The sequence below is a fragment of the Lynx rufus genome, unplaced genomic scaffold, assembly GCF_022079265.1.
Source record: "Lynx rufus isolate CCGP_SWC_20201006 ecotype Redwood Valley unplaced genomic scaffold, mLynRuf1.p SCAF_16, whole genome shotgun sequence".
NCBI classification, from domain to species: Eukaryota; Metazoa; Chordata; class Mammalia; order Carnivora; family Felidae; genus Lynx; species Lynx rufus.
The window spans coordinates 26,308,274-26,452,452 of NW_025814830.1; the positions used below are offsets into that span (position 1 = coordinate 26,308,274).

The 144,179-nt window shown below is 42.2% G+C and overlaps 1 protein-coding gene across 1 annotated transcript; it reads right to left on the reverse strand.

Moving 5' to 3' along the window:
• Positions 1-11,468: 11,468 nt before the first annotated feature.
• Positions 11,469-117,718, reverse strand: TOX3 (TOX high mobility group box family member 3). Its single transcript, XM_047077444.1, has 7 exons — positions 117,632-117,718; positions 40,505-40,570; positions 36,313-36,567; positions 22,310-22,579; positions 18,002-18,229; positions 16,045-16,125; positions 11,469-12,173 (listed from the first exon to the last, which is right to left on the reverse strand). The coding sequence occupies exons 1-7, from the start codon at positions 117,716-117,718 to the stop codon at positions 11,469-11,471; spliced, it is 1,692 nt and encodes a 563-aa protein (XP_046933400.1).
• Positions 117,719-144,179: the final 26,461 nt, after the last annotated feature.

Below are 144,179 nucleotides of genomic sequence, written 5' to 3' on the forward strand. Positions count from 1 at the left end.
AAAACCTGGGGAGGCTTAAAGCAAAACAAAACAATGTGGATGCTGTACCCCAAACCAATTACACCGATTACTGGAGCTGTTACTTACTTTTAAAGGCTCCCCATGCGATTTTTTCTATTAGGATTATGATGAATTTTGAACATACACAGAAGTAGACAAAATGATACACTGACCTCCATGTACCCAACACCCAGACCCCACATCTCTCAACTCATGGCCAAGGCTGCTCCCTCCACATCCCCATATACTTTCTCCATCTTGCACTGTTACAGAGCAAACCCAAGACATCATTTCATCTAATCCATAAATATTTCAGTATGTGGCTCAGAAAATTAAGGACTCTTTTTTTTTTAACATAACCACAATATTATGATCACACCTAAACAAAGAAAATAATAGCTAATATGATCCACTGTGACGATTATGAACCACCGCCCTCCATGGCCTGTCTCTCTGCCTCCCAGTTGGATTTCATCTGCTTTCTCCCACGCTCGTTCACCTCCAGCCACACTGGCTGCCTTGAGTCTGTGCATGGGCCATTCTGCTATTCTCTCTGCCTGGATGCTTTTTCCCTAGATGGACACACAGCCCCTTCCCCTGCCCACTGTCACTCTCTCATAAGGCTTTCTTTGATTATTCAAACTTGTGGTACATTCTCTACTGATCCCTCCATACTCACTCATCCCCATTCCCTCTGCTTATTTTTCTCTAATGCACTTTAGTAAGTACCCAATTACTTAATGAATTAATAAAACTATATTCCCCATCAGAATAGAACTCCATGAAAGGAGGCACCATGTAAATATTTGCTGAACAAATGCATGAATGAATGATAACAATAATAGTATTATTAATATTATGCCTGCACAATAAGCCAATAAGATGATGGGATAAAGCATAAGAAGTCAAATCAATAGATACTCTATTTCATAAAGCTTAGAGAAAAATCATAAAATTTGTAAATATGAGAAGATGAGAATAATTGATAGGTAGTACGCTCACAATGAGCTATTGGACGCTAGGATGTTGGAAATCAAATCCTGAACTCTGAGGCTAATGTCAGAAAGGACAATTGTCCGCTTTTATTAAAAGTCCCTTTGGGCTGCTTGTACCATAGAATTAAGCCGGGTTGGCAAAAAAAGGGATTCCATACAGTCAAATAAAAGAAACAGTTGTGATATACTGGTTAAGCTTAGCGGTACATAAATACATATGCATGTTTATATGATCTATAAAAAAAAAAAAAAAAAAGAAACAGGGTGTACCAGTGTAGGTCCAAGTAGCAAAATCCCAAGCATCCTCACTCGCTAAGCATTCATATTCTCTTTTGCGGGAGAACCTGATCCTGGGGTTCATTGTACATGTTGCTGCTCTCACCGAGTCAGGGACGTTCTTGGCCACCTTCCAGGTACAGGAAACAGCAGCATAGTTGAGAATCTCTAAAAGGCTGGGGCCGCACACTCAGGCATAATACAGCAGGGTACCAAAGCCATTCTTCACTGACTCCCTCCTCAGGGCCAAGGAGGACAACGGGAAGCAGTCCTTCTGGAAACCATACCTCAAACAGTCCACGCTACGAACATTCAGTATTGGCCTCCGACATAACAAGGGAGCTAACCCTCACTCCTCCTGACTGCTAAGGCAGAAGACGCCATGCTTGTTGTTGCCTGGCAGATAAATACCCAAGGGCACCATCCTTGTAGCAACAGGGGGTGAGCTGATATGAGTAAGAGTCTCCAGCCTGGCCCTCACTCCTCTGCATCAGGAATCGTGGAAATTAGAGAGGCGTCCAGATGGTAGAGATGCCTCTCACTTCTTGACGGTAACGCAGGAACATTGGAAACCCCTGATACTACTGAAGACTCCAGTCATCGAAGTGCATTAATCACCCTCAAGAATCAGGCAAAAGTTCAGCGATGGATGCCACCCATGAGTAGGAGTGAGGGGGGCACCTGGAGAGCCGCACGGATTTCAATGTCCATTACACATGCATCGGAAAACAAGACTACCATTGAAGTCATTTGTTCTGAAATTTACTTCCCATGCTCTACTGTTCCCGGCAAGAGCTGCTGTGCTCATGGACACAGACCTGCTTTGTAAACGCAATTAAAAGGAAATGAAGTTTCGCTTAAAACGCTAATGAATTTTCTCCGTGCCTGTTTTGTAGCTTGGGGGTGAGAGGGACATAGGCTCGTCTTTTCTTCCTATTAGAAGACATAAGCGTTTATGTGTATAATGATCTGATGTCTGTAGATTCACTAATTCCATCCAGAAACATTAGAATAAGCATTATGTGATGCACCAGTTGTGACAATGTGGCATAACAGAACTTTGCTTGGAAAAAAAAAAAACAAAACTGAAGAACTTGGTAATTTCCGCAGAACAGACCCATTTTTTTTTCCTCTTTTTTTAACTGCTGAAATATTGTTAGCCACAACTATCCATTCGTTTGAGTGGCCTAGAGCAGTTGGCCCCCAAAGTCCCCGGGTGGCTTGCTACCAGAAGTGACAAGGGCCACTGGTCCTCCTGAGAATGCAAGAGAGAGAACCTGGCCTTTTTATATTTGCAACTTTGCCAAACCTTGTAGAAGTTTGTAAACACCATAAAATATGTTACGATGTTTACAGCATATGTCTCTTATTGTTAAGAACTATTATGAAAGTATGAGCAGAGTCTACTTCTTAAAATATTTTTTATATAATAGTTACGGCATCCAATTATACAATAGTAATTGTGAATAATTATACCAAGCCCCAGTCTGTTTTATGACTACTTCTCACGCTGAGCTCGTATACTCCATATAAACACCATCTGTATCAAACATAAAACTCTTAGTTGCTTGAAGAATACAGGCTTACAAAATGCAGCTTATTAGTTCTGGGGCCAAGCAGTTTCATGGCTGTTGCCCGGGGCCCCCCTGCCAAACCACAGGAATTCAACGATCACCTCCTTCCTGGGCTGAGTTCTGTTTCGTTGACACACAGGCTACTTACCTGTGAGCTCAGGTTCTTTGCAGGACTTGTGGCCCCTGTGTGCAGACCGCTGACACTTGTCAGAGTATTGGTGGAGCACTGAGTACACTTAATATGCTCTGCAGAGTTCTGTTCATTTCTCATACGTGTGGCAGTGATGTAAGCACTTGAAATTGGCCAACTGGTGCTTCCTGAATTTCCCTTGGTGAAGTGCTACGAGGTCGTGGGGTACCAGTTTCTCCTCCAGAAATCCCCAAATGAAGGTTTCCTCCCAAAGAGGCCCCTCACCCCGTAAAAATATTTAGCAATTACAGAAAACAACTTTAAGAAACGTGACTCTGATCTTAGAACAGTGTTTGGTTCAAAGGATAGAAACCTCTGTAGAAGGTTACCTAACCTTCTCAAGAGTCTGACCTTCCTATTTTGTTCCAAATATAAACAAAGCACATATTTTTGTCCATGACAATGTTCTTCAGCAATAAACAAACTTCAGGCACAACCTGGAAGTAAACAAACAGATTTCTTCACAGAAAGTAAGCCCAATCCAAAAAGGATTATTTGCACCCATTCTGAAGAGTCATCTGCTTTGACTGGTTGCTTTTGTCCCGTAGTTGATTGAGGCCAAGCAGCCCATTTTGGGGACCTTGATAGTCTAGAAGCAAATATCATTGCCACCTTTTCTCTGCACATTTAAATCCTGAAAAATTTTCCTGATAATAGTCCCAATCTCCTTGCTAACTAAGATTTTAGGATTTAAACTGTGAGAAAACTTACTTTTTTTTTGTAAGAAATTTCTACCTCCAAATAGCATAAGCAACAGTGATTTTATTTTCTGCACATAAAAGGATAGCGCATTTCCCCCATGGAATTATGTTCTGCTTTGAAAAGAACTATATAGCTGTACTGACATTCGTTGGCCACAATATTCTGCACATCATTAGAAAATCCCATGCTAGGTATGCCAGCATTTGGACACAATTTATAAAAGTGTTATTATGGAGAAAATGGTGCCAGTCCTTCTAGGTAACTGTCCAAACATCCGAAGATGGATATCTTAATTTGGCATCCAAAAAAGCACACACGAGGTCGGACTACATGTAGGTAATTTCCTCAGATGCTATTATTTGTCCCCTGGGATCCTACATACTCAATAGCAATTACAGAGGAGAGGATTAAGAATGAGCAGAGAGAGGGCGAGGGTAGAACAGCAGGCCTGAATGATTTGGACTAAGATCTTGTATCAAATTTGCAAATTACCAATTAAGGCAGGTTTAGAACATGGCATCGTGTTCACTCATTGTGACAAAGTGAAAATTAAGACTCCCTCTCCGTGTCAGAGGGATGACAGGTAACAAGGAATGTTATCAAAAAGAATCTTTTTGTTATCAAAAAGTACCTATCGGTAACAACAGACCCTTGGATACAAGCAAACTGACCAGAAAGAAAAAGGTAGGCCAAAAATCTGAAAATAAACCTAAGATGTGGCTTTCAAAATAACCGTGACTCTGTTGACTCCGTGTAAGTCACTCAAACACCTTGCAAATGAAAGTCCCCAAATATTTATTCACCAGAGTGCTCATGCCTGGTCTTCTGGGTGAGTAAGTTGGAATTGTCATTCATTTCTATTCAATCTTACCAAGTGACTGTTTGCAAAGATAGCTTTAGAGCTCTGTTCGTTTAAAGTTAAGGCAATAATAAATTCTTGCAGATAAGGGACGAAGGATTAGAGAGGTCCTCATCCCTGTTATTTCCTTTAACAAGTGGTGGACTGTGGTAGAACATACCCCACCTAGCCCAGGGGGCGGCGGGCGGGGGGAGGCTGTAGTCTTGGAAATGGAGTGGTAACTCACAAAGCAGTAGGCAGGGTCAGCACTGCATAATCCCCAAGGAGATGCACTCCCTATATAGTCATTGATTTCCCATGCTCAATATGGATTCACAGGATGCCTTAAATAATGCATAACAACCCACATCTACCTGATGTTCATCCATCTCCATCTTCCTTAAAACCCGATTTTTTCCCCCTCTTTTTACACACGCAGTGGGATAGTATGCTTTGGCACTTTTGTGGTGCCTCCAGCCCTAACGCTCGAACACCACAGGTCAAAGCTGTTTGCCTGAATACAAAATAATTACAGAGAGACCTTGGTAGAGAAAACAATCAGACTGGAAAGTATTCACACTGAAAAAACTGCCATGTGGCGTTATGCTCCGTGGAGAACACAGACTAGGTGGCATTCACCCTGGTTTACAGACTGTCCAACCATGAGGAAAACGCGGGTTACTTATTCTTTTTTGTATTGGTGGATTTCTGTCATCTGTCTATCATCTATCTATGTAGCTATCATCTATCATCATCCATCATCCATTATCTAGCTATATCTACTATCCACACACTTACCTACATAGTCTATATACAGATATATAACAGATATAAATATATGTCTTCGACATAGCATTCATATACAAATATCAGAAGATGACAAAATAAACAAATAAACATAAAAAAGGGGGGGCCTGGGTGGCTCAGTTGGTTAAGCTCCAGACTCTTTTGATTTCAGCTCAGGTCATGATCTCAAGGTTTGTGGGATAGAGCCCCATGTCGGGCTCTGCATTGAGAGTGTGGAGCCAGCTTGGGATTCTGTCTCCCTCCCTTTCTGCCCCTCCCCCACCTACATGTGAATGCATGCGCACCCTCCCTCTCTCCCCCTCTCAAAATAAAAAAATATTAAAAAGATGAAAAAGCAGATCTACAATGAGAATATTTCCATTCCAGTTCTGACCGTGCCTCTTCTAAGCAGAGATATTAGAACATGTGACAAGTCCCTCTGTGCCTCAGTTTCCTAATTTGTAACATGGGGTTAACACCTGCCCTATCTAGCGAGGGAACAGCTTTGAAAAGTGCAGAGCACTATACAGATGCTCAGGATAATGAGATGTTTTACAAAAGAGCATTATTCCTCTGCTAAGAAGTGTACAGCCACATTCACATTTTCTATCTGTGAAGGTTCTTCTTTGAAATGAAATTGAGACCATAAGCAACATCCCTCCCAGTGCTGCCTGCCTGAGGTTTTACTCGGCCACAAAGCAAGGGCTTCTTTTCATCATGCATCACATTGGAGTTCAAGCACCGAGAGGTACTTTTTACCAGTGGTGAAAATAGCTTTCTTTTCACAGCAGAAACACAGAAAAATGATTTCCCTCTTGATGCTAATGTAGGGACAAGGCTTATTCTACAGTTGTTGCCAAAAATGCCTTCCTTTGGCTCTGTCATTGGTGTATTCTTGCACCAGGGAGATAGGGGTGGGGTGAGGTGAGAGAGCATGAAGTTATAGCTTTATTTAGTATGTGAATAATTAAAATTTTGAGATATATGTTCAAGTGGGAATCCTGTTCCATTTTCATTCTGCTTTAAAGCCAACTGGATACCACGTTCTCAAAAGTCAGTTGATACAATCCTGCGTGCATTTAATCAATCTTGATCATACCTTCCTCATTTGGACAACTTCAGTGCTTTTTAAGTCCCTCACCAGGCTTGCAAGACCTTCTACAAATCCAACTTCTAACTTCCTTTCTAGAACTTTCTCCTGCTTGCCTCCCCAGAAGCACTGTGTAGCCAGTCTGCTATATTGTCTACTGCTGCTTTGATGGTGCTTGTGATTTCAACATGAATGGCTTTTCCCCTGCTTCCTGTTGTCTGGAGTCATCTCCTTCTACCAGGATAGGACTTCCATCCCGGCCCACTGAAATCCACCCAAACTTCAAGGCACATCTTAAACACCGATGATTCCATGCAGCCTTCCCTAATGCCCCTAACCAATTACAATCTCTTCCCTTTCTAAATAAATTTTCAGTTTCTTAGAGTACCAAAAAAAAAAAAAAAAACCCAAAAAACAAAACAAAAAACAAAAATACAATCACCCAGAACAATTTGTTTAGTTTGTTTTGTCTCTTATTGTCATGTTCATATTCTGTCTGCTGGTACATTTCTCCACCACGATAAAAAAAAAAAATAAATAAAAAAATAAAAAATAAAAAAAAAAGCTCCTGATGTTGAAGATGGCTTATTATCTGTTTTTTTTTTTTTTAACCTTTACTATGGAAGATTTCAAACATATACAAAGTAAACAGAAGGCCTTGTTTATTTTCCCATCTCCTTTGGGACCTATCACAGTGTTTTGCGTGTAGCAGAAGTAAATTTAAGTAATTAGGGCCGTAGGCAAATGGAGTTGCCTGTCTGCATATCTAACTCCATGTTTCGTGGGTGGTTAAGCTTTTCCTCCAACACACTGGCACACACAAACCCATCACACCTGTAGGCTCCTAAGCAGCATGGTGGGTTAAGCCATTCACGGACTTTAAAATTCAGGGATAGTGTTTATCCCTAGATTTACTTCAGATGGTCAGCAAAACTAACTATATTTGAGGGGGGTGAGAAGAAAATTCTATCTAGGAATATTTTCTAAGAGGATTCTAATCTGGTTGTGAATCTGTGCGGTCTTCCTACCAAGGCACATTTCTTCTAAATGTGCACTGCTTCATGGGTAACTGACAAATAGGAGGGCTCTGTAAACATACTAGAATCATGGCTCTTCTTTACCTTGCATTATTAGCTGACACAAATCCTGAGGTCTTCTCCTTCCAAAACCTCAACCTTAGACTTGTGAGTCTATAATTTTAGACAGACTTGTTTTTTTTTTTAAACTTGTGTCTACTTAGCCCATTAATTTCTGCCCTGTGTGTGTGTGTGTATATGTGTGTGTCTGCATGAGCAATGAAATCCTTACAGCGAACCAGAATTCTAGAGTGATAGATTACGCGCCCATGCTGTGTCATATCCAATTAACTCAGATTGACAGTACACTGCATTATTCTGTTAGTGCATGGAAGATCAATAAATATGGGGAAAATCCACCGCGGCGCCCCACTTTCCCATCCGATTCTAGTAGATCGGCGGCGGATCCTGCCACTGTGATGTGTGTGCCACAGCCCAGGCAGGCAGGTGGTATACAGACACCATTCAAACTTGGCCTATTCAATCTCAACGCCTCTAACTCGCCATTCATGCATAGCAAAACACCATCTGGTCCTATTTTGCCTCCAGCAATCACAGCTGACCAAAAACGATAATAACAGCTGTTGCAAAACAAAAGCCAAACAAAGGGGGTGGGGGGGTGGTGGAAGGAAAGGTTAGATTGAAGTCCAGTGCTGAAAAATGCTCCATGAAGTGAGTTACGGGAAAGAAACCATTCAGATGTCTGAAACCCGCTGAATGGACACAGCAGAGGAGTTCTACTTAAGCTTGAGATATTAATCCATCTGTCTAGAACGCCTTCAAACCTCCGTCAGGTGGTAATAAATTGCAAAAATTATGCTGCACGAAGGCATTTAAGCTTTTGTTCTTTGAGTTGGGAACTAATGACCCCCGTGTCAGCTAAAAATGAAAACTCCTTATGTTCCTCCATCATACAGCAGTACAGGTTAATGCAAAAAAAGGGAATGTATTCAGCTAGAGTAACAAAACAACGCACACCGGGCAGGGGGAGTGAAAAGGTGTGCGCGGTAGAGGCGGGGGCGGGGGTGCGGAGGGGCCTCCTTCACGTCTCGAGACCGCTTAAGAGGGAAGGCAGTTAGACCGTTTAGAAATCCCACTAATCAGATACCACATTTCTCATGTCTATTTTTCATTACCCTGATTTATTTCTGACCTGTAACAACAACAACAACAAAAGTACAGCAAGTACTAACTGACTTCTCAGGAATAGGGACCAGTCACATGTATACATTGAAATACACGTTGATTCATAATATGCCTTAGTGAATTCTGAGAAAAATAATCTGGTGACAAGGTTGGAGAATTCTTTTCATGATTCAAGCCTTTTGACATTTTAAACATACAGTTTTGCCTGATGATTAATTTTCTTAAACTGTCGTAATTAAGCTATTTTTTTTTTGCCTTGAAATTGACCGTCAGTGGCTTAGCAGCATTTAATCAAATGTGATAAAACCCAAGATTTACAAAATCATTTAATAGATGTTACAACACCTGCTTCTAACTGCAAACAGTTGAAAACAGACTTCGCTTGCAATTAAGTCTTATCACTAGTGACATTTTTTTCCCAAGCAATACTTCATGGGTTTTCAAAATGACAATGACAGAACTAATACACAATTACTGTCACATGTAGTTTAGCAATTAATTTTGAAGACGTTTGTCTAAAGGTTTCACAACAGAATATAAAATGGTTCTTATTGTTATGTAATGTTAGTTTCAATTCACAGAAAATCTCTTACCATCAGCTCTCCTTCTGATGGGTCCGAGGCAAGCAGATCATTTCTTTGTGGAACACAATTGCCTCCTTGTCGATGTGATTAGGCATCATTCTAAGACTGTTTGAACACTGATACCTGTCAACTAATACATCTTATGAAAAGCTTCAATTTAGACATAAATTTTTCTACAGCAAGAAATCTATAAATTTATAATTAGAATCTCTTGCTGTTCAATATTTGTACATAATACAGAGTACGAGAGGACTATGAAATATTGAAAGCTGAATTCATTATTCATAGCCCACAACATACAGTAAATATTCTTTGAAAATACAACAACAACTTTGAGGAATCCATATTCCATTATGTCTGAATGTCTTGTGCACGGGAGCTACAGACACCCTACTCACACCCTCATGTTTTCCAGATTAGGATTCTGGTCAGGGCTGACACTTGCTGTTTTTAATTTTCATTTTATCATAAACAGTTTAAGACTGTTGCCAGTGGTAATTTGCAATTTTTATCAAGACCTCTTCATTATAGCTTCTGACAGGACAGATGCTGTAATTAATCATGCAAGACAACTGGGGATAGTGGTCACACTGTTCTCAAAGAGGAGCCACTACAGAGCAAGAAAAGGGGGGAAGAAATGAGCACTGAAATAATTATTTTGGCTTAAGAATCAGCATTCGCCATCCTTCTTACCAGCAGTACCAACACACTGCCGGCAAGTTCTGGCCCCAAAGACAAGACAATTGCTTTTTCCTCTATACTTACCTGTCCCTTGCATCTTAACAAAAGGATCGTTAAAAACAATAGTTTCCATTTTTTAAGAGGTCCTGGGTGTGGGCCACGCAACCCGAATTCTTGGCAATGAGCATCCTATTTCCGACTGAAAACAGAGTATGATGCGTTGGCTCAAGAAAAGTTGGTACGTGGCCTGTTTTCCCATCGCATATGTATTCAAGGAACCGAAAGTGAAATTTGACATATCATTTTATTTGAAAAGTGAACATTTTCCTGGTTGTTGCATCAAAATACAGTCCACAGTTTTTACTGAAATGTGTTTATTCTATAGCAAGATAAAAGCATTTTTTGTTTTAGTTAAGCAAAATACAAACAACTTAATCGCTGCTATCATAACTCATAAAAAAGTATAAAACAGCATAAAAACACAATAAGCAACGTAGCAATGAATGGTTTATGTCACCAGTGTTTACGTTAAAGCCTCATGTATGAAAACTTTACAACACATGATATGAAAACTTACAACTTTGAAAGAAAATATTTACATTGATTATTCAGATGTGGTGCGCCTTTTAAATATTCTACCGGTATTACATCATAATAAAAACTCTTGCATTTTTTTTTTAAATCTTAACTTTTGTAATAACTGTTTTCATTTAAGTGCATTTCCCTTTTAAAAATACAGTGTTTTTATTTTCGAAACTTGTCACTCAAAACACAGAATATAATATTCACATTCTTTTCTTCTAATTGGGATGAACATAATGGGCTAACAGTGGTCATAGATATCGTTACAACATATACTGTGGTTTGATTTGGAGAAGTCATGGGTTAAAAAAGTGGAAATAAGTCAATAATTGAATCTAATCACTTGTATTTTTTTTTTTTTTTCTGGAGAGATTTAGGAAAAAAAAATAAGAGCTTTGGCAAAAGTCTGTGATTTACATTATTTTTTTTTTCATGACAAAAAAATGCCATCAACTATTCACGTCATACAAATGTTTGTATGAAACTGGATCTTCCTATGTCAGGTAATTACCACTGTGCTTTTTATTTTTAGGGCTCCGGAAGTTCAAATAGCCTGGAAGTGCGGTTTATTCACTTCTGGAGAAATAAGGCCGTTTTCTATGACTCAGAGAGGCCAGTTTAGAGTCCTCAGTACGTCCCAGGATTCATTAAACGGTTTGATTCACATATTGTAGGTATAGCCTGAATAAATAAAAAAGGCATCACATAAAAGAGCACAGCTTTTCTTGTTTAAAAACAAAGTGATTTACAGTCAGCTAGAAGGTGATACTCGGCTACACTGTGTTCTTATTGCCTATCTAATAGACACTTGAGAGGACCATGTGATCTGTGACACGTTTCTGCATAACCGACCGCAACTTACAAGCTTCGGCCGCGTTCGGGTTACCCTCCTCCGCCACTCGCCTCCGCGCGCGCGCGCCAATCCGGGCGCGCCGGCCGCGGGCGCCTTCAGAAAATACTGACCTGGGACAACACCGGAGTCTGTGGCTGAGACTGTATCTGTGACTGGTGCTGCTGAGAGGCTGGCTGCGGGCTCCCGATGGCGGGGATGGGGGACGTCATCTGGGAGGTGACCGGGGAGGGCTGCCGAGGAGAGGGCTGAGGCGGGTGCTGCATGTGCTGCTGCAGCTGCTGCAGCTGGAGCTGCTGCTGGAGCTGCTGCTGCAGCTGCTGCTGGCTGAGCTGCTGCTGCAGGTGCTGCTGCTGCTGCTGCAGGTGCTGCTGCAGGTGGTGCTGGAAATGCTGCTGCTGCATCTGCTGCTGGAGCTGCTGCTGCATTTGGTGCTGCTGGAGCTGCTGCTGCTGCCTCTGCAGGTGCTGCTGCTGGGTTTGCACGGAAGGGCTCCCCTGGGCGGAGGACGCCGAGCCCACCAGGGTCGTCCCCATGGAGCTTATCAGCGGGGCCCCAATGTTCGAGGGCATGTTGGCGGCGATGGTGACCGACGTGACGATCTGGTTCATGGGGAGTCTCATGGTTAGGGGTTTGGGGGCGATGGACCTGGGGAGCGACTGCTGGAGAGTCTGAGGTGAGGCTGATACGGTCCCGTGCTGCGACAGCGGAGGGTTGAGAAGGAGCGAGGATGTCAGATTGGTGGACGCCAGGGTCTGCTGAACGGAGCGAATGGTCTGGGCTTCTGCGGATTCGGCAGCAGCCTGCATTTGGGGGGAGAAAATCCCCAGATATTAAAATACCCAAGTATTTAAAATAGTCAACTGCTTTTTTTAAGTATTGCAAATTGATTAAAAAAAAAAAATGACCACCATTTTTCTTCTCTGGACTCCATTTTCCTGTCCTTTGACTTTTCAGCTCCCCCCCCACCAAAAGGTAGAGTCAAATTCCTTACCCCTTGAATCGGGCTGGCCTTGTACCCTCCTAGGCATCTGCCATCACCATGTGCGTGACAAGGGGCACAGGGCCCAGTCACCACTCAAAAGCCAGCCAGCCAGCCAACTGCCTTGTCCGAGAACAAGCCCCAGCCAGGTCCAACCCCCTTGCCGACTGCAGACCAATGAGCAGGACTGGTGGATCCTGCCGAGTCAGGCCTAGATTGAAGAACCAGCCAGTTCACTGGCGCCCTCTGAGACACATGCTTGTCTTTTCAAGTCACTGGGCTTTGTGGCTGGGTGTTACACAGCACAAGGTAGCAAAAGATAACTGATACACATGTTCAAGAAACGACACCTCCAGCAGTGAAGCCTGAGCTAGCCCTCATCACTATGACTCATACTGAAAAGACAATAGACTGCCGGGGAGTTCAAATTGTGCCCCACTACTTGGCAGCTTCATGACTCTGGGCAAGTTAATTCACCCACCTGTGCCTCAGTTTCCTTACCTATGAAATGGGGTGTTATGGTATTTACCTTATGTAGAGGTTGTGAGAATTAAATTAATTCCTATGTTGTCAAGCATTTAGAATAGCGCGTGGCACAGGGGACGCCTTTAGTAAATGTTAGCTATTTTTTATTAATTAACAATTATTACCAGAAAACTACTACTAGAAAATGTCAAAGCTCTACACTTCCAGGCAGTGTATGACAATGCCCACTTGAATATAGGAGGACTGTCGCTGAATTCCTTAGAGATACTAAATGCAAGTATTTTATGGCTTAAGAGATGTTTTAGTTTACCCAATATCTTCAAAGATTTCCAGAATTTATCACGGGAGTCCTAGGTCAGGGGAGAACGTTCAACACTCAGGTGTCTGAATAATCTGTCATAAGATAAACAACTGATCTGATCTGAGGCTCAACACGGAGAGAGGCTATTACATTTTGCACTAAAAATACGTAATCACCTCCACAAAGATAAATTCTTTTACTAATGTAACCGTGAATGAAGTGATTGCTCTTACTGGCTATTTTCTTCTCTTGTTCTTCACAAAATTAGGTGTTTTTGGAAGGGGAGAGTGGGAGCACCTTGGAGGCATCAAGCTGGCATCCACTCTTCAATGATACTGAATGTTTACTTCCAGCTTTTTATTACTCCCATTTATAAACTCTACTAGTAGAAGGATCTGATGAGTGGTGATCTTATGTTGACAGTCACTCAATGGAGGAGAGGCCATTGTTGATGGATTATGTTTGAACACATCATCATGGTGAAACACCAGCTATGGGTGGACAGCTCTCCGATTTTTTACGGAAGCTTGGTGGGTTACATGCCTACTGGAGGTTCACGTTCTAAAGTCCTCAGGTAAAAAGAAGCCTGCAAAGACTCATTAATCATCTTTAAAAAACTATGAAATCACCCATAAGGTAGAATACACACAGTGTTCTACATATAAACAGGAAAACAATTCTTATATATTCTAATATTTAAAAATCACCCAGCTAGTCTTAAGAATGAAACTGCAAGGGAAGTCTATATTTAGACCCCTGGCCAATCACACCAGTGTGCCTTTAAGACACCACCGTACTGGTGAAGAGAAAAATGGGTGGGCGAGTGGAAAGAGTTCTTGCTTGCCTGCCAGGTTTACTCCCTGTGTTTTAATATTAAGCTTCTATTAACTTTTGTTGGTTGGTTACCACGCCCCTTTAAATTGTGGATTCCAAAATGGAACCGATACTTCAGATGTGGTCTAATCACCATGCTGTACAATTAGATACTATTTCCTGTGAGATCATCACATTAGAAGCTATTTTACACTTTTGGTTCGGACTGAAATTATTCTGAACTTCTACTTCACGGACTATTTTAGGTACCTGCCAGGACTCTGAATATAAATTAAGGATGCTCTCAAACTGTACTAACTTGGTGAAAAAAAACAAAAACAAAAACAAAAACCCAAAATACCCCAAACAAACACTGCTTTATATTTATTCTTTTTAAATTCCATCCTGTTGGTTTGGGGGACTCACTAAGCTTTATTCTGACATACTTCTGAATCATGACTCTAGTCCCCGATGTATAACTTTTATGGTATCCCTTCCACATCAGTCACAGACTCGATGAGCCCAATCATGGTTGCTATTTTCTGGATGTCTTTTGAGATACTGCCTCTTGGCTGAAATCCATGTGTGGTCAATTATTCATGCTCTAATACACAAAGATCACCTATGCCTGCTTCTGGGTAAATGAATGAATAAATGATCCACTTAGGAAGTACATGTGCACTGCTCCTCTCGCCGGGTCACTCTATCTAATTAGCCAACTATACCTCCATTCTTAACATCAGTAGCCTACACATTCGGCTGTGTTCTGCCAGTAGGCAAATCTGAGTCCAGAACTGGTACGTCTTTTAATGTGTGTCTTCCAGTGTCTCAGAAAAAGGTCTCACTATTGACCCCGTGAATGTTTGTATTCTCTTTCTAATGACGCGGAAGTTGTCCTAACAGCGGACAGCTAAACAAGGGGGACCCCTCTTGATCTGATTTGAGCTGCTGCTGCTGGTGGATCTTAATATAAAGAAGAAACAACTCAGGGGAAGAAGAGAAAAAAGGAATGAAGCCCTTTTTAAATTTTTTTTAAAGTTTGTTTATTTTGAGAGAGAGAGAAAAAGCGAGCCAGCAGGGGAGGGGCAGAGAGAGACGAGGAGAGAGAATCCCAGGCAGGCTCTGCAGCCTGACACGGGGCTCGAACTCACGAACCTCAAGACCATCACCTGAGCGAAACCCAAGAGCTGGACCCTTAACCGACTGAGCCACCCAGGTGCCCCGGAAGTAGCCCCTTTTGAAATGGCTTTGCCAGCAACACCCACCATGCCCTGCAGCCTCGTGTGGTACTTCTGGCAACAAGCATGACAATGGAAATGAATCCCTGATTGCCAGACGAAATATATCAAGAGCAAAAACATTAGTTCAAATTATTCTCCCCAAAGCCTCTCAAAATTCTTGAGAGGCTAAAGACAAGGTTAATTAAATGTTAAAATATAACGTAATAGCTCACACTCCTTTTGGATCAAGGTAATAATAATCCAGACTGACATTTGCTTTGGGATACTGGTGCATTTTATAATACATCAGGGCCCATTTGCTCCTCTATGTAAAATACATATACACGTCCTTTTTTTTTTTTTTAAGTATTTGGAGCCTAATTTTATTTTAAAAAGTCGTGAGGTTTATTTATGTATATGATGTGGGACAGTTTGGTCAAATTGCAACATCCCCTAGGACAATAACAGAAGCACTCGAGAATTTATGATAGGATGTCCCAAACCGCCTGGCCAAAATACCGCCCAGTTTAAATGGAGGACATGGACACCGATCCCAGTCCCTGACAAAAAGCAAAAATGAGAGGCTATTCGAGATCGGTCTTTAATTTTTGTGTTTTGTTAAACAGTCTCAACACACATAAAGTGAAGCTTCTGGAAACAATGGAGATGCAGCAGTTTAACTGAACTCCTATTTTTCATGCCATCATTGAGGTAATCTCCAATGGGAACAAATAAGCTAATGAATTGTTCAAGACGCCTTTTTTTTTTTTTTTTTTTGCCAACTGTTAAGGGGAGCTGCCTGTATGTGTTCAGTGCACTGGGCTGTTTTCAACACTGTAACTCAGAGACTGGCCGTTCCTGCACGGGTTTACCTTAGAAACGAGGCTGGCCCTGTACGCAGCCAAGGCCTTCAGGTATTCTTTTTTGGCAGCTTCCGTTTTCCTTTTATAAACCTATTAAAAGACACAATTAGCATCACCGTTAGCCTACAAATTCTCAGCCATAAAAGAACGGCCGCACAAATTGGGTCACAACGTAACTCACAGAGAAAGCTGGTTTCGGTGGCTTTGGTTTTTAAACGTGAAAACACACACACACACACACACACACACACACACACACACGAAAACAAAACCCTGCCATCCTCACAGGAGCACAATTTGGATGCTTACGATGATAAATGAGAAAAAAAGATTTCAGGCTGTGGCCTAGATGCCTTGAGAGAGTCAGCTGAGGGCCTCGCATTAAGGCAGCGGATGGGGTATAGCAAAAAGAGCAAAATTTGCTACCAATCGTTCAAATCACAGGAAATCACGAGTTTCTCCATCAGTGTCTTCTCTCGCCCTGACACACGTCTAACCTGCACCAAGTAAGATTAAAATGGATGGAACTGGAGAGTGTGATGCTAAGTGAAATAAGCCATACAGAGAAAGACAGATACCATATGGTTTCACTCTTATGTGGATCCTGAGAAACTTAACAGAAACTCATGGATGGGGGAGGGGAAGGGAAAAAGAAAAAAAAGAGGTTAGAGTGGAAGAGAGCCAAAGCATAAGAGACTCTTAAAAACTGAGAACAAACTGAGGGTTGATGGGGGGTGGGAGGGAGGGGAGGGTGGGTGATGGGTATTGAGGAGGGCACCTTTTGGGATGAGCACTGGGTGTTGTATGGAAACCAATTTGACGATAAACTTCATATATTAAAAAAAAAAAATACCACCAACAACAGGTGCGGTGTGCGAAGACGTAAGAGAAAAAGACGGAACTAGCACAGTTTTCTTCTGAAGGAAAAAAACAAAAAACAACGCAGAAACAGTTAAAAGGTGGTAAATTTCCATTAGTGAGGCCAACGAGTTACATAAACAAATCCCATGATTTGCTCTTCCTTTTCTTAACAGTATCTGACGGTAGTGTGTTAGACCCAAGTGCAACTGCCTTTTTCTCCAGAGGTAAAAGACGCGGCAGCTTTGGCAGTCCCTGAGGATTACATTTCTGGGACAGAAAACCAGTGCGCCACATACAACAATAAGCTCACCGCAAATGGGCAAATTCTATAGCTGCACCATCCCAGAGTAACCAGCGAGTAGGAATGAGGTCATGATTCGTAAAAGAAAACTCGAGGCCTTGGCACTCCTCATTCCCGAAATGGTTATTCCATTTTATTCCCAAGGGAGGTCTGGTCATCTGAGCACACATAACGTGAAATCCCATTAATGGTCACTGGAGTTTCATGCGAGGTGCATGAAACTCCCCTTTGTGTGGAGGAGCCTCAAGGGAAGCATAGAAGGTGAGGCCCCAAAGGAAATATCTCCCACCGGCTTGGTAATCTCTCAATACATCTCATACAGCCAAGCTTTCAAATGAACTGGGAATAAAATTTTGAATGCCCAGGGACAGTACTGAGACTCGCAGAGGCGGCTTCAAAGTTTGGAAACCCACCGGGACGGCACAAAGGTTCGGGAAGATGATCAGAGAAAAGGCGAGCGGGATGGTCCTGATCGGTTTGTAGTGCCCTTTCTGAACCAAGGGGGCAAATACCACATTATCTAACGTGAAACGATGATCATCAAAAGTTTATGCTTGCAGGATATTGCGTGAATTTCCCCCATTTCTCCACTGAATGGGTTCCCAACACAAACCCTTAAGGGGGACCGAGAAATCCATATACCTGGGGAGCGGCTTAGATTTACACAACTGCGTCTCTAAATTCCACAGCTTAGAAAGGCCTTCATAGGAAACAGTCGTATTAAGCGAACATTCACTCAGAGAAGATGTAAGAAATACTCTGGTAACTTCTTGATTTTATGGTCACAATGGATCTCTGCCTCACCTGCTTTTGTTCTTCTCCAAGGCTGTCCCACATAGATGCAACGATTTTCGAGACCTCTCCAAAGGTTGCATTGGGGTTTTGACCTTTAATTGCGGCCTGTGTGTCTCTGAAAAACAGGGCATATGCTGACACTGGCTTCTGGGGCTCATTGGGATCTTTCTTTTTCTTTTTCTTTGGAGTCTTGGGCTTCTTGCCAGAATCTGGAGCAGCTCTTTTCTCTCCAATGGCCTGCAAAGCAGGAAGAAAATTCACTGCCTAGAATGTACTCGCAGAGAAGGCAGCAAGACCTAACCAGATCCACAACTGTTCTTTTAAGGTTTTCTTAAGCAGATTCATCAACGGATGAATCACTGGCGAAAGCAGGGGAGGGGTAAGTTTTCTTAGAGTTAACTGGACAGCAGAGATTAGCATTTAGAACATTGATTAATGAGACCCAGAAGTATCTTCAATACATTCACAACATATGCTCTAAATAGCAATTATGAGTAATGAAAAACAGAACATTGTAACAGGCAATGAAGTGTGTGCATATATGTGTGTGTATGTGTGTGTGCATTACATGTGTACGCATAAAATATTTTACATTTTCAGAGGTCTTAGAAGTAAATCTAAATAATAATTCAGGACGTGGATCATATTCAGATATTTGAAATGAGGTCCCTTGCCATAGTCACCTGCCATATATATGATCAGTCTGAATCGATTTTTTGAAGCTTCAAGTTTTATCTTACCAGAATGTTACTTGGCTAATGGGTCTGCAGAAACGCCAGTGGAAAGTAGCTACAATCCCTAAGCTTGCACAATAAAAGAAAGGGCGTCTTTATTTCTTTAAGCAATTAAAACTTTCTGAAGAATAGGATAATAAGAAACATAAAAAAATGTCAAAAGTCCTTTAACTGGAGATAGAAAGGAAATTGGTATTCTTCACTGAACTAAAAACCAGTATGAGAGCAATAACTGATACTTAAAATCACCCAGGCTACAAAGAAGACTGATAAGAAAAGAGTTATGATATATGGTGACTAACTCTGCCCAGAAGAATACTGCCATAGAGACAGTAAATACTTTACACATACTTATCATACAAACTCTCTGAGATCAAAACCACAGACATGACATGGGTATAGCTCCCTACATTGATATACCAATGAGCTCCAGAGTCACCTGCTACTACCATTATCTAACGTCAGTGATCGTAAAATATCCTTATCAGAGAAGCAGGAGAAAAGATACATCAGCCTTGTTTTATCCCCCTAGATTATAACAGGACTATACTGAAGATCATCTTGCCGTTAACTTCATCAAGAATGCTGAAACGTTTGACAAGACCAGTTTTAAAAGCCAGTCGTGGGGAAGATCAACAGAGATAGACTCAAGTTGCTGACAGATTGGTTTTTAATGGCCTTGAGTCTTGAATCCTAAATTCAAATTTTCCGAGAGTATCATTACTTTCTGCATGACAGTCATTTGGAACGTAATCCAATTACTGAAATTCTCAGGGAGGAAACTGATTAGTGCCTTGTTTCTGAGCGCTCTGGACCCTCAATGTGTTGGGGTATCACAAGTCCACTTCTCGGCAGGGCTATTACACACGCTACTTGAGTGGTAACAACATCCATACTTCATACAAGTAGTTACCCACTTCAGAGGCTGGTAAGCCACATCTCACCTCTTCTCTAAAATGCCATCTTTCATAACTCCCACAATGGATGCAATAATTTTCAATAATCTTTTTTCTTTTTTAAATTCTCAGAATGAATGCGACTTGTTTAATTCTAGTTAATGAATCTGAACTTATTGTAAGGCTGTCAGATGCCTTTCGGTTAGAGCTTCAGTGGGAGCCAAGTTTTCCTTCAGTGAAAAAATACTGCTTTGGCCCCAAGGAAACAAATACATACATATACCACAGATTTTTCTAATTGAGTCCAACAACTATATTCGTTTCTTGGAAGAAAATTTGGCACTGTTTGCAGCAATAATGCCCTGACCAGTGGCAAGGTGAAAGTGATTTCCAGGGCAACCTTTCCCAAAGAGCTCAATCTCCCTTCCTGTAAAGTAGCATTCAAATGTTGACAACCTTTGATATCTTCCTTGGATAACCATGACGTGCCCTAAACATCATTACCTTTTAAGAATAAACCTGAAATGCAGAATCTTGCAGTTTAAATAAAATGTTAGAATTAATTCTCCTACAGGAACCTGCATGTGATTGACTGAAGAGGGTTGGGAAAGGTGGGGAAATAGTTTTCCTCAAAAGAGACACAATCAATGATAATTTTAATCTTTCTTTCTCAGCTCAGTTGCTTAAAGGAGAACAAATTGGATTCCTTGCCTTTACACGAAACCTAGACTCTTGCTTAAAATGGAGTAAGCTAGGAGTCACAGATAAGGTTCTCCTTAGCCATGACAATTTCAGTGTGGTACAAAAGTGAGTATCAGATCAATGGAAATGTGAGTGAAATGAAAGGAATCCATCTGAATTGTGTTATGGCCAGTTGTAACCTAGCTGTGCCTTATTCACATCCCTGTTTCTCACTTCACCTTACGAAAGTTCTTTTGAGTGTGAGCACAGACTGGTCATCCATTCACCCAATCTCTGTCCAGTAGGGTGCTAACATATCCAGTGGGGTGCTAAGATGTCAGTACAGATCAAACCCTCCTTTAAATCCCTGCAATAGATTCTAACCTCGCTTCCCTCTTCCTTCATCACTCTCTACCTTCTCTAGCTCTTCTTTTTCCATTTGCTACTTAAAAATAAAAATAAATGATGCTCAGGGCTCCTTATGCACTCTCAGAAATCCTGATTACTTCCACGTCTTCCTATCTACGTGTGATGGTCCCCAAATTGGTCGTTCTCCCTCCAATGAACTGAGTTCTAGCTCAAATGTGGGTGCATCAAATTCAACCCACACCATGCCAAACTCTCATCTTTTCCATGGGAGAAAAAGTAACATTCTTCTTTCTCTGGGCTGATTCTCTCATTTGCCAATATCCATGCTAACTCTCATATTAAAACCCCATTTATCTTTTATTCCTTCAAACCCCAGTGGATCACCAAAACTTTATGATTCTCCCTCTTATATGTCTCACGGATCTGGTACCTCCTGTCCATTCCTTCCTTTGCTAAAAGGAAACACTTCATGACAAAAAGATCTTCTGATTAGTTTCCTTTCCTCCCCTCCCTCCCTTTGTAACGCATTCTGTATACAGCCAAAGCCATCTTTCTAAAGCATAAAGTTGCTTCTGCTATTCCTCTATGCAAATCATTAATCAGCTCTCAACGACCTGCAGGAGAAAGGCTTCCACATTTCAGCTACTGCTTTCTTCAATTCCTATGTCTTTCCTCCCCATATCAAACTGTTCACGACACTCATAAATTGACATGTACTTCCATTGCTCCTTCGACCAGAATGCTGGCCTCTCTCTTCTGCCTCACAAACTTTTATGTATCCTCTTAGACCTAATTCAAATATCACCTTCTCAATAAAGTCTTCCTCAAATCACTCTCCCAAGCAGAATCGATTACAATCTTAGCACACCAGATACATCAATTATACCACTAATCACATCTGGAGCTGGTTTTAAGCATTGCTTTTCGTCCCCAGTGGGGAGCCCCAGAGGTAGTAATTCTCTTATAAATCTTTATGTCACCAGAACCAAGTACAAGGCAAAGCACAGAGTAGGTATACAACACATAATGAATAAAGAATGAGTAATTGTGTATCTTGGACAAGTAACTTTAATGAAACAGAATACCTTTCTAGGCATTCATAAAAGTCCCACCTGCAACTAAGTTTTTATTTCAACCCATGCATATTTGAGCATCACTCTCCACGACAAAAGCAGAGATGTGCAACAATTAGAACTTACTAAGTGATAAACATCATCCAAGGTGCAAGGTTCCCCAATGTGACAGTGGCTCAGCCAACTAACTGGATGAAACTTATCCACATGGACATTAACTTAGAACCAGAGCACTTTAGTATAGAATTCCTGGGGAATCTAGTATAAGCCTTCCCTTCTGCAGACCGGGAAAACCATGCCTACATGAGTTAAGTGACATGTCCGATGCCTTACAATCAGTCGGAGAAGCCAGATCTTCCAACTTCCAGCAGAATACACTTTTCACAAAAAAAAAAAAAAAAAAAATGAATAAGTAAAAGGGGGGGGAAATCAAACCATCATCAAGTTAAATGCTAGCCAAATCCACGAAGAGAAGGCAGGAACTACCATGAATGAAATTCAAAGACACAGCATGAGGTGATTCGAAATTCTTGGGTACGTGACACACTAAGGCAGTCAACTTACTCTGTTGGATTCATCAGCATCCTCTTCATTGATGGAGCTGGAAGGGGAGGGTGTCGCTGATTTGCTCGCTGGAGGTGAAGGAGACGTGTGAGGCATATTGGCGCCTCCCAAATTTAACCCCAACTGGGCGCTGAGCTGAGACTGGTTGATGGTGGTGAGCTGAGTGGGAGGCATGATCCCAGAGCGAGCAGCATCAGTCATGTGGACAATGGACCTCATGATCAAGGAGTGATCCTGACGGTACTGGGGCACTTGCGTGTGGCTCTGGTCCTAAAAAGGCAACAGACAACGAGGAGGTGAGCTCTCCGTTTTCCCAAATGTCAACAAGCTGAAAATGTTAGCAGTTCCTTAGACAGGTCTGACCTATTCCGGGATGATGGTCCCTATTCATTCATTAACTAGAAGGACTCTTGCCTCAAAGTTGAAGGGTCAAAAGCACTAAGACCAAATCATCCAGCCTAGTCTATTTCACTCTAGAACTGTCACTAAATAGCTTTAAAAAATAATAGTAAAAGCCTATTGGCAAAGAAGGATAAACGTCCAACTCAGGCTTCTTATTGAGGAAACAGGCAAGAAGGAAAGGGTTGAAGCAGGGGTTTTACTCCTTCCCAGCTTACCAGTGGGTCTTCCAACATTCTCACACATACTTCTGGTACCATTCCCGTAGACCCAGCTCTACAAGGGTGGGAGAATCTGGTCTTCACTTGACCCTTCCAGGAATGCATTTGACAAGCAGAGAGGAGGGGCTTAGGGAGGCACAGAGCCAACATCTGTTTGCTTCAGGGCACCCTTTCTATAAAACCCTCTGTGGTTAACCAGAGGGCCATTCCCAGTCTGAATTCCATTGTCAATGGCATCTGGAAGTCATTCAACATCTCTAGGACTGGATATCACTTTCTTCTTCTGAAACCTTTCGTTCAACCCGCCATGATTTAAGATACTAATGGATTTTTAAAAATACATATGAGGGGGCGCCTGGGTGGCGCAGTCGGTTAAGCGTCCGACTTCAGCCAGGTCACGATCTCGCGGTCCGTGAGTTCGAGCCCCGCGTCGGGCTCTGGGCTGATGGCTCAGAGCCTGGAGCCTGTTTCCGATTCTGTGTCTCCCTCTCTCTCTGCCCCTCCCCCGTTCATGCTTTGTCTCTCTGTGTCCCAAAAATAAATAAAAATGTTGAAAAAAAAATTAAAAAAAAATACATATGAGGAGGAAGCAGAGATCATCAGAAGTAGCTTCTCTGAAAGTTACTGCAGTGACTTCAAGAGCAGCCCTTCTGTTGTGGGCAGTCATTGAAAAGGCTTTAGGGTTGTTGCTGCTGTTTCTTTTTTTAATTTTGAAGAATCAAAAAATGAAGACCTGCTTTTAAACAACTTACTTGAAGGCTTGTCATTTAGTGTGAGTCTGTGATTTTTACCAAAACCAAATTTCTCTCGACTCACAGTGACCCGGAATCTAATTTTATACAGAAGCCTATGAATTCTTAACTGTTCCTCTTTTGAGTCTCTCTGAGAAGACTTACTTTTGCTCTTTGAAGAAACAAATGAGTTGTAAATACCCAAATAGGAGCGTTTCGTTTCTAAATATCAAATATATAAACATCACTAAATAAGAAGCCGCAAATATCAATAGGAAACTAGTTGAATGAACGATGATCCAGCATCCTATAAGTATTACGAAGCTTTGTAAAATAATGAATTAGATTTATGTGTATTGACTTAGAATGGGGTTTCCAATCTTGGCTCTATTGACATTTTGGAGCAGATAATTCTTTGTTGTGGGGCTGTCCTTTGCACTGTAGGATGTTTATAGCAACCCTGGCCTCTTCTAGATACCAGAAGCAACTTCTCCTTCTCCTGACCAGTCATGACCATCAAAAATACCTCCAGACATTATCTATCGAGGGGCAAAATTCTCCCATCTGAGAACCACTGACCTAGAGGGATATCCAAGATACAGAAATTGAAAAAGATGGGGTGCCTGGGTGGCTCAGTCAGTTAAGCATCCGACTTCCGACTTTGGCTCAGGTCATGATCTCACAGCCAGTGAGTTCGGGTCCCGCATCGGGCTCTGTGCTGACAGCTCAGAGCCTGGAGCCTGCTTCAGATTCTGTGTCTCCCTCTCTCTCTGCTCCTCCTCCACCCACTCTCTCTCTCTCTCTCTTTCTCTCTGTCTCTCAAAGATGAATAAATGTTAACAAAAAAAATAAAAAAAAAAAGAAATTGAAAAAGCAAGTTGTAAAATAATTATAGTGTATAGTCCCCTCTTTTTTTTTTTAAGAAGTATCTAAACTTTTTTTTTTTAAGCATTTTTTTTTTAATTTTTTTATTTTTTCCAACGTTTATTCATTTTTGGGACAGAGAGAGACAGAGCATGAACGGGGGAGGGCCAGAGAGAGAGGGAGACACAGAATCGGAAACAGGCTCCAGGCTCCGAGCCATCAGCCCAGAGCCTGACGCGGGGCTCGAACTCACGGACCGCGAGATCGTGACCTGGCTGAAGTCGGACGCTTAACCGACTGCGCCACCCAGGCGCCCCAGAAGTATCTAAACTTTTAACAATCGTCACATTATAAGAGAAAGAACTGGAAGGGTGAAGAGAAGAGCATATTAAACGTTTCCATTTATAAAAACACTAAACAAAATGAATGAAAAAAACACACTAGTGAGGAAAAGCTAAAAAGATCTACGAGTAGTTTAAACAGTAGAGCTAAGTGCTAGGGTTTCATCTTAAATGTATAAGCTTCCCATTTCTTAATACTTTCTGAGTTCCTAAACTGCTGGGGAATCCTGGAGAAACGTGTCACATGTACCAGAACAACCCCACTCCTCCTGGTCTCACTGACAATACTGACACCCTCTTCCGCTGTCCCTGAAATATTACATTCCACTTACTGGCAGGTGTCCCTCTGCAGATGTGTATCAAAAAAGTGGATTTTACAGTGTTGGCGTGTCCTAATTTGTTTTTATTGATTGGCATCCTACCACTCATTTAGCCATTCCTCCTAAAAAATTTGAGCTGTCTACCTGCTCTCCCATGCTCTTCTCAATTTCCACCATTGCTTGCTTAGGTCGCTTCTACCCTCCAGCTAGTGACAACTGAGTGATCTTACTCTTTTCATTTAAAAAATTTTTATTTATTGATTGATTTGTAACTTTTTTTAAAGTTTATTATTTATTTTGAAAGACAGAACACACATGAGTAGGGGAGGGGCAGAGAGGGGGGGCTAGAGAGAGATTTCGCACTGTCAGCGTGGAGCCCCACGTGGGGCTCGAACCCACAAACCACGAGGTCATGACCTGAGCCAAAACCAAAAGTCAGACACTTAACCGACTGAGCCACCCAGATGCCCCATCTTATTCTTTTTTTTCAAGTTTATTTTTTTATTTTGAGAGACAGCGTAAGCAGGGTAGGGGCAGAAAGAGGGAGAGACAGAATCCCAAGGAGGCTCCAGAGGTACAGTCAGTCCAGAGCCCAACATAGAACTCATTGCCACAAACTGTGAGATCATGACCTGAGCTGAAATCAAGAATTGGACACTTAACCAACTGAGCTACCCTGGCACCCAAGCAATCTTATTTTTAATTCTACTCTCCATATAGGTCTTTCAGAATGCACTTTAATAGTCCTTTCAGACTTATTTAAATCTAGATGTTTTAAGTATTTACAAGGAACTTCCAGATTACATTTAAATTGCGTATCTCAATTCTGACTGTAAAATAATAAATCAGCTAACTGGCGTGACCATGAAATATGATGATCTGATTTACACAACTTTCTCATTAACAGAGAACTTGCTTTGCTCCAATGCCTATGAAATTCAGCACATACAGGTATTTGATTGACTTATCCCACACCTACTGCCTTTCAAACGGAGCTCCTGGTCAAACAGAAGGCCAAGAAGTAAGTTTTCTTGGCTTCATCAGCTCTTTCTAAATTCCACCTGCAGTGTCACTGAGCTAGCTTGATGGGAAAACAGCGCTCTCGGGAGCCATGGCCCAACAGTGGCGACATGTGTTGACAGAAAGAAATGAATGGGGCCCCAGGCTCTCTACTGCCATCACCCCCCTTTTAATGAAAGCAGTCTATATTCATTTATTTTATAAATTGAGAGTGCTCGTAACATTTCACTTAAGAAAGAGAGAGGGAGAGAGAGAAATAACAAGAAATTTCTACCTTGGGGACAGAGAGAAAACTACTCCTGAAACATACTGGTGGTGGGGCCCAGGCCTTGCCAAAACTTCGAGCCATCCACATAGCCTTCAGACCCCCAATCATGCTGGCGCCATTTTTCTTATCTCCCATAGGACAATGCACCAAGGTCCTCTAACATATTTTCCAGTAACCCCTGAACCACATAACTGATGCATCAAAATGTGCTAGCATTTGCCATGGTCCACAATTATGCCATAATAACTTTCTATGCATGATTATTACAGAACAAGAAGATTAGTAGTGAAAGTGTCTCTTTAGAAATTCAAGTTCCTTTAGGGCCACCAATTATTAACAAGTGCCTTGGGGAACTTGTTGATTCTTAGCAGCTCCAATCATTTTCCATAAAAAAAAGGTACCCTTTGAAAGATACTTCCTTTGATCTTAGGACTCCCACTTAAAAAAAGAAAGATGTCAGTTCAGTTTAAAGGTATTTATTAAGCACCTGCTATGTGCCAGGCCAGAGAAACCAATATACCAATGCTCAATCCTTGAAAACTAGAAAGCTAGCACGTGATTCTTTTAAGCATTACCCAAATTAAACATGATTTAGAATGGACTAATAAATATACTCTGACAAAGTGTAGGCAAGAATAATTCATATATACTCCTCAAAAATAGCTCGCAATTTCTCCCAGTAGTCACGACACAATAAAGAAATGTATAACCACAGATACAGCCCTAAGAAATTAATGCATTTTTGAAAATCATTACCTCTCACTTACTAAAATTAAGTCTTTACAAGATTTTTTTTTTAATTTATTTTGAGAGCGAGAGGAAGCAAGTAGGGGAGAGGCAGAGGGAGGGAGAGAGAATCCCAGCCACGCTCCACACTGTCTGCGCAGAGCCCCAGGTGGGGCTTGAACTCATGGACCGTGAGATCATGACCTGAGCTGAAATCAAGAGTCAGACGCTTAACCGACTGAGCTACCCAGGTGCCCCTAAAATTAAGTCCTAAAGCCTTACCAACGATCACTGAAAGGCAAAGCAACTAGCGGGTTATAAGAGATTGCCACGATTATATCCCACATAAGAACGGAAGGCTGGTAGCTTTCACAATTGCAGGGTTCACGTGTATCATTTCCTAAAACAGTTCATCCTTTGGGAAAAACTCATTCTCTCTTCTTCGTCTCACTCTGTCCTCTGATGTTATTAGATAAGAGTTTCCCAACCTCAGCAGGACTGACACTGTGGTCTGGATGATTCTTTGTTGGGGGAGGGGTCTCCCGTGCATTGTAGACGACTTAGAAGCATCTCTGGCTTCTGCACACTAGGTGTCAGGAGCCTCCACTCCCCAATCTGGTTGTGACAGCCAAAATGTCTCTAGACATTGGCGAATGTCCCCTGGTGGGCAAAATCCCGCTCATTTGAGAACTGCTTCATTAGACAAATATAATGGAAAACATCATCTTGGGTGTGGAGGGAGTGTCCGCAGCCTATGTTTTGCTGGTAAGAATAGAAAACATTCGCATAAACAAGACACAAACTGTGATAAATACTGTGAGGAAAGTAAGGAGGTTAAAGAAAAAAAGTTGGCACAAGAATAGGGTTTACGTTTGATGGGTCAGTACGAAAGGCTTCTTGGCGAGGACATCTGAGCAGATACCTGGAGCATGAGGAGCTAGCCAGGAAAGAAGGGTACAGGAATCATGTTCCAGGCAGAGGGAACAGCACGTGCAAAGTCTGAGGTTTGGAGAGAGCTTCGCTTGCTTGAGAAATGGAAAGGATGCCAGTACAGACGGGAGCAGGGTAGGCAGGGTGAAGAGTGACATTCAGTGGGCTGGGGAGGTGGCAACGAGCCAGATGGTGCCAAGGGTGGGGGTAATCAGGGAAGGCTTCCTGAGGAGGTGACCCACTAGGGCTGAGGTATAAGGGGAGAATAGAAGCTACTCAGCTAGAAAAGAGGGAAGAGCATCGAAGGCAGAGCAGAATATGTGCAAAGGCCTGGTGCATGAGGAAGGAAAGGAGGGGCCAGTGTTACTACTGGGCCAGGAAAAGCAAGACTGGCATTGAAGCTGTAGAGGCAAGGAATGGCCAAACGTGACAAGTCTTGTAGTCGATCCTAGGAAGTCTGGATTTTATTCATAGTGTAGAAGGATGTCGTGATAAATTTAAAGGCTTTGTATCTATCTAGGGGGATTATTTATTCCAATAGTAGTAACTGATTGCACTTCATGGGCAACCCATTGAAATCAGTGGGGGACAATTGTGTTATATTTATAACACAAATATATATCCTAACACTTTAACCTACATTTCCTACATTTTGAAGAGTACCCAATTCTTTCTGAATGGACAGGCCATGGATTTCACAAAATAATAGGACGTGCAGGGTCTTCTATTTGCCTAGAAGTACAGTTCAACGAAGCCTTCATGGCCTGTGTAGGTCTTGGTGTGGGGAGTGCTCAGCTGAGACTGGCTCCTCTCTCCACCTGATAAAAGAGCCTCTCTGTCTTTTTTTTTTTTTTTTTTTAACAGGAAACCAAGGAACGGAGATTTCTGGTGGTGGTCCCTCATTTTCTTAAATTGCCTGAAATCTAGTCTATTACCGAACATTAACCATTTGAGTGAACTGTTAAAATCTGAATAGTTTTAGGTTAAATAAAAAGGAAACTTTGGATCACTAGCATAAATTAAAAACCGGGGACACCCGCATCAATGGACTGCCAAATAAATACCAAGGAAAGGAAACAACACCTTTACGGTCAAGGTATGGGGCCTGCCTAAGGCTGTGAGCCTTGCTTTCTCTTATTTAGAAAGATAAAAGAGGGGTGAAAGACTTATTAGTCCCAAACCGAGACTTTCTCCTAGACTTAATCAAGATTGAAGGAGGCTGGCAAGGTGAAAAATGTCCTCCCTGTATGAATCACAACGGGATATTACCCCCCGCCATACTTCATACAAAGATATGTGGGGATTCTGGGTGGGGGTGTGGGGGTGGGAAATGAGCAGTTTGTTCAGACTTTCTCAGCCAACAAAACTCTCCCTCCTCTACATATTAAAATCTGTCTTCACTCATTCTATCAGGTCTGGAGCAAGGGTCTGGGCCTCTATCACATCTTGGTGCCTGAACAGGGACTCTTTTCCCTCTCACCCCTGGTATTTATTGTACTATCTCTTGCTGCCCGCTCAGTACTATGTAATTACACATCCTCTAGCATTGGGTTTTGGTTTCTTGTGCAAATGGAAGATAGAGGCTTTCAAACTGATTCCTTATTTTTAAAACCACACATTATTACTCTGTTTTATTTCCTTTTACTCACGACAGTGGTGCTGACTTCTGTCTGGGTTGATTTTATCATAAAGGACCTTGAAACATCTGATACGCACCTTCCATGCAAATAAATATTCTCTGTAACCATCCAATGTTAGGTTTTCATAAGAGAGGATAGCATCTAATTAAGAAGCAAATAACCCAAATATATTAGCGAGTGTGACTAAATCACATTTTTCACTGTGGTGTTTTTTTTCAATCAATATTTCTTGAGAAACGGAGCAATTAAACAATTATGAGTAATAAAAATTGCTTCATATTAATAAAGATCAGAGAAGTACAAATATGAAATTCAGGCCCGGTAATTTTATGCTCCATTACTTAAGTTACGTCTACTGCAACGTTAAAACTTTGTTTCCAAGTGAACAGCAGGCAGCTGCCCTGCAAAGCTAGTATATTGCGACCCCCAGTGAACCCTGAAACAAACACAGGTGTGACAAATGCATACCAATGATAATTACAGACCTTCAATACCACAAACTTGAACTTCACCAAAATAGATAATTTTTACTTAATAGCTACTCTCAGGGTTGTAATCAAACATACCTACACATGAGTGTTTTGTGAAACACAGTCTTCCCGAGAGCTAATTAATAGTTTCTTAGCAAAACAAAATTTCCAAGAGTTTACCATAAAACACTTAATGGTATTTCAGCGATATACCCTGTGACTCCTTTGTTTTACCAAGGAGTCAGCTCCCTGCTTATCTTATTCGGGTCTAAATGGAAAGTTTAAAGGGGGATTCCGTGTTCACAGCTGTTTGGAACTTCAAACCCCCCTCCTCCACTTTTTTATTTAGTGGTCAAGGTATTCTCTTCACAGCAAATACGTATTCCTTTGCCGTTCTCTCATTCGTGCATATATATTCGACGAATAAAATATTTACTGAGAGCCTGGAATTGTATTCCAGCCCAGACCCTGTTCTGCCCACTTCACACAGGCAAGAGGAGGGGACAGGATGTGAACAAGCAACGGAAACCGTGTCAAAGGGCGACAGGTGTCATGAATGAAAGGATGGGGCAGTGGCATGGAAAGTAACACCCATCCCTCTGAAAAAACACTGGAGTCCTCAAGCCAGTTTTATTCGGGAATCTGAGGGATGGAAAATGGTGTCTCTACTGTCCCTGACCCACTGGGAGTTACTGGCAATACCACAGTATAGTTGGTAGCTATAGATTAGACATGCTAAAACCAAGATAGGGAGAAATAAATCACAGTATAACTTTCTAACGATGCTTTTTCTTGCATGTGATCAATCAAACACGTGACCATGTGTCATACTGCACACAAGCTAAGCAGGTTTAGCGGAAAAGTTTGGAACACGCTCCTCTTTTAATAGATGAGCCTAACGTTAACTTGACCTTAAAGACAGCACTCGTACGTTCAGGGTCAGTGAGTATTTACAGGCCAAGAAGAACAAAGAATATTTATTTTAAGCGGTGTATGGTACAAGGCTATTTGCTCGACAAAGAAAGGCAGCCCATAAAAAATGTCTGCGGCCTGTGCATTTTTGGCAGACAATTGCCAAGGTGTAGTAACAGCTAAATTAAAAGTGACTTTGGGGGCACCTGCCTGGGTGGCCTATTCGGTTAAGCACTGACTTCGGCTCAGCTCATGATCTCACGGTTTGTGGGTTCAAGCCCTGCATCGGGCTCTGTGCTGACAGCTCAGAGCCTGGAGCCTGCTTCAGAGTCTGTGGCTCCCTCTCTCTCTGCTCCTCCCCTGCTTGTGTTTGGTCTCTCTCTCTCTCTCTCTCTCTCTCAAAAATAAATAAAAACATTAAAAAAATTTTTTTAGAAAGTGACTTTGGATGACAAACATCTGTAAAATAGTCATCAGACTCTGTGGTTTTTGTATTACATGGAACAGACACTGGTAGCCAAGAAAACAACTTTATAAATAGCGTAATCAGTCTCGTCTCTAACGGTTAAGAACAATATATGGCACTTAGTAGGTCTAAGCAAATATCTGTTAAAGGTTCACACCGTTTCAATTATACAATCTGGACTTGAATTAGTTCCACTCAAAGCGAGTGTTTTGCTTAGGTAAGCTGTGCCTTTTCCAGTGTTAACTCAGAATAAGAATGCTTTTTGACCATCACTTGATCAAAAATAAATCTAAACGAAGTCATCATTCAATTTGTATGAGAGACTGTTGGTCCCTCCAGTGGCTACAAGGCAATCCTGTGGAATGCAGCTCTGCAGACCCTATTGACAATGGCAATGAGCATGTTCATAACAATAATAAGGGCTTGTTTTAATAGAACGTTCCACGCATTAAACACATTAATGACCCATGAAATAACTGTTTTATCTGTAACACATTAGGCAACATTGCTAAAACAATGTATTAATTGAAAGTCTATTTCTCTAAATGTAAGATTTTTTTAAAGTATAAAAACGGCATGAAAGTCATTTCGTAAAAACAAAAATAATTCACCTTCGAAACTGGAGCCACAACAAATGATGGTGTGAAAAAGTAAAACTTGGAAAATAAGCCTGGTAATTTTAGATGTGCCATTTTGCTATATTCCCATTTCTCTGGTCAAAAGTGGCATCTGTGTATAGAGGGTGACCTCAGAGTCTTATGAATATTTTAAAAGCTTTTAATTTTCTTCTGGGCATGCGTTTCTTCCATAGGACGTTTATCTCTCTTTTTCTTTTTCCTTACTAGGTACAGAGACTCCCGTACTCAAATACACCTCCCTTACTTCCATCCTCTTCTGGTCCCTCACGCTACGTTTGATATTACCAGAGCGACCAGAGTAGCATTTTCTATAAACATGTGGTATCACAATGAAATCCAAAGCAATATCAAACTGAAAATGTCAGTCCTCTAAACATGAAATATAATGTATGAAGAAAAAGTATGTGAATTATCAGTGTGTTTTATAAATTCTCTTTTGGGGGGCATACAAAATATCAGACCAGAGACAATTATTTTACTGTCTGTTTCTTGGATATCAAAGAGAATTCTGAAATTCATCAAAGCTAACCTTCTGTTATGTACAACAGGCTAAGCTGAAAAGAATGTTAACAAGTTCAATTTTCATTCAATCAGCACTACTGCTCTCTGAAATGTTTCATTGCAGGAAAGAAATAAAAATAATCTATATGGTAATTATGAGGATGAATCCCCCAGTAACTTTCAGCTACATGAAAGGTCAGTTCTATTCAAGATATTTTATCAGTCCCCTGCACATACTCCTGTCCTGTCATTTTAAATCTGAACAGCATTTTATTTTCCCATTTACAGCTACCTGCAGAATTAAGTACTTAAGCCAAATAAGAAAAAAAAAAAAAAAAAAAAGAAATGTTGAACGCTGGCAAAGGCTATAATAGCACAGAGATAAATCGTTCAGCTGCTCTCTCTCAAGCCTCTAGGGCTGCAGATTTTTCTTCTCCTGGTGCACTGTGGGTATTCAAAACTTGTTCAACATGATTTCATTTCATTTCAGGCACTGCCTGAGAAAACTAAATTACAGAATCAATCATACAGAAGGTCAGAGTGAGACTTCATTACAAGTATTGCATGCTTGCATGAATATCTTTCATTTATGACTGACCCAATATGTCACAATAGCTGTCTAGTAAAAATAATCCACTTTCTGAAATTGATGTACTACTGATGTCAATGCTACTCAGCAGGCTGGGCAGATTATAGAGAGGTGTTAAAAAAAAAAAAAAAAAACCAGCCAACCCTTTGGAGCGCACGTTGTAGATTTTTAGAATTGCAATCTTTTGTAGATTAAAATAATTTCCAGATGATCATCTGAACTGACAATAATGCTTAGAGGTAAAGATTTTTCTAACCAAAATACACTGCTGGCTTTGACTTGCCGACCACATCCTGTTTGAAAATATACACATCCGCCACAAGCAAATCAAGGTTGTTCTTTGAACTCACAAACGCATCGACATTCAATTTTTCAACAATTTGCTTCTGACTACGAGGGCATTATTTGCATATTTTGAAATGTGAATGCTAATCATTGGGCTCTTTTTAATCCCTCCTTTTTGTTCCTGCTTTCTGTTTTTAAATATGATGGCATAAATTTAAGGAAGATAAACACGTCGTGCTTGTTGCCAACAAAAATGCAGCTAATCAGTAATGTGACAAAACTGTCAGTCTTTCTAAAGGAAAACCAATGAAGCTCTGAAGAAAAGCTGGTTCGATACAACATAAACAAGCTGGCTTTTCTTCTTCTATGAGAGTCTTAATTCACCACAGCAAACCTTAACAGACAGCCATATTCATTTGGATAATAAAACTTCTTACTTGCATAAGGTATGAAATATCCACTGCACACTGGGAAGCCGAATGCATGATGTATAAAGTATTATTTATTATTTTTCTGGTGACCTTCCGAAGGGAAATCTCTGAGGAGCTGCTGTGGAGTATTATGATGTAGCCAGCCAACTCGGTACCCGGAGGGAGATATAGAAGAACCTTGACATAGCCTATTTTTAACCATGCCTCTGGCGATTCTGAATTCAAGTTTATAGGTGAACATGTCAGGTAGTGCATAGAACAAAGCCAACGACACGTTGTATTCATCATAATTCTGTCCAAGTACATTTTATTTTTTCCAACATTTGTGATTTAAAATCCCATGACATTTCTTCAAGGTGAAATTCTACTAGAATTTTCAACAAGATTAGTTTGTTTCAAGCCAAAATAAATATCACTCAGGTTCAGCGAAACTTCAGAAAGGCACCAATAAATGTGATGAGGTCCATGTAAATACCATGACAACAGCATGCACTTAGCTAAAGTACTTATACCCTTAAAAATCAATGAAATAATTCAACTGCTTTAGTGATTAGCAATACATTACAAAAGAAGCATTAAAAATTGAGTCCTCTCTCCCAAGGCCAGTCCGTGAAAGCATTGTTCTTTAAGTGTATGTGAATATCATAATTATTTTATGATTCCATCTTTAGTTCTTTCCAATATAGTAAATTCAATTGACCATGAAATGAAATTTCATAGTCAAAATGCCTCCTTTACACTTTTTTATAGCAGCAATAACAGTTTTATAGCTTTAAGGCAAGGTAATTCATCAGATGTTTAATTCAAAGGCAGATTCTTATATTATTAATAAATATTTACCAATTTAATAAAATACACATTTTAGCACGCATTATATGGTCTTTTAACTATTTCTGCAACTTCCATCGGCCTTGCTGAGCATCTATGAATAATGGTGAGCCCTGGTAAACTCCCTTGGTGACTAAACACCCTTTTTTATTTTTATGACTTTCCAGGCACCGCACTATAAGCCTGACTGTAGAGGAACAGAGGACAAGAACCCCCCATTCCAGTGTCAAAGGGACAAAAACGTAAGGAAGTCCACAGGAAACATTTGTGAGGGTGAGGAACATTTATGAATACTTAATGACCACTTCCTGACTGCTTGCTGCTTCTTTTCTGACAAAAAAGGAAAACTAAAAACCCGATGTTCAGCTCAAACACAAGAGATCACAGGCAAAAGAAAATTATGTTGCGTCAATCCTATTTGGGAAAGCAATCTTATATTTCAGAGAGCACGCTGAATCTTCACACTGCTAATCTACTACATACTTTGCAATCATCTGTTGTTATCTGGGGAATTAACAATGAAACCAATAAACATCATTGGCGTGGTCCTAATGTGCAGAGAAATATGTAAACAAGCAATAGGATTTGTTTTGTGTTATACCAACACATCTGTTTCATTTTATCAGGGTTAAAAAAAAAAAAAAGCCCTATAAACTATTAATCTTGTTTTAAAATGTCTGCTTAGTACCTCACCTAGATCGACACAAATGTATTATACACTATGATGGGGAAAAAAAAAAAAATCCCAGCAGAAGAGTTTAAAATACTTAAGCAGATTTACTCTGGTGATTGCTGACTATAATTGCACACTAAGAAAAATGGAACCAAAATTATTGCATTAGTGATCTTGGTTCTCTGGAGTGCCTTATTCCGTGTTTATGACAATAAATAACACAATTAGGTATATTTCACACAATAACTCACTCTATATTTTCCTCTGCTGGTGATAAGAAATTATTCTTCTTCCCTTTTTCCGTATCACAGTTTGAGATTTCATTTGAGGTAGGAACAGAACATGTACCATAATAAACATCATGTCACAATCCAACAAATGCAAAAGACCTCGGCACCAGATAAGGGCCTCCATTTCTCAAATCTCTCCTGGGCAAACTTCTAACTCGAGGACATCTCTGTGGTAAACCAAAGCCAAGGGAAGATTGGCTAATTCCAAGCCAACGAATCAGACTTGTTGAAAATCATTTCAAATCGGAAGGATCTTGCTGGGTCATCCTCCTTTAGGTGATCATGAACCAACCCATAACCCTCTTGTCCCTGCACTGAAATGGCACTAGGAAGAACAGTCCTCACGTCCATCAGTAGATAGGCGGAGCACGTTTCAGAACATAGACTCCTGGTCTTTACCATGAGAAGTGCAATGATTAAAAAAAAAAAAACACTTTCAAGCAATAAATGTAGTGCCTACCATATGCAACCCACTGCTATGAAGCACGCCATCTTGTTCCACGAGATTTCTTGAGATTGTTATGGAAGGAAGATCCAGGCTTTGAGGGGGAAACTGGGGTGTGAATTCACTTCCCTGGGAAGGCAACGGATCGCTGAGGCCTTGAAAGGGTAGAAGAACATCGGGCATGCCCAGGGCAGGGTCTGATTCTGGAGGAGGCGTGATAGGGGGGATTTCAAACTCCTCATCCCCGAGGCTTGGCGTATGGAATGTCTGCTAAAAGGAAACAAAACACAGACATCTTCATATTCTATTCCGATATCTTATTTCTCCTTGGAGGGAAGAAGAAAGATTTTGCATGAAAACACGGCATAGCTAGGCCAAATATTTATTTCTCAAATGAAAACATCTTAAACACAGATTTCCATATATAAAGTTTTGCTGATCATTCTGATTAAAGATTTAAGTCTCATTATCATATGGTTTTAATGGAGTATCAGTATTAACAGTTTTTTAATGCGTACTTAATTAGCAACATCTGTCTTTGTTGTTAGTTGGAGCATCAGAGACATTAGATTTGGCTATATAACAAATTGCCACTTTATTGATATGTTAGCGAAACAGCTCAAACCGCTTACATTATCCACATGCTTCATAAAATGCTGACGATTTTGTGGTGCACACACACAACATTAATCCAGGAGTGAACATTACACATGTTTACTTTCTGCCACAACATATAAAACAAGTAATATGAAATTGGTGGTTTGCTTTTTAAAGTTCCTTATGGGTATATTCCCAAGTGCCGAGAACGCTTCTATGGAAATTGTTACAGTTCAGAATACAAAATTTTACGTAAGGATTATCAGAGCATATATTAAAAGGTCCCAGTGCTTTTATTTTAAATAAAATAAAAAGGAGAGTTAAAATAATAAGGGGGACTTATTCGCTTTTATGATGATTTTAATGTGTATCTATCAGAACATTTTTAGGAGTCTTCAAGTCTGGAAGACTATCTATAGAATGAGCACAGAGATACACTGATATACATGTACTAACTGTACTGGCTCATTTACTTAAGCAAGTGTTATCTCTCAAGACCTAAGTAAATAAGGACCTTAGATCCTTAAAGACAGTGTTTTAAAACGGGGCCTTTTGATGTAAATGAGGGCTTCCATGTTCTATTACACCAACCACCTTTCTTAAAATAGAACTTAGATTGGTGGGGGGGCGGGGGGCAGTAGTCAAGGCCTAGGATATTCTTTTGGGTAGGGTGAAGGGGTCAGATATTCTTTCTAGCTCAGAGGATCAAAGCTATAGTTCATTATTAATACCATTTTTTGAAGAATTAACTGGTGCAAGTTAATTTGGATCTGCTGTAATCGGTTAAGAGAACTAATTAAGAATGGAAAACCATCATTCTTCGAACTATCAATGATGATACATAATAACCACTTGAGAGAAAACAGAAACAAACTGAAGGAAAAAAAAAAAAACATTCTGTGCATATAGAACCTGTCCACTGTTAATTGTATCTCACCAGAAATAAAGAGGTCACAAGCTATGGGAGTCTACGGTGGGACAGGTGAACATCTTGAGGTTCTCAGCAGATTCGACATATGCAAAAACATTATAGCACAAAAACATGTCTGAAAGCTAGAATGAAGTATTAGATTCCCTGACATATTTATTCTAATACTGACCCCCCAAAAGACGTCAATTTCTTACTGCGGTACCCCGAGTTCCCAAACACAAAGGGATGGATTGGCCACAAACGTGGTTGGCTAATGAACGTAACCCTATGGCTGCATTTGCCGTTATTTTGGCACTAATGTGGTCTAGTAACAGATGCAACTGTAATTTGTGACTCATTTGCTACCCCATTACTGCTTAATGAAATCTAACATATCACATTAACAATACGGATAAACACTCATTCTTGATATGTGGCATTTGGCTGTTTTCATTACCACTGTAATTAACACTTGAAATATTATTTCAATAAATATTTAAAGTACTTTAAAAATGGTCAGGGTAATCATGACACAGACAGAAAACATAAAGCAAATGTGTGAATTTCCAACTCAGAGTATCCCAGTCCCTGTGGCGTTATCTACAGGGCAATATCTATGTGAAGGGAATTGGTTTCAGGCACAATTTCGACTTCACAGCATTCAAACCTAAAGTCTTCCTGAATTAGTTTGCACTCATTAAAATGTTAAAAAACCAAATAAATTTACTTTTAACGCAATGATCGGGAAATTAGGCACATGCTGTAATGTGGCGCATTAACATTTACTTGGGCTTTATTTTTTGTTCAAGATGTACAGTGAAATCGTGGCGTAAGATTAGCTCTTGGCGGTCAAAATTAAGGAGGCTTTCACTTTTATTTTCGTTAAGGAACAGAGAGGTGTCTTACGAATAATGTGTCCCTATGGTATAATTTTTTCAAAAACAAATTAATTTTAAGTTAGAATTGAGTATATTGCTGTAGCATAACCTAATAAAGTGACATTATAGTAAATCACCAAGAAAATGCTAAAATGTTAAACCACTTTTAAAAGAGAGGTAAAGTTAAGCATTCCTTAGAGAAAAGAGTGACCCCAAACACCGGAAAAATCCGAGATTATAAAAATAACCACGTCTGGCACCAGTACCAACAAAAAAGACACTGACTTTTGTGACGCCGCCATCTGACCGCTATCAGGTTAGTCGTTCGGAGTGTATAGTGATTACTTTTTACGGATACTGGCTTTTCAGTGTTTACCTTGAACATGTTAAAATAGTATGTACATGGTTAAATACCATCTGTACTGAAATGTTCAAAACATTTGTTCCTTTTGATAAAAATGCAAATCTGGAGAACTGTTGTATCAACATATAACAGCCAATGTCTGACACGGTGAATTATCACAGCTGGAATTAAATTGTCTCTGAACAGCTGCTGGCAGTAGAGCTTTCATCAATGTTTGATTCAAATGTAGGGAAAAAATCCTACAGAATGAAACATCATGTTGTCCTTACAGATGGGGTTTGTGTTCATTATCACAAACAACACAGCAGCTAGTGCCAGACAATATCCCTTATGTAGGCGGTCTTCTTGGTTAGACAGATGATGGCCACTGCAGAAATGATTAATCTAGGAAATACCCTTAATCCTCGCTTCCCCATTTTTCTCTAATAATTTTGCAAACTTCATTTCTTTCATACCACTTCCTTCCCTGTACCAAGATCATTTACAAAGCCATTATGATTTCCATCCTCTGGGGTCAGGCTAGTTCGGTTTCCTGTATGTGAACGTACTTGGAAAATGAAGACTTTTTATTACGGGGACCACAAGAGGGAATGTTCCATTTGGACCAATTTCACCTGCTTGTTCTTGTTCTAGCATCTTAGATCTCATCGTTTTCCACTTGTGAGGAAACCGTTTTCTTGATCTAATCAAGATGGAGGTTTTTCTGGAAGGGCAGGCCAATGAGCTCAGACAGCAGCCCTAGGTCAGTGAGTAGGGAATGCAGTAAAAACAGCAACAAGAAGATGGTTTTTTTTGTTTTTTTGTTTTTTTTTCCATTTGTACCAGTAAGGCTGTAGACAAACCCAGAGCCATCATCCAGTCTTCCCTGCTATGACCAAGTCCTGGAGCATGGCCTTTCACTCATTCCATCTCTCTGTATTGATTGAACACCTACTATGTGCCAGGTACTGTAATGGTCCATGGGGACCTAACAAGAAAACGAAACACTCCCTTCACATCACTCCCACTGAAGACCCAAGAAACTATAATACTATATTCCCCCACATCATTTCCCAAACCATGGCAACTTAATGAAATTATCCCCAGAGCTTTGTGGAATTGAAATACTTTCTATTAAAAGTCTCTTCCACCCCCTAGTTTTCAAAATAACCACTTATTTGCTTAGATGCCAATTTGGAGAGACAGATTTTATGTGCTGTCTTACATATTTACTTTTGTTGGCATGTACATTTCTTTTCATCAAGAGATGTGTGTGAATTACTAACGTTCCTAACAGCCTCCGGATAAGTGACAGTCTTGTCAGGTCATTTTCTTTTCCAAAAGGTTTTTCTCCTCCAAAGTCGTTACCTTGCACCACATAAGAGAGATAAATTTGATACTCTGCTTTTCCCTTCCAGCCTTTTAAATGATCCAAATAACACACGAAACGTGAATGGACGCATGAAGACAGACACCTACCTCACTGGCTGCAAAGAAAGCACTGTTGGCCTCAGCCATGTTCATGTAGTTATTGTTGTTTCCAAACTGAAAGAAAACAGATTGTTTTACGTTAATATGCAGACAGATCAAGAATCCCGGTGGTGTGCTTAAAACTCAGATGGGATTTGTAAAGAATGCTAGTGTCACGAATTAAAAGAGTAGTTTCACCCGGACCAAATGTGAACTGTGACAGGTTTCGTGCTACATGTAGTCCGGCTGCTTCCCTCAGAAAATAAAGCACAGAGTCAAGCTAACTTGAGAATTCTGGGAAACGGGGTTGATTCTCATCAAGACTAACAGTGAAGGGAGACCACGACGAACCTTTGGCCGCCCGGTCACTAGTGGGTGTTGTTTACTGAACTGGCATTTGTGAGAGAGGAGAAGGAAAAGTTTCCAAGAAAACCACCTTGACACATTTTTACAGCATGTTGAGATTTCATAGCTCACTTTTCAAGAACAGATGTCACGAGTGTGAGTAGGTTAAAATGTGAATTAAAGGGAATAGAATCCAATTCCCAGGACTCAAATTCTATTTTCTAGCGAATGGGGTGTGGCATGAATATAAATAAATAATAAGACTAAAGAATATTTTTCAAATCTCCAAACAGAGTTGAAAACGATATCTGTATCCATCAGAGCTGTTGAAAACAGTGATATTTAATCTCTCGATGTAACATTAAGTGCAAAGAGGTTTAAAATATAAACGGAATCCTATGAACACAGCAATTTTTATTTAATTCCCTAACACAATAGCCCATTCATACCATCACAAATAAGACTGTATCAGCATTTCAGACGTAAGCTCTTTACTGCTAGAGACCTGTTATCAAAATGTAAAACTTGGATTTTGCCAGAAATGTATTTTCAGGTTCAGATGGTATAAGGAGGCGCGTTTTGTTGCTTTAAACATTCTGTTATCAGTCTGGCAATATGGAAAGGCTCTGTGAGCATAATTATCTGGGGCTATATTATTTTCACGATTTTATGAAGTGGTAAAAGAATGCCCTTCTTTTTGTAACGTGTACTGTTTCTTTCCTTCAGTGCATCAAGTAACATAAAGGTTTGGTCTGCAAAGGGTGAAATGTATACATCCATTCTCTCATGTAAATAGAGCTAGTCAATTATTTAAACTAAGAGGCAGGGAGCCTGGGTGGCTCAATCAGTTAAATGTCTGACTCCTGATCTCAGCTCAGAGCATGATCTCACAGTTTGTGAGTTCGAGCCCCGCGTGGGGCTCTATGTTGACAGTGCAGAGCCTGCTTGGGATTCTGGCTTTCCTTCTCTCTGCTCCTTCCCTGCTCTCTCTCTCAAAATAAATAGACTTTACAAAACATTTAAAAATTAAGTAAAAGGCATAACTTCCCCAAGGAGAGAGGGAGAGAGAGAGAAAAGAAATACAGATACACAGATAGATAAATGTAGAGAATAAATATAGACACATAGATATGCAAGATCCACATAATTCTCCTCGTAGTAAACCCACCAACACTTATTTCTAGGGGGCTCTCGGCCCCTGACTCTGAACCTGTAGGATTCGTGCACAGAAGCCCAACTGACATGCTACACTTTATCATGTCAGGGATCCAAGCACTAAGCAGGATTTACACAGAAGGCTCTAATGGTTCCAGAGTGCTGTTGTGGTCTCCGGAAGCAACATCCCACCCTGTAAAACGACTCCTAAATACATACTCACACAATGAGCTTCAGATTCATTTGGATAAACATCTTTATAAGGATTTCTGAAAGATGTATTTGTCAGCACTTAAGAGAGACCTTTACCTAGTTTCTCTGAAGGCACGGGATATCCAAAACGTGTGGGGATGGTTTCGCCAACACATACTTACGTCCAAACCCATCAAGGTGCGTATACGTTAAATAGGTACCGCTTGTGGTATGCCCATCATACCTCAATAAAACGGTTTTAAAATAATTTTAAAATGAAAAAAGGTACCGACGTGGGCGGGTGCGCACGCACCTGCACCTCCCGCCCACATACACAGACACATTTCCCCCCATTTTCCTACCATATTAAATGCATGCAAGCAAAAGCACAGGTTTCTGTCTGGGAATTTTTGATGAATTAATGATCCTAGAATTAAATCTCGGGGCCTCCGTTCTGACTATTCTTTTTGGATGTTTATGAGGACTTCGGTCACCATGTGCCTTCCAGGCACTCATTCCATGCCTCCCGCAAGCGGCCCAAAGCCTGCCACCCAGCTTTAACGTTATTTAAATGTACGTGTTGTCGGGGAATTAGAAATCCATTTAAGGAAAGCAGCTCATTATCAGAGAGTATTTTTTTAAGATTAAACTCACTTATTACCTAATAGCACCTAAAACAACAAAGAAAAATAAAATGGCTATTAAACTAAGGGCCTAAACAATTCAAAAAACAAATTAAGCTTAGAGTAAAATAAGAACTGGGTTAGAAATCCTCTTCTGAACAGTTAGTATGCGAATGTAATTACTGAAGAAACTACAGCTAATCAGCTGTGAATTGTATCCATTAATTAGTATTTGCCCTGGAGAAATGAGAAAAATCAGGAACGACGCTGGCACCGCGGTGTGCTGACGAGCCACGCGACGGCCGCGCTGCGTTTAGTCAAGCAGGTGGCTCCAGTGGTCCACGTAATTTGAAAAGCTCTCACCTGAAGTACTGAGCTGGAATTACAAAGCACTCCTTGCATATCTTTTGTATCTATAGCAGGCCTTAATTAATGGCTTTTAATTTGGAAACACTTGGCCATTGGGCGGGAACAGTTATAAACCACTTCAAATAGAAGCAAGGGTTGCTGTTCCACTGGGGGTAACGTATCGCCCCTACAAATATGGCCTCAGATACTGACTTGTGCACGGAAGGGTCTTTCTCTTGCACAGGTGGCTGGGTCCCTGCTTGAGCGTGGTAGGGTGGCTGGATAAAATACAGGCTGCCCAGTTAAATCTGGCTTTCAAATACACGACTTTCAAAGTGTAAGTATGTCCCATGCACAATTTGGGATATACTTATACTAAAAAAAAGTATTCTCTGTGATTCAACTATACCCCGCTATTGCGTATTTTTACTTGCTAAATTTGGCCACCCTACAGCATCGTTAAATTGATCAGGATGACAGGAATGCCACTTTCCATTTGATTTACCTTCTCTGGTAACACTAGCTTAATTTAATTTGCTTTATTTTAAAATGTGACCTATGAATCCTGCTTTACTCATTTTGTGTAAGAACAGATCTGATTCTGAGAGAAAAAGTGATCCTTTGGGGGCAGATCTCTAATATAATGACCTCAGAACAATTAGCTTTAACTGAATTGTGTACAATTAAATTTACTTTACGTTCGAAGAGACAGTGACATCGGTAAACAGAATATATTACAAAAAAATCCCTAGGTCCACGAGGGAAAGGGCCTTCACTGTGTTCACTGCTGTCTCCCCACAAACTGGCACCAATGCCAGGCATGTTAGAAGCACTCCAACACTTGCTGAAGAGAGAGGGAGGGGGAGAAAGGTTGATCACATTCTAATTACCCTGAGAGGCCTTCTACATACATTATTTCATTTAACTCTCCCAAGCAGGACTAAATGTAATTTATTTTCCCAAGAACAAGTTAGAAAAAAGGAAATTATCCCTATTTTATAGATAAATAGACTGAGGCTTCAAGGGGTCCATGCCCCAAATCATAGAGGTAAATACTGGAGTCTGGTACCCCTCTTAACATTTCAATAGGCACAGAACCTTGAATATTTCACTCAGTGATGAATTCAATGTTAGAACTTGGTTTTTATCCTCTCACTCAAGGCTACAGTCTCCCAGGAGGTGTTTCCAGGTACCTAAGTCTAGCAGAATGCTCTTTAAGAAAAGAGTTGCAGGGGCGCCTGGGTGGCTCAGTCGGTTAAGCCTCTGACTTCAGCTCAGGTCATGATCTCACAGTTTGTGGGTTCGAGCCCCGCGTCGGGCTCTGTGCTGACAGCTTGGAGCCTGGAACCTGCTTTGGATTCTGTGTCTCCCTCTCTCTCTGCCCCTCCCCTGCTTGTGTTCTGTCTCTCAAAAATAAATAAACATTAAAAAAAATTTTTAAAAAGAAAAGAGTTGCAGAGTTGCAAAGTCCATAAGTTTGAGAAAGGCTGCAGACTACCGCCCCTCTTTTATGAGTCCCTGTGCCCACTACACCAGGCAAATGTTCCGAGAAGTCCTGCAGCTCATTCATTCACAGCAAACACTTATTTATGTGCCTACTGTGTGCAAGGCACTGCGTTAGGCTCTGGCAACAAAACGGTGAGAAAGATGACAAAGTTCCTACCTGGACGCAGCTCACAGTTTTCTTTGAGTAGGAGATAGCAAACCTCCCCTTTCCCCCCATATTTGCCATGGGACAGACACCTCTTTTGGTTTCCCCCACAACAGTCTGCGGGAACACTTTGGGAAACCTTGTTCCAAACCCCTTATTGACAATATTCTTTTACTTTTCCCAAATACTTCTTACAAAGAGCTAACATCCTCATTTTGCACCATGGTAAAGTTTACGCCTTTTATGAATCACCTAAATAAGAATTTCTAAATTACTCATTCTGGGCTTTCGTAATTTGGCCGACTTCCAAGTTTTCTAGGTGGCAGCTCTCCACTGATGTTCCTTTGAAGATCCCCCAGTTCAGCCACACTAAGATTATTTACCGTGATTTCAGGAGTCAAAGCAAAATATTTCAAATCAACTGAAGGAACGTCAGGTGAAACAGAGTTACCTACGACGGAGAGCACGTAAAAACATTCCTTAATGCTTCTTTCTTTCAACGTTTTTTTTTATTTATTTTTTTTGGGACAGAGAGAAACAGAGCATGAACGGGGTAGGGGCAGAGAGAGAGGGAGACACAGCATCGGAAACAGGCTCCAGGCTCCGAGCCATCAGCCCAGAGCCTGACGCGGGGCTCGAACTCACAGACCGCGAGATCGTGACCTGGCTGAAGTCGGACGCTTAACCGACTGCGCCACCCAGGCGCCCCCTTAATGCTTCTTTCTTAAGAAACAGGCCAATTCCAAGTGTTTCAAAGAGCTTACACATTGGGGGAATGGTCACTGCGAGGCAGGGGCATTTATGAAGTACACTGGTGATGATCGGTCCTTTCCACTTTGATAGGCTCTAACAGATGTGATCCCCAAAGATATAATCCCCAAAGATATAATTATAAAGCAGGACAGAATTACTCTGCATGTCGAACTTCTGTATCTTAATAATTTCACAAAAGCACATCTTCATTGTACCTGGAGGTAGATTTGCTTTTGCGGCTTGATGAATAATTATAGCTTCGGCAAATACAATTTGTGAAGGACATCAATTAAAAAGGAGCATTGCAGGATTCCTAAAAAAATTTATTAAAGACCATCGTGTTCATGGCCTGTCTACCCGTGTGAAGTGCCAAAGTAAATTAATGGAGATTGTTAATTCTCGCTTGTCCAGAAAAAGGCTTGGAAGAAAGTAGAGCAGCCCAGACAAAACCCGTCTGTAATCACAAGACGGATACTTCGGCTTGATCAGTCCACACAACATGATTTTCACTAAAATTATTTTGACACCCATGTGAAGAATTGTGTAGGCTTCTAATAAAGCTGCATTAACTACAGGGTATCAAACAGCTAAATGGCACCAATTTAATCCTTAAAAAAAAAGATAATCCTTCGAATTCTCTTTCCTTTGTTCCCATTAGATTTGTTAGCAGACACCATCCAATTTGATGCCTCAGTAAGGACATCTGTCAAGTTGCTTACACAGATGAACTGCGCCATCACGGACCAAGTGCGCCAAAGTACGGTCACATGATGAGAAGGCAGTGCCTCAAAGTCCGCACACTCTCAAAGGCTCTGTTCGCTACCCCGTGGAAAAGAACTTACCAAAGACAATCAAGGTTTAACCATCTCCGGCAGTGGGAATCTGTTTCGAGATATAGAGCCCCAAAGAGTGAACACAAGCCAGATATGCCAAGTGACAATAAATACTGGAGATTATCAGGGGTGGATCTGGCACACCACATCATGAACGAACAACGACGTAGTGAATACAGACAGTCCATACCAAAGGCTACGGGTTCAACAGCAGTCTGGAAACAGAAACTGCAAACACTGGACTAAGATGTGTAATTAGCAGGAGAGTATACACACACACACACACACACACACACACACACACACAAGTCCGCTAATTATGTATACACAGAGGATTATGTTCACATATATGTATAATTATACACACACATATAAATTCATATATATATTAATAGGTTCAAATATAAAGCAAGATTTTTGCAAGAAAATAAACTTTCAAAAATATTATTTGCCTTTCCATATGCTAAAAACTCCTAGATAATTATCTCCTGAGCACCAGACTCACATACCCAACTGCCTACATTTGCATGTGGATCTCAATAGGCATCCCAATCACATGCACAAAACCGAATTCCTCATCTTCTCCCCAAACCTGCTCCACCCACAGCCTTCCCCATCTCCTTTGATGGGGAGATGACTCAGTTCCAGTGACTCAGGCCAAAAATCATCTTTGAATCCACTCTTTCTCCTTCCGCCATCAAATCATCAGAGATTCTGTTGGCTCCTCTTTCCAGTTACACACACAACTGACCGCTGGTCACTCCCTCCACTGGATTCACCCAGGCTCAAGCCACCCATCCCCTCCTGGGGTCAATGCTCCCCCTCCTGGCAAGTCTCGCTGGTCCTACCACAATGTCCACCAGTCTATTCTCAGCACAGAACCAAAGAGAGACCTTGAAAACCTAAGTCCGGTCATACCCCTCCTCTGCGTAGAACTTTCCAATGGCTTCCTGTTCCCTCAGAGAAGAAGCCAAGACCTCAAAATGGCCCCCCATTTCTTCTCTGACCCTTGGCCAATGTTCTCCCCCTTGCTTCTCCTCCTCTAACCCTGCTGGCTTCCCTGTTGTTGCTCCAATACCCCAGACACATTCCTACCCCAGGGCCTTTGTACTGGCTCTTTCCTTGCAATGTCCTCAAGGCTCTTGCTCACTTCCTTCTCTCTCTCTCTTTTTAAAATGTTTATTCATTTTGAGAGAGAGAGAGAGAGAAAGAGAGCGAGCGCACACACGAGCTCCCTAGCATGTGAGCAGGGGAGGGGCAGAGAGAGACAGAGGGCGAGAGAGGATCCCAACCAGGCTCCTTGCTGCCCACGCAGAGCCCAAGGCAGAGCCCAACATGGGGCTCAAACTTTCGAACCTTGAGATCATGACCTGAGCCAAAATCAAGTCGGACTCTCAACTGACTGAACCACTGAGCCTCACTTCCCTCTTGAGTCTTTTCTCAAAGGTCATCTTCTGACTACCCTCTAAGATTTCTTTGCAGCCCTCTTTCTCCTCCAGTACTTTCTAGTCCCCTTCCCTGCCTTGATTGTTCTCATAATGCTTTTTAGCGTAACATATTTACTGTCTTCTCCCCCCCACCCCGACCTAGAATGTAAATTTAATGAGGATAAGTACATGTTGTCTACTGTTTACGCTGATGTCCCAGTGCCAAGGAGAGTTTGATAAATAGTAAGTGTTCAACAAATCTGTGTTGAATGCATGAGCAAATAAATTAATTTCTAGATGTGAAATGCTGGTACGCAGAACTGCTCTCCAAGCCAAGCAGGGCACCAGATAAGCACCTGAAATTCAAGCAAAAAAGGAGAAACCAAGCATCCATCACCAAATGTTCCTGCACAAACCACACCTATTGGAAAGAAGGGGTGAAGGGAAGAATTATGTATTCTAATAAAATTAATATTTCAAATGTTAGAGATACTTAGCTTGAAAAAAAAAAAAGCTTCGTTCTAGAAAACACACTAGTCCTTTTATCAAAAAGACACAGAGGCCTGGGTGGGTGAGGCTGGAGTGTTAAGGGTGGGTGCCTTGGTGTTTGAAAATGCACTGCAGTGGACAAGTCTGATTCTGGCCTGCAGGCAAAAAGCCCGGAGAAGGGAAAGCCAATAATCTAACATCAAGGGACCAAGAGTCTGAGTATTAAATCTGACAGTTGATTTTTTTTTTCTAATTTAAAATATTCTGTTTTTAAGAAATTTTTGCTTCAAAGGTTAGGTCAGAGTTTCTCAAAGTGCGGTGCTAGGGACTACCAATTAACCAGATGCCTGTTTAAAAAAAAATGCAGATTACCTAATTCCCCAGAGTTTACCGTATCAGAATCTCTAGCCGGTGGGGCCCTAAAATTCTGCGTTTTTTTTTAACCAGCTTCTCGGGAATTCTAGAACGTGCTAATATTCGAAAACTACTAGTCTAGTTCATCTTGGACTAATGTAGAAAAAAAAATTTTTTTAAATAAAGCTTTCCATACATCTGAAGATGATCTTATTGAAATGCTGATGTAGCACAAGCTGTTTTGTTTAAAGCAATAAATGCTTGGCTCAATTATTTCCAATCTCTTCTTACCTTCCTCACTTACGGGAAAATGTAAACACCCATGAGGGGACCATCAGCCCCCCTCCCACCCTCATGAGCAGAAGGAAAGACAGAAACGTCCTAAGTTGGACCAAGGAGGGAATAAAGGCTCTAGACTTCTAGAATACAGGTTTTAGATTTCTCAACAAGTTCCAGGGACCCACACAAGGAAAAAACAATGCCTCAACATATGGACTCTACTCAAACATGGAGGCCTTTGGATTTTCATGATCTGGATGCATCTGAGTCTGTAAATTGCATAACCATCTGGACTAGTTAGAGGTGGCAAGGAAAGAAAAACAACACCCTCTCAAACCCAACTGCACTTGTTTAATATCAGGAAAACAAATAGAAGCAGAGGAGAAGACACTAAGCTTCCCAAATCAAGTTTTCTTTTTCACAAAAATGGAGCAATCTTCAAGACAAGCCCAGCAAGCAAGCATCACCAATAGTGACAGGATGGGAAAAGAAAGACCCAACAGGTCTTAAGCACACAACCAACGAAAAGAAGCCAGTGGTAATGCACCTGCTGTTAAGTGGCCACACGTTTTGTGTAATTCTCTCCGCTCTCCCCTTTCTCCCAAAAGCCTTACTGACACTGAACCCAGCACCTACTGGATACCAACTAGTAGGATGTGTTTGGGGAACATATCTAACTTTCCAAAGATGTCAAGAAGTAAGAGATCCGACTGTTGCTTTTAAGGGATGACCACCCAGTTAGGGCGATGGGGCAAAAACATCTCTCAGCCTAAGGGCTAAGTCCGGGAGTGACGCTGACCAATGATACGTACTTTCAGAAGAGCAACAAAAGGGAATGGCCACCCTGAGGAACAAGTCTGGAACCACAGAAGGGGGCAGGAGGAGGGGACGTCCCATGCAGACAGAAGGGAGTGCGCGAGGCTGCAAAGTGTGCCTAGGCTGTGTTCAAAGAAGCAGAGCAGAGACCAGTGTGGTTGCAGGGAGGCACCAGGTATTGAGAGAAGGGGAGGTAAGCTAGGGGAGATGGTCGGCAGCCAGGCTCTGCAGAGCCCTGAGGGCCAGTCTAAGCATTTTGAAACGTACTACATCGGAAGGTCTGTGAAGGATTTTGTTGGAGGGAAGAAGCAGAGAGAGATGCAAAACCCACACCTGAGCACATGGAGAGTCCGGGGTGGACACGGTCAGTTCTGGGAAAAACCGGAAGCAAGACCGGTTAAGAACACGTCAAGGTTGGCATGGGGTTGCAGGCGTCCAGACTGGGCAGAGGGAGGAGCGGAGAGAGAACGCTTCATCTCGAGTCAAACTAAACGGCTCTGAACTCCAATCCTGCCACACTAGCTGCGGGATGGCAGACAAGTTGCCCAACTTGTCTTAAGGGCCCGTTCAAACCCCAGCTGATCCCCTTGCTAGCCATGTTAACTGTGCACAAGCTACTGAGCCTCTGTGCGCTTAAGTCCCTCCCCCTCCCCCCGCCCCAATCTACGATACGGGAATACGAACAGCATTTTGCCTCATCCTGGGGGTTTTGAGGACTAAATAGCGTTGTACCTAAGAAGCCACCTTTTCTATCCGTACTGATGGCTAGGTAACATTTCAATGAGTCTTTCAGAAACCAAAGCAGACCACGCGTTATCTGTTTTCCAGACTGTTGTGGCTTATATTGGCAGAGGGAGAGAGTTCTACTCCTCGAAGAACTCCAGTGACTTCTCGATGTTATTTCGAGTAAAATCCAAGTTCCCAGATGATCTGCTTGCTCATTGCTTTTCCAAACTCCCTCCTCAGAGGGCCGCTCCTGCCCACTAAGCCCCAAGCACACTGCCCTGACGACTCCTCACTCTCTGGGCCTCTGCCCCTGCCAGCCTCCTGACCCCGACTGCTCTCCCCTCTCTCCTTACTCTATGCAGGTTTCCGCTTAATGTCTGGCTCCATGCCGTTTCCTCTGACCCTGGGACAGTCGGTGGCCTGTGGTATGTAGGTGCTCGGTAAATATTTGTTGAATGGGGGAGGGAAGGAATGAGCCAGAGCGATCCAAGCGCATATCCCAGGTCTATCACACTTGCGAGCTGCTTCGTGTTAGCACTCTGAGTTTCTGTTCTTCATTTCTTTTCTTTTTTTTTTTTTTTTATTCAACGTTTATTTATTTTTGGGACAGAGAGAGACAGAGCATGAACGGGGGAGGGGCAGAGAGAGAGGGAGACACAGAATCGGAAACAGGCTCCAGGCTCTGAGCCATCAGCCCAGAGCCCGACGCGGGGCTCGAACTCGCGGACCGCGAGATGGTGACCTGGCTGAAGTCGGACGCTTAACCGACTGCACCACCCAGGCGCCCCTGTTCTTCATTTCTAAGGATGAAAGAATAGAGCTCTGTCGGGGCTGGGCTGTGTGAGGAGGGAGAGCAAACGGTCTTGCATGGAAGAGGCACTTGGTAAATGTCAGGAACTGAGAGTGAGGAGCCTCACTCTCAAAAGGTAGGAATTTTGACAGGTGCTACAGTATGGATATATGCAAAGCACTCCCCATGAAACGTCAGCGGAAGATTTCAAAGAAAAGGAGCCATTCAAGTGGGGTTTTGAGGGGTGTGTAGGAGAGGAGCTTGCCTGTGAGGTAAGAGCATTCTGGCAGAGAAAACTACTTGGGCAAAGCCCTGTCATAAAAGTGGGCCTGGCTGACCAGGACACTGGGCTACAAGCCTTCTTGGCAGAGGACAGAGGGAGGGTTGAAACAGGAGCCAGGGCCAGCAAGTACAGACTATACTTTGGAGAGGTTTACAGACGACACTCCGGAGAAGTTTAGCTCCAACATGCTGTATGGATAAAAGGAGACTCACGACATGTTTGTAGGTGGAGGAGAGAGAAAACACAAAAGTGAAGGAAGATCAGCCAACAATAAGCAGAAGAGAAGATTCAGAGCATAATTTCCAGAAAGTACGAATAACGTCTATTCTGTGTGTTTTCTGTTGTTTTCGGCAAACTGTGGGCATCTTTTATACAGTGACAGCAACTTGTAAAAGAGATGTACTTGGTCTGCTTTGGTGTCTTGAAAATCACTGACATGATAGCTAATCGTTATTGGTCTGGATGGAAAAAGGCGGCTACGTTCTTTGATGTCAGTGTTAGAACTGGAAAGAACCCTTCCCCGTCCCCAAAAGTTTTGACGTTCGTGTGCAGGTTTCCATCACCAGTGGTACATCCCTTGGGTGTAGAAAGGGTTGCGTCTCCTGATAAATTCTAATATTCCTGGGAGGAAGAACAACTTAGCTCTCATCTGTTAGGGGCACTTCAGTGGTAATTTGTTTATAGTAGGTAGAGCCATGGAGACGTACAGTAGGTATCATCTGCAAGGGTGGTCAGAAAATAACACCTTGGAAAAGTGCTCCTCGGCGCCACCTTGCCCACCTCCGGCTGCCCGGGGTTCGCCTCCAAGCTCCAAGGCAGTCTGTGTGTCACGCAGCATGGCGCTAAAGTGACCTACTTCCCAGTCCATCTCCCTCAAGGGCAGGGGCTATAAAAGCCTCACTGGCCACCGCGGCACCATATCCTGGCACACAGTAGGTACTCAACTGCTAAGACAGTGCCCCAGGATCAGGCTCAGGGGTACTTCCAACTGGCAGCTTCAGCGTGGTTTGAAAAACGTGTAGCTGAGCTATTTCTTTTTCTGTGCACGTGATTCAGTCCACATTGCATTCGGGCGAACCCCGAATGGTTATGGACCCCCAAAGTACTGCACAGCCTAAAACAAAACAGAAATGGGAAGTCACAGAAGATAAAATCGGGGAGTTATTTTCCTCATACTTCCAGATTCTGTAGCTCATGCTGCAACCAAATGACTAAGGACCTCAGAGACTTTCCACTGAAAACAAACTTTAAGGTCTCTAATGATGTGACCTATTTATACCGAATACCCTTAGTAAGTCTCCTGGGCTTCCCTTCTTACACAACTATATGAAATTTCAAATGTAAAAGTGGCCAAATATCCTGTAGGATTTTTAAGTGAAAATGTTTTAAACAATCACAGCATTTCTTGAGTTCAATAACTAAACTCTCCTAACCAGGGGTAAAACTCACGATGCTCTGTAATTTCAATCAGTCCCTCCAATTAGGATTTGTTACGAATTCCTTCAAATCATCGACGGCTTCCCATTATCGGTCTTCCGTTCCTTGATCTGTAAAGTATAAAACGTAGTGCTCTTCAACTATATCACGTCCAGGTGCCTAAGACAAATAGCTAATACAGAGAGGCCGACAAAGCTATAGATGTAGATGTGCAGAGGTAAAGCATCGAAATATACAGACCACGGATTCTCAGCCACGGGCAATTTTGCCCCCCAAGGGACATTTGATGATGTCTGGAGAGAGTTTTTAATGTCCCGACTAGGGGATGCTTCTGGCATCTAGTGGGTAAAAGCCAGAGATGTTGCTAAACATCCAACAGTACACAGGGCAACGCCCCCAATAAAGAATTATCCTGTCCAAAATGTCAATAGTACCAAGACTGAGAAACCCTGATATAGATCAATCCATACATTAAGCATAAACAAAAGATATTTGAAGTGTTTTAAAAATAAATACTACAGGATTACTGCTTCTGCGCTATCCAAACACAATCAGTGTTCTTTCTTCAAGTGGGCATTATGCTGACTTTGGATAGACCTACTTATAAGATTATTGACTGCAACCAAGGATTATCTTAAATGTGTTTCAAATATGTATCAAATAGTTGGTTGTCAGCTAGGAAGCTTTCCATTTACATAAATGCTCAGTTGCTTTTTTTTTCTTCTTCCTGCCGCAAATAAATGGAGAAATAGAAATAGTGTAACACGTTATTCTAAGGCTAACATTTAAAAAGAGAGCAACAAACCTCTAATAAATTCTTCCTGAAGAATTGTGACTTAATGTGTTTATTTTCCAGTCTCAATCATACTTGATAGACCGAATACTTCAAGTACGTCACTCAAAAACCATCAGTGATAAGACGATCCCAAACATATATAAAATACAATCATTTAAATCCAACAGGATTAATGTCTACGAATTCACATCCATCACTTCCAAAAGTTTAAGAGCAAGCCTCAGATACTTGATAAGGATGATAACATAAGAAGCCACCAGCGTTGTTCTGGCGATTGAAACATGTCAGGCCTAGTGTTTTACAGCACAGTGGCAGGGAGCTTTTGCTCACGCTGCAAGAATATCTTGATTACGTACATCTTTGTGTGCTTTTATGATTGCCTGAATTCTGTAGGGACAACTTTTTACCAGATGGGTGATCATACGGCTTTCATTAGTTGTCTCTATCTTACCAGTTATGTTTGTTTTTTAATCTAAAATCTTGTACTGGGAAGGGGCTCACACAAGACCCTAAATCCCACTTCTGATAAGGTCTGGGGCAAGAGAAAGCAAAATTACATTCCTCCCCACCAGCTCTTCCGAAATCTGTAATTTCAGATTTCGTAACATGTTTACTTTAAAAGAGAGAGGTTCCCCCCACCCCAGACTTGTATTTTAATTACTTTTGGTTAGGAGGCTAATGATTTCTTACACATAACCATAAAATAAAATCCCTTCAAAGGAGGGGCCATTGGCTTTCATCTTGAAGACAAAAAATGGAATTCAGTCAAGATGTCAATGTTAATTCAGTCAAGATGTCAAAGTTATTTTAGCATTTTACATAAAATAACCATGAATTCAAGTATTCCTATATAAAAGAGGCATTTTATTCTTGGAATCCCAAAAAGTCGTTGTATACTAACACATTCAAGATTACCTTAACATTTCCTTGTGTGAATTTAAAAAGATGTGATTATACAGCAATGTGTAAGCAGCTCTTCTCAAATCATATATCAAATTTTACCCACTTCAGCAAAAGTCCAATCCTGTTCCAGAGGAGTAACTCAACTATATGAAGGAAAACTGTATCGAGTTGTAAAGGCAAAAGTGACCAAAAAGGAGATAAAGCAGATGCAAAAATCTTAAAACAATCGTAAAAGGATATTAGTGGGGCTGCGTTTTAAGCTAAAGACAGTACATGAATACTATCTAAATACTGACCAACCTTCTCAATATGCCATAGTTACAAATGCAACCTATCTGGGGAGGACATTTTTGCTTAGGGACTTTTTTTTACAAAAGGACAAAGTGCTTAGCTTTAAAATAAAATGTTAGCACCATTTTACAAGGACTTCTACAAAGTGCACACATGACCAACCAATCCTGACTCCATTTATTCCTAGAAAGGGATGTGTTTTGTTGTGTTTTTTTTTTTTTCTCATTGCTACTAGTGGAAGAATATATATGGCACAAAGGAAAAATCGCTCCACATTTCACAGCGCTGGTTAATAACTGAGGGAAAAAGTACGAACCATCTATAAAGCCTATCTATAAATTTCTTTGGCCATCATAAAAATAAGTTAGAGGTATGATCTTTTTTTAAAAAGAACTGCAGCTGCTTTCATATCAAGATTAATACTGAAAACAAACCCCGTCTAATAGGGCCCCCTGGGATAAGTAACAGATTCCATGAGGGATGTCCATCTGGTACTGGCCATAAGCGGCTCCCTTCCCCAACGGGCTGTGCAAACACTCCATACCAAAAATAAGTGCTCACAGGAACGACCATGCCTACTGCCCAAACTGTTTAACTCTTATGTTTTAATAACATTCTTCAGGTGATAAAGATAATAGCCTAAAGAACAACTGGTAAAAAAAAAAAAAAAAGTACATGTAGAAGAAAACTCGACGTAAAAGATCAGATTTCCCCAATGGGAAAATACACCCTCCAGAGATAACAGGAAATAGGTTATATTAAGTCAAAGCTCTTGGCATTGACCATAAGAGCCCGACAAAATACCAAGTGCTCATCTCGTTCCAGCATCGAACAATTACAAACTCCCCTCGCATGCCTTTCGAAAATGAGCTAAAAATAAAAAGAAACCAACCCTCACAGGTTTATGGATGTACACTGGCCAAAAGTTTTTTAAAGTTGGTCCTGACAGTTTTTAATACAAGAAAAGTAACTTTACCAAAGAGATGAGATTTAATTTCTAGCGGCAGAACCTGACGTTGATGCTTTATGCGGTCCAATCTGGAACTAGATACACAGTATTGCTTTCTGACAAAGAGTGACCAAGGAATTATCATCCTGCTCTCAAGAGACGTTCATGATGGAAGGTCTGGATAAGATATGGAGTTTTACCAAGTAGCAGGAGTAATGAAGTAGAAAAGGTATCTTTGACACTAAACACAATGTAATATATTTTATTTATTTGATTTGATTTGATTTACTTAATATAGTTTCTTGTCAAGTTGGCTAATATACAGTATACAGTGTGCTCTTGGTTTTGGGGATAGATTCTTGTGATTCATCGCTTACATGCAATACCCAGTGCTCATCCCAAGTGCCTAATGTTCATCAAACCTTATGGACTCCAGTAGTGGAGAGAAACTTCATTCACTGGGCAAGGTCTTCCTAGGAGTTTAACTGCGTCAGATGTAAACATTCTAGAAAGGTGGTATGTCTCAAATTTATTGATTTTATTTGAAACAGTTGTGAAGTGGTTTTAATGACATAGGAAAATGGCCATGGTGTAAACACCATGATTCGAAACTATATACATTGTTATGGAATTTTTCTTCTTTTATTTGTGTGCGCGTTCTAAAATTAGTACCTACTAGTTCTGTAATCAGAAAAAAAAAAATACATTTACAATGGAACTGCCCAGAAAGGAGTTCCCTAGTCTCTAGCAGCATAAAGCACGTAAGTATATAAAAATCCTGAAAAAAAAGCAGTAATAAATTTTTACTGTTCATTCATTTACTCCTTCTAACAACAAATATATTCTGATAACATCTACGTTGCCAAGCAGTTTGCTGAAGTAGTCAAAATAGCACATAGCCAAAAAAGTCCCTGCCTTCATGGAGCACACAACCCTGAGCAGAGAAATAAGAAAACAACCTAACGATTATACAAATATAGAGTGAAGGGGCGCCTGGGTGGCTCAGTCAGTTGAGCGTCTGACTTCGGCTCAGATCATGATCTCATGGTTCGTGAGTTTGAGCCCCGCATCGGGCTCTGTGCTGACAGCTCAGAGCCTGGAGCCTGCTTCGGATTCCGTGTCTCCCTCTCTCTCTCTCTCTGCCCCTCCCCTGCTTGCCCTCTCTCTCTCGCTCTCAAAAATAAATAAATATTTTTAAAAATTAAAAAAAAAAAAGTATCGAGTGAAATGTCACCTGTGAAGTATGCCACTGAGAAAGACACAGGGTGTGGGATGGATTAGAATGCATGCTGGCTGACCAGCCAGGAAAACACTGCAACAGAGCAGGTGAGATATGATGGTAGTATGAACTAAGGAGGTAATGAGGAAAGTGAAGAAGTGGATGGAGTCCCAGAATTTTGACCCTGGAGGACTTGATGAGTTGAGAGGCGAGAGCGAGAAGGGGCTATCAGGGAAGACAGCTAGGTTTGGAGCTTCCATAACTGGATACGAGTCAGCAGGAAAGAATCAGTCTTGAGGGAAGGAGGGCTGAATCATGGGTGCATTCTCAATGTGCTGGGATTGAGGCACCGAGAGGTGTCTGTAGTTTATGGGAACAGTGTGGAATAGAGATTTTGTACGTGCAGATGTTTAACGAAGCCATGAACATGAATGAGACCGGGGAGAGAGACTATCTGGAGTGGGGCAAGAGGAGGTCTAGGGCAGAACCCTGAGGAACTTCAGTATTTAATGACCCAGATATAGATCCAGCAAAGGAGCCTGTGAAAGTGACAAGGGTTGTAGAAGCAGCTTAGAGAGGGTGGTCTTCCTGACGTTAGGAGAAGACTTCAGGAAGAAGAGAGGGATGAGTAATGTTAAATACTGAAAAACTTGAAATGTGATCTGTTTGTTTCAGTGACACCAAGACACTTTGCCATTCACAAAAAGCACAGAGCGGAAATGCAGCGAGGGACAGGCCCCAAGGCCCTCCAGGACTTGCGAAGACAAGACAGACCTCTATGCAACATCATGGAACCATATCCAAAAGAAACTCAAATACTCACTCCAGTTTTGGTGGGAGGAGACAAAATGGAGGGGCCAAGAGGTCACGCTGTAGCTAAGGGTGAGTCACACATACACATACAGGTGATGCCTGAATGATGTGGGGGTTAGGGGCACCGACTGCTGTGCAGTTGAAAAGCCCCATATCATTTTGATTCCCCAAAACTTAACTCATGACAGCCTACAGTTGACCAGAAGGCTTACCGACAACAGTCAATTAATACATATTTTGTATGTTATATGTATTATATACTGTATTCTTAACGTACACAGCAAGCTAGAGAAAAGAAAATGTTATTAAGAAAATCATAAGGGGGGCGCCTGGGTGGCTCAGTCGGTTGAGCGAACGACTTCGGCTCAAGATCTCGCAGTCCGTGAGTTCGAGCCCCGCCTCGGGCTCTGTGCTGACAGCTCAGAGTCTGGAGCCTGTTTCAGATTCTGTGTCTCCCTCTCTCTGACCCTCCCCCATTCATGCTCTCTCTCTGTCTCAAAAATAAATAAACGTTAAAAAAAAAAAAAGAAAATCATAAGGAAGTCCGGGCGTCTGCGTGGCTCAGCCGGTTAAGCCTCTGACTCTTGTTCAGCTCAAGTCATGATCTCATGGCTCGTGACATCAAGCCCTGTGTGGGGGCTCTGCGCTGACAGCAAGAAGCCTGCTTGTGATTCTCCCTCTCCCTCTCTTTCTCCCCCTCCCCCACTCATGTTCGCTTGCTCTCTCTCTCTCTAATAAATAAACTTTTAAAAAACAAAGTAGTTTAGAAAGAGAAAATCATAAGGAAAAGACATTTATAATTCTGTACTGTATTTATGCCCCAAATTCACATAAAACTGGACCTACACAGTTCAAACTCACATTGTTCAAGGGTCAACTTTATAAAGAAAATGTGAATACCCATCATATGATCCTGATTTATTATGGGAGAAGAGATAGTAAGCATTATGCCCTTAAGCATATAAGTTATCCTCAATAGATAGACAAGAGTCTAAAAAAATGTCTGTAAAGGAAAATTCCTTGGAACAAATGGGCAAAAGAGATTTTCTTACAATAAAGCAGAGATCTACTTTTTGGGATTAGTGGAATGGCCTTGCTTGTCTATGATCTGTAAGCACTGTACGTTCCGGAAACTGGTTGGCTTCCAGTGGTGGTAAGCACAGGGCCACTCTGTGCTCACACCGCTACCTCACATCCTTCCCCGTTGCCTGGATTATCAGGGGTCACTGGAGCAGCTGAGTCATAGATGACAAAAAAGGAAAAAATCAAACGCCACCCCCTTCATCATGAGTGGTGCAAAAGGGACAAAGACGAGCTTTCCCAATACTCTTTCACTGCTAGGGAAGGGTCATATGTTAAAAGGTATTACAGGTTGACTCCTACCTCGAGACTTAATACTAACCAATTCAAAATTAAACATCCGTGTATTATTAAGCAAGAAATACCTCTCATCTCCAGTTTTATTGACTTTAAGTTTGAGGAACTTCCACAATGTGTTCAGAAGAAACTGACATCCACTAGAAGAAACAGGATTAAAAGCACCGTCTCAGTCTCTGGGACACCCGTTTGTAAGCCGGAAACTGCCACTGCCACGTGTCTCCTCAATATCCATTGTAAAATACAAGAGAGTCAGACTAGATTTTGCAGTTCAAGTTAATGCAGGAAATAGTAAATGTGAACATTTGAGGAAATTTCTAATAAAATCTGAAACCATTCATTCCTCACAAAACAATTTGTTTTGGTGATTGTTGATGTTGGGGTACTTTTTAAACCCTCTGCGAAGCCAGGTGAATTCCTACAAGTCTACGGTTTTTAAGAACCAAAAACTTAACGATGAAGAAAATATGGAAATAAAGTCTAAAAGCAAAAAAAAAAAAAAAGTAATAACGATTAATAGTGAAAAGTGAATTCTACCCGCCCCCTCCATTCTGATGTGTCTAAAGAATGAAATTCATCCACACTGACTCTTTCCCCTTTCAACTGCTGTCCTGTCAGCTCTATTAAATAAGAAGAGAAACTTCCACGTCCCCAAATTTGAGTAACTAACGGACTATACTTTCTATTTAGGTGGCCTCCTGCTATATATTTTCCATCTTGAACATACCCCACGTTATCCAGACTTCAAGCTCCCTCAAGCTCCAGTCCCCATCTGAAATGCTTCTTCCCACCCCCAGTGCAACACACCCTTGCCTGCAGCTAGGGGCCTCCAGCTGAAATTCCATGCATTCATCAGGGTGCAATGCAAACACCTCCTCCTGCAGAAACCCTCCTCAGCTTGGGCCACCAGAGTTGCTGTCTCCTTTAGAATCTTCAAAGCCCTTCCTTTCCACCTCTTTTATGGCACTCAGCATGTGCTGATAATAAGGGATTCTTCCTATGCTTCGTGCCCCCCCCCCACATCTCCCACACACTGGAAGCTTCTTAAGGGGCAAGAACCATCTTGTCCCAGAGGACACTTGTAGGACTAACTACATACAATGCTTTATCAGCAGAAGGGACCCAAGTAAGTGTTTGGATGTACCTCTGCATTCTCCATGAACTTTTTTTTTTTTTTTTTTAGCGGAAGACGAAATACCAACTGAAGACAAAGAAAACAAAGGTCATAGAAGTAAAACATAACAAGGAAAAAGGATTCAAGTCTTAACATTATATTACTTGGGTTCCAGGAAATAGACTCCCTCCCCACCCCAAATGGTCTGCAAATCTACAGTTGACTCATTTATTCAACAAAGGTACACTGAGCCTTCATTATGGAATATATAAATAGACACACACACACACACACACACACACACACACACACACACACACACATATGTATACAAGGATTAAAATAAGCCTTGGAGACAAGAGCACCAATAATATGTATGTCCCAACAGGCATGATCTATCTCTTTATTATTAGGTTTCTGATCTCAGCAGAGCCCCTGTGAGCACTCAGCAATCCCTTGTAACTCTTCCTATTCATTTCCTAGAGCAGCTCTACCAAATTCTCTCCTCCCTCCTTCTTTCCCCTCCCCCACCCTCTTCTCCTCCCCCCTCCCTTCCCCCACCTCCAGCATTCTGCCCCATCCTCCTCTAAAGAACTCTGTCCCTCACTGAGAAATACAGAGGCTATCAGTTGAATTCTTCAACTGTCACCCCCACACCAGCACCTTAAATCATCCTTTTCCTTCTTTTGTGTTCTTCCACAGCTACTCTAAATCCCACCCCCATCTAGACATGGCTCCATGAAGTCACCTCTCATTGGGTTCTTCAGCTTTTCCCACCCCGCTGCTTCCTCCCTCAGTTTACAAAAATGTTCCAACCCTGTTCATCCCCAGGGGTGCGGGGAAAACCACTGAGTCCCTCTCAAATTAGCATCACTTCCTTCCCCCATCGCCCCTAACCCAGCTCCACACCTTGATCTTTCATTCACCCCTAACCCTCCTGCAATCCGTCTTCCTCCATTTAATGAACTGCTTGTCATTAAGTACACCGTGGACTCCTAATTACCCAATCCCATGGACACTTCCCCACAATCTCTCGGTCTCAAATGATCGCTTTTCCTCCTCTGACATTTTCAACCATTCCTTTTATGAAAGAGTGTTTTCATTTGGAACTAGTTACTCTCAGACAGTTTTCTTAGCCCCCTGAAGATTTCTCAGTTTCTTCTTAACACATGCTCTGATAATTCATCACGTCCGATGTGTCAACCACCACCAGCCCTCCAGTCTAAATATCAGTCGTTGTACTGAGTTGTAATTTTCCAACTCCTTCTGAATCTCACCATGGGTGTCTTACCAACAACTCAAATTCAACAAACCCAACGCAGAGATCTTCTTAACAAATCGCAGACGTGTTTGCCTCAAGTAACCTACCACTATCTAAACTTCCCATCCAAAACATCGCCCTTGATCCCCTCTGTCATCTTCCACAAAAGGTCATTCAGCCATCAAGCGGGCAGTGACACATACATCTTTCGCGTTGTTCTTCTAATGGCAATGCCAATGCCAGTGCCACCCAGCCCTCAGATTCCAGTCCAGATTTGATTCCTTCTAATCCATGTCTGGAGTTACCGTTCTTTCAATTCATCTCCCAAACAACATTTTTACTACATTGTAAAACAGCGGATAATACTGAAGAGTAGGACTATCAGAAAAGGCATTTCTCACCCCTGCCCAATATGACCGACCGTTCAATATGTTCACATAATGACTTCCTATCTTGTCTTTCCTCTCCACAATGTATAGTGTAATCTTGAAAGTAAAATTGGGACCAAAGTGTCTAATACTTTTTAAGCTTAAAGATGTTCCCCAACCATTTTCCTTACTGTTACCCTCTAAGATGTGATTTTTTTTAAGTTTATTTATTTTGAGAGTGACAGAGTGCAAACCGGGGAGGGGCGGGATGGGGGGGCACAGGGGATCTGAAGCGGGCTCTGTGCTGGCAGCACAGAGCCTGATGCGGGGCTCAAACCCATGCACTGTGAGATCACGACCAGAGCCGAAGTCGGATGCTTAACCAACTGAGCCACCCAGGTGCCCCTAAGATGTGATTTTTAATAGTTACAGGGTATGTCACGGCATGGGCATAGTATAATTCACATAATTAGTTCTCAGTAAGGTTAGTCTTCCAAATGGAAGTCTTCCAATGGAAATCTGATCATGTGTATCCTTGTGGGGCTTAAAATCCTTCAAAGGCTGCCCGAAGCTTACTGATTTCAAGCTCTTTTCCTCAGTAGGGGGAGAAAAGCCATTCACAAATGGCCATCACCTTATCTGTACAGCCTCATTCCCTTCCCCTCGCCCGCTGTCAACCTTACCCCCTCGACTCCCATGATCCTTCACTTCTTGGTTCTGCCAGTCCCTCTCCCACCAGTGCCCTTACCTCTTACTACTCAGTGGTGACAGGTCTTGCTGCTGAGATGCCCGGGGCTGTTTTTCGCACTGTGTCTGTTTGTCCATTCCCCTGGTTAGTGTGTGAGCCCCTCTATGAGACCCATCATCTCCTTGCACAGCTAAAGCCTCACATTTGTGTCAAATAAGTGGGGACCGTGGTTTTTTGTTTGGGTGTGTCACCACTGTGGGACTTAACGACGTAACACTTACAATAACAAGGGCTCAAACGTCCTGAATGTTAAGTACGTGCCCCGTCAGATGTCGTTCGAGCCTCACAGTTGAGGTTTTACACGTATTCGGACGAGTATTTGCCTGACATACCTGCCCCTCCCCCCTTGGCTGTAAATGTCACAATGAACTGCTTCCCCTTTTGCTCACTGCTCTGTTCCGAATCCTGGGCACACCGGGTGGAACGTGGTAGGTGCCACAAAAATATTTCCCGCATAAATGAACAAATGCCCCCGTGAGGTCATTAACGGTATAATCTTCATCCTTAAAGAGCGGAAACTCAAGCGCAAGCACTTCGGTTGGGGTTTCACGGCAAAAAGCCGATGACGCACCAGTATGTTTCGACGTCCCCTAACAACTTTTGTGACTGCTTCTCGTCTCTCGTGAAAGGAGACACCCACGGCCATATGCCAAGCTGCGCTCGGGACTGTATGCCACGTTGCCGGGAGCAAGAGGAAGTTCAGCTTTTGAGAGACTCCCATCTGAGCGGCTCTGATAGGCCCCCTGGACACGGTAAAGGCTGCCCTTGAAATATTACTCTCTCAGTTGTTCCTGGCTGTATACATAAGAGCCATTTTCCGAAATGGATCTGGCCCACGAATTTTGGTTATCAAATTATTCTGGCCATATTCCGAAACTTTTTTAAGGGAGCTGTTATCGCCAGTCACCTTCAAAGCTACCAAAACCCCAAATTCCTTCCTTTTCCTTTTATGTAGAACACTCCTGAGGAGCTGAATTTTCATATCCTGTATCTGGGACCGAAGACAGATGGCCAATCAAAATTAAGTCGCTCTTCCCCTTCCCAACTGAGTCGGGGCTCCAAACGTGACCAGGTGTTATCGGGTATGACAAGAAAAATAAAAGGCCGTATCCTTGCGTCTGATTTGCAGAATGATGAAAAGCATCTTCATTTTTTTCTTTTTCCTCAAGAGTGGAGTCTTTCAACTCTCAATTTTGTTTTCATGAGAGGCGCAAGGTAGATCAGACAACCCAACTGGAAAAAAAAGTTCATCCCAGCTTTCGTTCTGAGAACAGTCAGATCAAAAGAATTTTTCTGAAGGCAAAACAGGTGGGTTTTTCTCCTTTATACTTACAAGTGAAACAAATATGTACTTTGTACTTTCACTGAACACAGAGCAAGTGGACAGAACCGAGCTTCTCTGTGCTTCGTCAAATACTCACACCTGCACAGGACGGACTCCTGCCTTGCAAAGGAAAAGGGGACGGAAGCCAGTGACTTGTCACCGAGGCAAAGGGGACAGGAACTCAGCAGCCGTAATCCCAACAACTCGCGCAGAATAATGTGCAGGGGAGAAATACATGTTAAGGAAATGTTAAGAAATATTAAAAAAAATTTTTTTTACATTTGTTTATTTTTGAGAGACAGAGTGAGACAGAGCACGAGTGGAGGAGGGGCAGAGAGAGGAGACACAGAATCTAAAGCAGGCTCCAGGCTCTGAGCAAGCGTTCAGCACAGAGCCCGAAGCGGGGCTCGAACCCACGAACCGTGAGATCATGACCTAAGCCGAAGTCAGATGCTTAACCGACTGAGCCACCCAGGCTCCCCTCAGGAGTTTTTATCTTTTTACTTTTATTTTTTTTAATGTTAAGAAGTATTTCACCCTGGACACACCCTGCCTCTAACATACGACCCCACATGCACGTCGACCGGCTTCCTCTCAGAAACCGGCTCTTTGGAATAGTGAGCTCTACAATCTTTACAGGTTCAGCGTATCCATAAATTGGACCATAAAATAAATGTAGTAATGGCGAGTTCCCAGGAGGCGTCAAAAAATAAATGTATAAATAAACCACAGGGTGATGAAAAGCAATAAGCAACATTTTATACTAAATATCATCTGAAGAGAATTACTTCCTGGCTGGAATAAAGAGAAACAATTGGTTACAAATGTTTGACAACCCCAAATACTCTCTTTGTCCTTCTCAACCCCTCGTTTCCTCCCAAGGAAACATCCTCAATTGTTTTATTTTCATCCCGGTCCGTCTCAGAGAATCTTCTTCACAACTGTGCCTTGTTTGCACAGCATGCTTTCTCCTCCAAACACTCAGCACCTTTGCTTCCTCCTCTAGAAGCCCCACCTTTCTTACAACGTCCTTCCCTTAATTTGGAAGAAAGGCAGTAACTATCTCCCAAACTCCCATCCATTTAAACACATAATTATCTAGACATCTCTTCGGTCACTGCCACACTTCCTCTATTCAATGTCAATACTTCAGATGCTTTTCCAGTGTTTCTGCCTCTCCCTTGCAGGCACGTGCTCTTTAAACATTTATCTCCACCAATACTGAAAGGCTTGAATTTTCTATCTTAGGAGTGCAGACAGCTTCTGACTGATAATCCAAAACTCCCCTATAACCTTTCCATCCACAGGTTTGGGAAGAATTTTACAATCTCTTCTTCCAACTCCCCAAAGAATCCTCTAATACTGGCAAACAAATCTGCTTGTCATTTGTGGCGGCTGCAGCTAATTATTTTCTGAAAGTCGGGCTCCTCGCTCCATCAGGTAGAGTTACTGGCAAGCCCCTCGCATTTTGGTGAGGCCGTGGGACCAGCTCCCTTGCACGCTGTTGCTGTCGCAGTGTGAGCAGAAAGGATGTGCGTCACTTCTGGGCCAAAGCAGTTGAGAAGCAAGGGTGGCTTCCCCACTTTCTCTCCCAGCTGGTTGTTGGCACTTAAAGGAAGACGGCAGAGCCTCCATCAGCCTGGGTTTACCGCCAACCAGACCAACCTTGAACTGTACAGGTGAACGAGAAATACGCCTCTATTATGTGTACTCATTATCCATTTGGGATCTGTATGTTATAGCCACTGGGCTATTCTCACTGGGCGGCCGTCTCCTGTTTACTCCCACTTCTCATATCTTCTGGGGCCATCCCAATGCTTCTACATTACTTAGATGATCCTGTGTCCTTCATGTCATTCAAGTTTTTGACCAAATTCATCTCTCTAATAAAAACTTCTAGCAAAAATCATCCTCTGGACACATATATTGTTTACATTGCCATTCACTTGCATCGGGTTAGATCAGTCTTTCGATCCCTCCCTTGGCAAATATTTATTCAGTACTTAACCTCAGATGCAAAGTTTCTGCCAGCCTGATCACAGGATAACTGGAGGGGAGAAGAGGTTATTTTTAGTTGGCTTGATTCCCCGGGACAAACCATCCACCTGGGTCACACGCCAGTGGGTGCAAGAGTTTATGTCAACTGGCCAACAGGGTCTAATTAGCTTATTTATGACCACACTGTCCTTAGTACCTTACAAGGAGGGGTGGTTAATAAATCCTCCATGAAGACTTCCTAGAAATAGGAATGGTGCCTATTGCTGTGGTTGAAAAGGACACAGGTTTGCAGTCTGGGAGACATCGGTTCAAACCCCACCCACCAGCTAGGTAGACCAGCTCTTCCCAAGTTCCTTAAATCCTCTGAGCTCCTACTTCCTCGTCTACGGAATGGAGATAATACTGAAGTTGGCCTTACAGGACTGTTGTCCATCAGCCGGTAAGAGACGTGAAGAAAGCCCCTGTACCTTGAGGATGTCAATCATATGGGCTTCCAACGAGTCAAGACTTGAGAAAGTGCTTCTGGAAAAGGGGGAGAGGTCTTCCTAGTCCTCAAAATGCAATTCCCTGAGGCCGTACTTCTCTTCAAAATGCACCGGAGACGAATTTGAAGAGAAGATTCGTTGGAGACGTGAAGAATGGCCATGTAACTTTTCGCTAATAATTATCAAATAATTTGGCAGTGATAGGAAGGTTAGGTACCACGTTTAGCACTCTGAATCAGCATTTCCAGACCTTACTAGCTCTAAAACATCTAAGGGGGAGACCGTACGGACAGTGACGTTCATTGGCAAGTTTCAGGACACCGCCTTGACCACAGCCCTGTGGGGAAAGTATCACTACCTCTCCCGGCTACAGATGCAGCGGATTCTCAGAGAAGTTTAGTGGCTTGTTCAAAAGTCACACGGTACACGCACATGTGTTGCACACAGGATCTGAAGGCAGCCTGTCTGTTGCCAGATGGCGTGTTTTCACGATCATCACAGTGTTTATACACACCCCTGTCCTTCCAGAGCCCAGCTGGCACATCTACGATCTCTAGATTCTTCCAGCAAGGCACTGGATCCTAAAATTTCTCCCAAAATTCATATAGAAACTCTCTAAATCATCATGGGGGACGAGGAGAGGGCAGAAGATTATCCATCAGTCTCCATCTCGATGGATATAGTGAAACCTGAGTATTACATTCTCTTCCATTTATTCTCACTAGAATTTTGCCCTGAGAAACTTCAACAACAACCCCCACCCCATCATCAACAACGGTCAGATATCACCATCGTGAGCCACGGGCTGGTGAAAAGAGGTGCTCTATCCAGTTTCACTAAACGCTGCTCACAAACGAGTACAGTATTCTACCTCTGAGGTTTTTTTCTCATTCTTTTTTAACTGAAGACTTAAAAGCCTACATAAAATAGTAACTGGGAGCTTAAAAAAACATGTAAAATACCATATAATCAAGATTGTTTAAATGTATAAAACTGTCAAGTAGATTATCCTTTATGCAATTCAAATGAGCCTTTGGGAAACAGAATTAACTGAGGGCAAACAAGAGCTTAACTTTAAAAGACAAAGAGTTGGCTTATATCAAGTTGACACTTCCAGATAAGATACCGCATTATACCAGGTTACACTCGCAATAATAATTTTTGATTGGCATATCATTTGCCACTAACTACTGCCTGGCTGCCACCAAGCACATGCAACATACTATAAACTGTTTTGAGAGATGTCTTTGTATTGTTCAATATTTATAGGGTGTGTTATTTTATAAATGCTCGAGCTGGCATACGTTAAAAAAAAAAAAAGACATTAAAACATCTCGGATCAAAACGATCTCCTTTGCCTTACAAAAGAAGTGCTCTCTACAGACAGGTGACGATTCCGTTCAGACATCTTCACACCAAGGCTGAGTAAATGTTCAGCGGTAAAAACAGAATTGCTTTGTTCAGCTGCACAAACAGATTTCGACATCGCCTCTATTTGCGTATTCCTGAATATCCTCTTTCAGATCCCACTTTTATGGGGGAGCAAAATCAATTTTCTTTGGGACAAAAAAGTGAGATCTGGTCTAATGATTTTAATCTTTTAAATAAACATGAACTGAACTTGGAGCACAAGCTTTTCCCTTAAGAAAAGATCTTTGTTGTTCAGAAAGATCTCTTTCAACCTATGAACATTAACACCAGCCACAATCTAACCTGGGGGGGGGGGAGGGAATGGAAAATCTGTATTTCTACCAATGTTCTTTTAAAAGAAATGGCGAATACTAAACACACACACACACACACACACACACACAGGCACAAACACACAAACCCTTGCCACCAAATTATCCTGCCCCACACAGACTGATGTTAAGTTTAATTTTTGAAGCAAATTAGGTTCCCCAATTCAATTTTAAACAAATAGAAAATGAGAAACAGAAAACTGTAACATAAAACTTTTATTGCTACTTTGCTAAAAAAGCACACTCATGTTTATGAAATAGAGTCTCCCTTAGCCTCCAAAGGGGAATTATTCTGAAATTCGGCAATACGTCAGCATCCTCGCAAACACCAGCCCCGTGCAGCATTTCCAGGCCTGTCTCAGCCCTGCTAATAGTTATTGTTTGTACAACTGTAACCAAGTACATTACCAACCAGTTGTTCAATCTATATAAATTTAAGAAACACACATTGCCAAGGAGTGACTCATATATCAGTCTATTATATGCTACAGGGCTGACTGTATTAACAAATCACTCTGCCTACAGCTGAAGTATAGAAGCTATATACAGAGCAGAGGTTATTGTCTAATTTAAATCTTGGCTCGCTTCCCAGTGCTGTACAAGATTCCAATTTGTGGAAATGTTGCTCTTTGCTACTGCCAGAAAGGCTGCAGAAAATGGTATTGGGAGCCTTCCAGAAATATGTCTGCAAAATGCCAATCAACAAGTCACTAAAGATTAACAGTAGGACTGTACCAAATTAATTTAAATTATAGAAACATACGGCTAGGATGTTTGCTTTGCACTTAAGACAACACCTTCCTCACAAAGAGCTGGGTTTGCTCCACAGTATAAAATAATATCCCAACATTCGGATTCCTGCAAACTGTGAACATCAGCTAATGAATTCGGAGGTACATGTCCTTGCAGAGCCAATTCTTTGGAGTGTTCAGGGTCTTATCTTTAATATATTCAAAACATATGGGGAAATACTTTTTATACCAAGGGTGGTTTTCTCCTACAAAGATATAAAGAAAAAATCAACATAATTCAGTGACCGAAAACAATTTGCTCTGTAATGTGAAGAAAATTCTGGCCTTATTGAGATTCGCCGTAGAACCCGGAGGATGATGCGATCTATTGCACATTATTCCCAATCCTAAAAGATGATAGTGGGCTAAGAATTTAATATATAGCCAAGAGAAACTCACCAATTATATGGCCAAATCGTGAAAATCAAAAGACAACACAATTTATACCCCGCCAGCTGCTCTCAATATATATTACATTCATGCTGCCTCCCCATTATTTTCATGGGAATCTTTAATATATACAATCATGTCATCAACCAAAAGGGGGGAAATCAATGGCACTTCAAGCCGTAGCTACACATTAGTGTATGCTGTATTTCAACTGAATAGGAAGGGAACTGTTTTATGTTTCTCTCCACTGCTTTTCTATTATTGCCTAGCTAATGGAAATACATCAAACAAATGTTCTACAAGAGCAATAAATATTAAAGTTGACCTATCCATCTGGGAGAAATGAGAACAATACTGCTCACTTTTAGCCCAAATATGACACTGATAAATGGAGCGATGAGATTCCATCACACTTTCAACAACCTGGGCTGGAGCCCCCGCGTGATCCTGGTACCAGCAATTTTCTTCATTCATCTTCATTAGGCAGTCACTTGACCTGCCTCCCAACATCCCTGTCAAATCAGAACCTTTGGGGGGCTTGTTGTACTTTCTAACAATGTAGCCTAAACGTGCTCTTCATTTTCTTTTTTTTTAAACCCAGAAGAAGGCCCTCAATGAGCATGAAAGAGGGTGCGAACAATTCCTCTGGATGCAAAGAGACATCAAACGTTACTTATGATTAAAAGGGAAACCACGGTGCAAGACAGGTCCGTGCAGCCCCCTGCTCACCAGGGCACCACCAGGGTGGCAGGGGAGGCCTCCGAGGGGGCCTCCGAGCACCCCCTGAGCCGGGGGGGGGGGGGAGACAATTAGGTATTCAAATGAAGGATATATGCGGGCCTTATCACAGATGTAGAAATGCTTCCCATTTCCTTCCTCAATCACAGTTTCAAGTGAGCTGGAACAAGAAAGGAGGGCATTCTTACCCTAACACAATGAGCGGGTTTCATCACATTAGCAGTTTTACATTACAGCCCCATTATTTTCTATTTCAACGGCATAATAAGAGAGGTGCTGATTTGATTATTCCGTAATAGTGAAAATGAATACCGATGCAATAGAAAATTGCTATTATAACACAAAGCTACTAATATGATTCACAAGACCCCCTGGAAATTAGGTTTTATAACTCTGATCACAGGGGAAAAATTAGAAAGCCAGTAGGCAAGAAGGGAATTAGGTGCTCCCTCACCAGTCTTAGCAACGCGGGCACCTGCTCATACGAAGCCAGGCGGCATTTACATCGAACGACATCCAAAGCCCAGTCCTTGTGAATTATCTGAGAGGTATTCCTTTCGTTTTCCTTTACGGCATGTGCTCCAAAGACTCACAGCGTTAGCTAAGCCATGTTCGAGGGTAGTATTAATGCACCGCTTTCTGATTCAAAGACAGCCATAAATGACAGAATGCTACGGTAAGTATGAAGGATCCATCACTCCTGGAACCAGATCGTTGGGACCAGGCGGATTCCAAAAATCCACAATAAACAGAATGATGAAACAAAACTGCCTGAAGGATTCTGGTCAAAGGCCCCTCTTCTCTCCCTGTCCTCCACCCTAAATAAAAAGGACAGACACCTCGTGATGATTTCTAAACCAATCTCCTCCCTCACAGTCTTGGAAGGATCCAAGACCCATGTCAGGATATGCACACCTGCACCTGAGGTCTTACCAAGCTGAAATTACACTTTCCCTAGCGCTTCAAATGCAGACCTGCCTGGGCAGGTAGAGGTCATGAGCAGAGAAGCTGCTGGACGACATCCCAGCATCCCCCCAGGTACGAGGTAAAGATGGAAGGCCCTTCACAAAAGCTCTTCCCAAGTCAGTTCTTTCTCGGTTTCTGAGGGTGTATGAGATGTCTAAGACAAGTGGAAACCATGGCAAGCATCAGTCTTTGACTTAAACACAAGAGACACACTGGCTCCAAAGTGACAACTGTGAATTGTGGCTTCTGGCTTAAGAAAGGATACGTTCATGTAGGCCACAAGTATTCCACCTCTGCAAAGACAGGGCTTTCTAGAACTGCAGAAGGGTTTGCAGGACATGGTTTCCTTCTCCCAATACAAGAGATTCTGCTACCTTTAAGAGACCTAAGAGAAACAACTTGCTAACGTTCAGCTGGCGAGGGAAGCCACATCACGTCAAATTTTATCCCGTATCTCCATACTCCCTTTGCGTGTTTAAACATCTGTTATTGGAGGAGACGGCACTACAACGAGAACAAAAACCGAGGATTATGTAAATAAGACAGGTACATCCCATGCACATCACCCGCTCAGCACAGGCCACGAAGTCCTGACGCAGCCCTGTCATCAACAAACTGCCAGCTAACTGACCGGTATTGGTCCTGCCTCAGCAGCACTGATCAGCACGAACCAACGGTACCACGCTGGAATGCTTCACGAAGAGTTCAGGAACATTTAAATGCTGCCAACTTTCTCAAGCAGGGCACCACAGAAGCATTTCCAAGAGTTGTGATGGCTGACAGTTAACGCTCCTACTAGATATCAAGGGCCGATCTCCAAAACCCTCCACTCCCTGCCACTGCGTTTTGCTTTCACGCTTCCCTTTTAGAATAATCCACGTGCCAATGTGTCTCAATAACAGTATTTGCTGAGCCCCTTCTGTACACTAGGCATTGTGCTAATCACCTCCCATTACCTAATTTATCCTTTACCACTATCTTAGGAGGTAGAACTATTCTATTTCACAAAATCGAAGACACCGTTGTTATAAGAAAAAAACCCAACTGAAGACATGTTACAATGTGAAAAAAAATGTGTGCCTTAGTCAATGAAATATGGTATTATTATTATGATTATTATCATCATTATCATCATTCCTATTCTCATTTGTAGCTAAGGCTCAGAGCTCAAAGCTCAGAGAGGTTAAGTAACCTGTCTACAATCACACACAAAGAAAATCTGCGCTCAAACTAAGAATGGTTGGATTCTGACATCTTAAATTCTAAATGAGTAGTCTCCAGTTATTTTTATCACATGCCTCTACTAAAGACACTCATATAAATAATAATAATAGCTATTTATTATTACCTGCCATCGTGCCAAACACAGTCCAAAGCCCTGTCCATGTGGTAACTCATTAATTTGTCACAACCACCTAGGAGACGGGTGCTGTCTTTATAACCATTCTACAGAAGAACAAATTGAGCGCCTTACATGGTGATGCAGACACGTGGGCTCCACAGTGCACACTCTTGTGAGCCACTGTATGGTCTCTCTAAAAAATGGGCATCCACCCCCAACATATGCCAATCTGTTTATAAATTCTATACACAATTGCTATCATCTGACAAATTATGCATATTTCAAAATATCAAGTATTGTAATATTTGAAAATACAGAATTACTAATATTTTCTCCAGTCATAAAGGTCACTCCCTGCGCTCTGGGTACCATATTGGGGAAACCACTGCCCCAAGCCACTAATCTAAACAGAGTCCTTTTGACAACCTCACCTATTTGGAATAATCTGTAAGAAACAATCATGCCACCGGCTAAGGCTCCCTCAGCTTTCCTTCCTGGGGTAGAATGGACTCTTCTCAACTGAAATCCTACAATTACTTGCAGAAGGAAGCAACAGAAAATGGAAGGAGAATATTGCACTTGACTGTCATTTCAATACCCACCAAATAAAATTTGGGCCATATCAATAAGGGAGAGGAGGAAACCATCTCCCAGGTGGTTTGTCAATACATGGTATCCTGAGACACTGCAACTCCATTTCTTCCTGAAAGTTCCTTCCAACCCTCCAATAGGACAAAAAATTAAGCATCTCTTGAGTGCCCACTGTTTGCCAGCCCATGTGCAGTACCAGGAGCACAAAAAGAAAAGCGACAATCATTCAGGAACAAGATTTCACAGTAAAAACTAGGAGGAAAAAAAAATCTAACATTGGTGGAAAAAGCCCCACTCTTCCATGCTTCAAGCTTAATTCTTATTTCTAAAATGTTGTCCCTTATACATTAGCCAGAAAGCCGGTTTCCAGTAAGATAAGGAGCAATAAATACGATGCAAGTCAAACCTACAAGAACGGATCTTCAAGAAAAGGAAACAATTCTCAGATCCATGCTGCCATGTTTAATGAAAAGCAGTGAGGTTTCTAAGAAAATCTTTAGTATTGAAGTTTGACCAAATAAATTAATTGCACTGTAGTCAAAATGAAGAACTTTCCAAAGAGCTCTCAAATGTGGCTTTTTAACAAAACTAAGAGCGGAGGAAATATTTTACAATCATTGCAAAAAAACATTTTTTTGAGAAACTAACTGAAGAGTTCCATGATACCCTACAGAAGACTAATCTTAGTAACTCAGTTTCTGGGAATTTGAAAACACTGTCAAACAATATTGTTTCTTACATTAAGTAAAACAGTGGCTTGCTGGTAAAATACTAATACTACTAATAAAAATAACAATGCATTTTTTCATATTACTTTAAATAGCACTGGCAAACCTTTTCTTAAAGGACCAGGTCGTCAATATTAACATTTTAGGCTCTGTGAGCCCTCCATTCTGCCTGATGTAGCATGAAAGCAACCACAGAAGACATGGATGAATGAGCATGCTGCATTCCAATAAAACTTTATTGACAAAAACAGGCAAACTAGCCCATGAGCCCTAGTTGGCTGACCCATGGTTTAAACCATTATTTGTAGCTACTTAGTTTCTTTTAAAGATTAATGTTTACCAGGCTCTTTACATCATAAAAATTATGTTTGTTCATTAAAAAAATTCGGAAAGTAGGAAAATGCAGGATGAAAAAAGAACTCTGGACTATGACGTCAAAGGGCAAGGTTCCACACGAGCTATGTGAATCCAGGCTAGTGACCAACCATCTCAAAGTGCCAGTGTCCTCACTTAGGAAATCGAGACGATGACCATCCTGACTTTGTGTCATTCACAGTGAGGACCAGACAAGCGAAGGTGTGCAAAGCATAACCCCACCACTTGCCCTATCACAACTACTGCTATCAATTTTCTTCTAACTTATCTCTGATTACATTAAAAAACACCCAGCCTAATGCCAACATAACTAAGCAGGGATGTACTCAGATGCAAAGAACAAGCAAATGAAAACAGTAAAAGCATGGAGGGAGGGGGCTAATTCTGGCCTTAGTTTCCAAATTAAAATAAAAGTTGAAACTCCTAATGTTTTACAGAAGAGAAAGGCAACAGAAAATAATAGTTAATGTGTAAACTGCATCGATAGGTTTTCTAGAGAAAATTCTATACAATTTGTTTTTCCCGCACTCCCGAAGAAAACATAAAAAGTAAATGAAAAGAGCTGCTGTTGTACAACAGGACTTGAACCAAAGGTTGTGTTCAGTGGAACAGCCCAAAACGATACTCCAAGAACAGACGTGCCCAACAATTACCCATCACTCCAAAGTCGGCTTTGTTGGTCTTTCAAATCAAGTGGTCATATGCTGGTATTTGTTCCCCAACAGAATCACCACTTTCCTATTCACTACAGCATGAGATGAGATAGTTAACAAATAACAGGTCGGGAAAATACAGGGTAAGTAGTTTCTTCTAGCAAAATTGAACATGAGGGCAGCGTAGGCCAACCGAGTTGTGCAATAATTTTTATTGTTGGGAAACAATGAAAAAGTACCTTCCCTTAAGAAGCTCACGTTCTAAAATGGGGCGCATGAGCAAAGGTCTATGTGCCCATGGGCCCCGTAGACACACGTGAGCTGGAGGGCCCAGTTAGCTCTACTCTCTCTCTTGCTCACATGCCAATACTTCAAAGCCCAGGGGAGATCTGCAGAAGGGAAGAGATGTGGTTTGCTTCAGCGAGGGAATAAAGGAGAATAAAGGGAATAAACGTCTCCCAAGATGGCCAAACAGGGAATCAGGCATGAAAGACAGAAAGGCAAGGCGAGGGTCTCGATCTAGGGAAATGGGAAGAGGAGATGAGAGCAGTCCAAGAGAACAGCAGTCCCTGGTGATGTAAAAGATGTAAAACCTTTGAAGAAACAGGACAGTGAAGATCAGGTAAGGAGGGCAATATATGGGAAAGAAAAGGCCCGGATAGGAATCTCTGAATGCTTACCGCTAAAATGACAGTAGCCATTTTAGTCAATGCGGGTAAGGTATAATGATTAATAGATGCCACCAAAAGTTCTGATTTTATTAATCTTTCAAACAATAGTCATCTGGCTAATCTATTGCTTCAGAGGGATTACTTATTTGCTTGTTTCCTTAGCTACAATAAGTTCTGAATGCCAGGGTCTCCAAACTAAGCATTAAACAAATTGATTGATAATTTGGAAGCATGGGAATAATTACAGATTATGCTAGACAATACAACAAGATTGGGTTTTCATGAAGCTGATGACTGGATTTTGCCACAAAAAATCACTAACTGCTTTGGCGTCCAAAGAATGGCCTCATGGATAAGCCCCAAGTTCCTTCCGGAGAAGGCAAAACAGTCAAAAACATATTCAACGAGCTAATAACTTTATATCACAATAAAAATTCAGAATCTCCAGGAAGGTCTCAGTTTGTATCTAACCCTCTCTGAAACCTCAATGATAAATTTTACTAACTTAGCCCTGAATTGATACTTCTAGTAAAAATTACAAATACCATAGGAGAAGGGGCTTAGTACTAAACTCTTAGTGTATTTTATTTACATCCAAGAACTTTGGGAGCGGTGTACTTCAAACTTCTCATGCTAAAAACAATGCATAAAGTACTTCTTGTGTGCTCAAGCTCTAATACCCATGCACCCAAAGGTCTAGCTGCCAAAGGACAAGAACAAACAGAACAGATAAAGAGGAACGTTTTCCCCAAGTCCAAGGTGAAGAAAGAGGCTAGAACAAGAAAGTGAACAACCTCTCCCAGCTAAGAATTCAAAACACAGAGCCATCAGTGCCTTCATCTCACTCAACCCACACAAGTAATGTATCAACCTGGACGGTAGGCAGATTAGAGGCTTTATAAAGTGGCTGCTGTATACAGCTCGAGGGCTTCATGAATTCATAGCTCTTCCTTTGAAGGAGGGTTTCTGGACAGTGGTGTAACCACAGGCTCGTGGTGTGGCCAGCCACCTACCATAAGATGCTCATTACCATAAGCGTATTGGTCAGGTTCATAAAGTAACGAGGACCCTTTAGAAGCTAAGGACGAGGTACCAGAAAGAAGACTCTTATTGGGATGGGGGAGAGGGGTGGCTGGAGAGGCCGTCAATAATGAGATGCTATTTACAATCATTGCAAAGATTCAAAAACATGACTAAATCACATCTTAACACTCTCCTCCTTAGAACTCTGCCTTTCTTTAGAATGTCCTTCTAAATCTACTTCATCTATGAAGTGTTACCATTTATAATGTAGTATTGTTTGTGTCAAAGGTTATCATGGAGACTAAGTAGCTGGGAGTCCCAGTTAAGAGTCACCCAGAGAGATGTGAATTCTGCTCAGTGTTCAAAGCTTCCAAAAAAAAGTGGTCACTCAGGGTGCCTGGGTGGCGCAGTCGGTTGGGCGGCCAACTTCGGCACAGGTCATGATCTCACAGTTTGTGAGTTCAAGTCCCGCGTCAGGCTCTGTGCTGACAGCTCATAGCCTGGAGTCTGCTTCGGATTCTGTGTCTCCCGCTCTCTCTGATCCTCTCCTGCTCACACTCTGTGTCTCTATCTCAAAAATAAATAAACATTTAAAAAAATGTTTTTAAATAAAAAAAAAAAGTGGTCACTGACCCTCAAGGTGATGAGTCCCAAACACTCATCTTTATTGTTAAAATGTGTGGTGTGAGGCATCCCACTACCGTGGCACACAGACACCTGGGATGCATACGAAACATTTTCAGAGTTGCGGACTGAAGGTGATGGTTTCCCAAAGAATCCATTTTACTCAAAGAGTGGGGAGATGGGGCGCCTGGGTGGCTCTATCGGTTAAGTGTCTGACTTCAGCTCACTCAGGTCATGATCTCGCAACTCGTGGGTTCGAGCCCCAGGTCGGGCTCTGTGCCGACAGCTCGGAGCCTGGAGCCTGCTTTGGATTCTGTGTCTCCCTCTCTCTCTGCCCCTCCCCTGATCACACTCTGTGTCTCTCTCTCAAAAATACATAAACATTAAAAAAAATTAAAAAAAAAAGTGTGGAAAGAAAGGGAAGCACGACTTGTGCATTATAGCAAACACAGAGACGCTACATAAAAGAGTGCAAAATCTGCATTAAAAAAATAAAACAAAGAACTTTAAAGAGTTGCTGCAAGAAGCCGAGTGACTTTGAAGAATGTGAGTTCTCTACCTTCTTCACCATCAGGGAGCTTCTGTGATAAAAGTCAGGAAGGTGAATCTTCCAGAAGTCACTGACGTCTTCATTTCAACATTTATGCTCAATTGTTTGCACATACCGTAGTAAGCAAAAGAAACCACAAACCAGGAAAAGATATAGTGACGATAATATGATGCCAAAGACCGTTTTTAAGGAAAATGATATACACTCAGTATGTCCATGTTAATGGAGCAAAGGAATGCCACCGATAACCCAAGAGATGAGTTTGTCCAGAAGCGGTACTGAAGTCTAGAAGTCATACCCTAAGAAATGAAATACATCAGACTTTTCACAGTTTATCTATGATCTTAATTACACTTTACGAGGGCTAACACTATCTTCACTTTCCCTCTTTTCTTTTGGTATCTAGGTTATATTATTTGAAAATAATGACTTCTAATCATGCTGCATGGCAGAAGAAAAGCCCAGGAAAGAGTGAAAGTCAATCCGATGATTCAACTACGTCCCAACCAAGCTACGGTGTTTGCGTACCTACAGCAACATTGTGAGTAAGTTTCAGGTTGGTTACAGAACATGTTAAATATTTGATCAAAAATATTGAGCGCTTTTGACGAAGCACTGTGAGCAAAGAAATATGCCATGAAAGCAGAACTCCTCTAGGTTTCCATTATATAAGAAGTTTCCCTTTGATTTAATTAGAGAAATAAGCAAGGCCACAAATATCTGGAAACATTATTATGGCGACTGATTTGGACAAGATGTCTAGCAGCGATGGGTTGCGGGTGGGAGTGCAGACTAGCACAGCCACTCTGGAAAACAGTTCACCATGACCTACTCAAGCCAGTGACCCTACCTGAAAGCCCAGAAGCTCTACCCCTCGGTAAACAGATGAAAGGGACTCCTGCATGTTGCACTGGGGCACGGACACTCGCATGTTTGCAGGGACGTTTGTTCCTAATGGCAGGATGTTCAGAACAAACCAAGTGTCCACTCACAGTAGTGGTATCTTCATACAAGGGAATCCTACAGAGCAGTGAAAACCAAAGAAGTGCAGCCAGGTGCATCAAATAAGAGTGTGACAATAATAATATTGAGGGGGACATGGCAAGTCACAGAAGAAGAGGCACGTTACAACTGTACTGCTACAGAGATGAGAAGTAGGCAAACCCAGACAGTATACAGTTGAGGGATCACTAGGCGTCTGATAAAACCATCAGGAAAAACGATGGAATGAGAAATGTAAAATTCAGGAGGGTCACCACCTCTGGGGGTGGGGACGGGGGAACCTGCAACAGAAAAGGACCCCTTAGGGGGCTTCAAAATCCCTGACAACTTCCAATTCAGTTGGGTGTTGGGTAAACAGGTGATCATTTTATTATTCTTTAAATGTTCTCATTAAGTGTACTTTTATGTATAAAATGCATTTCATTATTTAAGTCCACATGGGTAGTTCTATATACATGTATAGATCACATATGTAACAATTCAGAGGCTTAAAATGCAACCCAAGAGCGGACAAGCCCAAATCTGTGGCATCCTAACAATCAAAAGATGATTGTTACTGATGAGAGAATTCAAAAAAGAAGCGTTTAGGGTATGGCCAAAAATCCTGGTTGCTGTGATGTTCCTTCAACCCAGGACAACCAAGTTCAGGAAAGTTCCACTTAGTGTATCTTTCTTCTGAGCTGCAAGTATGAATAAATGTTTACTTAGAATTATCTCTATAACTATGCTTGAAGCCAACGTTGCAAGGGAAGCTATTTATATAGCCTCATCATTGGTTTGAATGCTTATCATTGCAGTTTTATTACAAAGAACATCTAAACGATTTCTTTCCAAGCTAAGAAAAAAAAAACCCAGCACTATAATAAGGTATCTTACATTAGTGGGTAAAAATACTCCGTTTAGAGAACATAATATAATTAGTTTCTATTCCTAGTCTGTCAGTGTGCACTGCTAACCTCTGACAACTATACATGAACCTTTTAATTAGTGTGTTATCTTTGGTGCAATTAATAACTTGTACTTCATGTTATAGGCAAATTAAAGTTTTCCCACTAAAGCCAAATTCTTCACTTAGTCCTGAAAGTGTTTTGCCAGCTAAATGCAATTTTAACATTCAGATCTCTTGCTCCCAAAACACAGAAGCCATTTTTTCCCAAAGCTCGACAGCTTTATGCTATCAACGTTCTTTCAAATATTTTACCTAAGACAGAGAATCTCATATTAAATTCAATTTCACACTTGCCAATCACACACACCCACGCACGATTCCTCCAGATGATGCGGTGTGGCCTAATGTGCATGTGTATGTGTGTATACGTGGGCACACACAGCACGCATAATACTTAGATACACAGAAACAGTACCTGCTGGGTACTCGTCAAACAAACAGATTTTTAGCATATACCATATCGTTACACGCTGAACATAATGATTGATAGCAGCAGTTCTATTAATATAATTAACCTTTAAATGTGAATTGACAAGTCCAAAGTCTAAGGTCCACAGATGGCTCCCAAGCTCGTGCCATAACGGTGAGTCAGGGTATTTCCAGATCTAAAAGGACCCCTCCGTTCTCCCCTCCCAGAAACCAGAGATACTTGCAATTAGTTACAGTGAAGAAGGAGCTTCTAAGTACAAAATCCGCTATATTCCTCCAATCCCTGGAAACCCACCTCCTCCTCCTCTGTGCCTCAAAAAACATACTTGCATTTCCAAGAGAAAGAACAAAGATACAAGCCTTGGTTAAAAAAAAAAAAAAAAGATGCCACTTACAAGATAAAATGCAAGGTTCTTTTTTACTTGTCTTTCCCCTTTCTGTTATGACAACCTTAGATAATCTTAAAATGTTTGTGTCCATAAAGTGATGCATGGGACAGAAAGATGAAAACAGAGAAAGGAATAAATGTATTTAGCATGAGGGCCTTAAAGATCTAACGTAAGTATGCTGAGCAGAAATATATATAAAAACATTTATATTAGAAGAAAATAAAAATGGCTTTATAATGCTGGCTTTAAATTGAAAATAGCTATTTGAACTCGTGACCTTAACAAAAAATTATCTTTTCAGCTCTCTCCTTAAAATGACCTAATGGAGAAGTCATTTCTTCCTTCCAGAAGCACTTGAGTGGAACAGTAGCCAAACTCTGGACTCTAATACTATTCTCTACTAAAAAGAATCAGAGCTCCTTGGAGAATAGCGGATTCCAAGTGTTGGAACAGAAGAAAATCAAGATTGACTGGAACTTCTTGTGGTTCTCAGAAAACAAAAATGCTTTCAGGAATGCCTGGGGGTGATGCAGACAGGGCCAAGGAGGAAGCCCCACAGGTCACCCTGTGACCATTTGAGAAGCAGTGTAAGAATATGGAGTATAATTAAACAGAGCAAGTGCAACTTCTAAAAGCTCTGAGTTCAGGGTACTAAAATAGAAAAGTTAATGTAAAGTATACCAAAAAGGTTATTTGTAATACAAAAGAAGAGTGAGGATAAGAAAGTATTTTAAAATAAATTTCAATTGGTGGTGAAGGAGTGAGAGATTTGGAATGTTGTTTCTTCTATAAAGCATTTGTTTCTTTACAAAGTATAGACCTGCATTTTTCATTATGTTGTGTTTGTACAAAAGAACGGATACGAGAACTCTGAGTAACCCAAATACTTCCAGAAAAGTAAGATATATTCTGAGAAAACATGAAGGATCCCACCAACAGTTGAAAGACTGATCTTCAAAAAGTCAGGAAGTTTGAGAACTCTTAACCCATACTCTCATGACTTAAAAATTTAGTGTACTTGGGGCGCCTGGGTGGCTCAGTTGGTTGAGCGTCCGACGTTTGGTTTCGGCTCGGGTCATGAGATCGAGCCCCGCTTCGGGCTCCGTGCTGACAGTGCGGAGCCTGCTTAGGATTCTCTCTCTCTGCCCCTCTCCTGCTCACACACATTCTCTCTCAATAAATAAATAAGCATCAAAGAAACAATTTAGTGTACTTAAAAATAAATTCTTCAGTATAAAATCCCACTTGACTTTATCATTTCAAAGAATCCTTAAAAGCAAGCAACACAGTAACTAACTGGATAAACACAGAACTCCTGAGGGAGGCAGCAGGGAACAGAGGAGAAACAAACGTGGAATCAGATATTCCAGGTCCAAACACCACTTTGCCTATTTCCCAGTTTACAAAACCGTTAATGCCTGCCCTGCCTCCCTCTCAGAGGAAACGAGAGGATCAAATGTGGAATAGTGTGTTTGAAGTGACAATCCCTGTGGCGTCTATCTGTGTGACTGTATTTGTTGGTTCATCTCTAAGACAGTTTGACCATGAAAGGAATAAGATATTTTTCTATTACCTTTCTATTACCACATTTCAGAAATCAGGACTCATTCTGGAAAACATAAATATTAGCTCCGATTGATTCTCTTCTGACTGAATCAAAGAGATAAAAACTTGCCTCAGAAACAGTTGCTAAAGTGCCAGGAAGGTTCTAGAAGGAAACACTACACAGCTGACAGACTGTGGTCAACCTCCTCAAAGTGATTCCAATTCCAAATGTTTTATAATCCAGAACTTTACTCCAGGGATATTCCAACCAACATGAACCTCTCTGTTTTCTATTTACCCAAGCATATTTACTGCTCAGTATGCCCATTTATACAACATATGCCAGGTGCTATCATGTGCTGAAGATGTGGATAGCAACAAAAGAGAACAAGGTCCCTGAGCCTGACAAGTGGTGACAGGCAGAGAGAGAGGACAATCGATAAGAACTGCAGAGGAAGGAAATACAGCAAGATTATATTACTTAAACTGAGTTGGTAGAAGGATACTTTTGAAAGGGGGATAGAAAAGGCTCCCTGGAGGAGGTGACACTTTGAGCTGAGACATATACAACAAGACAGCCTTAACCAAGAGCTGGGGAAAGAATTCCTTGCAGAAGAAACAGTATAAAAGCCCTGAGTTAAAAATGAATGTGCCTGAGAGAGGGAAGGGAAGCAAAGGGGAAAGAAAGGGAAAGGAGGGGAGAGGGCAGGGGAGGGGAAGGGAAGGGAAGAGAGAAAAAAGCAAGCAAGTAAAGCAGGGAAACTAAGATGGCTTCAGCAAAGTGAATGCCAGTGAATATTATGACTTGAGCTCAGAAGGACAGGAAAGAAGGCACTGAAGAACATAATATAAGCAAGGTAAGCAAAAAGAATAAATAATACCACTCTTAACATCCAAAAGTTGATCAATTTTCTTTTTGCAATTCCAAACACTATGTAGGTACATAATATCATGTTGGGTACAACAGCAGTGGATCAAAAGGAAAGAATGGCTATAATACATATAGACAGCAACTGATTCTTCTAGGGGCTTAAGAAAATAGAGGTGGAGACACCAATACAAAAGGTTGAATAAATCACAGCCTTACTCAATAAACACTGGTAGGGACATAAGCTGTAGAAAAAGCAACTGGTCCTCCATTTTCACTCATGCCCACTGACAGCCATCATTACCAGTAACCTTCCAAGCAATCAGATGTGTGTGTGTGTATACACACACACACACACACACACACACAATGTTACCTGTGTCCTACCAACATTCTGTGTTATGATAACTGGAGATTTATAGTATATTTGCTACAGGATGATAAATAACCATCTCCTCTTTGTATGCTCAACGTACAGAAATATCTAGGACCACGCACATATTTCCCAAACATGCACATAACTGGAGCTGTTGCAGGAGTAAAGGCATGAGTGAAAATCACAGAAGCCTAGATGAGACAGAAATTGAAAATACACTGAAAACAATTTCTCTTGTAGTTAAAATAGGATAATATATGCAAAGCTCCTAGCAGAGTACCTAGGATCCTATAAGGGTTCAGTAAATGTTAGTTCCTTCCCAAAATGAAAGGGACACAGTTTTCTTCTGTATTGCTCCTGCCCTAGTTCTAAAGCTAACTCTACTTAGTAAAAGGAGAGTACCCTAGAACTGCAATGGAAAGGCCAATCTAAAATTGAAAAATCTAAAATGCAGAACTTTCAAAATAAGCTCGCTACTTATTTGATCCACTAAAACTAGTTAGAAGAAGGGCAGGGAATTTACATATATTTTTCTAGATACTTTACATACATTAAACCTTGCAGTGGAACTGAGGTGGATATTACAATCTCCTTACTTCTGAAGAAATCATGGTTCGAAGATATTAAGTAATGTTAACGAAGGCTCAAAGCCAATAAGTTGAAACTGTGGGAGTCAAACAGAAGGTTTTTAGGCTCCAAATTTAGGTGTTTTTCTGCCATATCAGATTGCCTCTCAGATATACAAATTTAACAAATTCCAAATGATTGGGACCTAAATAAATATATACATATATTAATGAAACACTTTATGTCTTCTTTTGTGTTTCTGGGTATCATTGCAACCATAAATCAAAGAGCCAGTGCTTTCTAATTTAACTCCGCATGACTGGTCTTCAGCAAGATCCCCGACTGATACTTAACCCCTAAACTACTCATAGCATGTGTCACTCACGTTTGGAGCAGTCATTTAAAAGAAGGGGAAACAGGTACCATTTTCACAGTATGGTTGTAAAGGCTGAGGTTAAGAACGGTTCTAGCAAGCTCAATAGAGCAGGAAACAGAAGACTCTAGAAGCCGATTAAGAGGATACGTATGCTGGAAGAAGGCAAGTAGATTGAGAATCTAAGAACAGGTATTAATATGGGAGATACGAATTACTTGGAAGAGCCAAGCCCCAGAAAAAGAGAACGAGCATATACAATCTTAGAAAAGAACAAACTTTCATAAAGGGACACAAGATAATGCAGTCCCATGAAGGCAGAGTTTTGTCTTGTTTGGTCACACAGTAGATACTCACTAGATATTGCTGGATAAATAAATGAAGCAATTAGATAACTTAAAAGCATAGCTTTGAAGTTTATTTAAAAAAAAAAAAACTTTTAAGTGGGGAGAGGCGTGCCTGTGTCCCTGTCCTTGGTCCTGAATAATGGTGTTTGGTTAGATAGGATTGTTTCCTAATCCCAATTCACTGGTGTCCAGATTCTACTAGATTTTTCAGTTTGATTTTCCATCTTTATGACATAAAGAAAATAATCTGATTTTTTGAGCTGCAGAACAAATCATCCCCTGACTTCTGCTCTTAGTTTGCATTGCTGGCTGCACGTACTTTCAACACTTCTATCATGCTGTACTTATAAATATTTCCCCTACTCCCCTTGGGAAGTTGGGCGTTATGTGTTTCTCATCCTCCCCTGATGTTATACTTCAGTTTAAAAATAACAGTCATTATCACTCAATTATTCAGTGATCAAGTGTAACACCAGGTGCAAACAAAAGTTCTGACAACACTAAAACATGCCCTTGTTACTGCAAAGGATTTAAGAGCTTGGCATTCATGAAGCTAGTGATCATGTTACATTCAATTTGAAGGAGGTAAAAGAAGACTAGCTTAAGCTTTTTGCCCTCGTAACTTCCTTCTTTTTGGTAGTAAGAATATCTATAGCAAACAATAGTAGTTAGCTTTCCATTTTCTTCATTTTCTCATTGACACAGTCAACATCTAGAATGGTTTTAAACTATTTTGGTTATTTTTATAATCAATCTTCTAAACCAGTAACTCTAAAATACCAACAGTACCATGCTTTGGGTTTTTCTCTTTTCTTTCTCATTCATTATTCACGTATGTGCACGGGGAGTGGGGGGTCTGTATATACACACCTCTATACACACAAACACAAATCCAGCACACACATGTATGTGGGGGAAAAAACCCTCAAAGAATTTCAGGACTGAAAGCGGCACCTGAGTTCATCTGGTCCAGACTCAGTATTGCAGATGATCTCAAATGTAAAATAACTTTCAAATTTCACACAGCTATGTAACATGGTCATGGATATAACAGTTACAAAAACCAGCCAATCAATTAACACTAACACATTTAGATTAAAATAACATCTCATTTAACATTTTTATCAGTTTTCAAATTTCAGGAACTAGATCCACATAGCCCTGTACAACACACTATACAAGAAAAATTATAATATTTTTCCCATATAAAAATATAAAAATGAAAATTTATAATTGCAAGAGAAAGGGAACTGAAGGCATCACTTACACGCTTTTAGAAAAATCTATCTCATTCATCAGCAACAATGAAAAAGAAAGGCTGGCAATGGAGACAATTATACTTATTTTCCAAGAGATAAACAATGTGGGACATTTAAAAATCTTTTTGCTATAATTGATATAAACTTTTCACTAAAATTTCGGACATTCCTTCTTTCTGATAATGACTCAACATTACCAAAAGTAGCAAGAGACTGAAGAAACAAAACATATGCTAAACCATAAAGGTTCACCAATATAGATATATTTAAACATTTATATACTTATTGGCTTAACTCAGTTGGTTTACACATAAGTGTTTATCACAAACACCATGTAGACAGAGAGCAGATGAGTGGTTGGGGGTAAGTTGTACAAAGGGACACAGGAAACTTTTTGAGGTGACAGAAATGTTCTATGATTACGGTGGTGGTTGTTCACAACTCTATCAGAACTTATCAAACTACACACTTAAAATTGGCAAATTTTATCATGCGTAAATTATATCTCAATATATCTGAATTCCACTCCCCCCCCCGCAAAATCCCATACCCTGATGCCTCCTAAGAATAATTTCTATGGTGTACCTATCTAGAACACCATGTACACACAAATACTATGACCCAACGTATGCTACAAAGCATGTATAAAGTAAATAGTGTTCTCCTAGAAAACCACACACACACACACACACACACACACACACACACACACACACTGTATGTTAAGGGATAATAAGTACAAAAATTAAGTTAGACACCATAATACAGAGCAGAAAACAGACTTCCCACCCCCTGTCCTAACAATCCCTTACTAATATTCACTGTAATTTAGGGCAGAATTGGGGGGATTTCCAGATCTTAACTCACTTTCTCTAGATACGCAGCCCTCAAAGATTCTCTTGGTTTCCAGACACTTCGGTCTAGTCTCGATGCTCATAATTATTTTGACCAGGAAAGAGAATGGCTCACCGTAATATACCTGTGCCTCTGCCCCTACACTAGTAAGAGCCAGGCAGAGAAATAAATTCAAATACTGGAAGGAGAAAGATGTAGTGGTAAGCCAGGTTTGTTATGGCAAAATCTCTTCTTGCCCCCACTGATAACTCCCTTCTCCTTGGAGGTGCCCTGCCCCGGCCCCCAAGAGTGTCTACAAATAGAGAAGAGAAGAGAAAAGCACTAATAATGACTAATATATCATAATTAAATAATTTATGAAGGATAAAATATTAGAGCCACGGATAGCTCTGGAAGAACAGAGAGGCTACATGTGTCTTATGCACAAGTTCAGTACTTGAAAACCTAACTGTTCTCTACAGTGCCATCACACCACAAAAACTAACAAATTGGGGAATACCGTGATCTCTTCAATCAGAGTGAACACACCAAGACCACTTTGAAAGTATGCAGGAAAACCCAAAAGTAACAAAACATATCATTATATTTGAAGAATATAAACTAAGAGTCTGAAAACACTTGTATTTCATCCATCTGTGATCCCTCTTTCAAACCCCCAAGTAAAGGAGACACAGATTTCTGCTTCCAAAAAAATAGTTTTTTACAAACTGTATAATACATGTGCTTTCAATTTTATTTAATAAAAAGTAGGGCAAAGTAAAAAGCAGGTGCCTCTACAGATGGAGTATGCTAAACACGTGTAACCCCTCTGATAATTCCGAGTCCCCACCCCACCCCCTGCTTTTGGAATTTACAACAGCCCTAAAAGCCTGCATTTCAAATATTGCTAAATATTTAGAGTCTAAAAGGATGAGGTTCATTATTTTGCACAGTAACACATCTTCAAATAATATTTCAGGCTAGTTTTGAAGATCTGCAATTGATATCTTTTCCATATATACTTAACCTCCTACAGATTTATTTGATTCTCAATAATTACTATTCTCTGGTAAAAGGCATATGTTATTACAGTACACTGCACTCCCACAAGCTGTCCATTCAGTGTATTTTAATAAATCTCTGCCAGAGCTGTATAAATTTGATCCTGTTTAAATTTAATAAGGATCAGAATATATCAAAGCACAAATACCCATGGGAGAAATAGATATTTTGCATAGTTATTGAATGGCCTATTCAGGGATACAATATGTAAGACCCAGACCATCAACCTTGAATTAAAAAGAGAGATTAATGTGTTCAAAGCCGGCTACTTGTTAAATAACATATGAAATTAGTATTTAATAAAACATCTTCTCTATATTGCTGCTAATGGTATCAGTCCTAATACAGCTTTAATATCAATATTCCCACACAGAATTCTAATATTTACAAGAATTGTCAGCAACATATTTCTTAAATATCCACATTTACTCTGGTAAAAGGCAACCATGGCAATACTATATGGCACAGAGATGAAGAGTACCTTATAGTAATTTAGGATGCTTAGTGTTTGCCTGAATAATATAAATTAAAGGAACAGCTACTTTACTTGATATATTTCTCAGAGATTTCAAGCATAATGAGCAATGAACTGCTTTTCCAAACATCCTCTTCCATGGTAGGATGTTTCTGATTTGAATCATATTTCTATGGCCATTAATATTCTGTGGTTGAGTAAATCATTTCATCTTTTTTCTACCAAACTTTACACTTGAGTGTAAACACAAAGGACAATGACTGATGAGCCTGGATTTAGGAGCAGGAAGAAGGTACAGAAGGGCAGAATGTCAGTTATCAGGAAATCCTTCCTAGCAGTGAGGACAACTATAGCCAAGAAGATCAAAGGGAAACAGTACCACTCAAGGCATGTAAAACCAACCTCTTCTAGCACCGAATGTCCTTCCTCGGCAGATGGATGGGCTAAGCTGTCTTGAGTTATCTACAAATATTTTGGAGGCTACAAACTGCTTAAAGCTCACGAAATTGACATTAGCTCCCACATGTTTTATTGAAATTTATACCTTGTTACTCCCGATCACTTTCATCTTCTTGAAACTAGAAATGCAAGGGCTAGTTCATTCATCACACAAACTGATAAAACACACCGCCACTTGGCCCACCAGGATCCATTAGCCAACCTTACCAGAAGATTAGGTCTCACTATCAGATAGGTGGTTATCAGGTAACCAAAGTTCATGTCAACATGCTCTGCTCCCTGAGCCAGGCAATCACCCCTCCCTATATCTTCTGGGAGCTTCTGAGTCTTTCCTCTCTACCACTTCTGCCTCTTCTGTGCCTCTGCTCGATTGCCTTAGGTGAAAGAGGTGAATCCTTGCTGAGCAAAAGAAGAAAGGAAGAGATGGCTGGGCAATCAGTCATTTTTCTTCTCTGGTGAGAAGATGGGCTTAAACACCCAACAGCACTTCTTACCAAGTAAGAAGTAGTAAAATGGCCAATGGAAACTGAAATATGGATGTAGATACCACACGTCAGATATACCCAATTGTATAACGTATTGGTATATAAAATCCAAACATAAAAAGTAGGTCCATAGAAGTAATCAGCGTATTAAAAAAAAATCTTGAGATAGTACCTCTAAATCTACTTAAAAACTGCCTCTTGGTTGGAAGTCTTCAGTTTTCCAATGAAAGTAGGGTAATTTTTTCTACTATAATTTCCCCTGAAAAGCTTTTAAGATCAGCTTTAGCAGCAGGACTAGCACCTTACCTTCCTCAGAAGACAGTTATCTTCTAACAGAGATGCAAACACTACCAATTGTTTATAGCAAGCAACAGCTGAGTACTCTATCAGATGTCATGTTTGTTCCATTCATGTTAATATATTCACCGCAAATTATAGCTCTTCACCTTAGATCAGTGTCTGCCAAATATCAGTATTCATACATTACTTTTATGTATTTGCCATTTAAAGCAGGGGTGCCTGGGGGGTTCAGCTGGTTGAGCATCTGATTTTGGCTCAGGTCATGATCTCAAGGTTCATGGGTTCATGCCCCATGTCAGGCTCTGTGCTGACAGCTCAGAGCCTAGAGCCTGCTTCAGATTCTGTGTCTCCCTCTCTCTCTGCCCTTCCCCTGCTCATGCTCTCTCTCTCTCTCTCTCAAAAACAAATAAAATATTTTTAAAAAAATTAAAGCAGGGGCACCTGGGTGGCTCAGCTGGTTGGGCGTCCGACTTTGGCTCAGGTCATGACCTTGCAGTCTGTGAGTTCAAGCCCCACGTAGGGCTCTGCGCTGACAGCTCAGAGCCTGGAGCCTGCTTCGGATTCTGTGTCTATCTCTCTGCACCTCCTCTGCTCACTCTCTCTTTCTGTCTCTCTCTCTCAAATATAAAATAAAGCATAAAAAATTTAAAAAAAAATTTAAAGCAGATCCACATTCTTCTTTATCCAAAACCTTGGGGCCAGAATGTGTTTTACAGTTGAGAGTTTTTAAGATTTAGAAAAGTGATGTGGGGCATATTCTATGTATTATATAATACCTCTCGTGGTCTGAGGCAGCACCCCATAACCCACAAATATTCCTGCAGCAAAATGTCTCAGTATTCACACAAAGGGATATAAATACAGAACAAAAACAGTCTCACGTGAGTTCAGCTGCAGTTTTGCTGCAAATATGTTGCCATAAACTTAATTTTTTACAAACTTTGTTTCCCAGAACTTTTAGAATTTTGGAATTTATTATTTCTCAAGTCAGCCATTTGAATAAAAAACAATTGTGTTTTTTATTAACAGAAAAGAAACTTCACATCCTAAGTGGAAAAAAAAACAGTATTCTTTGCCATAAATAGAACATAATCACCAAAAGACATACAGTAAAAGTAAAATAATCTATTTCATTCTACCAAACTACTGGCAACAGAAGGGTTTTGTAACTAAGTCCTGTGTTCTCTTCCTCCTTTTTTTTTTTTGTCTCTCTCTCCCTTCATCCTCCCTCCTTCTCTCCCTTTCATCTCTCTCAGTCTCTCAATCTCTCTGTTGAAATAAAGAGATTAGCAAGTGTTAGGTGTTAAAGACATACTGGCACCAAACGGAGATTTTTCTCATTGATGTAATAAGAGAGACTGGAAGGGAAATGGAAAGAAAACACTTTCTATGTAATTCAATATGGTTAAATGACACGTCAGTGTAGCTAAAAATCAAACCACATACTACCAATGGTAGTAACTCATACCACCTAGCTTCCTCTTCCCCTACACCAACGCATCCCAATGGTTGCTCGTGACCCTGGCCAGCCTGACCTTTTTTAGACGTTTGGAAACACACAGAGGCCTCCAGTATTCAGTATACCCGTGCGTCAGACCACGCGGGTCCAGGAAGTGCTTCATTTCACGTAAAACCCATCTGGTGTCTGGTAAATATGTTCTGCCTTTGTCTATGGCTGCCTGTGCAGAAGACACTGTTAAGCACCAAAGTATGAGAACAACTGTGTGTGCACAGCTCCAGTGGACGCCAGTATATTCTGTCCAACGGTCCCCGGTCTCTTCAGAGGCCTCTGCATGGTTCAGAGCAGCAGTACTCAAGTTGAGATCCCAGGACAACAGCATCAGCATCATCTGGGAACCTGTTAGAAATGCAAATTCTTGCTCCCCACCCCAGACCAACTGAATCAAAAACTTTTGAGTGTGGGACCCAGCACTCCGGAGTTTAACAAGCCCTCCAGGGGATTCAGATGCTCATTATAATTTGAGACGCAAGGAGGAGGGTAGGGGGGAGGCACAGGCCCTGGAACCGTTGGGTTTAAATCCCAGATCTAGCACCTCCTACCTAGCCTATGACCTTGAACGAGTTATTTAATTTAGCCAAGCCTCTATTTCCTTATCTGTAGATTGAGACTTAATACAACTTGCCTCAGAGTTTCGGAGGATTGAATTTACTAACACACATAACAGTGCTCAGAACAGATCCTGGAAATATTCTACAAATAGTATTATTCTTCCATGGAAGCTACATAAAACCTTTATCTACAGCTAATAATGACATTTATTTTCTCCAAACAATACAGATATTTAATAACTATGTTCATTTACCACTTAAGATTGTTTTTTAAGTTTATTTTTGAGAGAGAGTGAGCGAACAGTGTAGGGGCACAGAGCGAGGGAAGAGGGAATCCCAAGCAGGCTCCACACTGTCAACACAGAGCCCAATGCGGGCCTCAATATCAGGAATTGTGACACCAGGACCTGGGCCCAAACCAAGAGGTGGACGCTTAACCGACTGAACCACCCAGGCGCCCCAACCACTTGGACCTGGGCCCAAACCAAGAGGTGGACGCTTAACCGACTGAACCACCCAAGCGCCCCAACCACTTAACAGTTAAGATTCACAGGCCCCCTCGCCTAATGGAACGAAGTCTGGGTCTACCTCAGCAGAGGTAGCCAACTGACAGCCCCCGGGCCATATGTAATCCTTAGCCGGTTCCAGATTGGTTGCCAACATTTACAAATTAAAAACTATCACAGAATCAAAATATCTTCCCCTTAAGAAGTCAGGAGCACAGGAAATGCTGGCCTCCAATTCCCCAGAGCTACTGTTGGCCAGAGTCGCAACCACTGCCCTCAGAGGGGCCTGTGTCCTCCTGTTCGCTACATACACAAGCAGATGAGAAGCACTCATGTATCATCTTCCCGGTGTCTACAACCGCTGTCCTCCTGCAAACTCTAACATTTTACGGTATATTCTCTGTGCGTATGGTGACCAACTATGCCAGCCTGCCCAAGACCGAAAGGGTTCCCAGGGTATGGGTCTTTCATGCTAAAACTGGGAAAGTCCCAAGAAACCCAGAACACAGCAGTCACCTTTTCCATGCATATGGTTACCAGATCTATATTCCAGGTGTCCTGGCATGCCGGTCCCCGTTCCCAACTCTCATGGGGAACATTTCCCTTGCAAATCCCACTTTTGCCCCCAAAAACACTTTCCTTCATTCATCTGTGCATTCCACAAACAATGCCTCAACGCTTCTTCAATGGCAGGCACAATTCTGGGCAAGAGGGATAAAGCAACAAAGAAAAGAGACAAAGATCTCTGTCCTCACAAAGTTATGTCCAACATGGAAGAGATAAAATCAATGCAGAGTATGTTTTAAGACCAAGTACTTGGAGAAAAATGAAGGAGGGAAGTGGGGTGGAGAATATCAGGGGGGAGGAAAGAGGGTTCAATTTTGGACAGGGTGGTCATAAAAGGTGTCCCAGAGAAAAGACCCTGAGAAGATGAGGAAGGGAGACATGGAAATATCTGAAGAAGAAGGTTTGGGGCAGAGAGAGGGAAACTAAAGACCCTGAGGTAGGGGATGTGCCTAGAGTTTCAAGTGGTAACAAGGAGGCTAATGTGTGGCAAGAGCAAGAGTGAGCCTTGCCTGGAAGAAATGTCATGGTCAAGGATATCATGGCGGTCACCCAGTTAGGGCTGTGCAAGCCTCCATGTGGACCTTGACTTGGTGAACGAAACCAAACCACCGGAGAGCTCTGACCAGAGGAGTAATAGGAGTGACAGTAGCTAGCTTACTTTTCTAGAATATTCCTCAACATACAGTTGTCTTTCCTTCATACCCAAATCAGTTCAAGGAAGGTAGATTCTACCCCTTCTAGAATTTCAGCATTCTTCCCATCAAAAACAGGAACCACATATAACGTCATAGGGTCTTTAAGCAACAAAGATTGACACAGAATGAGGTAGTTGAAATGAAAGACTGACCTCAGCTCCTCCCCCGGGATTTATGTACCACAGGCTACTCTGCAATTTCACTGGAATATTTGTGTTTATGAAGACATTCTGATGAACGGTACTTTTTTTTTTTCCGTTCATGAAATTTTCAACATAAAAGAACCCTGAATTCCTATTTTGAAATCCATTGTGCCATTTTTATTCTGCCTGTATTTTAATATAGCATCAATATTTAACTACTCATTAAATGAAGTGTGACTTTTATAGTGAAAATGTCAGTCTTTGCAGTTCATTAAATTCATTTAAAGTATAGCTGCTTGATATTTTTTTTTCCTAGAAGAAGAAAAGGACTATGAATTGAAGGCATAAACTTTAAATTTAAGTATGTGTTTTCTTCAAAATTAACATTCAAGATCTGTAACATTATTCATAAGATTGAGGGACTGTTTGCCTCTTTCTGCATTTTGCTTAGTGACTGTCGACTTTATGGAGTATAGAGCTGTTTATCACAGTTGGATATGACCAGTGGAATGTCACTGTGGACATTAAGATGTCATAAGCTATTATGAATCTCTGGAATTCTGCATGTAGTATTAAAAAAACATTATCTTGAACTATGGCATCAGAAAAAAATAAACCCAGGAAGATGTGAAATTTAATAACTCGCTGAATGCAAAAGGGCCTAAAAGTGGTCTATTTCATTTTTTTTTTAAATCTGGTAGGACATTAGATTGCCTGAAAGAAAAGGGTATATTAAAGATGGAATTTGTGAAATGAATTCAAATGAATTTTTTAGATGTTTGCAATTTTTTTTTCTTCCTAAAATTACTATGATTTACATGTATGGAGCAGTAAATGCAAATGATTTCAAATCACCACGGGTACGTGTGCATGATCACAAAGTCTCCTAATGAGATTTCAGAAGACGTCGGCATTCGCTGCACAAGACATAAAGGGAACGGAGGCTTCCAGGCCCTTCCTCCTTCCATAGAGGGCTGAAGGGGGCTTGGCTCCTGGGACAGGAACACGGCCACTCCGTCCTCTCCTCCCCTTCCCCCTGGGCTCCTCACCCCACTTCCTCTTCCAAAACAGAAATCTAAGAATGTCCCTTGATGCCCATCGTGCTAAAAAGTACCTGAAAGATAAAACCCAAACTCTGAAGCATGGCAGCCCAAGACCGTCCAAAATCTGGGCTCAACGCTCCTTCCTGGATCTCCTCTCTGAGAACCGCCCCCCCCTTCCGCCTTTTCCTGACCCCATGCCCTGCATGATGCTGCTGGCACACCCACCCCGATGTTCTTTCTTCCGCTGAGGTAAAATTCCCTAAAACAGTTTCTTTAGAGGGGGTGATAATTATAAAAGAAAAATTCTACTTTGTCCTGTAGAATATCTGAGGGGGAGGGGGAGAGAGATATCTGCGGGGAAGGGGGAGAGAGAGGTTGTTGGGGGTTTTTTTGTTTATTTTTTGGGTTGGTTTTTTAAAAAATAAAACCGCAGGACCTGACTGGGAGTGGTTCTGTGGATCCCACTGCACATACTGTAAATACAGTAGATGCAGCAGATAAAGTGACTGGAGAATCTTTCCGATGAATGCAGTGGTTGATGGCTGGGGAAGGGCTATCCATAGGGTATGATGTAATACACTTGAATACATTCCTGGGGTTGTTTCTTCCTTCTCTTTTTCTTTTGTTCTTTTCCCTGAAGCCATCCTACTGCAAAAAAAAAAAAAAAAAAAAAAGGAAAGAAAACTTATCTGGAACCCAGAGTGCCTACCTAAATTACTAAGACAGTAGAGCACATACAAAATAAAATAATAAATCAAATTCTACTTCAGGCATCCTGACCACTTGCTAAGAAGCATGCATCCTGCCATCAGTAACTTTATCAGCTACACCTAGAGGGGCAAACACTAATTTGAAATCAGCGGCTACTGTCAAGCATTTATGAATTTATCTCATTGCTTCTTTGCTATCAGAGATAGTGGGAGCATGAATTACAAAGGCAGCAACCAAAAGAAGGATCTCTTTTCAGCCTTTGCTCTTCTCCCCGCTGCTGGGAAGTCCACGTGAATCCCAGGAGTGCAGGTGCTTGAGCAAGTGTGTGTGCACGCACGTATGCACACACACGCACACACACACGCACACATCCTAACGTTTTCCACTATTTTTATATTTTACCCACTCTCTTCTTCTCTGTTAGGGATAAGGCAGTAATACTGCGATATGTACCTACCAGGTAAACCCAAAAGGAAGAGAAACTTTAAAAATGTGTAATATGGGGTGCCTGGGTGGTTCAGTCAATTAAGTGTCCAACTCTTGATTTCGACTCAGGTCACGATCTCACGGTTCGTGAGTTTGAGCCTTGCCTCCGGCTCCACACTGACAGTGTGGAGCCTGTTTGGAAGTCTCTCTCTCCCTCTCTCTCTCTCTCTGCCCCTGCCCCACTCGTGCTCTCCCTCTCTCTCAAAATAAACAAACTTAAAAAATAAATAAATAAAAATGTGTAATATATCCCACTGAAAGATACCCATGAAATTATGTGAAATATTTGTGTCTACCTTTCAATAGCAAAAATATTGGTCTGTGATAAAGGAATATATGCTGATTTGTTTACATTTAGATCCAGACTTGGCTCTACAGAAACTGTCCATGAGGCCCCACATAGCTACTTTTTATCAAATTTTCCCACTACCTCTAAAACATTCTCCAACATTCCCGTTGGCTGAAGCATTCTCTCATACTTTTTGCCTACATTTGCAGTTCCCCAAATTTAATTACCCCAGAACAATTCAGTCATCGACAACCATCTAAAAGAGTATGGAATTTTTCCCCCCATAAATCTATTCATTGAGATTCTACCGAGCCTGGAATGTCCAGGGAACGATTCAATAATCAGGGGAGAAATGAGTTGCAGAAACTCAAAGAGAACAGAATAGCCAAGGCAGGAGATTACGAAGCCAGGAGATGAGGGCTCACTGAATTAAACATTCTTAAGCAGACTTACATACATAATGAATTGGTCAATTCTGTCCAATGTTTCTGAAAGAGATTACCCTTCCAACAAGCCAAATGAGTGTTCAAGGATGGTACCTCGGATGGATTCCCGAACAAAATAAGTGTTAATCACTTTATCTCCTCCAATCTTTTTTTGTGAAGAAGAGCAACTTTTCATTTCCATAAAGCCTTGAAATCGTCGGGGGGGGGGGGGGTGTGCGGGGGATGGGGGGATGGGAGCTGGCTGGCCAGAGGATGCGGACAATGAAGTCCCTGAAAAGGGGGATTTCCTGACAATAAAACTCTGATCACAGCCAGAGAGGGGACATTGTTGTCTGCGGGCGCTCCCCCTTTCCTTTAGGAATACCAGGCATGGTAGAAAGGGAAGGGGTCATGGTGACAACTGCTTTGGGAAAGATCAACCAGGTAGGCTTTGCGGTTTACTGCCTGGGAAATGCTGGACCACGACTAATACGTGTTCTTTGGGATCTGTCTTTTCAAACATATCGCTACAGTTTCCTTAAGACATCCTGCCAGTGGTTCAAAAAATCTGTAAAGTAGGTCAGCCTAGGAAACCATTAGGCAAGGGACACTGAATATTAGCATAAAAATCTTACTATTAGTTACATGTTGAAAATTCCCTACACGCCAGGCACACACAGTGTGAGGCACTGAAGACCGTGCAGACAGATATGGTCATTCCTCTCTGGCAGCCAGCTTAAAGGCCAAAGCTCTCTCTTAAACTTCTATGCATGCCACACCACACACAGTAGCCATTCCATAAATATTTGAGGAAGAAATGAAGAAAAGACTTGCTTAGGGTTCATGTGACTCAAGACTTAAAAAAAAAGAAAAACTTAGTAGCATATACACCGGGATTGGCCAAAACATATGGAATAATCAACCGGAGTGTGCCCCAAATTAAAAGAAATAGGATGAGAAGCTGAAATTCTTGACATCCAAGTCCTATTGGTTATTCTAAGACAATCATCGCACAGAACTAGTCACCAGCTGGTCATGGGTGTTTTTGTAATTCATCCCAAACAGTTTTGTGGCTGACTTAGTTAAGCACCTAGAGACACAAGTGAGCCCTAAATGAGCCCATTCCCCAGTTTATGGTCCATTATTCCCTCTAATAAACACAGACTTTCTCCTCTTAATGCTGTATATCACACAGCTTTAAAGATTCAAGACACTGTTAATAAGCCAGAGAGATTCCCACACAGAAAGCGAGAGAAGGAAAACGAAAGAAACCAGTTGGCAGGTGTGCCAGGACAGGTGTCGATTTGCATACTGGGTCCTGGAGCCTCCTTCCCTGGACGCTGGCCTTCTTAGCTGTTCTGAGAAACACACAGTGATGGCGGCTCCTTTTAGCTTCACTGGGCCCTAGAGAAATAACTGACCTATATTTAGACAGATGCCCTTTGTAACAAAGGAGTAACTCATCCCGGTTAGCACTCTCTAAATGACAAAAAACAGAAATTTTTCCCCGATATTCCTCAAGCTCAGTAGTTCTCAAGCAGGGGCGATTTTGGCCCCCAGAGACCAGTGGCAGTGTCTAGAGACATGTTTGGTTGTTATTGCTGTGGGTGTTATTGGCATCTGGTGGGCGGAGGCCAGGGGTGCAACTGAACATACCCCAATCCCAGGAAACCCCCACGGCAAAGTGCTGAAGCTGAGAAATCTTGCTAAAGTTACACATTAAGCAAAGAACAGAGGGTCTGCCTATCAATGCTCAAAGTGAAAAGTCCTCCAAAGAGTTCTGAGGCAAGATTCTTCTTCCAATAGTCTATGTTCAGCAATCTATCCATATGTTAAGAAATTTACCAGATCTTAGGATAATAATAGTATCTTACAATAATAATGGTGACTATGGCTAACATTAATGAAGTACTTCATATAGAGACTTACAGTCGGTATTTACAATTCTATATTGTAAACACTGTTACGATTCTCCACATGGTAAGTGTATTTATTACACACATAGGGGAATACACCCTATTACATAGGGGTAATATCCCTATTACATAATACACCCTATTACATAGGGATAATATCCCCTATCTGGGTTTGTAACTCCCCAGAATCTACATGTGATGGGGTGGGACTTTCTCTGTTTCATTCACCACTGTTTATCTGGCACCCAACAGAGTAAAATGCCCATTTAAGAGATGAAGACACTGAGAGGTTCAGAACATGCTGGAGATCACAGAGCCAGTAAGTAAGTGGTGGAAACTGGGTCAAACTAGGCTTCTGTGCTCCCCCTCTGCCAGCCTGCCAACCGCGAGATACGTGAAGTCATGGAAATCCAAAGGCCCTCTTGGGCCTAACCTCAGGTAAACAAAACCAACAACAACCTTAGCAGGAATGAATCAGGCTGCTTTCCAAAGCTACCAAATAAAAATTTCCACTTTTCAGGAAGCTGATTAAACAAAACAGTGACCCCAGGACAATGGTGAAGCGTATTTGCATTGCCATGAGTCACCTGAAAGCAATCTAAGAGGGTGGCCAGTTTTACAAGATGTTAACTGCTTCTCTTAATTTGAGCAGGGCTCACAAAGCACTAGGCAGGCTTCCCCAGGCCAAGTCAGTGGTGCTTTCTCAAAGGACAAATGCCTTGGGTGAGAGTGCAGAAACTTCTTTCCGACCACTGGGAAGTCAACTCATGGATCATGGGATGCATGTGTGGACCAGTCAACACTTGATGACTGCTCCAATGGACCCCCAATGACAGGGTAATCTTAGCTGGGTCTCAGCATCTTACTCTGCACCTTAATTAACACAGATGTTGATTATGGTGCGATGCGAACTTTCAGGAATTCGTACTTTTTATTTTAATTTTTTTAATGTTTATTTACTATTGAGAGACAGAACGTGAACAGGGGAAGGTCAGAGAGAGAGGGAGACACAGAATCGGAAGCAGGCTCCAGGCTCTGAGCTGTCAGCACAGAGCCCGATGCGGGGCTTGAACTCACAAACCGCAAGATCATGACCGGAGCAGAAGTCGGACGCTCAACCGACTGAGCCACCCAGGCGCCCCAGGAATTAATACTTTTTAAATAATAAGAGAGCTCACACATTAATTTAAAGGCTCAGGGGGTGTAGCAATTTCTCTAGTTTCATCATTTTAGCAGATTACATAATGCCAGGGGAAATATCCTATAAGAAACAAATTCAAGGAAGTGCTATAAATTGAGAATTACATTCATCCTTAAAGACCAAAAGAGGAAGTGTTAAGTTTTTTAGCTTTATAATATTGGCACAAGTAGACTTCAATTTTTTTAAGTGGAAATTTCTCTTGTAGAAAGATAAGCAAAGTATCCTTGACACTATACAAACATATTCATCGCACTTGTAAGTACTTTAAGTATTTATTCACAACCTGCTTTTCTCCATAAAAGAATCGGGGGTGACTTTTTAAAAGCATATTTGATACTAAAAGGAGGGGTAACACTTGTAAGAACACAAAGGAAAAATAAAATTAAGAAAGCTATAAAGCCAAGATGGTCAGAGCACAGGAATGCACGTATTACTGTGGTTAGTTACATGTTGGTTTCTCAGACCCTAATGCCAAGAAAGAAATGAGAAGGACAAGATTAATAATACCCATAAGATAAAACTGATTTTTTTGTTTGTTTGTTTGCAGCTCTTCCTGATATAGTAACCTAAGATGACTTTCTGGTAAACCGTCATAAAAATGGACACTGTGCTATGTAAGAGGCTGTATCTAAACAGAACCCGAAGAAAGGATGTACACAAAACTATTACTCATAATTCCCCTCAATGCAAAGTGAATGTGCCAATCCCATAGATGTGAGAGACCCAGTGAAGGCAAGTGCGAAGGGGTGTTCACAACAGTGCGCCACCCCGAGCATTAGGCTCTGAGTCTGGCAGAAGCTTCCCATCAGATCAGGTCGTCTGGATGAATGGAAGCACTGAATCTTCTTCAGGCCATTCTCCATAAATATATTATTTCTTACGACAAAGCCTTTAATAAGGACTGAGCAGCAGACGTCAAGACTATAATTTCTGCTATGAGAAACCAAAGGACAAAAATTCTGTGCCAGCCGTTAAGTATGATGGCAATATTTATCATCAGAAAAAAATTTCCCAGAGAGCTGAATTCTAACCTATATGGGTTATGTCACATTCGGAAATTTTAGTTAAGCAACCATAATCAAGCAATGAGGTGCGGTCTGTCATCTAAAGTGCCTGCTCGCTTTAGGTTGAATTGGCCTCATTTCCTAAAAATATACCATCTCTTTTTCCTCTCCACAACTGATACTGTTTTGTCTCTCACCCTTACGTAAGAATCTTCTAGATCGTTCTCATCCATTGTCACTCTTCTTGTCTTCTGTTGTCACTATTTGTACTTTTCTTATTAGTCTATCAGAATTTCCTTTAACTGAACTTGGACTTCCCTTGGTTTCTGCCTTGAACCTTCCACAAGTGTCTCCCACGTAGACAAGAAATGTGGAGGGAGGGGAATGGTAACTGTAACCCACCATTATACACCTGCTTAAGTGCCAGTATTTTCCAAGTGCCTAATTACAAAGAGAAATCCAGATTATCAAAGCAGTTATGTATCATAACTACAGTGTTTTCTAGGAATCTAAAGTTGAGATAAGCTATACAAAAAGGGAATATGTAGTATACGATTTTAGCCCACTGGTAGTTAGAAACCTGTTAAGCCAAAGCCAAGATTGAAGAGGACATTTGATAAATTAATGAAGACAGAGCAAGGCTATTATGCCACAAAGAAAGTTATTTATTTTGAACAATTGGGCTTTGAGGGGCAGGGAAAATAACTACTTCAAATTAATATTTTCAAAACAACTAATATGTTTAGCACTATGCGAAAATATTAAGGCAGGCAATCCTACTTTGTGGTGCTGATCTATAACCATTACAATGACCTTGAGCAGAACTCTAAAATTTAAGAAAATTCACTAGCTTTTTTCTAAAGAATTTCATTTTTCCTTAATGTGGTAACTTTAGTATTAGATGTGAAGGGTCCTCAATGTCAAATTGGAGACACTGCAACTTATCCTGTAGGCCAATTCTCTCAATATTATGCATGCTGGGCTAATTTAATCCATATATAACTAAATTTATAAAATCTTAATAGTTATGCATTTATTATATGGGTAATTTTCATATATTGTGAGCCATACAAGGTTGCCTTAGGCAACAGTGGTATAAATTTCAAAGTGAGTAATGTAAAAAAATTGAAATAAAGAGTAATATCAATGGTGAATAGATATGGCCTAAATGAAGGTGGCAAAGTCTGAGAAAGCAGTGCCATGAACAAAGACAAGCAACTGGGGGTGTTTTTGGAAGGGGAATGATAGCTTAGACTGACATCCTCCTAAGGATTAAAGCAGAATTGGGGCATAGATTCAAGTGGAGATACAAGAAATCCAGAGTACAGAGAGTCAGTGAGGACCCCGTGGTTCCAGCAGAAGCTTAAACCGGGATCCAGGGAAGAAGGAAGACAGACACAAAAGAGATCATTAGAAGGCAAAATAAAACCAATAAAAAGACTCACTGCACTAAGGGAATGAAAGGGGACAAGTAACCGAAATTAATTTTTTTTAATGTTTATTCATTTTTCAAGGACAGAGCTTTGTCAGCACAGAGCCTGACGCGGGGCTTGAACTCACGAATCGTGAGATCACGACCTGAGCCGAAGTCGGATGCTTAACCAACAGAGCCACCCAAGCACCCCTAGAAATTAATTTTTCGTACCTGGAAATCACGGGGGCACTGAGAAAAATGGCAAGAACCTGAAGATGAGCTTTGGATGTAGAAGGAAAGCAGGTTGCCATAGGGCTCATTTTGGACTTGAACTGACAGCAGACCATGAAGGGGTTAGCCTCCTGCACAGAGCTGCCCGCCATCTAGAAAGTGAGAGGTGCAGATCAAGGTAGGGGTGAGGACTTGGGGCCTTGGGGGAAACTGCAAAAAGGAAGGCGATTCTTCCCACCTTCTTGTATCTGTGCCCCTTTGTAGTGTGATTGTTGAAGCTCCTCTCTGGAAGAAATGGAATGTATTCTTTCCTTTCCCCTTGAATCTGGGCTGGCCTTGAGACTTGCTTGGGGCAGTAGAATGGGGTAGAAGAAACAGTGTGACAGGTCTGCACCTGGGCTCAAGGGCCCTAGTGTACCCCCTCGGAATGCTGCCACCAGGACAGCTCTTGCATATGCCTCAGCGTGGTGGAAGAGAGAGTCTGTGCAGGAGAAATGAGGGGTCCCTGATAGAGCTAGCCAACGTCCAGAAGCTAAGTCAAACCTGCAGTTGACTGCAAACGCAGAAGGGAACCCAGCCTACATTGTGGACTTGCAGAACCAGGGAAATGTGGTTTCTGTTTGTTTTAAGCCTCAAAGCTTAGTTTGTTACACAGCAATAGATAACTGATACAAACAGTACCAGAGAGGGAACAGCTGAAGGCAGAAAACAAGATCCACACACAAAGTGAAAAGAATACAGAGGCAAAGGAGTAAGAAACCAAGCTTTGGGAGGATAGCCCCAGTGCCGGGAAGAGGCGGGAGAGTGGACAAGATGACACAGCAAAAGCAATCAGAAGCAGGGATGATATTAGATATATTAGAGAACCAGGGACACTGGAGGTTAGAGAAACAGGGATAGGGTAAAAATAGGTGAGTTCAAGGAGTCATCAGCAAAGCGTAACCCCAGGGCTTAGGGCAGTATCTGGCCTAAGCAGACACTTCATATTCTTGCATGACAATGAATGGAGTCCAATCTGGCAAGGCGGAGCTCCCTGGGGAAAAGTGGAAAGATAGTTTTGGTAATATAACGAAGGAGGGAAGTAACTTGCAGAGTGCTGAGGACAGCCTGGGTGGGAAAGACATGGAACCCCAGGTCAAGCTTTCTTGTTTGAGGAACTGTTCAGAGAGGTGTTATAACAGGGGTCCGCAGAGTCAGGCAAACATGTGAACATAGGCAGTCCTTTCTCTCAGACTCTACAATTCTGAGTGTGGTCAGCAGCCAGCGGCCAGCAGCGTGCCCTGGGAACATGTGAGCAATGCCAATTCTCAGGCTCACCCCAGCCCTGCGGATCTGTATTGTATCCAGATGCCCAATGGACTTGCACCCACATAGGAGAAGATACCAAGACAACAAACCCAAAGAGCCTTTCATTACATCTTGAGAAAGTCCTCCAGTTTTGAATTCCATTTCAAGCCCTCCTCCCACCCCAAATAAAATCAAAGACAAAGTCTCAGTTTGGTGCTAAGGGGTCTTCAACACCTTCCTCACACTTGCAAATATCCCTTTCAACAAACACAGGGCAAAGCCTTAGGTAAGCAAGGTCTCCAGTGCGCTTTTGGTAATAGTGTTTACTCCCCTTGTGTTTATTTTCAGGATTTTCTTCTATGTAAGGGAAGTGATAGGATTTTTCATTTGTGGTGGTCTTCATTTCACATTTATCTAAGGGCAAAAAATGGAGTTAGACCAAAAATATGAACCGTATCCTAATGTGGATGGAATGAGGTCTTAGCAAAAGCTGTCACAAGGGAGGTGGCACTTGACAAGCTAGACTGGAAAATCCGTGGTGGGGGTCAGAAGATACGTGGGCACATAGGAAGGTAGAAAGGAACAAATCAGGAAGCTGTCTGTAAAACCAAGAATACAGAGCAGTCAGAAAGGGACAAGCACCTTTGGAAGGATTTGTCCCAAAGAACTGCTCTCCCCTGGGTCTGGAAAAATGAGAGAACTGGTTTCCAGACAAGGGAGGACAGCAAATTATCAACGTTCCCCATAAACTGAAAGATCAGAGTTACCTTCCAAGAATGAGGGTAGGGTTGGCTGAACTACTGCTGGACAAGTCCTGGACTGTCCATTGTGAAGAAGGTCCAAGAGAATCAACAGATAAACAAAAAGATGACACACCAAAGGCCCAAGTATTCTCCGACAGCATTCATAGGGTTCAGTTACCCTCAAGTTGAGAAATGCCATATCCTGAAGTCTGATACAACACACACAGCAAAAGGGAAGGGGGCTGAGGGGGTTGGTGGTGCCCAGGACAGCAGACATGTCCTTGTAGCCAAGGCTGTAGAACAGTCAAGGGCTAACAAGATGGGCCAGTGGAGGAAATGAGGAGGAAAGAGCATAAAGACCTTCATGTTTCTAGGGAAGGAGGTCCAGTGGATGCAGGGATATGAGGAGTCAGAGGTAAGCTGGGTTTGATCAAGAAAGAAAAATAACCGTTAAAAAAAAAAATCTAGTTTAAAAACATTGACTGAAGATTGACCTGTACTCAAAACTTTTGTTACCAACAGTCAGGACTTGAGAAATGGCAGTATAAAAATTCAAGAAGTATTTCAAAAAAAGAAGAGAAATTTGGGCCTGAAATATAGGTAATCAATTAAAGTCAGGACATACGGGTTTGCAGTGCCTGCAAAGATGAACATAAATCACTGGGGATTTTTAAGCATGCCCCAAATAAAACCCTCCAAATGAAGAAAGGATTGAAAAGTTATCTGATCACAGTGCATCACCAAAAAGGGACCTTCCAAAGAGCAATGAAAACTAAAATACTGAATACGGTTTACCAAAATGGAGTGCTGTAATCGGTATGCAAAAACCTCAAACATGAAAATATCCCAGAAGGGTTTCTTGGACCTCGCCCATCATTCACTCCCATGCACCTGCTAAAACACATATATTGTTCCTGCCTATCCACTCATCCCCTTCTTCCACAGCAATGGAATACATAGCTGGGCACACTGCAAACCACAATATAGATTGCACTTCCTAGACACCTTAAAGTCATAGATGTGGCCATGCGTCTCAGTCCTGGCCAGTGAGAAATAAGCAAGTGTCACATGGCAGGTCCTGAAAACCTCCCTTTTCCCTTGACCACCTTCCTCCTGGTTGGACCAGGGATGATGACTGGAGTTCTAGCCTGAAGGGCCAACGGCTACAAGAAAGTTGGAGGTAGCTTGGCTCCCAGTTGTCTGCAAAGCCCCAGTAACAGCTCTAGACTACTTACCTCTAGAGTTCATTAGAGAAAAGAGAGACGAACATCTACCTCATTTACGCCACTGCTACTCAAGTTATTTTTTCCTGCTGGCCAACACTAAGTAACATACTCTTCTTTGCCTTTTATCGGAGTCTCCCTGTCCTTGACCATTTGACCTTCCTTGACCAGCCTGGATACTTGGATTGAAAACAGTCATTTCAAATTCCCGTTCTCTCCACCCCTCTTCTCTTATTCCTGCCTGAACAAGATTCACTACCTCATCCCTACCACCCATCGCTCCGTTCCCTGCCGGCAGTGCATGAAATACATGAAATCCAAAAACTTAAAATAAAATTTAAACTTAAAAACATCTAACAGGGATCATCATTACAACCACAGGCCAGCTCCTTAAGAACTGGACAGCTGACTCGTCACCATTGCATTCTCATTGCCTCCAAGTATCTGGCACACAACAGGTCCAACATGGGTTTATTCAGATTAAACTAGAACCAGATCTACTCAACAATATTCTTACTCATCTCTAGTTCGCTCTTTATTGCATTTTCTCTCATGTGCTTAAGCACTGTTCTAGAAGCCAGGCGTAGTGGTCATCAAATGTCCCTACCTTCAGGGAGTTTTGGATACTCGTGGAAAGAAGTAAACTGAAAATACATAAATAAATGAATAAACAAAAAATTCAAATAGGGGGGTGCCTGGATGGCTCAGCTGGTTAAGCAGCTGACTCTCGATTTCAGCTCAGGTCATGATCTCACAGTTTGCAGAATCGAAACCCACATGGGGCTCCCCAATGAGCCTGCTTGGGGGCACAGAGCCTGCTTGGGTTTCTCTCTCTCTCTTCCTCTCTCTGTCCTTCCCCCTCTCATGCTCTCTCTCTCAAAATCAATAAATAAACTTTTAAAAATTTTCAAACAGGGATACAGGCTATGAATAAAGTAATGAGACAGTGACTGGAGGAATGGGGGGGGTAGAGATTTGAGATATTCAGATATTTTTAAGTGGTCAGGCCACACTCCTGTGGGTAAGACACACAAAGTCAAGAGGAGGGGGGGTAATGGCAAGAAGCGAGGTAGAAACAAGCAGTGATGGATCGTGGGCCTATCAGTCCACTCCCCCACCCCTTCCTCCTCCACATTCTCATCTTCCTTTTTCCCTGCTTCCTTCCCTCCTTCTTGCTCTGTCTCTGTCTCCCTCCCTCCCTCCCTCCCACACCATTTCACTAAAATGTGTATCTGAATCTTCAGCCATCTTTTCTTTCTGCCCCATTAACTCAGAGAAAGGGTTACCCAACTTTCAAGGCTAATCCCCCTCTATCTACAGCCTTTATCCCAACGCCAACTGACCACTCATCCCGCCCATCATTACATCACTCTCTGTGCCCCTTTAATCTCTCCTTCAAACATTCTCAGGTGGAGTCTGCAAAACATCTTCTCATTACCCTCCTCTCCTCCATTCAGTCTCCCCTACGCACACACACACACATCCACAAACTGGTGTGCACGCGCACACACACGGAAACACGTCCATAAACGCACACGCAAATGTATATACACACGCACACATCCATGCACACAAACTTTACTAGTATCTGCTGGGTAAAACCTCAGATCTTTCACTGGACGCCCTAGGGCCTCCACACCCGTATCCCCCACCAGAAGAACATTTTCACACAGATGCAAACTCGTCCCCCTACATTGTCAATGGGACCATCCTGCACAGGCCTCCAGGGGAACCTTTCCTGGGGTGTCACGCTCATGCAGAAGCGCTGCCTTGGAACGCCTTCTCCTGTCCTCGCCTGTCTAACATCCCATTTTTCCTACTTGTCCATTCCAAGCCTGACAGCCTCTGGGAGCTCTTGTACTTGACCACACGCTGCCTCAGAAACCATTGCTCTCGTCCAATCTGCTCCTGGAGCACTTTTGCCTCCTAGAGTATCTCCCTTAGGTCCACAAATAGTCTCCCTCTCTCTCTCTCTCTCTCTCTCTCTCTCTCTCTCTCTCACATACACACACACACGTGCGTGCACACACACACACATTTCATGAATGCTCATGTGTACACAGCTGCTCCCCTACCAAACTAGAGGTTTCTTGAAGGTGGGCCACATCTGACATCAGCCCTTAATAAGTAGTACTTAATAAACGATAGTTATTAGCTCTCATATATAACTATTGTATCTCCTATCTCCTCAATAAGCACAGGCTATTTCTGGTTTCCACAAAGAAGAATAATAAGCACGGACAACTCAAGTCCTCAGAAATCTACAAAATTGGCAGGCTTCATTTCCTTTAGTGTTTAAGCAGACTTTTTCTCCTACCCACCGTCACTTCCCCCACCCGGTGAGATCGGCACTGTGCTCTCCCTCTGGGGAAGCACCGCTCCAGCCCACCAGCCCACCTGGTTTCCATGGCAACAGCAGTACCCACCCCTGCTCCTGAGATGGGTATGTGGCTTTGGGCCTGCACAGAGGACCCACGTCTGTCCAACAACCCAGAGAAGTTTCTGGAACAAGGAGGAAAGAGACTCTGTCCCTCTTGGGGAGGCTGAGCCGCGCGGATGTGCCCCGCAGCTCCTGCCGGACACCTTCCCACCACCTGAATGGAGACAGACAGGAAAGCCACGCTGATGAGAGCAGGGCAAATAAATGTAAGGAAGTGTTGATAACATCCCTTGAAACTCCGGGCCCAACTATGCCGGACACAAAACTCACTATCCCTTTTCCACTTGATTCAGTTTAAGGACTTTTGCCCATTTGCAATCAAAAGCATTTTCGCTAATACAGCAGTTTTAACTGCTTTTCCATTAAACATTTTTTATTGGAATTTATATAAAAGCCAAATAATAAGGGTTGAGTTTCTCATTAAAGACACACAGGCATAAAGGAGAAGCAAGACAGATCCACAGAGTATGCTTAAGTGTCCAATATTTCTAGTAAAGTTTAACCCACCTTTTTTTTCCTTTTTTAAGAAAATCAACTTACAACCAATCATACACACTTCAGAAAAGTTTTCTAGGTGGTCAACATTAGGGACTTCTACTTCCTGTACCAAGATGATTTTTAAAAGAAAATGTAAAACTTGTTATTATTCTACAGTATGTCAAATCCCTTGCTCATTACAAATTGGATGGAATATTGCTGCAAATTTTCACAATATGGTACAGTCACTGACATCCCATCAATTTGAAATATTAAAAAACTCACCTCCATCACATTTAATATAATTCTTCCGTATAACCAAATCAGTTAATGTAGAAAAGGCCACATTCACCTTCCAACATTTGGAATAGAAAGGCCCAGGTTAAAATGTGTCTTCTCCAAAAGAAGGAATCCATATCATTCAAATATGTATTTAGAGTGAAATCCAAATACTTCTTGGTATCGGCCAGTTTGTTTAACTTCTGGATTATCAAGACATTCAAATTATTCTTTTATAAATGAAGTAAAATCAAATTAAGATTAAAGACAGAACGTTAGTCATACAAGAAGGGCCACTTTCCAATGGCTGATGTGCTTTACACAAGCATAGAACATAGTTAAGAGAACATGGCCTCCCTGAGGAAGGGATTAAGGATACAAACCCAGGAAACAAAGAAAATAAAATAAGGTGCTACAAGGAGTGAAGATATAACCGATCAGAAGCTCGTGCAGACCTTGAGTACCAGCCTCTACTTCCATTTTAAACACGGTTTTGTGGGTTGTTTTTTTTTTTTTTAAGAGCTCAACCCACCTTCAAATACATTTTATTTATAAGAATACTCAGCAAAAATCCTGTCCTTCCTTATTAAGCACAATCTAAACAGATTCTCCAAGATACTCATAACTTCACTCACACGTCATAAAATCCAACTTGAAATTGCACCTCTTACATGAAGAAAAAAACGTGAAACGTTTTCATTCATATGGCTCGTACGGTTTTAAATTACGTTACTATAAATTTTATGTCATCCTCCCCCCCCTTAATAGGCAACCATTTAAAAATGTTTCTTTCCAAACAACTCCTAAGACCGAAAGGATAAACCATCATGCATGCATGTGTGCCTGCGCACAGAAGCACGAGCATACTTGCACGCGCACACAGATGCACGCACGCGCACATGCACATGAGCGCACGTACTCCTTTACACCACGATCACCGTACAGCGGATTTCCAAGTTTTGAGTTCCACACGTTACTTCCTGAAACACTGCCTGGCTGCCTGGGGAGGTGAGTCTGCAAACACCACACCAACGAAACCTCAAACCAAGGATGTGTCTTAGCAAGTCCTGTCTCCCCGCTCTGGGAGCAGGCAGTTTCATTTCTACGGCTCCATTGCACACGGGAAGACCCCCCCAGTTGGGTCCCTTGGCCCTCCTGAGCTCTCTCTTGAATTCCAGGGCATTGGTGCCAAGTGCCTACTTGATATCTCTGTGGGACTATTCCGCCAAAATATCCAATATCAGCTCTACCTTTCCTTCGAAACCAGCTTCTCCTCTGACCTCTTTGCCTCTGCTCAAGGTCCTACCATTTGTCCGAGGCCCAAGTTCGAACACTCTGAGTCACCTCTGCCTCCTCTCCCTCCCTTCTAAGTGAGAGATGCTCTGTTCAGTGCCCTCCTCTCTCTCCCATCCACGTTCACATCACCTCAGTTCAAATCCTAACACACCTTTATCTCGATTGGGCAGTGGCATCCTCCCTGGTCCCCCTACCTCTTGTCAGGCCCTACAGTGATCTAGTCAAAAGGTCAGATACTTCTTCACAACTTACAACTCCAACCACACCACTGGCCTGCTCCAAAGTCCTCACAATATGCTCAGCAGTAAAGCCGATTGTCTTTCCAATGGCCTTCTTCCTTACTAATAGAGTATAAAAGATCATCTATGCTCATGTGACAATGTGCCTGGCCCCCACCAGATGACATGGGATTGATCTAAGCCGATCACGGCAATCTCCTTCTTTTTTGTTAATGACTGGCTTAGGGTGGGCATGCGATCCATTTCTGATCAATAAACAAGAGTGCAATGGAACTACTGGAAAAGTTCTTATCCCTTCTTATTAAGAGAGGTACAGAAAACTTTTGCTATCACTCCCATCCCCACCACTACCTTGCTTCCCATTTTACATGTGATCATGTGAAGATGTGATGTCTGGAGCTACAGCAGCCAACTTGTGACCTTGAGGAGACTGCTAAAACTTCAGGAATGGCAGAATAAAAAGAAAAGAGGGTTCTTAAAGACATGATTGCCTTCATCCAAAAGAGCCTGAGACCACCTAACTAATGACTTCTTTGTAAGTAAACGAACGTCCTTATGCTTTATGCCACTGCTTGTTGGGTGTTCTGTTACCTGTAGCCCAATCCATTGTGACCAACAGACTCTTAAAAAGAACAAACTCCTTACCTTACCACTGGAAGGCCCTCTGTGCTGTGCTACTCACAGTGCATCAGCATCATGTGGGAGCCCTAGCCTAGACCCCAGGATTCAGAATCTCTAGGGCTAAGCCCAAGAGTCTGTATTACAAAAAGCTCTTGAGGTTGATTCTTGTGCATGCTGAAGCTTGAGGAACACTGCTTATAATAATATGATCACAGATTACCTGTCTCCATTCACCTACTATCCTACATACCATAAGCAATATTTTTCCAGTGACAGCAACCTCACTTCACTTTGAGCATCACATTGGTCGCTTGTTTAACTTCATCTCTTCTTGAAGTTTTCAAACTCAAAGCCTCCTGGGACTTGACAGGAATACCAAGGGCAGAATATGAGGAAGTTACAGTGGGGAGAGGAACATGTTGCCTTGCAAGGGAACAGGTCCAAGATTGCCAAATTTATTGTTTCTTAAAAGAAAGAAGGAAAGGAAGGAAGGAAGGGAGGAAGGGCTGAAAATCCAGATTTATATTGCAAAGATTTTTAGATACAGACAGCTACTGAATTTTTTAAAATATTGGTTCAAATGAGGTAAAGCAAGTCCTCAAGTGGACAAGTGGATTCAGCATCCCCCTGACAGCTTGTGACCCAAAACAGATAGTTCTTACAACAGCTACACATACTTTGAATGTCGTGGCCACATACCTCCATTGACTTCATCTAAAACAACTAAAATTAATTTTCTTTGGCTTACTGTGTATCAGTCTCTACGGAGCACAGGGTTTTCATCAACATTCCACTGTGTGGGGTGTCAAAATGGTAAGTTTATGGACTTCAATTAGTGTCAGCTGGACTATTTCATCCATTAGTCACCAACGACTGGTTACCTAGAAGTGTAAGCTTCTCAAGGGCACACAAAAATGTTTAAAAGGTGAGGAAAAAAATTAATTGGCCACACAACACACACACACACACTACAAAATTAAAACTAACAGATGCTGACAAAACGCAAACATAAGTCAACTAATCAGCAGCAACTCAGCCATGATATATTAATACATCACAGAACATAAAATGCAGGACGTGGATGCGGCATTTTCACGTCTGATATGATGTGGAGGGGAGCCAGGTCAGCAGTGCTTAGGACCCACGAGGGTTCTGAAAAGGCCCTGAGTGTCAACCTGGAACCAATCAGCTGTCGTAAGTCTTACGTACTTTATAGCAATCACAAACTTCTTTACCCAGTTCTACTACTGCCCCTCCAGGTTACTTACTCCAAAGGAGGATCCCTAGCCTAAAACAAAGTTTTCAGCCATGGCTGCACACTGGAATCATCTAAGGAGCTTTAAAAACACTGCTACCTGGTTCCCATCCCCAAAGATTCTTATTGAACTGGTCTGAGGTAAGGGTGACCTGGAGTATCTTTCACAAGCTTCCTCCCACCAGCTATGACTAGAGTATAGCCAAGGCTAAACTCCCACTGTTTTAGAAACATTCAGAGAAACATTCTCTGAAATGGTAATCTCTCCAGTCATACCATCTTGTTAACTACGTCTTCCTTCTACTGCCAAGTCTTGGGACAAAGGAGGACCCTGGTACCATCAAGTGCTCTGATTATCTAGAACAGGGATCAGTGAACTGTTTCTGTAAAGGGACCATACAACACGTTACAACTACTCAACCTGGACACGGACGTACTCAAGCAGCCATAGACAATATGTCAACAAGTGAGTCGGGCTGCCAGTTCTGCAACTTTATTTATGGACACAAATGTGAATGTCATGTAAGTTTCAGTCATGAAATATTTCTTTTGATTTTTCTGCCATTTAAAAACATAAAAACCATTCTTAACTCACAAACCAAACAAGAACAGGCAGATGTGACATGTGGGCCACCGTCTGCCAGCCCCTGATCTAGAACTGTTCCGTTGCCTTGAGACCTAAAATGAATGAACGACAGGATTCAAACTATTCAATTAGAAGTACACTGAAAGTGGTTAGATTCTACTTCTTGTACTCACTCGGCTGAATTGTCCGCATGATCGAACAGGAGAGTGGGACTGTCCAACCTGTTTGCATAGTTGACCATAAACCATAAATGACTTATTAAAAATTGATTTTTGAACCTCATCTGCATATGAGTTTATCTAAGACAAAAACTGCAAAGAAGCAGTACACAAGCCACAGGCATGTTTTAAGGGTCCTACATAAGGATTTCAGTAATATGTGAATTTGCTGCCACCATTTAGAATTCAAGATATCTTACATAAAAACTCAGATTATCATTCTCTTGGAAAAATAACTGCAAAATGTGGAGACACTGGGCCCAGATGTTGGCATGGCAACAATCCACAAATGCTGAACAAGGCTACCCCTTTACATGGGGCGTGCTCTCCACCTGACCACAAACCCTATCTTCTGTAGGTTAAACTGGCTGTCCCGAGGAGCATTCTGAGTTTATGACCCCTTGTCCAAGGTTCTTAGAAAAACTTTACATCTCTTTCACAATGTGACTTCAATATCTTTTTTTAAAAATTTTTAACGTTTATTATATTTGTGAGAGAGCGCGCGCGCGCGAGTGTGTGAGTGAGTGGGGGAGGGGCAGAGAGGAGACACAGAATCTGAAGCAGGCTGCAGGCTCTGAGCTGTCAGCACAGAGCCTGATATGGGGTTCGAACCCACAGACTGCAAGATCATGACCTGAGCCAAAGTCAGACACCCAACCGAGCCACCCAGGCGCCCCATTACCTTGCTTGAAGACCTCACATGGAAATCCCTCAACTTGGAGGAGGGGGAGAGGAGAAAATGGGTGATGGGCATTGAGGAGAACATGTGTTGGGATGAGCACTGGGTGTTGTATGTAAGTGAGGAATCATAGGAGTCTACCCCCCAAACCAAGAGCATACTATATACACTATATATTAGCCAACTTGACAATAAATAATATGTTTAAAGAAAAAAATCTCTCAACCTGCTCTCAAAATTCAACACCCCCATACAGCAGGCCCTAAAATGAAATCATTAGTTCTCATGCCAGTGCAAAGTATCAATTTAAGGAGAGCTGCAATCAAATCCTCCTCTCAATGTATTCTCAATTTGAACCATGGTCTCGAAGAAGATAGACAAATGACAAACTACCCTTCAGGTCTTCTAACTCTTCATGCTAGCCAAGGTAGAGGCCAATCCAAGGAGGTGTAGTGAAAACACTCACATCAGAATGTCTTAATTAAGCAGAATGATCAATAACACATATAGTAATTCCAAAGCAAGGTTTGGGACTGATGGAGTAAAAACAACAAAAGACTATTCTGCATAGGATAAGAAGTCAATAGCCAGATTTTGCAAGGACTGGGGGCTGGTAAAAAACAAAAAAACAAAAAAAAAAAACCACCTAAGAATATGCAGAAAAAGCTATGAAATATTGAGTTTGGTCCAAGTTCGTTATTAACCCACTGTGTGATTTCACCTTGTGCACGCCCACCTAAAATATAATAGTTTATTTCGGGGTGGCAGACTTCTAATGACATGCCAACTGATATGCTGCATATTACCTGCTTGCTGGTGAAAAGACAAAATGAACCCAGGAAAAGAAAAATTCTAGATACACAGACAATGGGTCGCTAATTCGCTTGAGCAACATAAGGCCCCTCCCCCTTTTAAAAATGTAGGTGTTAGTTTCATTTGTTGGCCACATCAGAAAAAGAAATGTTCAAACAGTAGATTTTCCACTTGAAATTAAAATGGAAATTAGCCCTTAGAAAACAGAGATGACTGTAAGTTTATACATCAGTGGCTGGTTCATGAATTATTAACTGATTTTAATGATCCTGGCTATATTTTATTTGAAGTTATTCTCTTACTTGCAAGGACTTTTGAACCCTCAAAACTCTTTCATCCATTCTCCGTAGACAGTACACTTTCTGAGCGCTGACATTTAAAAAGGATCCATATACTCACAGAATGTAAAGATAATACACACACATATAATTTATACAAAGGACTCTCTGGTCGTTTGTTAAAGACAGAAATGAATGAACCCCTATTATTCACGGTTTGTAAATAAATTTAAAGATAAGCGCTAACTTTTCACTTGTTAAGCCTGGAGCAAAGGGTTCTGTATTTCTTCTAAAGTTTCCCAGATGGTCGTTAAAGCAAGAAAGGGCAGAAACATGCCTTCTTTGAAACTCATCATTTCCCATCCAGAATGATAATACACGGCAGCAAAAGTTAAGTCTTAAGAGATTAATAAATGCAGGTATTTCCAAGTGAAATAAATGTAGGTCTTTGTATGCTAGTTTTTACATTTTCAATATAGACCTGTATTGAATAGCACCACTCAGACACACAAGTTAGCTGTGAAACAAAATGCTATAAACCCTTAATTAGCACTTGCTGCTTTATACCCATAAAGTTAATACATCGTCTTCTACTACATTCTCCCTATAAAGAAAAATTACAGGGAATAAAACTGGGTTTTTCACTGCTGAAATTAAGAGTAGGAAAATAAAGTATTGGGGCTCAAATTAAAGACTCTTGTATTTTTATCTGCAAGGAATTAAATGCAAACATCCCTTAAAATAAGTACAATTTGATTTCTACCAATATGGAGCGCTGTGTCGAACTTTCGCAAATCGGGTACACACAGCACTTAAGACCACCAGATTGCTGATTTACTAAGAAACCAGGTTATTTCAGGCAAAAAACTGCATTAAGAACAAATGATAGCAAACCAACTTGCATCCTCCTCCCGAAGTTGAACAAGCATCTCAATAAATAATGTCGATTTTCAAGCGTTCTATGCTCTCCCTGAAGTAACTACTCAGTTTAAATGGACTCAAAATAGCTTTTCTCAAAAAAAAAAAAAAAAAAAAAAAAAAAAAAAGACACACACACAAAACACCCACAATTTCCTCTGGTCCCTTGAAGTACCCTTGGGATCTCAGTGAACAGAGAGATTTGCCACGCATTGCAGTGACTGGATTAGTACAAAAGGTTTCTATTTTGGTGTCATTCGAGTGTTGCTGATCTTAAATCAGAGAAAGAAGTTACATTAAGCAAGGTAATGGCTTCCAAAAATAAGAGCATGCCCAGTTATCCAAGGCTTGCATACACAGGCTAAGTTGTAAGGAGATAAATAATACCCCGCCGGAACAATTAGGTGGATTCTCAGAAACACGACATACTTAATTAGGCTGCCTAAGTCCCTCACTGAGCATACAAGGGGGACTTTTTAAAGCATTTAATAACCTGAGTAAGTCCAAAACCGAGGACAGAAAGTAAAACCTTAACCCTGCTACCGCGATAGGCCTTTTCTTGCTTCCCTTTCAACGCTCAATGTACCACTCTTGGAATTTGGAGACCATGAACGACCCCCCCCCTCCAACACCACCAAAGGGTTAAAGCACACTGAATAATGTCCCTTCGTTCTATACTCGTGGGGAGGCCCGCGGTGCCAGGCGCGGGGCTGGACGACGAGGACACAAGGGTGAGGCAGAGAGACCCCAATGGTCTTTCACAAACTTCAGCACTGGAGTTGGGAACGGAGTATAAACAAATAGAAAGGAACAGGAGCCTCCATCAGCCACGGGGCACAGCAAACTGTTCCTCACTCTTGATACAATTCCTTCTCTTCCTGTTATTTATTCATTAGTTTTGTATAGCACCTTTCTTTCAGCGGCTCCTTATTTCCTCCTCTGTTATCCAAGCAATCATAAACAAACTACGATTTGAAAGAAAGGGGGAGGGGGGAGGAGGGAGGAGCAGGGGGAAGGAGAAAGAAAAACCACATTCAAAAGGCACAGGCCATCCAGAGCACTGCTCGGTCTCCGAACATCGCCCTCGGGGTGATATTTCCTCCAAAGCTTGGCCCTGGGGGCTTCAGGAAACACCGAGAAGGGGAGACCGCGCCACCCAGGCCCAAGGGCTGTGACTCCCGCACCGACTCGCCGGTCCGAGCTGCGCAGCTGCCCTTCTGAGACCCACCTTCGCCCACCTGAAACGCTCCGTCCTCGAAGTTGGCGCGGGGGACCGGGGGGGGGGGTGCGGGGGGTGCGGGAGGTAGGGTGACCCAGGGCGTGGTGTGGAGGTCTCCAAGCCCGATCTCCCCGAAATGCAAAACTTACCCCTCCCAAAAAAATGAAAGATGAGAAGCCACTTGCGCTAACCAGGGAGGGGCCCGGCATCTCCGTTCCGCGGTCAAAGCGCCCCAGCGAGAGGGCAGCAAAGGCCACCTGCGGGGGTCCCAACACTTCGCGGCCCCCCCACCTCCGTTCAATCCAGGGCACGCTCAAAAGTTTGTTCCTTTCCTTCCCCGAGCTGCCCTGGATCCAGCTCTCTAGTGCGCGGGGAAGGTAAGAGGGGCTGGGGGGGTGGGGGGTGAGGGCGGCGAGGTCGTCGGACCACGAGATCACTTGACTCCGGCGTTGCCCCCCCCCAACTCCGGGGCGCTGCTATCGTGTTTACTAATAACAACAAAGAATCACAAGCGTGTCCCCCCCCCCTTTCAGTCCTTGGGCCGCTCTTGGTTTCTTCGGGAAGGCAAAGGAGAGTCGGCGGGGTTGGAGGGGGGTGGGGGGAGAGAGAGTGGAGCGCCGGCAGAGGGACAAAAAGGAGGGTGGGAAGGGGGCAGAAAGAGTAGAGAGAGAGAGTTGGACAGAGACGAGGGCGCAAAGGGAAAGGAGTGGAGAGGGGAGAGAAAAGTGCAGCGCAAGGGGAGCTGGAGCGCGGGGCGCGCCCGGGATGGGGAGGTGGCCCCCGCCCCGCCGCCCCCCGGCCCCGGCCCGGTCACCTTGCTGTAGCCGTAGTACCCCAGACACTGCGCGAAGTCCAGGCCGGCGGGGTCCCCGGCCGCCGCGGGGTAGAATCTCACATCCATGCCGGAGCCGGGCCCGGGGCCAGGGGCCGGGGCTAGGGCTCGCCGGGGCCGATGCCCGCCTCCTCGAAGCCGCTAGATCCACCGTCGGGGGCGCCCGGCCGGGGTTGCCCGGGGGCGGCGCGCGGGGCTCGGGGCCGGAGGGGCGCCGCGACCGGAGCCCGAGGAGCCCGGGAGCCGCGGCCGCCGCACACAAAGGCGCGGCCACGCGAGCCGCGGGAGAGCGGGAGGCGGCCCGGGGGACGCGCCCCGCCGGGGCACCGAGGCAGCGCTGCGCGCGGGCCGGGCGCCCGGGGCGCGGCGCGGGGGCCCGGGCGGCGCGGCGAGTTCAGGTGCGCGGGGCGAGGCTGGGACGGCGGCGGCGGCGGCGCTGGCCCCGCTCCTCCTCCTCCTCCCCGGGCGGACTGAGGAGAGGAGCCGCGGAGACAAGGGGCCCGGCCCCTCCCCTCCTTCTCCCCCTCCTGCCTTCGCCGCCGGTCCCCTCCCCGCGCCGCCGCCGCTCCGCCCCTCCCACCGCGGGCAGCTGGCGCGCCGCCCGCCCCGCCGGTGCGCTCCTCGGCCCGGACCGCCCCCGGGCGCGCCGACCCCGCCCCGCCGCGGCCCCTGCCCCGCGCGGCCCCTCGCGGCTCACCCCGCGCCTCGCGCAGCTCCGGCGGTGCCCGTCGCGCGCGCCGCGGCCTCCCCCTCCCCGGGGCCCCTCTTCTCCCCACCTCGCCCCCCTTCCCTCTCCGGTCCTCTTTGTCCCCGATGCCTCGGAGCGCTCCTCGCTCCCCTCCTCTCCTCCGCCGCTTCGGCCGGCCGGCCCGCCGCCAGCCCGCGGGGCGCGGTGTGGCCCTCCCAACCCCCTCTCCGAGCCCCGCTTCCCTCGGCCCCCGGCTCCTGCCACCGGCATCCCCAAGCCGTCCGCTCCCTTGCCACCCCTCGTTCCATGGGCTTCCTTCCCTCGCCCCCCCCATTAGTCCCTCGTGGTGCGGGTCCTCCGTCCCGTCTACCCTACTCCTCTCCACGAATGTCCTCTGCTTGGAGGCACCTATCCTGGCAGCTAACCTGCAGGAGGGCCTCCTGGGAGCCGGGAGCCGGGACCCCATCCATGTACACCTGTGGTATTTTCCAGAAGGGGTGTTGGGGCCTGACCTTTCACAGGTAGGCAGACTTGAAGCTTCCCGGGTTAAGCCTCGTGTCGGTTCTCTTCGTATTTCCTTTGCTCTTGTTTGTATTCGAAAGGCATTTGAGTAACTGGATCTAGGCGGATCATTCACTGCTCTCGGAGAGAAAATGTCCCCATTTTCCTAAAAGGTTCTGGGTGATTAACTTCCTCAGACTGCACTCACCCACCTCCTCTTTCTTTCTTTCTCTTTCTTTAAGCTATCTCTCTCTCCCTCTCCCTCCCTCCTTCCTATCCCCCCCCCCTTTACTGCTTTGGGTTAATTTGAGAGTTTGGCCCTCAGCCTTGGCGAAGGGAAGTGACTTTATTGCTAGATGAGAACGTTAGGGAGAGGCGGTGAGATATGCCACCCCCCCCCAATTTGGTTATCTAGTTGCTGCTGCAACCGGAAGGGAGAAATTTTCAAATATTTTAGCGGACACTCGCTAACACTTTCCTCCCCTGAGCACACTTGGCCGGACCAGGGCCTGAACTTTTTTTCAGACAAACATCAGATGGGTTGCTTTTCATTTCTTCTGCTCTCCAAAGCAGGCACTCCAGCCTGGTGACACCTGTATATGTACCTTCACCCAATATTATCTTTCTGGAACCAAGCAGGAAAAATAAACGTCAATTAGGTGAAAGTTTGTGTATTTGCTCTTAGCTGAAACGTGTGTTTGGATACTGCCCGTGAGAGCCGTGTGTATTCAGGAGAGGAACAACCGCTCACATTGTCCCTGGGTTGACTCCAATTCCCCCCCCCCCCCTCGAAAAAGCTTAGGTCCTCTCTCCCGGGTCTCCATTTAATGTTGACAACCCAGCGGCGCTCCCTAATGGCCCAGCGGGTTGCACAAATTGGCAGCGAGCGGAGATATTATCAGGACAACACCCCATTGAGCAGGTTCTTGAAACGCAGAAGTGGAGGCCCTTTCTCTGGGCCACTGGGCGCCTGTGGCCTTTCCACCAATCAGAGCCGGAGGTTGCAGTGGCCACCTGTTGTCTCGCAAGAGAACATCTTTTAAGTTTCACTATTAGTATTTAACAATGGCGGATAGTGCAGCATCTGGCCGCAGGAGAGGAGCAGCTTGCTGATCTGAGGTACCAAAAAAGAAATTATTTTCTCCCAGGTAGTTGTTAACAGGAGCCCCAAAGGCTAGGAAGCCGAGTGTTTCTTTGCACGCTCCCATTTCTCACCTTGTGCCCGTTCTGTTGTGCCTCTGGAGCAATCTGAGCTTGATTACACAGGATGAAGGAAAGTATAATCAAAGTTACACAGAGACTAAACCTGAAGTTGTAATCAGACCTTGAGCATCAAGAATACAAATATTCACAGTGGAAACCCCACTAGCTGCCAGAATGGGAATTGCATGTGGGCTGATGAATTGCATGGAGCCCTGAGCTGTACACACTACAAAGTGAAGCGAGAACCTTCTCCCAAGAGGCTCCCAGGAGTTAGGAATGCTGGGTCATATCCAATACCACCTCTTGGCCCTTGGCTTTCCTCATAAAATCCCCCTTCCTGTTAAGATGCAAATGCCTTGGAGAAGGAAACAATATTCATCAGTCACTATTTTATTATGATGATGATTTAGGTAGCTGATTTCCGAGGGTAGATCTCTATTAAAGAGTGGCCGGTGGGGGGGGGGGGCGGAGAAACTGAGGAGTCTGAAGATACGTATGTTGAGGCATTTAGAATGAAAAATATCGCTAGCGCAGAAACAGGTCATTCGGGACGGCTGCCGACCTCAAGGTTTTGCCCACAGTCTCCAGACACTCAGCAGCTATATTTTGCTTGCCTACTCTGTGCCGGGCACTGTTTTAGGCACTTGTGAATGAGAGACAGGATCCCCGGATGACGCACGTGGAAATCAAAGGAGGCTATGATTTGGACCCATCACACTCCACACACACACGCACATTTCCATATGCACACATGTACACATGCCCTGTCCCATCCACTCACCTGGCCTGGAGATCCTGTCCTGTCACAACGACCACTGCTATGGAGAGAAGCAATCTGATAAGTTCACATACGGTGGGAGGGATGCCAAGCTCTGCGCCTTCTTGGTTATTTGTAAAAGAAAGCTCAAGGGTGGGTGTAGGACATGCCTCTGCGGAGCCGGAGCTGGATCGCTGCTGTATCCCCAGCCCCTTGGACCTTGCTTGGTGCTTAGGTGGTTTGCAATAAATTAATATCCATTTAAGCAAGGAAAGTGAGAAGGAGAAGGGAAAGAAGGGAGAGAGGGAGAAAGGGAAAGGGGGGAAGATGTTTGAATAGTGGAAAAGCATTCCCAGGGAACCAGGTTAAGGGAAGATTCTGGAAGAGGGAACCCAAGACCTATCACGTGAATAAGAACACACTACCTGAGGGTGCGGGAGGGAGGGGGGTCTTCTGCGCCCTGCTGTTTTGGACCTCTTGTACGCAACACAACTAGAATTATATGTTGTTTCACTTAGAGCCCATCTGAGTGAACTCCCCATTGCATTCAGAATACCATCTAATTTTAAGGGTTCCAGTGGATTTGAAACGCATCCATTAAAAACGTTAGAATGAGGCTTTTAAAAACGTTAATGCCATTGTGACTGCCATGCTATTTGTCATTCTTAAGGGTGTCACCTTTTTCAGGCTGTCAGCATTTGTTTCTGAAATGCCACAAAGGTTTCCTTTGTACTAGGTTAGCCTTGAGTTTGAAGAAACTTCTCCAAGAACGTATCTTAAACATGCTTTGAATTTATGCTGAACAGTGCTAACAGTTACTGATTTAGGAGGGCAGGACAAGCATCAGTTATACAGCCAAAATTCAACTTCTAGGCATAAGAAAATCCCTGTCGGGTTTCTGTATGATTTGGGTCAAAACTGTCAGTCTTATTAGCTTGATGTTTCCAATTGAATAGTAGGTACCGTCCAAGAATCTCTTTTAAAAAATGGGGGCGGGGTGAGGAGGATAAACAAGCTTATCTTGAAGAATTCGGTGGAAATAGATTGTTTTTATGAAAGCAGAGAAAGCATGATGAGAAAACTATCTTACATCTTGACAGAACTCGAAAACTTTATTTCTCTACTTTATCTGTCTCCACATTAAGAAAGTTCCCATGAGGACTGCATTAAACCTGCTGAACTTTATACCCAAAGATCTTTACTTACTGAGACGCCAGCTTTTCGGAATCTGTGAACAGTAATTTAACCTCTCTGTGAATTGCTTGCCCAGATGAGGTGAGGATACCACTAAACATTATATACAGTGTAATTTTCTTGAGTTTTGGTCATGAAAAGCCCTATCCAAATATTATGATCCTTGTTTGCAATATGTAATGTAGCCAAATTAACAGCAGCTCCAAATGGAAATTAACAAGGCCAGAACTACTCGAGTTTCTTCTCATCCTATTCCCATAGTAACAGCTAATGTATCATATTGGTAAAACATTTTATATTTGGTTTTATGTCTGAATCTGGCTTCATGTCATAAAGCATAGCATTTCTATCCAGCATGGATTCTTAGTATCTGTATAACTCATCTCCATGAAATTTGGAGTTTCATGTCAGAGAATCAACACTTACATTCATATTTTAAATCACCTGCAGACAAAATCAAGTCAAGACCTACCAAGGCTTTCATAACAGTGAATGTTCACATGGTATAGAGGAAGCATTGGACCCTCAATACACATCTCCAGGGCAGGCTCTAAAACTAATTACCAGGAGAGAGTTACACACAGGAACTATAGTGGGGCGGGTGGAATCCCTATGCATTGTCATTGTTAGCTTCAGTTTTCAGTGAATCCAAACTTTTCAGGTCTGGAAATAAGAACTATTTTGATATTTTTACTTAGGTCAAAAAATACAGAAACGAGCAAATTGAGAAACTCTCTCTCTCTCTCTCTCTCTCTATATATATATATATATATATATATGCATGCATGAGGTTGCTACTCACATTACTACAACCAAGTTTGGCCATATTGGTCTCTGTACTTCCAGGCATAAGAACCACTTTAGAAAAACCAATCATTTTCTCAGTTGACTATTACTTTTACTAAGAATAGATACACCCATAGGTTTTGAAAGATACGTAGTAATTATGGAATGCTCACCCCCCAAACCCCTGGTAGCAAAAAAGTACTGAGCTGAGAATTCATTCCCAGAAACATGAAATGCAGCAAGTATTTGCTTGTGACCTAAGTAGCTCTTCAATAAAGCTATTTTAAAAACCAATACACTCTACACAATCAGAAGGTGTGTAATTTTCAGTGTGTTTACACCCTGCCTTAAAAAAAAAATATCCTGTATTCACAGAAATCCTAAACTGTTGTCCTGCCTGTTTTCTGAAATATGTTCTATTTCTTTTGAAGCGAAAGAATGACCTCTTTTGCAGGAACAATTTTCAGAGACAGCGTGTTTATCAAACGGTTTCTCTGCTTTCATAAAAACAATTTATTTTCACTGAACTCTTCAAGATAAGCATCAAAGCCAGGAAGAATGTACAATGAAGTTTATAATTACACTCCAGAAACAAATACGGGGTAGTTTTTATTTTGCTCAAGTGAAAACCCTTTTTTTTTTTCCCCAAAGAGACAAAGGTAGTGATGGGGGAGGAGGTTTTTACAGGAGTGAAAAATCAGGAAGCTCAGAGTTTTCCCAGCAGGAGGGGCCCTGCAGCGTTGCCCACAAAAACCACTGCCAAACAATGAAAGCTGAGGGTCAGGACTCTCTTAGGGATGGGTGGGGGGTGGGGGTGTCCATTTTTTATTCTTCACCAAGGGGCAGCTAAAGAAGCATTAAGGAGAGAAAATTATTAAGCAGATATTAATTAAACCTTTTCATGGCAGGTCTGTATACCATCACTCATACGTATTGCTCATAGTTGGAGCCTCTGATGACATCCTTTCTTTGATAGGCACCCCTTGTTTCTAGGCCTAATTCATAGGGCGTGTTATTATTAATAACCTCAGAAAAGAATAAAATGGTCAAAATAACTGGGGGGAGAACGGAGTCTAATAGAGATTCTGTTTCTTAAGAAATGAGAAACAATTGCATTTGATCACAAAACAGCCAAGGACTAGCAGCAAAATAATCTCCCCTAATTTACATAGATCTGTGCGTGCCAAACAGATGAGTGTTTGCTTTTCGAGTAATAGCACAGGTGCATATCCTGCAGTGACGAAATCTCTAACTCATCAAACTGTTTCGCCAGAGTGGGACATGCCCTCTTTTCTGGAACAGTTTCGAGCTTTCTCCCCAGCATTCCCACCACCTGTTTATGGAGTTCATCCTTGGGAGTACATGCACGCAATTAGAAACAAGAAAATGAAAATAAATGACCTTGTTTGTTCTTTATAACAAAGAAACTCAGCGAAATTAATGCTGTGGAGCTTGACCTCTTGACCCAGGAGAAAGAGCCACCTCATGGCTTTGTGAAGGATGAATAATACTCCAGCAGCTCCCCATTGTCCAGCCGGCCTGACTTTTAGATGGTCGTTAAAGCCGCATATCCAAAATATTAAATGTTTTACAAGTTAGGTCAGAGGATTTGCACTTTTTTTTTTAAAGCATGTTTAAAGAAGTAAGGCTAGTTAGCAAAAGAGCTTGTCTTTTTAAAGCCAGCTGTAAAATCATTTAGTTTTATCTACTCAGTGTGTCCTGTGTCAACAACTTGTTGAAGAAAAGGAAAATATTTAAAATTTTGAACTAGAGCTTTGGGAATTGAAAAATGCCTTTTTTTTTTTTTACATTTTTTTTTTACATTTATTTATTTTTGAGAGAGTGAGACGAAGTGAGAGTGGGGGAGGGGCAGAGAGAGAGGGAGACACAGAATCCGAAGCAGGCTCCAGGCTCCGGGCTGTCAGCACAGAGCCCGAGGCGGGGCTGGAACTCATGAAATGTGAGATCATGACCTGGGCGGAAGTCGGACGTTCAACTGACTGAGCCACCCAGGTGCCCCCAAAAAATGCCTTTTTATTTTTTTTATTTTTTTTTAATTTTTTTTTTTTCAACGTTTATTTATTTTTGGGACAGAGAGAGACAGAGCATGAACGGGGGAGGGGCAGAGAGAGAGGGAGACACAGAATCCGAAGCAGGTTCCAGGCTCTGAGCCATCAGCCCAGAGCCCGACTCGGGGCTCGAACTCCCGGACCGCGAGATCGTGACCTGGCTGAAGTCGGACGCTCAACCGACTGCGCCACCCAGGCGCCCCCCAAAAAATGCCTTTTTAAAAAATTAATTTATGTATTCAAGAGAGAGACAGAGAGCGGGGGAGAGGGGCAGAGGGAGAAAGAGAAAGAATCTCAAGCAGGCTCTACTCTCAGCAAGGAGCCCGATGAAGGGCTTGATGCGCAGCTCCATGCACGGCTCAATTCCATGCCCCTGGGATCATGACCTGAGTTGTGCACTGAAAAGTCGTACTCTCATTCCCCCTCCAGTCCCCCAACTCACCTCAGCCCACACAGTCCAGAAACCCAGGGCGGGCAGGACATGAAAACCATGATGGTGGCGGACTGAAACATCTTCAGGTAGAATCACTAGTAACAAGGGACACCCTCATAACTTGCGTGGCTGGTCCTAAGGCTGGCCTCTGCTACCACCTACTGCCTTCTTTTTCCCCTTTGGGATTCCTCTTTCCTTCATCCACAACACATTCCATGACTGTCCTGGATCCTTCTCGTCCTTAAATTCAAATCTACAGGTAACTGGCTTTTTTCTCCTCAGGTTGTTCATTTGTTGTCCTACCTGTCCAGTGCCACCATGTCTTCAACTCTTTTCTTTTTCCCCAGGAATATGTGACTGGTTGCTCAAGAAGGACTCTCTACTGTTCTTCAAAAGATACCGTTTTTGCTGGAAAATGAAGCCAGTGTCATGAGGTATGCAGACTGCCATGCAAACACTACCCTGACCAGGATTGGCCAACTCTCCTCACCTTTTCTTTTCCTTCTGATCCCCTGGGGTCTTTCATCATGTGTCCCTCCCCACCTTTCACTGGGGATGCTGCAGCCAGAAATCTGGAGAGATTACTACAAAGTCTTGTTGGTCATTCACATACCCACACAACAACAAAATTATGACCATTAAAGGTCCAACCTTCTGGTTAACATCTCTGGGAATGGCCAATTCTCAGGCCCAGAGAAAGCAGTTTTTGCATTTAATTGGTCTAAAGAAACCCATTCTGCAGTCCGAAGCCACTTGTCAGCTATTGTTGCCCTAAAAGATTAAGCTCTCGTAATCTGGAAACACCACCAAACGAGTTTCCACTGTTGTGCTTGAAGTCCCAAGTATTATAGCTGCTTTCAGCCTGTGATCCCTCCATCCTACCCAAAACTGAAACTCCTGTCAGTTATTGTTCAACAGATTCTTCCTCTACCTTTGTAAGTATGTGGCGCTAGGGTTCCAGAAATGTAAAAAGAAAAAGCATGATCAATGTCTACCCTGAAGATTTTAAGACACGGGGAAAGTATTATAATAATGAAATTTTCTCCTCATGTCATGGGAGAAGCATTCCTTCCTTGATGGAGTCAGCAAACATTTATTTACAGGTATCCCAGATAACATGTTAGGATGTTGCGTAGAGAAAGGAGAGATCATTTACGATCAGGATGATCAGGGGAAGCTTCCTAGTGAAGACATTTCAAAGTAAAAAGCATTTAGGGGAGGCAAGGGGGATGAAAAAGTGCCGTAGGGGAAGAGAGGTTTCCAACACAGTTAACGAAAGAGAAGAGGTCATATGGGTGGTGGGGATATGAGGTCATATTGGCCACTTCTTGGACTGATTATGCTACTGTAACAAACACCCCCTAATACGTTAGTGGGCTACCAGCACAAAGGGCTGTTGGTCACCCACATTTCTGCCTACCAAGAGCCAGCTGCCACCCTGCTCCACACTTTCATCTCAGGACCGAGGCTGTCTTGTGGCAGAGGCAAAAGAGGTCGTGAAAGCATGCCGTGGTGTTCCCAAGTGTCTGCTCGCATCTCTCCCACCCGCGACACTGGTCAAAGCCAGTGAGATGGCCAAGCCTGATGCCAATGGGACAGAAAGGATGATCCCCCTGGCAGGGAATGGCCTGTATTTTCCAATAAGGCGGTCAGTGACACGGGAAGAGGTTTTGTTGTCATTGTGTTGGGTATTTTTGAGAGACTTAGTGAAAGTCTGAAAACTTGTAAAATTGTTCAGCGGGAGCAGCGAGTGAGTGTGGAAGAGAAGGGGTTGGTGAGATGAGATGCTGGGGAAGTTGCCCAGGGAACAGATGGCAGGAGACCGGAAGCACCATGGAGTCTTGAGGGCCAGGCAGCCGAGTTAGATTTGAGGGAGAATGACATGAAAAACATGGCTGCGTGCTCTGATCTCAAGTTTGCTTTAACTCATCTACAGCAGATTCATTCACATTTTACGAGTTTATACCCTGTGCCCGTTGAGGCACAATGTAGACATTTGCATTTGCATGTGTATATTTTTTAAATTTTAATCCTCATGACATCTCTCTGAGGGAGATCGTAATTCCCCTTCTTTTTTAGTTGAAGAAGTGGGCAAACAGGGGTTAAATGACTTGCTTAAGGACACAAAAGTGGCACATAGGAGCGGAGATGCAAATTGAGGTCTCTTCTTTCCACTGCATCACTGCAGGGCAAAGAAATAAAAGTGTCACCTTGCTTTACTACTGACCTGTTACTCCCCGTCTCTTCCTAATACCCACTGTCTGAGAGCGAGGTTAATATGAATCTTTTTCTCCTCAAGCAGAAGTTGTCATTAAAATGATGTTTCTATAACCACCCCTTGTTTAGTACAACTTCATAAGCGGATGAAGAAGAAACAAGTCTTTACCTGAGGTATTTATTATAAAATCCTGTGGCAGAGACAGTTGCTGTGTACTAAATGTCCACGTGCTGCTCCCCAGCCTCCGCCATGGATTCCCCAACCTGTCCTGCCAGTAGGTGAGCGGTCACATGGCCAGTTCTGGGCAGTGGACCCCCAGCAGACATGTGTGTCTCTTCAAGGCTGAGACAACTAAAAGCTGGTACTCTTCCTACATCTTCTCCATGCACCTCTCTTGCCCTACTGTGGTATGCTTGGTGGCCAGGCAGTCCAGATGCCACAGGTAGAAGACAGAGGAGGGCCATTCAAGCCTCAGAATGTACATGAGCAAAGATCTATCTCCATGGTGTTGAGCCATGAGATAGCAGCGTTTCCTAGTTACTGCAGCCTAGCCCACCCTGGTCAATACAGTTCCCCCTCACTTGAAATGGCACACAAGGAAAGGCACCATATCTGTCTTGCTCATTCCCTGATTTCTGTGGCTGAGTATAGGGCCTGCCACATGGCATAGGCTCAGTAGACATTGGTGGAAGGAAAGCGAATGAATCCAAAATGGAGTCTGGTCTCTGTATGCTGTTTAGTTAATCTACCTGTGAATTGTTTTCCAAAATCAGTGGTGGATCAATCTTCCTCAAATATCTTTGCCTTCTATTAGATTAAGATTTTACTATATATTTTTCAATTTCATATTCTTCCCTCCCCCTAACATTCAAGGTCCCCATAATCTGACCTGGATGTCTGTGATTTTACTGCCTTATAGCTCTAATTTAAGCCAAGTGACATGAGACCTTTAGCCATTTGAGCGACATTAAAAAAAGGATCTCTCAGCCACACATCTGTCAAAATTTTCCGTGATAATCTTGTGCATATAATTGCTGTCTAGGAAATCTTGGTAAAAGAAACCTGGAAGACACTGTTGGTTACCTACTCCAAATTCATTCTCCCTTCTCCTTGTGCAACCCTACCTCCATTTTATGTAGGTCCCACCATCCTCCACGGGGCCATATTCATTCAGGATGGATGCTATCGTGACAGGCCCATTTTCATTGGCTGTTATGCTTTTTGGGCCCATGAGACATAAACAAGAGTGTAGCAGGGCTTCTGAGAAAGGTTTCCTTGCTGTTAAAAACAAACATTCAAAAAGACATAATAATTTTTTCTTCTAGGCAATATCATGTCTGGCAATGTTGCATCTATCTTGTCAACATGAGGGGATCCAGCCTCAGGTCAGAGCTGACATACCGACATGAGAATGGTGAAGCGGAAACATGCAAAGAACATAGATCCTTGACAATGTCATGAATCTCTGAAGTAACCAACCCCGGAGCTCTTTTCCTCCTGGTTTCTAGTGATGGGAAATAATACATATTCTTATCCTTGGATCCAATTAAGTCTAAGTCTTCTGTTCATACAATTAAAAGCCCTGAAACTCACTTGAACTTGCTGTAGTAGTTCACCAGGACTTCCGTGCAATAAGTATATCACAGGCAGGGTGCTTAAACACCAGAAATATATTTTCTCACAGTTCTGGAAGGTAGAAGCCCCAGATCAGGGTGCTGGCAGGTTTTGTTTCCCCAAGACCTCCTTCTTTGGCTTGCAGATGACCACTCTCCGGTGGCCTCATTCATCCTTGGTCTCTCTCTCCAGCCTAATGTCTTTTCTGAAGGACATCAGTCAGATTGGGTTAGGACCCACCCCCAATGCCTCATTTTAACTTCAATGCCTGTTAAAAGGCCCTGTCTCCAAACACAGTCACATTGTGAGGTACTGAGGGTTAGGGCTTCGGCATATGACTTTTGGAGGGAACAAAGTTGCAACACTCACTCAAGCCAAAAAAGGAGTTAATTTTAAAACTACAGAAAAACTCACAGAATCAAAGTACAGGTTATAAAGTTAGACACCTCATGGGAACTGGGAAGCCAACAGACAGCTACTCTCTTCATCTTTTTCCTTCTTTCTGGTTTCAAATTTCTGTTTCTCTCAGCATGTATGTTTTGGTTCTTTCTTTCTCCCTACAGATCAGCCCCTACTCTTCTGCTTATACATGGCCCATCATGGTAACCCCGTGATGGTGGCCCCAGCCCCTAAATCACATGACCCTCCTGTTTAGCTCCCTACAGCCAGCAGACTCAGACTTCAGGTCGTATTTCTCTCTTCATTTTCTCCCAGTTTTATTTAGATGTGATTGGCATACAACATTGTATAAGTTGCGTAAGGCGTACAATATAATCACTTGATCTATGTGTATATTGCAGAATGGTTACCACAATAGGTTTACCTGCCATCCATGCCCTCACGTAGTTAATGTTTTTTCGCATGATGAGAACTTTTAAGATCTACTCCCTTATCAAGTCTTTACCAAGCTCTTGAGATAGAAAATTTGTTTGGCTCAGTTAGTTCACCCTTAGTCCAATCTAATGTGGCCAGGTACATAAGGGCTGGCTCTTAGGGGCTGTGACTAAGTTCGTTCACCAAGGAGAGGATTTGAATGGGAATGAAATAACTGGCAGTCCTAGTGGAATGAAGGAAATATGGATAACTTTATACTGTATCAGGTGGATTTGAAGTAGATGGAACAATCATGCCCAAGGGGTGTTGATTTATTATCGACAACCTGCAGAGAAGCCTTAAGTAAACTCTTGCTTTATTCCACCCTTGATTCCGATTTTTTTCCCCAACATTTTAATAAGTAACTTAGATTAGGACATGGAGGCCTGCCTACTGAACTTTCAACTGATAAAATGATGGAAGTGTCGTTTCATATAGTTGGAGACAAAATTCAGACTCAAAATGATCATGAAAGACTGGGTAGAATGAATAGGACGAAAATTAGCTCAGCTTAGTATTGACTCCCAAATTTGGAGTCCAGTATTCGCTGGCAAAACAATGGGATGGAGTTTTCAAATTGAGTCCTTTTATAAATTGTAGCACTCTGTAAGTGTGTATCTTCTCTTCCCGAGAAGAAATTCCTTTTTAATTAGTTATGTGCTAAAGTTAGTTTGGTTAAGTAAATGTTTTCCTAAAGTTGGAGGGCTCCTATAATTTTGGTCTCCCTTTTATTTGCAGATCAAATGGATAACAAGGCCCAGTAAGTAATGTCAGGTTCCCACAGGTAACTCATCAACCTGGAAAATCCCTTAACTAAAAAGCCCCTCCATAATGAAGCTTACCAAGGGGAAAGTTGGTAAAATACAGCATAAGTCTAACCATGCTCTCTCTATATATAGGTGGATATTCTGTAAGCCCAGCTTTCCTAAATTAGGAAACAAACATAAAGACAAGCTCACTTTCCAGCTACTTTATTATGCCATTTCTATTTCTTTAATTTTTTGAAAAGACCTTATTATTTTCCTCTTATATATGAATATATCCCACTGAAAACTGAAGTCCAATCATTATAAATATATGTAGTATGGAAAATGAAATACTGCATAATATGTAACCAATGTAAATAGGTGACTACTCCTTTTTCAGGTGATATTCCTATGCATTCTGTTGTAACAACTTATCAATATTTTTATTTTAATGAATATAGGATCACCTACATATTCTTCTTTTTTTTAATGTTTATTTATTTTGAGAGTGAGAGAGACAGCATGAGCAGAGGAAGGGCAGAGAGAGAAGACGAGAGAGAATCCCAAGTGGACTCCACACTGTCAGCATGGAGCCTGATGCAGGGCTTGATCCCATGAACTGTGAGATCCTGACCCGAACTGAAATCAAGAGTTGGATGCTTATCTGACTGAGCCACCTAGGCACTCCACACATGTATTCTTCTTAAATTTATTTTCCTATGTAACCATATATCTTAGGGCTTGTAATGGTAGACCTATTTGCTGTATACCAATTCATCAGCCAAGGACAACTAGAAAAGCCAGACAAAATATTTGATTAGGTTTGAAGGCATGAAAGGGCTACCAAGACTACGAGGACTTAAGGGGCTAAGATTCTTGAGAAAAGGCAAATACCAAACAGTGAGCTCAACGTTCATCCTATTTCCCCCAAAGACTATTATCTGGTTCACAAGCAGTGGCTGAGGACAGAGAAGCTGAGCAATGCTTCTGGCAGTCTTACCAGACTAAGGGGGAAAATGGGAATTGAGAGCCCAGTAAAGAAATGGCAGCGAATCAGAATAAACCAACCCTCACCAAGAATGAAGTCCAGTTTTGTTTTGTTGTGTTTTTTTTTGAAGAGGTAAAATTTTCTTTGAAGTCCAGTTTTGAATAAACTCAATCTCTGATAGGATTAGGTGATTTGTCTCTACCCTGATTACTAGAGGTAAAAGCAAATCTTCTTTGTAAGAGAATAAAGTTACCCAGAGTCTCAAGTGATCTTAATTTTATATATACACAGTTGACCCTTGAACAACAAAGGTTTGAACTGTATGGATCCACTTATCCGTGGATTTTTTTTCAATAAATACAGTACAATGTAAATGTATTTTCTTAATAACATTTTCTTTTCTGTAGCTTACTTTATTGTAAGAATACAGTATAGAGTATATATAACATAAAAATATGCATTGATTGACTTTATGTTATTGGTAATGCCCCTGGTCAGTAGTAGGCTGTTTAGTAGTTACATTTGGGAGAATCAAAGTTATACATGGAGTTTTGACTGCATGGGGTTGGCACCCCGACCCCTCCATTGTTCAAAGGTCAACTTATGATATCTGGCATCTAATTCTAAACTAGCAGCCATCTTAGGAGACAAAACTACATGATTAAAAAAATAATTGAAAGAGGAACACTTAAGGGGTGTCCAGATACTGAACTTATTAGACTTGGGTTTTAAAATATCCATGATTAATACCTTAAAAAATAGACTCGCTGGGGCTCCTAGGTGGCTCAGTTGGTTAAGCGTCCAACTTCGGCTCAGGTCATGATCTCAAGATCCATGAATTCAAGCCCCATGTCAGGCTCTGTGCTGGCAGCTCAGAGCCTGGAGCCTGCTTTGGATTCTGTGTCTCACTCTATCTCTGCTCCTCCCCCATTCATTCTCTCCCCCCCCATAAATAAATATAAAAAATTTTTTTTAAGTTTTCAGAATATAATGTAGGACATGTCTTGTGTCTTGGGGGTAGGCTTTCTTAACATGACATAAATAAACACTATAAAAGAAAACATTGATACTTTAGACTTCATTAAAATGAAGAAATTGATATTCATTAGAAGACATCCTTACGAGAGTGGGAAAGCAAATCACAGAGTGAAAAATGAACTAGAAATGCTAAAAAAGTCATATCCAGAATATATATAAATTCCTACAAATAGATAAGAAAAATAATAGAAAATGGGCTAACAATTTAAACAGGAACTTCACAAAGTGGGTACCCAAATGGCCAATAAACACATAGAAAAGTGTTTAAGTTTATTAGTCACTGGGGAAATGCACAGTAAAGCTACAAGTATCTACCACTGTATTTTAGCAGAATAGCTGAAAGAAAGACTAAGAAAGAGTGTTAATGCCAAGTGAGATGAGGATATGGAGCAAGCACAACTCTCACACTGCTGGTAGAATTGTCAACTGGTAAAAAACACTTTAAAAACTCATTGACAGTGCATAGAGAATTGGATATGCACATGCCCTATGATCCAGGAATACCACTCAGAGATCTATTCCCACTAGAAATGAACACATACGTACACCAAAGATTATATCCAAGAATGTCCATAGTAGCATTATTTATAATTGCCAGCATTTGGAAACAATGGAATAGACAAAGTATTGTATACTTGTAAATTGAAATACTATACAAAAATGAAAATATAAAGTACTTCTACCTGTAACATCAGAGACAAGTTTCACAAACATGATGTGGAATGGAAAAATCCAGACCCAAAGAAGTTTATACTGCATGATTCCATTTATATTAAGCTCAAAAAGTAAAGAAAACTAACCTATGATGTTAGACGTGAGAACAGTGGTTAACTTCGGGGATGAAGCAAGGGTAACAACTGGTAGGGAAAACAAGTGGAGCATCTGAGTTGATGGTAGCATTCTACCTCGTCATCTGGCTGGTGGTTGGGTATTGACTTTGTGTTAATTCGTCAAGCTTTAAATTTATATTCCTGCATTTTTCCGCAAGCATGCTATACTTCAAGAATTTTTTATTTTTAAGTTATTTCTATACCCAACATGAGGCTCAAACGTGTAACCCTGAGATCAAGAGTCACATGCTTTACCAACTGAGCCAGCCACACACCTTTTTCAATAATTTTTAAAATTCACTCTAAAGCTAGAGGAGTTACCAGAACAAAATATCCTAGTGCTCTTCTTACTTCATAGACTTCTGCTTCTAACACTTCATCTTATCAGGTTCTAAAGGTGATTCGGATGGGTGCATCTCCAACCACATACACACATCTATCAGTGAGAAGCACTGACTTATAGGAGAAATTCCAAGTTCCTTGCCACGGCATCTCTTACTGTGATCTCTCTGTGTGCTCTGGTACTTGTAGATTCCCAAATACTACACCAGGTAGTATTTATTTATGCTCTTCCCTCTGCCTGGGATATTCATTATCCACACCCTAACCTCTACACCACCCATCTCCAACCAGGCTCAGTGATTCTCAAGATATGGTGAGAACAAAAGTTATCTTAGGAGCATCTTAAAATGGCCATGCCATTGTAATCAGAGAATCTGATTAGATAAGCCCAGTATCTACATATTGACAGGCTACCAATGCACAGGCAACTTTGCAAGCCACTGACTTAGGTAGCACACTGGCTTCCAAATTTGTCTAATGATAAGAATCACCTGGGGTACTTTTTTTTTTTTTTTAAGATTTCCGGGTCCTTCTACTGGAGATTCTGGTCTAGCTGGTCTGAAATAGAGTCCAGGAATCTTTATTTTAACAAGTCCCAAGGAGAGTTCTCATGACCAGGCAATTTTGAATAATAGACAGAGGGCCTATCCTTTAGGATTTGGCTCAAAGTTTAGGAATCCTTTCTCAGCCCCGCCATCCAACACTGGACTAAGTTACATTCTCATCAATCTTATGGCATCTTGGGATTCACCTACCATGGGAGAAATTAAATTTTATCATATATCTATATATGCATATATATATATAGATATATAGATATCATGATTACATAGCCATTTTTCGCCAGTTACTCAGAAGCTCTTTAGTACGTGAACTTATTGCACAGCTTTGTCAATAATAGTCATAGTCATACAACAAATATTTAGTGATATGAACTGATAAATTAATCCAAAATAATGGGTTTGGAATTTAACCCTAAATAATTTGTGTGCGATTAAATTTAAACCTAAATAATTTTGTGCAATTTAATTGATATTTCTGAAGACCCTACCTTCACCCAAGGAAACTAAGATGACTTAATGTGGCACCCAGACACTAAATTACACTTAAAAAGCCCTTTCCCTTTCTGTCTTCTTTTAGTCCTTCTTACGTCATGGAGGGTCTCAGCTCAGTGCTAACATGTCTTTCACACCATCCTACCATGACTGGATTTTCCTTTTTAGAAAAGGAAAGACCTCAAACTTGGACCATTGGCAGACTGCACCTTGGTATGTCTTCTCCATGGCTCTTAAGGAAGAGGACATAAACTCCTTACAAGGTTTGATGAAGCCTATGGACCCTGTATCAAAATAAGGTTGGTAAATGCAACAATGCCTAGTTTTACAAAGGATGAAACACGTTGAAATAGTGTTCCATTCGCCATCCCCTTGGCACTAAGGTTTATGACCATTGTCCTCATATTTATGATTACTTTCTCCATATGGGAAGTGATACTGGTTTCCATTTATAGTCATGACATACAATGTAGAGTTTAGATACATTTATTTAAATTACAGAGGAGACCTCACTTAGAGAAATACACTGAGTAAGAACGAGTAGGAGGTAAGACAGACACTATGCGAATGACTGCCATGATTGACTCAAGGATGCTGACGTACCCAACGAGGTAACGTTAATGGTGGTAATTCCAGGCTGGTGATGTCACCAGATCAGGCTTGGGGCACAGCTCACCTGTCCATCAGTCAGTCAACATCTACTTATTGAGCAGGCCCACCACGTCCAAGACACCCCTCCAGCTATGGAGATAAGGCAATGAACAAGACAAATGACCTACTCTCAAGGTGTTTCTATTCCAGTGAGAGGATACAGACAGCAAGCAGAAAACAACGTCCAATAATAAGATAACTTTGGGTGCTGATATTTACCCCGGACAGTTACTGGGAAGGGAGTGACTTGGAGTACAGGTGGGAATAATGAGGGAGGGAGTCTTGCTTGGCCCCAAGCCTGGTCAGAAAACAACAGGCCCCCACTCCAGCACTGCCTGGAAAAATGCAGAGAGGCAGGTTGGGGTTTCTGGATCATTACCACGAGGAAAGGAATAAATGTGTGTTCTCTCTCTGTCCCTCCTCTTGACACCTGGGTAAATGGCTGTTTGCACAGGCACATCACCCAGCCGCTCCCTCAAAGGTAAACAGCTGCTTCCTGCCTCCCCTGCTAGCACAGATTGGGGCCCCCAAACCTTGTGTACCCAGGGGAGAGAGGAGGTATCCTCCATTCATGTTTTCATTAATGCATTCAAGCAAGATTTATTGAAAGCCTCCTAAGTATCGGGCACTTTGGTAGATGTCTGTCCACTCCACTTAGAATCCAGAGTTTGCCCAAGCTAGAAATGCTTCAGGGCCCCCAACGCCATCCCCTCATGGTACAGATGGGAACATCAAAATCTGGAGAGAGATGCTAAGCCAGGTCATTGTAGGTTTCAAGCTAGTCAGCTCTGAAAAGTCCTTTGTCACTGCTGTCATTGTGTGCCACTTCTGAGGTTGTCCATCTTGGACAGTATTTGAATTGACTCTTCTAGTATGTTCTCCATTACCAAACTATCATGCCTTGGAGAGAAAGCAGAGGTTCCTTCAGTAAGTACATCGAAATGCCATCCCATTCGACATTCTGAAATCACTGCACGAACTACTTGGACTAGCTGAATTTGTCTTATGTTTATTTAACTTATTCTCCAGGGGACACTCCCCAATTCCAGTTTCTGTGTTGAAATCAGTACAGCCTATAGTTAGGGCAAGCATACGTTACATTTAACCAGACCTTTACTTTTCAACACTCACTGTATTTTCAATGGTTTCATTATTTTGTCAAATTGGCAAGTGTTTACTGAATACCCACTGTGTGCCAGGCCCTGTGGGAAGGGCTGGGATTTAACAGTCAACCAAAGACAAACATATCTCTGAACTAACCCTTGCTTTGACAGTTGAGTCTGGGAGGTAAGCAAGCATCAAGTAATTGCACTTATAAATCTAAATTTATCCCCATAATAGATGCTTACACTAGTTTAGGTCCCTCAAGAAGCAGCCAGTAGGACAGGACTAAACATGCAGGAGATTTATTTGTGAGTGAGAATAGGGAGGAGGCTGGAGAAGACTGGGGGAGCCAGTCTTCAGATGGTGAAGCAGGTCTGGGGTGGGGAGAGACAGTGGTCTTGCTCTGTGGGGTGGTTCCCAGGGAATCCAGGCCACGCCAAAGTTACCCATCAGAAGAGTCTCATGTTCTGAAGAACAGACCTGCCTGAGAGTGCTTGCCATGCTCAGTGATGGGCTAGGGGCAGCCCTTGGGAGGTATGGCCCCAGCAGAGGGGTGGTGGTCAGGGCAGAGCAGCTGGGGTTATCAGTCAATTAGACTCCCCTCCACAAAAAGATCTAAGAAGTGCATTCTTGTGGCCATCACAATGCTACAAAAGATCAAACTCTGGTCATAATGGTAGATAAATTATAGGGACTTGAGCTTGTCTAGAAGAACAGAGATTCCTTGAGAAAATAGTCTTTGTGTTGAAGCGAAAGTGCAGTGTTCCAGGAGGACGAGACAGCAGGTACAAGGCCCTGTGGTAGAAGGCAGTATGGGCTCTTCAAACATCTAAAAGAAGGCCAGTGTAGCTGAGTAGAGAGTGAAACGTGAACCTGAAGAAATGGTTATTAGTTGGCAGCCACACAGACCTGTAAGCAAAGGATCTTGTTTTAAACACAGGGGAGAAGGCAGAGTGCCCTCCATATGCCTGGATTTCCAGGTGGTTTAACTGCAGCGAGACCAGTGGGCATGGCGGGGTGGAGAGCCTAGGGCCTTGATGTCACACACTTTTGTGAGGATTAGAATAGAGGTTGCAGGGTCACTTGGGTGGTTCATTTGGTTGAGCAACTGACTCTTGATTTCAACTCAGGTCATGATCTCTGGGTCCTGGGATCAAGCCCTATGTTGGGCTCCACACTGAGTGTGAAGTCTGCTTAAGATTCTCTCTCTCCCTCTGCCCCTCTCACCCACTCGTGTGCTCTCTCTCTCACTCTAAAATAAAATAATTAATAATAATAATAATAATAATAATAATAAAAGAATAGAAGTTATAGGCTAGTGGCCCTCCTAACAGATATAACCTAAAGACATGCTTAATTTGGCCCAGACACAAGTTGTAAATTTTTGCAATTTGTTGCTTACATTCAAAATTTGGGCAATGCTATGTATAAATCTGGATTACCAAGTTCTGTTACTAAAGCAAATCTAGCAACACCAGGCCCACTTTCCTGCCTGCAGACAATTATCTGGTAAAGAGCAGAGGTCACCTTCTTGATGCAGGGCCTATAACATGGTAGTTGATCAATTAATATTTACTGATTGGGTGAATCAGTGAATGACAAGACAGAGACCTGTAGGTCAGCATGGACTGTGGTAAAGAAACCCCTCTTAGCCTAAAAGAGAATGTGGCTTAAGACTAAATCCAGGGTGTGCTGGTAAATGTTTAACAAGCAACTCTTCGGGGAGAAAAAAAAGTCCTGAATTGTAGTGTTTCTCAAGTTTTGTGCTACAGATATTCCCAGCAAGGCCAATTTCAAGCTACAACATGATGTCACCAAACGTGGAGTTGAAGATGCGCACAAGCAGGTCTCATGTGATGGTTCGAGCCAGCTCCAGCACACCACTTACATTGGGCTAGAATTACTACATCTCTGAAATAATGACCTACATCTCTGAAACTAGTAACAGATGAGTAGACTTAAGATGGGGGAGAGAGACTTGCTTTCACTATCCATCCTTCTGCACATATTTTTTTTTTACCATGTTCCCATTTATTACCTATTCAAATCATTGAAATAACATTTTGACAGAAATGAAATGCAAAGAAGAACAAAGAAGAACATAGCAGGTACTCAATACATGTTTGTTAAACCAGGAACTGAATGGGCAGAAGCCTACAGAGGGGCACTTCATGGAGGGCATGAAAGATAAGGAGGGGGATAAAGAATTGGGGCTGGCTCAGGGACCACGAGTCAGGGAAATGCTGTCATTCTTTTGACTGTTAGTTAACCTTTCAGATTTTCAGATCTTTCATTGGCCAAATGAAGGAGAAGTTTCGGGTGATCTCTCTAAATCCTCTTACAATTCCATGATGTGAATTACGGATGTGCTGCCATTGTTAAAAATTATAATCACATTTTCAAACAAAATGTCACAAATCCCATCAAAGGGATGTACATTTGTTGGGATCCCTGATCCCCTAACTAGTTAGTTTCCCCTGAAGTCCCTTGTAGTTTCAGATTTGTGACCCCCAATGAACCACATTTCCCTATGTCTGCACCCTTGTGAAGTCCCTTGTCCTTGAATCATGGCTGAGTCCATGATGTGGTCCAACCAATAGAATGCAGCAGAGGTGAAGACAGGCCAGTTTCTGGCCTAAGCATTAAGAAGGCTGACAGCTTCCAGAGCCCTGAAGAGCCACATAAAAAGCCCAGTCTCCCTCCCCTGCTGGAGTGACCATGTAGAGAGGCCATGAGAGCTCTTGAGGAAAGAGAGAGACCCCGAAATGGCATGGAATGACAGCAAGGGACCCAGCCGTCCCAGCCCCAAATCCACCTGCCAAGCTGGACGCATCCACAGGGACAACCACAGGCAAGACCAGAAGTATTACCCAGGTGGGCCCAGTTTAGATTGTAGAATTGTGAGCAAATAAAAGAGTTATTTCAAGGTTTTAGATCATGTTAGGGTCTAGGTGATGTTAAAGGAGTAAGATTACTTAAAAGGCATTGAAACTGATGCATACACTGGAAAACTAGCCCCACTATTAAAGGAATAGGGCAAGTCTGGGTTTACTGACACGAGATGACCACCAAGATTTACTCTCACATGAGAAAGCAACATTCAGAAGAATCCACCTGTGGAATTCAGGATTCCACCTGTCCTATAGGAAGTTAGGCATGTGTACCTGTGTGTGAGCGTGTGTGCACGAACATGAGTGCGTGTGACTGTTAATGCATAGAACGTTTCTGGAAAGATGCATAAGAAACTAGTAACAGATGAGTAGACTTAAGATGGGGGAGAGAGACTTGCTTTCACTATCCATCCTTCTGCACATATTTTTTTTTTACCATGTTCCCATTTATTACCTATTCAAATCATTGAAATAACATTTTGACAGAAATGAAATGCAAAAGTGAGATCTACTAACATAATGTTGCAGATAACAAGCTGCAACACTCTGGTAACACACTATTCTGTTAACATTGATGATTTACGTCTTTAAATTTTACTTAGAAATAGCATACAAGGATATAGGAAAAAAATAAAGACCTATCTGGCTAGTGCACACCCTTGCCACTCTTCCATCAGAATGGGAGACCTTGATAGGGAAGGGGTTCTTATCATGGGAGAAGATCTCAGGTACCCTAGTGCCTCAGGTTGAGTCTCCCAAGAAGCAGATCCAGAGTCAAGGATTTCAGTGGAAATCATTTATTTGGGAGGTGATTCCAAGAAGCACCAGAACAGGAGTGAGGAAATGAGACAAGGAGGGAAAGGGAATCAATAAGACACAGGTCAGTGGTTAGCACTGCAGGCATCTGGGGCTCAGTCCCACGGGGGACCTCTGAGACACAGGGTAGAATGTGTCTCAGAGTCGTCCCACCCAAAGAGGGAGGAATCAGAAGGGTTTATCCTCTGCCCTCTGGGGCATCGGTTCTCCAGTGCATCCAGCCTTCCCTACGTGTAGGCTGAGATGCAGGAGAAAGTGCTGGTGGTAGGAAGTTGTCAGCAGATAGAGGAAGTGAGTGCTAAGGGGACACAGGCAGGGGGCTGAGAGCTTTGGCTAACCTAGAAAGCAAAGCTTGTGGCAAAAACTTAGGAGGCAGCAAAGGAGAGAAGTCATACAGGGAAGTGCATTACTTCCTGTCAAGATGATTGCTGTGTCTTACTGGATGTCTTCTTGGAGACCATGGGAAGCTGCCTTGTCTCCACACCATCCCTCTGCAAGGAGGAAAGAAAGTGCCTAGTGGGGGTCATGGTGGTCATGGTGGTCATGGTGGTCATGGTGGTCTTGCACTTTAATGACAATAGGAAAGTCCTGGGGCGGGAGATGGGATGTGCATAATGTGGGGGGTGGGGAGAGGAAATGCCTGATAGACCTGAATCTGGAGCTACTGCCTAAGGGGTAGCTCAGCATGTGTAACACAGCACAAGCTGTAGGAGCCTGGCTTCATATAGGAGCAGTACATGTCTAGGTTGGGGCTATCCAACTGCTGGCAAGGTCAGGTTGGATTTGGTGTGGTGCACAATGCCTCTGGTCCGCAAGACAGTGAGAAAGACGGGGTCAAGTCCAGGGGAAGTGTCCTGATAAGACACATCATCATAGATTACATTGTACCAAATTACACTACTCATCAATGATAAATTTCATAAAAATTTTTAAAGATACATTCGCCAGACTGGAGATATTATTCCAATGTTGCTTCCTGACAGTTAGATGGTACAAATTATTAAACAATGTTGATAAGCACACAGAAAAGAAAGAACTAATTACTAAGACCCCTTATCAGTTCTCCAAGAGCAGATCCTGCTGTTCCAACCAATTTCCATTTTTGATAAAGTTATTTCACTGATATATACTGTTATAAGCAAGGCCATGTCACTCATAATATTCTTGTGGACAACATGTCAAAACACAGACAGGATGACGATATAGTTGAAAAGGGATTTGTTACTCAATTTCAACCAACCTACTCATATTCATCCTGGAAGTCTCTAGAGATATGCCATTAGGTTCTTGTTTTTACCACTGTTGTGTTTAATATTTGTTCTTGTGATGATTTGGAGGAGGACATAGCAGGCATACTTACCAAATTTATGGATGGCCTAAGTAGGAAAGGAACAGTTGATATGTTTGATGACAGAATAAGGATTCAAATTGTATTGACAGGCCAGGTTGTTAGGTCAGGAACAGCCATATACAATTTAAGAGTAACAGAATCTGTATATTAAATACATCCAAAAAAAACCACCAACTGTGTAAGTATAGGTTCAGAGAGCCAGACTGACAGTGATTGACTCAGAAAAGGTCAGAGGGTTAATCAACCCAAAGCTCCATATGATCCAACAACAGAAGTTTTTGGTGTTTTTTTTTTTTTATTTAAAGCAATTTTACGTGTGGTAATAAAATATTATTTTCAGTTGAAGGGCAGTGATAATCCTAATAGGTTCTGCAAGGAGCACATTACATCTGGAGCACCGTGTGCTCAGTTCTGGGTGAAAGAGTGAGCAATTAACATTCAGGAAGGTTTGGAACGCACGCCACACAAGAAATGGTTATCGCCACTGGGATATATGAGAACAAAATGATAATATTTGGGGGGGAATAATAGTGACCTCCATCTATTTGAAGAGCATTCTGGTGTGAAGGGAGCAAACCTGTTCTTTGTCGCTGTATGTCTTAGTCAGCCATTGCCACATGAGTGCTTATTAACCACATCTGTTTACTTCTTGCAGCTGTACAGGTGAGCTGGACTTTGATCCGATGAGGTGTCTGCTGTGCTTGGATCAAGGTCATGGTTTGGGTCAGTTTCGTCCCATGTGTTTCTTTTTCTTTGGAAATCAGTAGGTGCCCCTGGGAATATTTTCCTCATCGTGATTGAAGAGTACAAAAGTGCTTTCCCAAATGGACACACACATTAAGAGCCTCTGCTGGCATTACATCCACCAACATCCCAATTGCTCGAATCAAGCCATCTCAAAGTCAAGGGTCAGGAAAATATACTTTATTCACTATGAGACTGTGGGAAGGGGCTGAATGCATTAACATTACAGAGCAGTAGAACCAATAATTCAACTCATCTCACCCTAGACTAGTAGAGTAAAACGAGGGTCAGTGGGCTAAAGCTTTAAAAAGATTGATTCTGGTATGATGTAATAAAAACTGGATGATCATTGAAACTGTCTAATAATAGATTCCAACCAGTAAAGTCTTTGTGCCCTAAGAGGTTAGACAGAGTCCAAGGGCTCACTTCCCAGGAGTGGCATAGACAGCATTCCAGTATCATTTAGAAAGTGAGACACTGTGCCAATAGGTATCCATCCGCCTCTAGCATCCTACAGCTTCGCGATCCTGTTCTACCCCACACCATTCTCTCCCGACTCTGACATCCAAAGGCTATTTCTCTCTGTGCTGGCACCTGGGGAGCTTAATTATATATGGCACATTTGTTTTCCCGAGAGTTTCACGAGTAACCCTTGACATCCCCACTACTCTGGAAACATTTCAGGGACCAGGCTGGGTCTTAAACTTCTCTTTCATCATCTTTAGCAACTAGCTCAGTCTTGGGCGCCAAGTCCTTAGCATGGCATTAAACCACCACCCAATACCCAGTCCAGCCCCAAACCATCTCTCCAGGCTCATCGCCTACTTTTCATGCCTTGTGATGCAGCCAAGGTGAGCTACTTGAGCATCCCCATATACAGCCTGTGCTCCTCAGGGCTTTGCTCCCTCAAGTACCATTTTCTTTTATCCTCATAGGCTCAGATCCTACCCATCCCACCCAGGTCAGACCAAATGCTACCTTCTCCCAAATGTTTTCACTGCTAATCCGCCCAGAAAGAAGTCTTTTCCTCTTCTGAATAGCTGGAACACGTCTCACGATGCTTAAGCTTTTCAGGGGATAGAAAAGTGGTTCTGAACCCTAACCTTATTAGGGTGATTTGGGAATATTTAAAACACACATAACCTGGTCCCATTCCGGGGTAGTCTCATTTTATTGGTCTGGTAATATAAATGCCAACTAGCAATGGGAAGGCAACAAAAACCTTTAGTTTACTGACAGAGCAAGGTATATGGAAACAAGTGGTTCCAGGATTGGCACAGCAGTTTAATGATGTCACTGAGAACTTAGGCTCATTCTTTCTTCCTGATCTGCCATTCTCAATGTATCAGCAATGTCTCCCCTCGTGGCTGCAGGACAGCTGCTGTGGCTCCAGGCATCACATCTTCATACCCAGCATACCAAGCAGGAACCAAGAAGGGTTCTTCTCACATACCCCCTCTTGCCAGAGCAAGAGAGCCTAGGAGTTTCCTGCAGACATTTGCTTACATCTCCTGGCTAAAACTGGGACACACACCCATCCATGGCCTATCACTGGCAAAGGAGAATGGGTTGTCCAGATTGCTTGAGGCCAAACACAATCCATTGTTAGAGCTAGACTGTCCTCAACAAAACCTAGGC

Coding starts and splice junctions, on each gene's coding strand:
- TOX3 (XM_047077444.1), bottom strand. CDS start 117,718: ATGGATGTGAGATTCTACCCCGCGGCGGCCGGGGACCCCGCCGGCCTG. Junction 36,568..40,504: donor CTTTCTTTGCAGCCAGTGAG/GTAGGTGTCTGT, acceptor GTTTCCTTTTAG/CAGACATTCCATACGCCAAG. Junction 18,230..22,309: donor ATGCTGATGAATCCAACAGA/GTAAGTTGACTG, acceptor CCTGCTTTGCAG/GCCATTGGAGAGAAAAGAGC.